Source organism: Mixophyes fleayi, chromosome 3 (genome assembly GCF_038048845.1).
Source record: "Mixophyes fleayi isolate aMixFle1 chromosome 3, aMixFle1.hap1, whole genome shotgun sequence".
NCBI lineage: Eukaryota > Metazoa > Chordata > Amphibia > Anura > Limnodynastidae > Mixophyes > Mixophyes fleayi.
Genome location: NC_134404.1, coordinates 46,468,951 through 46,602,013, shown reverse-complemented (window position 1 = coordinate 46,602,013; position 133,063 = coordinate 46,468,951). Strand labels below are relative to the sequence as shown.

At 42.5% G+C, this 133,063-nt stretch overlaps 1 protein-coding gene across 4 annotated transcripts; it reads right to left on the bottom strand.

Annotated features, from left to right (window-relative positions):
* Window positions 1-17,314: 17,314 nt before the first annotated feature.
* ROCK2 (Rho associated coiled-coil containing protein kinase 2) lies at window positions 17,315-127,056 on the bottom strand. Of its 4 annotated transcripts, XM_075201428.1 has the most exons (34): window positions 126,787-127,056; window positions 73,158-73,239; window positions 71,237-71,337; window positions 69,795-69,932; window positions 68,569-68,829; window positions 58,730-58,874; window positions 55,694-55,832; window positions 52,847-52,938; window positions 51,707-51,866; window positions 49,939-50,002; window positions 47,208-47,299; window positions 45,878-45,926; window positions 45,519-45,654; window positions 43,420-43,511; window positions 43,076-43,322; window positions 42,786-42,892; window positions 41,670-41,829; window positions 38,452-38,612; window positions 37,791-37,975; window positions 36,952-37,021; window positions 36,469-36,572; window positions 35,782-35,968; window positions 35,472-35,565; window positions 35,211-35,305; window positions 34,802-34,981; window positions 34,282-34,450; window positions 32,678-32,869; window positions 29,489-29,556; window positions 27,750-27,838; window positions 27,334-27,412; window positions 26,520-26,781; window positions 25,407-25,620; window positions 21,758-21,852; window positions 17,315-19,125 (listed from the first exon to the last, which is right to left on the bottom strand). In XM_075201428.1, exons 1-33 carry the CDS (start codon window positions 126,883-126,885, stop codon window positions 21,771-21,773), a joined length of 4,395 nt encoding a protein of 1,464 aa, XP_075057529.1. In that variant the 5' UTR covers window positions 126,886-127,056; the 3' UTR covers window positions 17,315-19,125; window positions 21,758-21,770. The 4 variants fall into 4 exon arrangements, with proteins under 4 accessions (XP_075057529.1, XP_075057530.1, XP_075057531.1 ...); XM_075201429.1 differs by lacking the exon at window positions 21,758-21,852; XM_075201430.1 differs by lacking the exon at window positions 32,678-32,869.
* Window positions 127,057-133,063: the final 6,007 nt, after the last annotated feature.

The window sequence follows — 133,063 nt, the reverse complement described above, 5'->3', positions numbered from 1 at the left end:
TGGTGATACCTAACGCAGCCCAGACTACCTTTTGTACAGTCTCTTGTGAGACAGCAAGGGTCTCTCACCATTCACCCGGGACCGAGTATAGATATCATTTCTGCCCCTGATTTTTCAAAAAGTATCTTTTCTTCATGTCTCTGCTGTAATCTCTGTATATCTTTTCTGAACGTACATGACATACCAGTTCCATTCTATCACTATGATCAATACCACAGTGATGAGTAGTGGGTGTACTAGTAAGTTAAGTATACCAGTCATAGATGGAGATGATCGGGTAAATACATCCCACCAATGTTTCTCTACATCATCCTTCAGTTTGGTAACTAAAGCTTTTAATTCATTACCTTCTATAAGCGTTACCATTTTTGCGTGATTGTTAGTATCGTTTACCTGCTTTAAATATTCACTCAGCATTCTTGTTTCATTTATAATTTTCACTATTTCCTCTATAATTAATGTTAACTGAGGCAGACTTAGATTATTATACTTGAACATTTTGTCTGCGTATGACATTTGGTCCTCATAAAATATCAACACTTTCCCTTGCCATTGTAAATGTGTTATATTCATGATACAGCTGGAAAATGGGTAGGTCAGCCCATAGGTTAGTAGTATTTTTTTCATCATATGTGATTATGCAGACCATTTGCGGGGCTACCTTTTATTAGTGTCTCATATTCCTTTGGGTGGAACACCCATACACAAACACTAGTGTTATGCTGCAACATGCATGATTCAAATACTGCAGTTTGTTGTGGGCAAACAGGTCCCATGTCTGTGTTATCACAGAGATCTAGGTTATGTCCAGTGTGACCAGCGTCTTCTTGGAGTGTGATGCGTGCACGCAGGTGTCTCTGTTCTGGAGTTTCACTGATGTGGGCGTGGTCAACAAGACCTGATACGGACCCTCGAATCTTTGTTCAAAAGTTCTCACGTGTTTCTTTAAGTACACCCAATCGCCAGGTTTCAGCTTATGCGGCTGTAGCTCTGAAAGTGAAGAAAATGCTAGAACATGTAAATAGTTCAAATGGTCACTTAGACTTTTTATATAGCTAATCAAATCTCTGGGTTTTTTTTTTAATTTCAGCCATGATTTTCTGAATCTTCAGTTTTAATGTCCCATTTAACCTTTCTACTCGCCCACTAGCCTGTGGTCTGTATGGCACATGAAAAGCTTGCTGTATGCCTAGATCTGTCATAATGTGTTGCATTATTTACCCTGTGAAGTGTGTACCTCTATCTGATTCAATTACCTCAGAGACACCATACCTGCACACAATCTCATCATCACCATTTATTTATATAGCGCCACTAATTCCGCAGCGCTGTACAGAGAACTCACTCACATCAGTCCCTGCCCCATTGGGGCTTACAGTCTAAATTCTTTAACACGAACACTAACACACACACACACACACACACAGGTCAATTTTGATAGCAGCTAATTAACCTACCAGTATGTTTTTGGAGTGTGGGAGGAAACCAGAGCACCCGGAGGAAAGCCACGCAAACATGGGGAGAACATACAAACTCCACACAGATAAGGCCATGATCGGGAATTGAATTCATGACCCCGGTACTGTAAGGCAGAAGTGCTAACCACTATGCCACCGTACTGCCCATATCTTTTTTTTTCGCAGTTGCCTTGGCTACTGGCCAAGCCTCCGGCCATTTACTGAAAAGATCTGTACAGACTAGAACATATTCATATATTCCAGATTTAGGCAGTTGTATATAGTCTATCTGTAGTCTTTGAAAAGGATAAAAGACTTTTGGAGTTGTACCTTGTGACGTTTTTACCCTTTTTCCTGGATTTAAAGACCCACAGACCAGCAGGCCTGAACATATGCTGTAGCAGCTTTATTGAATCCTGGAACTATCCAATGTTGATGGACCACACTAGTCATCTGTTCCTTTCCCAGGTGTGGCTGTCCATGAGCTATTAGTAACATGGGAGGGAACAAAACCTGTGGAAGACAAAGTTTATCGTTCAGTTTCCACATACCAGTGCAATCTTCTTGTGCTCCTAATCGTTTCCATCTTTCTCCAATGGTCCTGTTTGTTGCTGAAAATTTTTAGATGTAGTCAGGCATTTCTTTCTGTACTGTGTATACTTCTCTTTCAGGCTCTCTTAGCTGCCTTTTTTGCTTCTGCATCTGCAAATGTGTTCCATTTTGTTTCAAAACTCTCATTCCTTGTATTTTAATTACGGCAACCTTGTGTGGCAATTGCAATGCTATAAACAAGTTTCCTATTAGACGGGCATGCTGTATGTCCTTACCACTAGAGACCTTGAAATCTGTGCTCTTCCATATTGGACCAAAGTCCTGTGTCACTCCCCAAGCATACCTGGAATCTGTGTAGATATTGGCAGTGGTTCCCTCTGCATATTCCAATGCCTTGGTGAGTGCTATCAGTTCAGCAGCTTGTGCTGACAGTATCGATGATAGTGGTCCTGAGTCAACTACTTTATTTTCTGTAGTCACCGCGTATCCTGTAAATGGTGATCCGTCATAATACCTGGAATCACCTACAAAAAGTTCATACACCGCATTAGACAAGGGAGAGTCAGTGACATTTGGAGGAGTCTGTGCTTCCATATCCATAAGAGCGAGTCGATCATGGGAAAAAGAAAAATTGTGGTTAATATTTTCACCCAGTTCATGGTCATCACATTCACTTTCACAATGTCTTTCTTCTGACGGCTCTTGTTCTTCACTATTATTCCCTCCTTTTGAATCTTGAGATTCATACATTAGGGGTAACAATGTTGCTGGATTTAATACTGTGCACCGTTCAATTGTGACATGTGAAGCACTTAACAATGTTACCTCGCACTTAGTGAGTCTGGCCGCTGAAAGGTGTTTTGTTTGTGCTTGATGTAATATTTCTACCACAGCATGTGGGACTTGGATTGTTAATAAGTGATCAAGGACAATATCTGTGCTTTTGTCTTTGAGGATTGCAGCAGCTGCTACTGCCCTTATGCATGTTGGTGCGCCTTTAGTTATAGGATCTAAATTTGCTGAATAGTACGCCAGAGGTCTTTGCTTGTGTCCATGTTCTTGACCCCCTGCTGCATGTCCCTGATTAAAAAATAGATTAAATGATTTGTCATAGTTAGGCAGTCCCAGGGCTGGAGAATTCATGATGGCCTGCTTAAGATAATGTACTGCGTTTTCAATTTCTTGTGTGGTTGGGTATGGGCCCTTCTTTTTTGTACTGTTATATAGTGTCTGCATGTATATTGAGGCTATTGGAATCCAGTCTCTACAGTAGCCCATTAGGCCCAAGAAAGCCCTTGTATGTTTTACAGTTTGAGGTGTTTTTACCTGTTGTACTCTTTGTGGCACCAGATGTTTAGTGCCATGTGAAATACAGTGTCCTAAGAAGATTACCTTCTTCTGTGCTGCTTGGATTTGCTCGGCCAAAAAGGTTAGTAGAGAAACAGTTTCTTCTTTACACTGTTGTTCACTATCAGCAGCTATCAATAAGTCATCAACATACTGCAATAGTCGGGTAGTTTCAGGATATTGCGGTAACCAACCTTGTAAGACAGTTGACATTGCTTCAGATTCTGAAGAGTTGGTTGCTCCTCCCTGGGGGAATCTGGTCCAGCAGTATTGTGTTCCTTCATGCAGAAAAGCCAGCATTTTCTGTGAATCATAAGTTATTGGTACAGAAAAGACAGCATTTGCTAGATCTATAACTGTAAACCACATTGATGTAACAGGAATTTGGTTCAACAATGTATGTATGTTTGGGACAATAGGTGTGTTCACAACCAGTCGTTTATTTATTTCTCCGAGAACACGAATTAGCCTAGATTCGAGAGCTCCTCCCTCTTCCTGTTCTCTTTTCTTGACTGGGAATAAAGGTGTGTTAAAAAGTGATCAATGTTTCTTTACTATACCTTTGCTCTGGTATTCTTGCAATAGTTTTGTGATTGCTTTATTCTGTAACAAAGTCAAAGGATATTGTTTAACACATATTGGTAGCGTGTTAAGTTTTAGTATAAGTTGTGCCGGGGCAACCTTTAACAGTCCCACATCAGTTTTTCCCTTTGACCATATTTTCTCAGGTACATCCTGCAGCCACTGTGGTAGTGGTGCCTCATCTTGAGATGTATTTTCACTTGGTTGTGTCAAAAACACCTTTACTGCTGCTTCTGATTAGATATGTTGTCTGGAAGTTGACTGGTGTATCCCTTCTGGGGTGTATTTAATGCATGCTCTCATTAACTGTAACATGTCTGCACCCAGTAGATTTACAGGACAAATGTTTGACGCGAGAAACTCTATAGGAACAGGAGTACAGTCTTTACTTATATCTTCACTTTTCCTAAGGTGTATGAGCTGTCCTATCAACCCTGATGCTGTTACATAGTCAGAAGTCACTAATTCTTGTGGTACTTCATCTTGTCTAAATACTGTTTGGCTTGCCCCCGTGTCAATTAGGCAGTAATTGTTGACCAGTGTACTTTGCACAGTAGTTCGGGGCAGATTACCTTCTTCAGAGGTGGTTACAAGAACTGAACAAGGTGTTGACAACAGGGAGCCATATCTTCAATGATTACTGCTTATTGTGCCCTGGGGACCACCGGTTTCTATTTGCTGCTGCTGCCATTTCTTGTATTTCCTGCAGTCCTTCATGTGACATGGTAATTTACACCAAAAACATCTGCCAATCATGTCCTCACCTTGATTCCTTTGTCTTGCACTTACTGTTTCTGTTCCTTTGGGCTGCTGTCTTACTTGCCATGTTCCTTTTCACTGTACCTGGTGTACAGTTACCCGAGTAGTCTTTTGGGTCGTCTTTTGCCTTTTTTCTGCTTCCTGGTCCCCCAGTCCTTCAAGTACCTGTAGCAAAGACATTTTCATAGACAATGCCTCAGGTCTGACTGTAAAGAGTTGGCTTCTTACCTCATTCTTTAAACCACTCAAAAACTTTGTCTTTTAACATTCTTAAACCATCTGGGGTTTCTGTAAAAAACAAAACAAAAAAAAACAGCATTTTGTTTGGTAGTTAATTTATCCAAATACATCCTTACTGAATCATTTCTGTTATGTCTGGTGCTGCTTGTGCTTTTAACTTTTGTTCATGACACCACCATTGTACTCTGGCTAGAAATTCAAGACCACCGTTATACGTATTTCTTTCTTCTACAGGAGGTGCCGAATGAGTAATAGCCCCCGTCACCTTCTGGTGGTCATCACTCCTAGCCCAAATAACGATGTGCATACATGTTGCCGGTCTATCCAACAGGCATTCCACACAGTATTCTGGTTAAATAGGCAGAAAATGGACTTGGTGCTTCCTGTATAATTTTCTGCATACCAGACTTATACCAGGGTGAATAGGTCTCTTGTGGGTTAGGTAAGTGTCTCCTATGATCAGCACCTTTAACATTATCAGCATAAAAATGTGTGTTAGGCACCCTTTGTATTCTGACTGGACACACCTGCTCTTCTGGCGATTTTCTCCTTCTCACCCAAGACTCTACCATTTCTCTGGGTGGACTGGTATTATGGTCTTCCAATCGGCTTAGCATCCTTGGTACTTTAGAAACATTTTCCTTCTTCCTACAATAATTATCTGTACAAGGAGGCACATTAGATTCCACCAGATTATCACAAAATGGACATTCCTCATGGTCTCCTGGAACACATCTTCAACATTGCAAACACTATCCCTCAGGATAATCATTTATTTCCTTATTAGCAGACAGAGTGGCTTTGACTTGGAGTTTAAAACGTGATTGATGGAGTGTTACCTGCGTCCACTGGGGTCAGAGTTTCTAATTGCGGATACATTCTTGGTACTACATACTCTGTCTGTAAGGGTGGTGGTGGTGTATCTGCTCTATTGTCTGGTTGCTGTGGAGCTGTAGGGTCGACATAAGGTGGTGGCATATCTAATAGACCTGTGATATCCATGCTTTTCTGGCGTTTTGAAACCTTTTCCACTTTTCTGGATCTAGTGTGCCCTCTAGTAGGAACCTTGCTCTGTCAAATATTTATTTTATACCTTTTAGAGATTTCTTCCCTTCTCTGTACCTCTGTGGGTTTTATAGACCCAACAACCTTGCTAGCATGTGCACCCATTTATTCAAAGTTGATCAATCTCTGAATATACTGTATTGTTGGGTTGCTTTACCACATGCACTCTTATAGCAGTTATCTGTATCTTACAGAGAATTATACCTCAGTACCACCGTTCAAAAACCTCTTAATTCCTTCTATTCCGGCTGAAAAAATATTTGCATACTATACAAAGAAATATAATAAAAAAACAAACAATAAGAACAATCATGAAAATCTCTATTGCAGCTGTAACCATTTTTGCTTTCTTATCACCAGAATATCCTTTTACAATTTCATTACGTAACCGAGGTGGTAATTTCTTTATACTGTACAGACAGATAATCACTTCTTGAGGGGAAGCCTAACTGGCCAATATAGTAACACTTGAGACCAAAAATACCTCTATATTTTGCTGCAATATATTCTTATTTAAATGCTCATTTACCGTACAATAATATTGCTTTGCATCCACAACAAATCCAAAAACAGTTCTATCAATTACAGCTTCCAGTGTAGGAACAGTATCAGCAGGATGCTTTCTAAGTATAACAGCACATGAACAGTCTGAGCAATAACCAAATGAATTATTAAAAGGCAATCATGAGTTCTTTTGACATGTATTCGATGCAACCATACAGGTAGCGCTTTTTATGCTATCAAACATATCTGGGTTCAGGAAATCTCTCTTACCATATACAGATGAACAGCTTTTAGATACACAACAAGAATACTGGACAGAGTAAATCAGTGGAAAAATCACAGCTGAATTTATTCACCGTACGGATTTGAGCTGTCCGTGATTCTAGCTGATGCTGCAAGTGTTGTTTGTTATCTGTATAGGTTGTCCGAGATCCTGGCTATTTCGAGCCCCCACGTAATGTTAGGATAATTTACATCTCCTTTATCAAGTCCCTTCAGATATCAGTGAGATAAGAAGCTGGTTAACCAGGAGATCAGTAATCAAGACACAGACATGCCAATGTCAAGATGGATACTGAGCTATGCTCATTTATTAGTGGGATACATTTATACATGAGTTTGATCTGGTTATAGGATAGAAGCACATGATTGATATTTCCTGAGTAAATATAAATCTTCTGACAAAGCTAGATAGTTCTCTTCATGTACGTTTAAGGTTTCTTCTTATCAACTTTCGCTGGCGCCAGTACTCCGGATGTCCTCATTCGTTATCCCCTGTCCTAGGCCTTCATCCGGGGTCCTTGAGATAGTTCAAGGCTGGAGCTGGTGACTATGCTGAATGTATTTTTAAGGTTATGCCAACATTTTTAACTCCTTCACATATTATTACCACTAATGCTGAGGAACCTAAAGGTCCTTTCACAACCCCCAAGTGCTAATTGTAGTGACTATAAGCCATAACCATTACATACTTGTGTCTTGTTAAAACACCAATAAAAGCATGTATTTTGACAAGAGTTAGTAAGGGCCCTTATGTGGGGCATGAAACTGTTTTAGCTTATTGGTCCAATATAGATGTATGAAAGCAGTGATATTACAACTACAAACAGCTATATGAATATCTTTTACAGGCAGTATCATGTATTTTTTTGGGTGAAAAAAATGCAAACAATTTGTATCTGTTATTGATTAGACAAACTATTGCATTTTAATTTTTGGTTATATACAAGAAATATCTGGTTCTGGATACTAATGTGGCAAAATTGTATTGCTATGTTTATTAATTAACATTGTTATACTACTTGGAAGCATATAAACATATTTAACATGACTTAGAAAATATTTAAATGGTAAGGAGTGAAGAGTTCTTTACAGTATAAGCAGTGAAGGTGTAGAATCCACTCCCACTGCATTGGTAGACACCGTATACAGGAATATATACAATCCTTTCTTGCAGAAAAAACAGAAGCATAACATACATACAAAGTAGCTGAAGTAAGGTTCAGACATCTACCACCAACTTCCCACTACTCTGCCGGAGCTTGTGACCAGCTGACAACACGCTGCCTGTAAAAAAAAAAAAAAAAATAGACCAGGGGGCAAATTTATAAAGCTGCGAGTTTACGGCGGGTTTGAAAAATGGACACGTTGCTTATAGAAGCCAATCAGATTCTAACTGTCATTTTGTAGAGTGTACTAAATAAATGATAATTAGAAACTGATTGGTTGCTATAGGCAACATCTCCACTTTTCAAACTTGCCGGAATCTCTCTGCTTGATACATTTACCCCCAGGTCGGCAGGAGACTGCAGCAAATACGGCTGGACATTCCTGGTCCTCACCAACATAGTTTTTCTGCAATCAGGAAGAGCAATATCCAAAAACTGGCTGCCAGCAGTAACATGCAGATCAGTGTCAGCCACACGGTAGCGGTCAGGGGATGTGCCGGATAGCCCGAATGTCAGGTAAATAACTCTTTTGGAACAAGGTTGTACTTTGAAAATTCGGTTTTTGGTGGAACATCCTCTGTTGGATCAAATTATTCTTTTCCACCACAGAAGACAGAATGTTAATCCAGTTGTCTAAGTGCCAGTGTGGAGTCAGGAAGGAACTTCTCCCAATCTTCAGGCCAATAGGGCTATTTGCTTGCCTCTAGATACACTGGGTTTTTGGAAAGTGGGACAGAAGTATTTTTTTTTCCAGCCTTAACCACTTTAACTGAACATACATTGGGCTCTGTTAGTGTCACATGGAAAACCTCAACGTAAGCTAGGCTGTGCCATGCACCATTTTCAATTTTGTCCCTTGTACTTAGTCCAGCAAATTAGGAGATTAATACCCTATTTGTCGAAGAGACGGACGAGAAGAGACCCACTGTCACTCACCGGACTGTGAGTGCTTCTTCCCGGACTATTAGGAACCGTGGACGTCCTCTATCCTGAGGGACTGCGCATGCGCAGCCCTTTCCAAACCTTCAGTGTATGTTCCTTTAACTTAATTGGCAGATCAGGCAACCTCCCTATATTAAGCACCTGTGGTCAACACCACGTTGCCTGATCTTGGAGTCTCATTCCCCATGAGTCTCTGAAGGTGTTCCTGTGTTTCCTTGTTTATTCAGCCCTGCTGATTCCTGTGGTTTCCAAACCACTTCTACCTCTGTGGTTTCCAAACCACTTCTGCTACTGTGGTTCCCATACCACTTCTACCATCTACTGTATCATCGTGACTGTGAGCTGATTCCTATCCGCTGCCTCCGTGCACTACAGTCTTCTATCACTTCAACTCTACCATGTATCATTGGGACTGTTAGCTGATGCCTATCCGCTGCCTCCGTGCATTACAGGCTTCAACCACATCCACTCACCTGTTCATGATTGTGACTGCCAGCTGATTCCTATCCGCTGCCTCCGTGCACTACAGGCTTCAACCTGCAACTCGTCTGTGTTTCATCATCGTGACTGTTTGGCTGATTCCTATCCGCTGCCTCCGTGCACTACAGTCTTCAACCTGCAACTCGTCTGTGTTTCATCATCGTGACTGCTAGCTGATTCCTATCCGCTGCCTCCGTGCACTACAGTCTTCAACCTGCAACCCGTCTGTGTTTCATCGTGACTGTTTGGCTGATTCCTATCCGCTGCCTCTGTGCGCTTCAGTCTTCAGTCCTTGTCAACGCTCCCGTGTTTCCTTGAGTCTGCCTCCACTATTGCTACCCGCTATTCTCCGTGATCAACAGTGCCTGTTCAACTCTGCTCCGGTGTCCCATCGTTACTGCACCTGCTGGTTGCTATTGGTTACCTCCGTGTTCCCGCAGAGACCCGCTGCTGTTACTTCTCAGCGCTACTCATCCATCTACTGCTGATCCGCTCTCCACGCCTTCCTGTGTTCCCTGCTGGTCTACCTACCTGTGCGCTGCACCTGCTAGACCCCTGCTTCACCCATCCAGGGACTTGTATTCTGCTGGCCTCCTGCCCTTCAGGTATCTCTGCACTCCTGTCTGACTGCCTTCTCCTGAACCACGGTATGCATACTTCCCATTGACTGTGCTGTGTATTGCATACCTTGCTGGACTGTGTTGGTTCTCCTCTGGAGTGTACTATCCGCTGAGTCTACTGCCATCATTGACTGTGTTATCTCATGCCGGATTACTTCAAGAGACTTTCTATATTGGCAGTGTTGTTCAGTCATTTATACATTTATATTGTGCATATTACTGTGGATCAAAGTCAAGGTGCCCGTGTATATATTGTGTTGCAGTCTCTCCCCGTGCACCTCCTCACATATATATTCAGTAGTACAACTTGCTAGTGGCAGACCACTGACTCCTGTTTACAGTTTCACCTGTTCCAGTATCCTCTCACATAGCAGTGGTACAACTTGCTAACGCAGACCACTGACTCCCCGGATACCTCCACTTGGATTCCATTCCTTCACTCAGACAGCGGTACAACTTGCTATCCGCAGACCGCTGACTCTCATCACCTCCTCGTTTCTGTTGGACATTCCTCCTCACTATAGCAGTGGTACAACTTGCTACCGCAGACCACTGACTACCTTCACGTGTCCTTTGTCCATACAGTTCCTCGTGTATTACTACCTCCATATTGCCAGTGCTGCTAGTCATAGACTTTCCTGAGCATCTCATCATCTGCTATTTCCTGTTCCGTGATCACCCTGCTACCAGAGTACCATATTACCACCTATACTGCTCTGGTAAGCCTATCACCTGGTGATCCCTGGGTAAAGACTCCTAGTGCCCGTGACAGTAAGATCAGGCCATGACAGACCCAGATACGGAACCTACTGCTAAAGAGATGCTGCAGCATCTGGTCAGCCGTGTGGAGCAACAGGATGCTCGCCAACAGCTGTTACTTCAATGTTACCAATCGTTAACCTCCCAAGGAACATCTGGACAGACTGTTACAGCTAGTATTGAAGCTCCTGTGCTTTCCTCCGTTTCCCCAGTGCCATCCCAGGTGTCTACAGCTCCTACGCTTCACCTGCCTACTCCGTCAAAATATGACGGGGACCCCAAAACTTGTAGAGGTTTCCTTAACCAATGTTCAGTCCATTTTGAACTCCAACCTCAAAATTTTTCTACCCATCGTTCCAGAGTGGCCTATCTTATCTCATTGTTTTCTGGACAAGCCCTGGCTTGGGCCTCCCCTCTGTGGGAAAGAAACGATCCAATTCTACAAGATAGTGCCAAATTCATTTCCACGTTCCGAAGTGTGTTCGATGAACCAGGTCGTGTGACCTCCGCTGCTTCCAGCATTCTTCGTTTGCGACAAGGCTCCCATACAGTAGGACAGTATGTCATTCAATTTAGGATCTTAGCCTCTGAACTTCAGTGGAACACTGAAGCATTAGTTGCCGCCTTCTGGCAGGGGCTCTCCGATAAAATTAAAGATGCACTGACTACCCAAGAGCTTCCTTCGTCACTAGAAGATTTGATCTCTCTTTGCCATCGTGTAGACATGAGATTTCGTGAAAGAGAATCTGAGAAAACAACTTCTGCTAAAGCACCTCTTCGTTTAAACCCTCAATTTCGTCCAGTTTCACCTTCTGTGATTCCCATGGAGATAGGACGTTCCAAATTATCTTTAGAAGAGAGGAAACGAAGAGTAAAGAATAGACTCTGTATCTATTGTGCTGATTCCACACATATGCTCAGTTCTTGCCCTAAGACATCGGGAAATGCCAGGCCCTAACTAGTTCTGGAGAGGTGAAGTTAGGGTCCCTGGAGTCCTCTCCATTGTCTATGAAATCTAAAGTCTGCGCTTTCGATGTTACGATTTCCTTTGCTACCAAATCCTTTGAGTCACAGGCATTGATTGATTCCGGAGCAGCAGGAAATTTCATTTCTAAATCACTAGTGAATCAATGGTCCCTACCAGTGATCACTTTAAAAACACCCATTACTGTGACGGCTATAGATGGATCACGTCTCATCAATGGTCTCATCACCCAGAGTACGTCTCCAGTAACCCTTCAGATTGGTGTACTACACCATGAAGAAATTTCGTTTTTAATTCTTCCTGTTACGACAAGTCCGATTGTCTTAGGCCTTCCATGGCTTCAATGTCACTCTCCCCAGATTGACTGGCGCACCCCTCAAGTTACGTCTTGGGGGCCTGAATGTCACCATCGTTGTCTCTCTCAAGTTATTCCTCTTAAAGTACAGCAATCTTCCATCTCATCGTCCTCCCCGGGACTCCCTCCCCAGTATGCTTCATTTGCCGATGTGTTTGATAAAGCTCAGTCTGAACGTCTTCCTCCTCATCGTTCTTGGGATTGTCCGATCGACCTTCTACCTGGCAAGACTCCTCCCAGGGGTCGGGTCTATCCTCTCTCGTTACCTGAAACTCAAGCCACATCTGAGTACATACAGGAGAATCTCCAGCGTGGGTTCATTCGACCTTCCACCTCTCCCGCTGGAGCTGGGTTCTTCTTCGTCAAAAAGAAGGATGGATCATTACGCCCTTGTATAGATTTTCGTGGACTCAACGCCATTACTATCAAGAATCGGTATCCCATTCCGCTGATCACTGAGCTATTTGATCGCATCAAGGGAGCTCGGATATTTACTAAGTTGGATCTTCGTGGTGCCTACAATTTAATTAGAATCCGTTCCGGTGACGAATGGAAGACCGCGTTTAACACCAGAGATGGGCATTACGAATATTTAGTAATGCCCTTCGGGCTGTGTAATGCCCCCGCGGTTTTCCAGGGTTTCATCAATGAGATCTTTCGGGACTTATTATATGTATGTGTCGTTGTCTACCTGGACGACATATTGATCTTCTCACAGGACCTGCCTTCTCATCACCAACATGTGGCAGAGGTCCTCTCCAGACTACGGAAAAACTCGTTGTTCTGTAAATTGGAAAAATGTTCATTCGAGTTACCCCAGATTCCATTCTTGGGGTATATAGTTTCCGGAGTTGGCCTGAAGATGGATCCAGACAAAGTAAATGCTGTACTACATTGGCCTCAGCCAACTACTCTTCGTGCCATCCAGCGTTTTTTAGGTTTTGCCAATTACTATAGACGCTTCATTCAAGACTTCTCATCCATTGCATCTCCCATTGTGGCCTTAACTCGGAAAGGGGCTAATACTAAGCAATGGTCATCTGAGGCTCTCCAAGCCTTTCAAATCCTCAAAGAGTCCTTCTCGTCTGCTCCCATTCTGCGACAACCTGATGTGACACTCCCCTTCTTCCTAGAAGTAGATGCCTCTAATGTGGGCTTAGGAGCTATTCTCTCCCAACGCTCGGAGCAACAAAAATTACATCCTTGTGCCTTCTACTCTCGGGGTCTTCTGCCCGCAGAGAAAAACTATACTATCGGGGACAAGGAGTTGCTGGCCATCAAAGCTGCATTAGAGGAATGGAGATACTTGTTGGAAGGAGCTCGCCATCCGGTGACGATCTTCACGGATCATAAGAACTTGTCATATTTGCAATCTGCTCAATGCTTGAACCCTCGTCAAGCAAGATGGTCTCTTTTCTTTTCCCGTTTTGAATTAATTATAACCTTCAAACCAGCTGCTAAGAACAAGAAAGCTGACGCTCTATCTCGAGCTTTTGTGACGTCCTCTGATGTAGAAGAGGTTCCCAACCATGCTATTCTAGACCCCAAATGTATTTCTCTGGCTGCTTCATCCACCAAAATGCTACCATTTGGGAAGACCCTCGTGCCTCCTACTCTGAGGAGGAAAATCCTTTCGTGGTTCCATGCCTCTCGTTTTTCTGGACACGCCGGTGAACATAAGACCTTTGAGATTCTCTCTCGTAGTTACTGGTGGCCTTCAATGAGGAGAGACGTCAAAGAGTTTATTGCTTCCTGTGATTTATGTTCTCAGTTCAAATCCTCCCGCAGAACTCCAGCAGGGTTGCTGCGACCACTACCCATTCCGTCCAAGCCTTGGACCCATATTAGTATGGATTTCGTTACTGATTTGCCACCAAGTAAGAATCACAATACTATTTGGGTAGTGGTAGACAGATTTTCGAAGATGGCTCATTTCGTCCCTCTGTCCGGTTTACCTTCCTCGTCTACTCTGGCTGAACATTTCATTAAAGAAATCTTCCGCATCCATGGATGTCCGTCTGAGATTGTGTCAGATAGAGGAGTACAATTCGTTTCCAGATTCTGGCGGGCCCTTTGTAAAACCTTGGGCATACGATTAGCACTCTCATCGTCTTACCATCCGCAATCTAACGGACAAACGGAACGAGTCAATCAAGATCTTGAGACTTTTATTAGGATGTTCTCTTCAGCCAACCAAGACAACTGGGTAGAATTGCTCCCTTGGGCTGAATTCGCCCATAACAACATGTACCATGAGTCATCATCCAAAACTCCATTCTTTGTGGTCTACGGTCACCATCCGTCTTTTCCGGAATTTCCTGCCCTCCCGCCCACCCAAGTTCCTGCTGTGGAGACTGCTTGTCAGACCTTCAAAAATATCTGGTCTCAGGTCAAAACCTGTTTAAAGAAGACATCTAACAAATATAAGTCTTTCGCAGATAAGAAGAGGCGGGCTATTCCACCACTAAAAATTGGAGATCGTGTCTGGTTATCTACCAAAAATATTCGTTTGAAGGTTCCATCTATGAAATTCGCCCCTCGTTTTATTGGTCCATATAGGATCATTCAAGTTATCAATCCAGTATGTGTTAAACTTCTTCTTCCTAAGAATCTTCGGATTTCCAATGCCTTCCATGTGTCCTTACTCAAACCTCTTATTATCAATCGTTTCTCGACTCCTCCCTCAGCACCGCAGCCAGTTCAAGTTCATCAGGAGGAGGATTTCGAGATTACTGAGGTATTGGATGCAAAAATTTCGCGAGGAGTCCTCCGTTTCCTCGTTCATTGGAAGGGCTTTGGTCCTGAAGAGCGTTCATGGATCAAAGCTGAAGATCTTAATGCTCCTGCCCTTCTGAAGAAGTTTTATTCCAAAAATCCGGACAAGCCCGGTTCCAGGCGTTCTGTGCCCACCTTTAAAAGGGGGGGTACTGTCACTCACCGGACTGTGAGTGCTTCTTCCCGGACTATTAGGAACCGTGGACGTCCTCTATCCTGAGGGACTGCGCATGCGCAGCCCTTTCCAAACCTTCAGTGTATGTTCCTTTAACTTAATTGGCAGATCAGGCAACCTCCCTATATTAAGCACCTGTGGTCAACACCACGTTGCCTGATCTTGGAGTCTCATTCCCCATGAGTCTCTGAAGGTGTTCCTGTGTTTCCTTGTTTATTCAGCCCTGCTGATTCCTGTGGTTTCCAAACCACTTCTACCTCTGTGGTTTCCAAACCACTTCTGCTACTGTGGTTCCCATACCACTTCTACCATCTACTGTATCATCGTGACTGTGAGCTGATTCCTATCCGCTGCCTCCGTGCACTACAGTCTTCTATCACTTCAACTCTACCATGTATCATTGGGACTGTTAGCTGATGCCTATCCGCTGCCTCCGTGCATTACAGGCTTCAACCACATCCACTCACCTGTTCATGATTGTGACTGCCAGCTGATTCCTATCCGCTGCCTCCGTGCACTACAGGCTTCAACCTGCAACTCGTCTGTGTTTCATCATCGTGACTGTTTGGCTGATTCCTATCCGCTGCCTCCGTGCACTACAGTCTTCAACCTGCAACTCGTCTGTGTTTCATCATCGTGACTGCTAGCTGATTCCTATCCGCTGCCTCCGTGCACTACAGTCTTCAACCTGCAACCCGTCTGTGTTTCATCGTGACTGTTTGGCTGATTCCTATCCGCTGCCTCTGTGCGCTTCAGTCTTCAGTCCTTGTCAACGCTCCCGTGTTTCCTTGAGTCTGCCTCCACTATTGCTACCCGCTATTCTCCGTGATCAACAGTGCCTGTTCAACTCTGCTCCGGTGTCCCATCGTTACTGCACCTGCTGGTTGCTATTGGTTACCTCCGTGTTCCCGCAGAGACCCGCTGCTGTTACTTCTCAGCGCTACTCATCCATCTACTGCTGATCCGCTCTCCACGCCTTCCTGTGTTCCCTGCTGGTCTACCTACCTGTGCGCTGCACCTGCTAGACCCCTGCTTCACCCATCCAGGGACTTGTATTCTGCTGGCCTCCTGCCCTTCAGGTATCTCTGCACTCCTGTCTGACTGCCTTCTCCTGAACCACGGTATGCATACTTCCCATTGACTGTGCTGTGTATTGCATACCTTGCTGGACTGTGTTGGTTCTCCTCTGGAGTGTACTATCCGCTGAGTCTACTGCCATCATTGACTGTGTTATCTCATGCCGGATTACTTCAAGAGACTTTCTATATTGGCAGTGTTGTTCAGTCATTTATACATTTATATTGTGCATATTACTGTGGATCAAAGTCAAGGTGCCCGTGTATATATTGTGTTGCAGTCTCTCCCCGTGCACCTCCTCACATATATATTCAGTAGTACAACTTGCTAGTGGCAGACCACTGACTCCTGTTTACAGTTTCACCTGTTCCAGTATCCTCTCACATAGCAGTGGTACAACTTGCTAACGCAGACCACTGACTCCCCGGATACCTCCACTTGGATTCCATTCCTTCACTCAGACAGCGGTACAACTTGCTATCCGCAGACCGCTGACTCTCATCACCTCCTCGTTTCTGTTGGACATTCCTCCTCACTATAGCAGTGGTACAACTTGCTACCGCAGACCACTGACTACCTTCACGTGTCCTTTGTCCATACAGTTCCTCGTGTATTACTACCTCCATATTGCCAGTGCTGCTAGTCATAGACTTTCCTGAGCATCTCATCATCTGCTATTTCCTGTTCCGTGATCACCCTGCTACCAGAGTACCATATTACCACCTATACTGCTCTGGTAAGCCTATCACCTGGTGATCCCTGGGTAAAGACTCCTAGTGCCCGTGACACCCACTAGAGCCACTGCGCTCAGTTATTGATCCAATAAATGGAAACTGGTCTCTGTAGTTGGGATCTTATTATCCATTAACTAATACAAAATTACATTTCTGTGGCTTATATTAATATACAGTGCAATTTAATACACCAGATTACAAACAGAATAAAATATCAATTGTGAGCATGAACCCAAACACCCAACAAACCGTTCCATCATCCAGCGCACATACCTGCAAAGCTTTAATTCTCTCTCAAGAATACTGACCCCAATGACTTACCTTTACCTGTTGAACCGTAAACACACATTCTAAGTACTTACATATTCCATCATTTCAAAGTGAATCATGTGATACAAGTGGGCGGGGTCTATCAGATAGATCGGAAGGTTGGACAAAAGAAACGAGACGCTGAAAGCTACATGTTATATTTTATTGTCAATATGGTTAACATTTTATCATACTGCTTTCTGTATAAAAACATGCACTTTGAGGGGTATTTAGGCGTACAGCATGAATGAGCCCACATAAATTATATATATATATTTTTTTTCAATAAGACCATGTAAAAATATTTCAAATAGGCACCTGTGAGGTCCTTTCTTTTTTTTTTTTTTACACATCCCAGCTAAACATTCTTCAAATGCTCTGTATGAAATGCATTCTATTCCTAGAGCTAGGTGCTAGAGAACAGTTCCTGAAATATTAAAATACATCTACAGTATGATTGAAGCTTGTGACAGCCCATGTTTTATGTGCGTGTGCTAGGAACACTTTAAAAAAAAAACAAAAAAAAAACCCAAAACATATTTATTAAATCAGATATTTTTTTTTCCTCCAGCAATAAAAACATCTAGAATAAGACACAAAACAAAGGCCAAAACAAGTCATAGCACTTAATGTGGTACCCAGGATGAGGCACAGTGGAGGCAGCCATGTTGTAGCATGAACCACTCTTTATAAGCCTATCCGTTCACTCGATATCAGTGACATCACTGAGGCACCAGTAAGGCTGCAGCCTATCGATTCACTAGGAACTAGTGACATCACTGAGGCACCTTGTGGCTGCATTCACACAAAATGGCTGTCGTCACTGTGTATTGGATATAGGTACATTTTTATTTATTTAGATTTCGGTGACTAATACTGAGGATTGGAAGGAGAATATGTAATTCAAGGTGTAGGTTTTACCATATAATATTAGCTCCAGACATTCCCATACATTCAAAAGGAGGCTGGCATTGATATACCTTGTATAAAACGAAATAGAAAAAGTAAAAATGGAAAAAAGAAAAAAAAAAAAAGCCTACCCCATCGGAACTACACAAGATAAATTTGCAGCCGGAAGCCTGGAGCTTAATGATGGAATGGTCACACTAATTTGATATGTTTAAATTAAGGCATTCAGATCCTGGAAGATGATATCGCAGTTACTGAGGCTTGAAGACTGATTCTGCTCAGCGCATGCATGCAATTTATTGTTGTAATCCCTCTAGACGGGACAGACAGAGGGTTAAACGCTATGGCTTTGTACATGTGCATAGTAGCAAACTGCAGGTATTAGTCAAGGAGTACAAAAATAAATGGTGGCATTCTCACAAAGCCTCTTGCGATACAGTACGATATAAATATATACACTATCTGTCTTTCATTCAGGAGCTCATTAATTGGCTGCATCTGAGCTATACGGAGCACCAAAACCGCCGTGGAAGCTGTCAGTCGTGTCCCTGGCGCTCGCTTGTAGTCCAGATGTAGAGTAAAATGACGAGGAGAAAACTTTGTGCGACTGTTCACTGTCCTCAAAGTGAAGCTTTTAACATTTCGTTCAGCGGTAAAAGCCACCTTCCAAAAATTGACAAAATTTGCGGTTGCAAATTAATCGGGAGTTTACCTGAGAGCTCTGAAGCCGAGCCAAGGTTATTAATCCATGGGCATGGTTCTACTTATCCCAGTGATCTGTGACAGCCCTGAGCATTCCAAAGCCACTTGTCAGGCGATACATTATTTTCTTTTATTTTATTTTTTTCACGCTCTCTATATTGCAGCAACAATTTTGTAAACCTCTGATATATATAGCACAGTCTCTTAGGAAATATAGTAGTTTATTTTTTAAATTTTGACATATTAGCACACCGTGTTTTGCTTTCAGTCTGGTTTTTTTTTTTCCCCGTCTTTAAATGGAAGAAATCACTATCTTGAAATGGGCACTGCATTCACAGAAGGCAGTTAGCTGGAAAGCAATGAGAGAGAGAAAAATTAGCAATCACATTACAAGACTTGTTGCATTGGATTTATTAATATCTGTGACTAAACGTATAGCAGGCTTGGACAACTTGAGGCCTGCCAGTTGTGAAACTACATGTCCCAGCATGCTTTGCCAGCTGATAGTTGGCAAGGTATGCTAGAACTTGTAGTTTCACAATACATGGGAGTGCCATAAGTTGTCCAGGCCTGACGTGAAGGAATGACTAAAAGGGAATCACACCTCAAAACCAACAACAAGCGCGATATTAAAGTTTCGTACACACAGGCGTTAATTCCGCATATTCTTAAACGCTCTTATGATGAGGCGATATATGAGCTTAAATATTGAAAGCATCAGTGTTAAGATTAAAACCTATCTTGTCAGTTGACAACTGCATTTCAGGAGATGTTCTTATGGGATTCTGAAGTCTGCAATTTCAAGTGGAAGTGATTTTTAAATGTACATAGTCTACACAGTAGAAGCAGCTATTCATTCTGACAATACACTAGGATCATCTGAGACATGAGGCAATGTCTACTGAAGTAATAAGCAACATATTGATTGGTTCAGCTGACAAAATGGCTTCAGCCAATGAGAGTAGGCGACAAGTAAACTTTATATGTAGGGATAACAAAGCTTTAGAAAGTAGGGATAGGCCTAGAAGATGTGTTTTCCTTCAGAACATAGAACGTTTAGGAGACAATCTACAATTCAACTACGTCCAGAAACTAGGGGGGTATTCAATTGTCAGCAATTATTATTTATTTTTTTTACAGCGTGAAGTAATTTTAACGCCATTTTTTTTATCATGTTCGAGCGGGTTAACTTTACCCGCAATTCAATTCCATTTTTAACGCTAGTTTTTTTTCCCATGAAACGGTCCTCTCGCTCTCCAGTAGAAGATCTATTGAAAGTATAGGGTGTGCGAGAGGCAGCCGCGTTAAAAGCTATTTAATTGTTTAACGCGGCGGGTAAAACAGGAAAATATTCTGTTTTATCTCGCACCTCCTTGGGGTGTGTTAAAAATAAAAAAACCTCTGAAAAAAGTATTTGAAATCATGTAATAATGTGGAAAAAAGTTATAATTATGTTTAACAGTAATGCCTAACTTGTGTAAGTTGATTTTACTAATTATATTTATGTATGTTTTTGGTACAAATATGAATGTAGTAATGTGTTTTGACATGTAGATGATTGTATGGTAAAAAATAGTTAAATTAAAAAATATGCTAAAGAAAGTACTGTAATGTAGATACTATCAATGTGTAATGCAATGTGAATGTGAATATGGGAATGTATGCAAAACCTTTTTTTTTGTATTATACATGACCGCGTTAAAACTCCACTCCCCTTCACTCCCCTAAAATCTTGCAAACAATTTCATTTTTTTACGCGGCGGGTAAAAAAAACCTCGCTAACAATTGAATACCCCCTTATGTCAGATACAGGAAAAACAAAAACTGGAAGATCTCTTCAAATGTATCATATCCACAATAAACATTAAACATACATAACAACCCTTGCTATCAAGCATGACGGTAGCTCTCATGAGCTTTACTTATGTAACATTGAATATCAGAAAGCAGAACCATTTCTGAGGTAGACGACACACATGCTGGGAACATTAGCGGAAATGCTTAATAAACCAACCGCTAGAAATTTTCGTTTAACAATGCCAACACCCGTCTTGTTTTCAAGTAACAAAAGACGAACAACACACAACACAGCAAAACCAGCCCACATAAAAGAATATAGCACAACAAGCCACAAGCCCACACAGTACAAGTACACACAACATGTGCATGCTGTCATCTGCAACCTGCTGCTGAAGGAGAACTTGGATAGAATGACATAGATATTAGACTGGCAACACATTCCATTATAACATGGTTGCATTTATTTAGTGTACATACTGATTTAATATGCTTTAAAAAAACAAAAAAAAAACACACTAGCTTAAAAGGAAGAGAAACATCCTAACAATAAAACTAAAATGAAAACATTTTCTTCCGTCTGGTAAAACATTCAAAGTTTTCACTTTATACAGCTCAATGTGCAGTCTCACGAAGACGTCCGTACAACTAGAAATGCCATGATTCTATGTGGTGACCGCTGGGTTCACAATGGCGAGTTGACAATTATCAGCAGGTTGCAGATACGGATATACACACATAAATATACACTTATTTTAAAAACAAAAACAAAAAAAAACTATTGGAAATTTACCTTAGAAAAATGGAAATCATACAGTATGTAGGATATAAAATATACCTGTCTGCTCCACGGAGTGAAAGCAGCCATTCTGTTTGGTGATTCAATAGTAATGACAACGTAGCCAGCCTTTTGCTCATTTGGAACGAGAGACACGTGGAATGCAGAGATGTCGCATGCTCCGCGTAAATGGACAGGCTAAGCGGTCATTACCATTGGTTCCCACTTACAAAATGGCTGCCTTTGCTCTGTGTAGGCTACAGGTACACTATAGCCCCCTTCCAGTCAGCTCATCAGGCGGTCAGCCGACACAAGTGCAATTCTTCACCCGGATGCACAATTCAAACGCAGGCATGAAATTGTTGTCTGCGTCAAAACACACAGCTCAATTTCCAAAATCAATTACCCAGTCTACTGCTTCAGAAATCAAAAACATCGTCCCCATCATCCTCAACATCATCGAGTGACCAGTCCCAGTCTTTAAAAGCCAGGTCAAGCAGTCTGCAACAGGAGTGTTGAGGTTTAGGAGAGAAAGGCTTGAGAGCAAACCCCGTCCTGTACTTCAGTGGACTAGAGAGGCGACTATTGATCAGCATGGATAATAAGGCAGAGGTGCAACTCTGTCACCCTGTGCATCTTCCATAATGACTGACTTACCTGTGATCTACCATCAGAACATGGAGCGACGACTTAGAAAGCGCCAATATATCTATATTAATAGGAGTAGTGATTACAATGGACGATACTGGGAGTGCTTTGTATATTCAAAATGGTGGTATTATATGGTTTTATTCTAAATTATAAGTTAGGAAACAGCATAAAGCAATAAGCTCACTTTATGGTCACTGCTGGGTTACGACTGTTTGTGTAAATCTTATCTGTTGGACCATTATAATACGCGTCATGAAGTTTTCAGGGTTGGAGAATTATGCTGTAACATTACAGAAACTTAATCTGAGGATATCAGTACTCATCTCCCTTTTACTGTACATTACAATATACAGCAAAACAAATGCATTTAACAGAGAGAATCACATTTTTAAATGGCAATAAAACCATTATAATTTCAGATCTGAAACACAAAAGGTAAAGTACATATAGTCTTGCTAAAAGGGCTGTAATTTATGCTTGCCATGATATCAGTGGCCATCTCCTCTGAAATAGGAATCTATAGGCTGTACAGACCACTTCTGTTGTGTAGGATTTATTGTAAAGTCACCCACCCAAGTTGTGGGCGCTGATTTACCCACAGAGTGATGCAAGGAAGAGAAACACCACTCTCCCGGGCAACGTCTGCGTCCCTGAACACACAGAACATATGTTGAACACTTAGGGGTCGCTTTCAAGCGATGCCCCGCAGAGCACCTCTGTAACGGCACTCCGCGGCAATGCCACATTGTGGATTTTGCTTCACACCCCACAGAGATTTGCAGGAAAGTCTGCGATATTACCATAGTATCAGGAAAAACGTGTGGAGGAACATGGATTGAATCGGCCCCATAGAGTTAAACGGTCAACACATCAGTAACTTCACTCAAGAGATCTGATTTTTTTATTAAGCTCAGTGACACGCAGGCTTTGTAGGGAACCACCAGCTGATGGGAGTATCACTGCCCCTGGGAATACCAGCCATGTTATCAATGATTGGTGAAACGACTCCATTTCTAGAAGAGGGCCGGGCTAGTGGTGCAATGAGGTGAATCTAACTTATTACTATTTGTTTACCTACTTATTAAGTTAATAATGTATCCATCTGCCCTTAAGTCTTGTTTGTCAGTAGGTTGGTTACGGCCATAATGAATGTCTTCTTGACCTGACTGCCCCTCGCCTGTTTCTCTATTTGTTGGGCAGCTCATGTCCCATATTCCACACTTCTCTGTCTACCTGCTCTTATGTCTCTGCTCTACACGCCCCCCCCCCCCCCCGCCACGTCGCTGCTCTGCTCTACACCCCCCTGCCATGTACCTGCTCTGCTCTACACCCCCCCGCCATGTCGCTGCTCTGCTCTACACCCCCCTGCCATGTACCTGCTCTGCTCTACACCCCCCGCCATGTCGCTGCTCTGCTCTACACCCCCCCGCCATGTACCTGCTCTGCTCTACACCCCCCCCGCCACGTTGCTGCTCTGCTCTACACCCCCCCGCCACGTCGCTGCTCTGCTCTACACCCCCCCGCCACGTCGCTGCTCTGCTCTACACCCCCCCGCCACGTCGCTGCTCTGCTCTACACCCCCCCCCCGCCACGTCGCTGCTCTGCTCTACACCCCCCCCCGCCACGTCGCTGCTCTGCTCTACACCCCCCCCGCCATGTCGCTGCTCTGCTCTACACCCCCCCGCCACCATGTCGCTGCTCTGCTCTACACCCCCCCCCCCCGCCATGTCGCTGTTCTGCTCTACACCCACCCGCCATGTCGCTGCTCTGCTCTACACCCCCTCGCCATGTCGCTGCTTTGCTCCATGACCCCCCCCGCCATGTCCCTGCCCTGCTCTTTAAGTCTCTGTTTGCCCAGAACTCTAGTTTTCCTGTAATTTTTTACCCTTCCTTTGTTTCTTCCACCTTCTTAAATTGTGAGCTCAGCACTTCTACTTGTCATTATACTTTAGTAAGCTCCTTTTCTGCCTTCAATCACCCCCCCCCCCCAACCCCCATCTCATCAAACACCCTCTGTACAACCCAGTGCTGCATGTTACAGCATCACCCTCCACTGTGCTTCTACTCCCCTGACACCATCCTCTTCTGCCGCCTTCCATGAAAACTAATCTCCTCTGCTCCATGGACCATCTCTATTTTTTTCTACAAACCTGGCTTCTTTTTTCCAAAATCCCCACTCTCTTCTCCTTTCATAAATATCCATGCCCCTCATTCTGTTTTCATTTACCCCTCTCTCCCCTTCTGACTGCCTTTCCCTTCCTCCACATATTCCCTTTATTTCTTCTCCCCATTTACACTGTACATTGATCGCTTACTTCTGCAGATGTGGGGAATGTATTGGATGACATCCATATTACAACGCTGTGACCCATGAACGCATTCCCTGCTCCTACACCGTTACCATGAGCCTTGTAACAGCTACTTGTGATACTGATACAAACGGCGTTTATATATCATGGAGTCGTCCTTCACATCAGGGTTAGGCAACCGGTGGCTGGGACTAGTACTATAACGGACAGGACAGGACATCAGTCTTGCGCAGATTAGTTTGCGTCACAAGCCTAGCGCTGGCGATGGAGCGCTGCATGCTGGGAAGGAAGCAGACAGCACATCTGGCAACTCTTACTTACTGTTACATTTGAATAGCGTAAAATAAAATCAATGGAGAACGATTCGGAGGGCAGGACCAGAGCTAGAAACAAAATTAGTAACAAGAGGGATAAAGTGAACAGGATAGCCATTAACCCCTTCGCTGCCAGGGAGGGTGGGCAGTAGGGCACATACATTCTACTGGCAGCAATTAATAAGGAAACATGACAAGCAATGGAGGCGTGAGCAACTGGGGTGCGCTGTGGAAGAGCACAGGGAGCCTGGGGGCGAGGATGGTAAATTACATGTGTTCCTTGAGATGTGAATACACTGAGGGACAGTATTACCCACTGATAACCGAGATGCCCATAGCAACCAATCAGTAATTTGCTTTCTTATCTAAACTGTGCTAGAAAAAAATGACAGGTAGAATCTGATTGGTTGCTAAGGACAATGCATCATCCCTCAAGTTCTTATTAACCATTATTTATACAGCGCTAAAAAATATTGTTTTTAGTCAATTACACAAGTCCCTGTCCTAGTGGAGCTTACAGTATAAATTCTCTACCACTTCACGGGTGATACGTACAACTTCACACATACAGTGCCCAAGTCAGAATCGAATAGATGGCAACAGCGCTGAGAGGCAGCAATGCTCACCACTGTGCTACCCGCAACCTGTGGAACTATGTTCTTAAGTGTCCCCTAATAAGCGATGTGGAGACCTCATACACCCACTATCCCCCCCTGACCAGTAGAGCGCTGTAACTAACCAGTGTTGTGCACTACTTAACCAGACGGCACAGGAGTATTACCTGGGTTTGTTTGGAGGAAGTTGTCGACTAGGCCGCCTCGTTGACGGGTTTGGCTGTACCTTTATGGAAGCTCTTGGAGAGGAGCGAGCGAAAGGGTCAGGGGCCGGCGGCTTCTTGGGGATTTTTTTCACCAGCCGACTCACCCACTTCTGCTGCTCCTCTGTGGAGTTTGCTAGTAAAAGTAGGTTCTTTGCTGTAGAGATATCGTAGTTTACTAAAAAAATAAAAGAAAACAAGGAAACAAAAACAGAATTAATACAGGTAAAAAGTTTTAAACCTTACATAAAACCTGATCTTCCCTAAAACCCAACCGGAGGGAAGCAGAAACCACTGATAACAGGGGGAGGAGAGTAATCTTACAACCATTCTTATGGTACAACTGGGGAAACATGAAATTGTACATTGGGAGCACATACACCTGGCATAAGTGGAGAAGATAAAATGCAGACAAGAAACCAGAAATTGGTCAGAGTGTTAGAAAACATAATACTAAAAGGGTAAGTACTTTGGAACAAAACTACCAAAATGTATATTGTAAACACTGATCTGTCCGATAAATAAGACTGAAGGACGGTATCACGTGGAAGCTGGAAAAGTCCAGCGTTCCTAACTACTTAAAAGGATAACTCCAGCCAGAACCTAAAAATGAAAAATTTTGGCTGGAGTTCCATGGTTTAATGTAAAAAACAAAGCTGTATTTACAGTGGATACTCAGTACACCAGATACACTTAGACAGCAAACAGCTGTAGTGGCCCCAGGTCACACTTTTATTACTATTTGGTGGTTTGATAAAGGCTAAGTGGGTGTCGAGGCCCCTCCCAATCCTGCACGAGGCAAGTTTACGAGGGAGCAGCATCAATACCCTCGCGGCCAGCAGTGGGTGGTGGGACAGTAACAACCACGGGGAAGCCTGGCATCCAATTCTCTTCTAGCAACTCATTCCACGTCATACAAAAGTAATTTTTTAGTTCTACTGCAGTGAAGGGGAAACACTCATCCGTTTCACACAAGAGAGATGCATCTTAGGTACGGACTATTTATACAGGGGTATGACCTGGGAATAGAGGGACTGTATATTCAGTTCCAGAGCCCCGTGAACGAGGGACACATACCTTTGCAAGGTGCTATCATCATGTCCTCTTTCTTGTCCATATGGTCCCTGTGGCATTTGATATGGCAGCGCCGGCACTCCAAGGCAGGAGGGGGTTTGAACACGTTGGACAGGGGCTTCATACAGGCATCACAGCTGGTCGCGAAGTGGTACAGCGTGGGAATAAACTCGTGCCCTTTGTGACACATATAATTTGACTTCTCTGCAGGATCCACTGGGAATTCTTGTTCTTTTTTACTTTCTCCTTCATTGTCATATAAAATCTATGAGGTGGAAAAAAAAAAAAGGAAATGAACAAATGTGTAAATGTTCAACTATCAATACAGCGGATATAAAGATATCAAAGTGTGTGCGTCCCTTTAAGTAGCTATATGCAAGCAGTGGTCTCCTGAAACCTTCCACAAAAGTGGCTTAGATTGGCTACAAGGAGTCTCTTTAGTAGCCTTTGCATAAGAATAATTAACAAATGTTATAGCGCTACGGAATATGTTGGCGTGTTGGCGCTATATAAATAAATGATGATGATGATGACCCTCATTTGAAAAGCGTTCAAATCAGAAATGTGCAATTGTGCATTCATGATTTTACCAAGTTTTGTTCAATTTGACATTGAAAAAAACTTAACGTTTTAAGACTTTGCACCAAAAAAAAAAAAAAAAAAAAGAAGAAAAGAATGAAAACGAAAAAACAAAAACCAAAAACATTCTGATTGTAAAATAAGTGTCAGCACACCCAAGGCACTTGCCACATGGAGATCCCACAGGGGAGGCTCAAAAAGTGGGCAAGTATAAACTATGAGAAAAGATTGAACTTGCCTGGAATATCCGAGGGATTTCTTTGGAGTCTGCTCGATATACATCTGTCTGAGTGACCTGCCGCACATGGAACAGTTTACTGTGAATATAAAATAAGAGCAGTGTTAAAAAAATGACAGAGAAGCAAATCCTGGTCCAAAACTACAGGTGTGTTGATTAGGACCCCGAATACATCCTACAGGTAAATCCCCCCCAAAAAGAAAAAATTCAGTGAGCAAAAGAAACCGCTGAGAATCACTCATGGCTGCTAACTGCATGTACACAAACAGAGCACATTTTCATAGTTATTCTCCAGGATACAACTCAAAGAAACATGTTAAGGTCCCTTTAATCATTCCTGGTTTTAGAGCGTCTATGTACACAGCATCTCACAGTAATCACATCTATTAGTGACAGTATTAGCTGGGAATACTCACTCTATATCTAATACCATGTACGGGTTGGACTGTTCTTTATCCTGCTCGCTGTCATAAAACAGAATTTTCTTGCTGCTAACCACCACATACTGTAGTAAAGAAAGCAAATATTAAAGAACAACATTTTGCAGAGTAGGTAATCAAGTGAAGAGTCAGCAAGCAACATTAAACGCAAATGGTCATTTACATGTATTAATATTGCCCATGATCAGAGTCATTTTGGCGTTCGTGAGGGTGATTTTGCTATGGGAGTGATAGGCAAGTCCCCAGGTCAGTGTGCTCAAGGTGTGGATAGAGGAATTGATGGGCTCTTGGAAGACGAGGATGAAAGATGAAGGGATACGAATGTGGGAGGTTGAAGGAATTAAGACGGAGGGAGAGTTCAGGGGCAGGTGGGAGATTTGCGGGCACAAACTAGACTTTGTCCATAAAATAATAAACTTCATATCCTATTAAAATAAAGGCCTCAACTCTTACCTCCAATTTGGAACCACAAACTCCAAATCATGTGCAAATTAACAAAAGTAGACATGGCTTTAATTTAGGACATTAATAACAAACCTCTTAAGAGAGTAGTCAAAATTACACCAAAAACAAAAATTAAAGATAAAGTGGCTTTTCCAAAGTGGAAATTCAATGCTGTGTTGATGTTTACTAAATCAAAGTTTAGAAAGAATATTACAATCCTTCCAGAAAACAATTTTACCATGAAATGTAAACACAATTAAAAAAAGAAAAGAAGAAATAGGCCGATGATAGATTCCCATCTATTCCCCCACGCACAAGGGCACCATGCAATCCATAGTCACAGAGAGAATCCAGGATGTTGGATCAACTTGCTCCAAATTGCTGACCAGGACTGAAAATTCAGTTTTGGGTAGAATATCAGAAATTAAACACAGACCCAGAATATTACTTCTGGCATCCCACAAAATCTGGCGGTTCTTCCAATGGATAGTGCGCCATGGTAAAAGCTCACCGCACCTGTTAGTGATGCAATACACGACTGATCGCGGACAACATACTGCATGAATGAAAAAAATCCAGGACGACAGTAGCGAGTAGAGTACCAGACATTAGGGAGCACTCCCCACAGGGAGAGCAGTGCCGAATCACAGCAGACATCAGGGAGCACTTCTCACAGGGAACACTCGCCACAGGGAGAGCAGCACTGAGTCACAGCAGACATCAGGGAGCACTCCCCACAGGGAGAGCAGTGCCGAATCACAGCAGACATCAGGGAGCACTCCCCACAGGGAGAGCAGTGCCGAATCACAGCAGACATCAGGGAGCACTTCTCACAGGGAACACTCCCCACAGGGAGAGCAGCACTGAGTCACAGCAGACATCAGGGAGCACATCCCAAAGGGAGAGCAGTACTAAGTCCCACCAGACTTCAGGGCCTGCCGGTTCATGTGGAATGCCACACATCAGGTAAGTAATATTGTGGGACTGGGTTTAACTAGTGACATTCCACTAAAAAAAAAATAAAAAAAAATTGTTTTGGGTGGAGTTATACTTTAAAATGGAATTCTAAACTACTCTACTTCAAAAACCATGTTATTACTGTTGACGTCATTTTGAGGAAGCCTTAAAACAAATTACACTTCATAAAATATGGTGATAGTTTTATAACAAATATTCCACATATTTTACAATCCTGATTTTAAATCTAGACAGGAAGCCAATAAACAAATTCACCTGTAAGAATATTTGCCCTCTGCACCTCACAAACCCACCTTTTTAATCCAGCTAAACTTCTTGGTGTTGCGGACAGGAAGTGACAACCATCCCTCCAGTCTGGATTCTGTTGGGATGTGAAGAAAACAGAATTAGCGTACAAAACACACAGCTGGGTCCCACACAAAAACAACACGTACTTACATGTGTTCTGAACGGCAAAACAACAAAGCTACAAGCATTTCAGGCAAAGCAATCCTACAGCGAGTCTGTGGCCTGATTTCATGAACAGTGCACTCTCTTTATATTGCCTGAACATGGAGAGGGGTGTTATAATAAGGGCAATACTATATCAATATCCGTGACAGACTGGGTGGTGATTATCATTGGTATAAAGAAAGTAAAACAGGGAAACAAGTTTCTTTCCGGTCACCAATGCTCTAGAGTTGCTAAACAATTGAATGGAGATGGAAAACTAAACAAATATTGGCATGTTAATATATTGGCAGTTCTGACACTCAATACAGTAAAAGAAATTAAGAGGAACAGATAGCTGAAATAAATAATTGGAGTTCCACAGAGAACATAATGTCTTACTGCATCCTCTGTACCAAAATCCTTCAGGGACAATACTCTGAGTGCAGCACTGCCTAAGTCTGGATGTGCTATGTAAAATGCATTGATTCTGATATACTTGTATGCAAACTGTAATTGCAGGCAGTATAACGAGTGAGAACTGTAATTGAAAATGGCCAAATGCTAATCTATTGAGTGCAGTCTTGTTGTCTAGTAATCAGAACTAATCATAGCTGGAGATGCAGAAAATCCATTTAAGTCCTTACATTGTATGATCCTATGTGAAGAGTGAGAGGCTGGTCATCCAATAAGTGTGTGAACTCGCCGTTGGCAGCAGAATGGATACCACAGCTAGACATATCTCAGACTAAACAGAGTGCTTGGAGCCACTGTACACAGTATTTATTATGTGAGGCCGATCAGTACTGTATTATCTGACTGTTTAATTGTTTTAGAGTGAGATACCAATACTACAACAGAGCTGAACTATCACAGCACCTGTATGAAGTCTTTAGGTCTCTGCTCTGTATACAAGAAATACTATACAATGCATTGTATGCACAGTACGCACTGATACCTTCTGTATTTATGTAGTTAACTTAAAAAAAATGATACTGTTAAGTGTTTTTGATTTTTATGCTTTGTGATGTGCACCTTTTTTGTACAGAACAGACTGGATATACTGCAGTGTGTTGTGTGCAGGCAGAGCGTTCTATCACCCAGATTCAGATCGAAACGTATCTAGACATCTGCTTGGATTTGAATACGGACAATAGGACATATGTACAAGTTCAGTGTTGTTTTTAAACACGCAACTTACGTACAAGTTGTGTTCGGACTAGACTCAGGCCCACAGTGTGTAACATACTGTACATCAATAGGCCAATGTGTATTTGGCCTTCCATCTTACAACTAGACTAGGCCCGATAGCTGTATCTGTAGGACCTCCTTCCTAATGGATCCCTGCACAGGACGTACTGCAATTATTACTTGACTACTTATATTATTATTACTGTTTCCGTTAGTTTTAGACTTATTCTTTTACTGTGAAGTTCTAAACTTTATTCACTTTCCTTCCACATCTGTACCCTGCCTATTGCCTCTTTACTTTGTATGACTTAAGAAAATCCTACAGGAAGCTGCTTTTCATGTGGAAACCCCACTGTCCTTCGATGCAAGGCTACTCTTATTAAGCTTGTCTACAGTCAGTGGGAACAGTCACCCTTGAGGCTGAATGTCCAGTTACTCGCCCTCTAGTGTGATACAATGTGTTTCTTCTTCCCTCTGAATGGTTGCCACCGCCAATGTTTTGGTGAGAGTGGATGGTTTACAGTTGTGCCTTTTTGTTTTTCCTTTTTTGAGGATGGAGTGTAACGGAAACATATTTACTACTGAACCAGCAGTAATACGTCACATATGTCAAAAAAGGACCTTATATAAAACACACCCAAACTTTAGGATTAAATTCACAAAATTAGTTCCTGGAGCAAACCTCAAAACTCGCACACACAAGAACTGCCCCCCCCCATAACACACTCACTGCCTCACTTCAGTCCACAATGTTAGACTACACTCATGAATATCAATTGCCACAACTCTGGGAAGGATTAGCCATTGCTGTTGAGGATTCTACACAGGCAATGTTAAAGTGACCATCAAGGTCAGGGCAATCAAGGTCAGGGCAATCAAGGTCAGGGCAATCAAGGTAATTTTAAGTATCTGCAGAACTATAGGAGAAGACTTGTTTTTCTTTTTAATACAAATTTAAAAAGTACCCATTAAGCCAGTCCTCAGGGCTCCCGAACAGTGCATGTTTTCCAGGTGACCAGTGATATAATTATACCACCTGTGGACATGTCAGTAATGACTACACCTGTCCCACAAAGATATGGAAAACTTGCACTGCTAGTGCTCCCCGAGGACTGGGAAACCCTGCATTAAGCAATGAAAAAAAAAAAGTCTGCCAAAAATCAATAATTATTGTGTATGGAGACAGAAATGATTGGCTTGTCAACAGCAATGGGAAACAGATTGGAGTGACTGTGGAAATCAACAAAGCCAGAATACACGCCAGCCTTTATAATGCATACATGACTGAATGGGCTACTGCCATGTTCAGCAAAAAAGGCTCCTCCTATAAGGCTTTGTTGGACGTCCTCTTCCTGTCACCATGTGCATTACTGTTAGAGGTCCTCACCACAAGAGACAAGCAATCTATGAAGCAGACATTTGTGGCATCGAAACTTAAACTCCATTACATCCCCAGCACTAGTCCTTACCACATTCTGCAATCCAATACAGGAGTATTTTGCCAGCCGTGACTAAAACCTAACAGTGCCAAGATGAATTGTGCAGACATTAAAGTGTACCCCCCTCTTCAGCAACACTCAGTGGAGGCAGCCATTTTGAACCAATATTCATGAGAACCGTGGTTCCGCTCACAAAATGGCTGCCTGCGCTTTGTGAAGGTGACAGGCACACTGTTTTCAAGAACAACGCTTCAGCCCTAGTACAGAATACATGCAGCAGTCAGTATTCATGCCATGCCGATCCCACGCCAGCAGGTATCATTGTGTGTGGTTAGGGGAGTGGAACAAAGTGTTAGACAAGGGCCAAAAGACAAGACGTTATGGGGCCCCAAGGTGCAGCACACTCTTGCACAGCGATGTCACCTTCGTTGTCATCGCTATCAGGATCTGTAGGGGCTCGTGCACAGGGAATGGGCTCCTCCTCTGAGTCAGTATCAGAATCAGAGTTGAAAAGCAAGCGAGAACGGGAGGGCTTAGTGGCAATTCTGACAGAAGTAGAGGAGCGCTGGTAGGTGAAGGACATGGACTCCATAGTACGGGACTGGGTGATGTGAACTGAGAACCGGGAGGAAAAGTGCAGAGGACAAGTTAAAAAGAGATATTGTAAGTAAAGATCGGGGATAAAGAAACAAGTATTAAATACAAAGTGAGCAACAATGTTCCTGACAAATCATAGACTCTCTGGAAGCCTTGTTACATAAACAGCGAAAAGTATCACATTTTAAAAACTCATACTATAGTGTGGTTCAAGGTTTTCATTGAAAACAAGATCAGATTTAAAAAAAATACTAACTTTAAAATAAAATTGGACAGTGCCGACTGTTAAAAAGGTATCTACAAACAATTTTTGTGCTTTAATGGCATATGTTGGTGAAGAACCTTTCAAAAGGTCATTATTACCGTCCTGAGGATTCCTCTTCCGCACATGGACAACACAGGAAGGAGTTTAGGGTCACCCCATCTCTCTGGGTAAGGGTGTTTCTGCCCACATTGACATCTGAAGGTCGATGTGCAAGATTAACGCTTGTGCAGTAACTGTGTGATGCCAACATAACATCAGAACGCCGGGAAATCCATAGAGAGAGAGTGGGGGAGTCCTGTGACACACTAGGGGGGTTCCTTGGACTTAGGTTGACAAGTACTCTCCTGTATGGCAACCTCTAGCATATGAAGAGGAACGGTAAAAACTTAAAACCTTCACCAAAATGTTCCATCAGAAACAAACAAAAATTATACGGAGAGACCCCTGGATAATGAAAGAAATCTTGACTCAAAAGGAAATGTCCATGACTTTTATATAGATATACTTTTGATAAACTGGCTTAACTTGCTTAATTGGTTAGATACACTCTCTAGAAGAGTATCTAAAGGTACCTGTAGGAGTAGAATCTGAAGAGTTGCTTCACAATGAGGGTTCACCATACCTACACCCAGCCCTAAGACCTAGGTCATCTCCCAGAATCGCTATCACAACCCGGAACGTATACAATCCCTTCCTCTTTCGGGGATTTGTCTCCTGCAGGTCCAACGCTAGTTACACTCGGTTACAGTGTTTCCAGCCAACAAAAGTCTTCAAGAATTACCATTTTGTGTTTTAAGAATTCTACTTAAAAACACCAACAATGGTGGACTTATCCTTAAAGTTGAATGGACAAAAATGTGAACCACATGGCACCAATATGTTATACGCAGTAGGACGTTAAAGCAGCCTGTTCTGTAAACAGGTTGTCATTGTGAATGCTACCGGCAGCACTGTGCTTTTAAACAATGATCAGGACTGACATGGTAGCCTGTCTTCTCCACTTGTAAATAACTACTAGTATAAAGGGGGTTTGCTCCATGCTGCTTTTCAGGGAGAAGGCTTCTTATGAGGTAGAGAACTAGCAGCCAGCAAATTAGACATAACTATAAGAAAATGACATAAGTGTAAGTGCCCCATAAGACAAGAGAAGAGGACAGTTCTTTACCCGGGAAACCATCGTCATTGTCGGCATCGCCGTGCCCACTGCCGATACTCGCGCTGTCCATGCCAATGTGAATGGACTGCATCTGTGACCGCAGCTGCTCGATGTCGCTGTCCTTGCTGTCTAGCGCCATCTGCAGCTCAATACGGACCTGGCTCTCGTCTGCTATTTGCTGTGAAGAAAAGGAGGTAAAGTGACCCAGAGACCCAGTTTGACCTTGAAACACAGTCTGAAGGTGAGAAGTTGACATATGGTCCTACAGAGTGCTACTTTTGGTGCTCTTAAGAACATCTCTTATTATTGTAAAAATCTATTAAAAAACGAAATAAAGGAGATGCCATCCAACATATGCAAGCTGAAGGAACTAGTAATGTTCATGTAGTTATGGAACCTTCAGACAACATCTTTAGGACAATCTATTCATAAGTTCTGGACCCTCGAAGCATTCTAAAGAGTTCCACATGTTTGGTCCCGCTGTCCATTACCAAGCTCCGTTCCATCTGTGCACCCTATGAGTTCTTACCGCCTGCATCTCGTTCATCTCCTTCTGGTACTTGATGTGAAGGTGTGTGAGTTTCTCTCTCTCCGATTTCAGTTCCAGTTGCAGCTTCCTATTCTCCTTCTCCTTTCTACGCACATCAGTGTCAGGTCCACCCTTGGTGGGAATTTTCCTATTCATGATCTCAGCAAGTTTGTTCACAGCCTATTGAGGGGGAAAGAAAACTATATTCAGGAAAAGGTGCCTATAAACTAGATTGTACGATATAATGGCTTTAGCGCAACAATTAATTGCTGAACTACACTCATAGGGTATAGAAAGACTACTGCGGACCCAAATCAGGCAGCTTTAAGAGAGTGATAAAACTTGGTGAACCCCAACTTTCTTGCTGTAATTAGATGGAGAATGTTCCCAGATTACTCCGTCTACGTACCTGGGTCTTTAGAGTTCTCTCATTCAACAGCTGCTTCTCATACTGCCCTTTAATGGCCATGATGCTGGTTTCCTCCTCTCTCATATGAAGAATTTCTGGAGGTGGAAAACACAATCAGAATGTACAGAGTTAGAAAAGGTTATGTTTTCAAATTCCATTATACTACGATGACCCCATTATATAAGGAAGACTTGACCTGAAGAAGGATGTGTGGTAAAACGTTAAGTCTTCCCCCTACTTTACGGTGTACAGGGGACTTACGTTCTTGGGCCTCCTTAAGTTTGTTGTTCAGATCCTCCTTCTCATTAGCCAGATTGGCCACATCGGTGGTTAGCGTCTTGTTGGCATCTTCAAGCTAAGGAAAAAGATCAAATTGGACAATGCGAAATCAATCACAATGGTAAAAAATTAATTCACAAGTAAAACACAAATACAATGAAAACTAAACATTTGCATTAGTGTTCTATTAGCTCCTCATGGATCTACTTTGTACATAAACTATACCACCAAAAAATATCTAAAAACTACAACCTCGCCCACACCATGGCATAACCCATGCCCATGTACGTACAGAACTTATGGTGGCATATTTCTCAGCCAGCTCCTGCTTGTGACGAGCCATCATCTCCTTGATCTCCAGTTCTTTCATGATCTTCTCCTTCTCCAGGTCAGAGTATTGCTCTTCGGCGATGGAGCGAGCCAGCTGCTCAGAGTCCGCCTTGGTCAATGTGATTTCTAGCTGAGCAGCCAGAGAATCTCTGAAAACACAAAATAGTCTTTGTTGAGGGGCAAATTCCGTGATCTGGATGGAAACAGCGGATCTGACCGCGTGTTCGGAGTAATAACGTGAACGTAAACGCAAGAATAAAAGGGACAGAGCTACCGTATATTAAGGTGTTAACCACCTGCAGATGACCAATTCATTACCTTGTACATTTCATCCTACAACATTTACTAAATACCCTTCTTTAAATGTTGGGTATGCTTTCTAGCAAGTCTTGTGTATCAACCAGGCACAGCACTCTCTCTGTTGCCTTTGATAATGACCCAGAACTGTTCCATAGATACAATTCAAAGGAAACGTTTAAGGCCAAAGAGAATAAAATAAAACTACCTGAGTGCAGCTGGGAAACACAGATGCAGAATAGGAATAAATCAAAGCTTACATTATAATAATTTACAATACTCCTTGTGAGCGGTATTTGAGTAGAATACACACTACTAGTATAGCAGCACATATCTGACGGGGTCTCCTCACCTCTCATCCTGGAGCTCCTGGACTTTCTGCTGCATGTCCTTACACAGCTTCACCTTATCCTCACACTCCTCCTTCAGCTCCCGCACCTGGGTCTTGTACAGGGTCTTCACAAGGAATAAAATACAAAAAACTTTAGGTTACAGGGTCTGGTGACAAAGCCTCACTGTATGAACAAAGCACTACAAGTGAATGCACATTAAAATATAAATTGTTAACAATTAACTATCCCAATGAACACGTCAGACTTTGTGGAAGGGTCACGTGGGCTGGAGCCGAGGGTGGCAGGCTGCGCCCCAGAACAGTATCATTGCCATCACTTTACAGCGAGCTTTCGCGGTCAGGTACTGGCAAGCAAAGATTAACGGGAGTTGTAGTTTGATAAGAGAAGCATAGACACTCTTTAGGGGTTCTGAAGGTAGAAGCCAGTCTACCATCTGACTGGTAAGGATGTGGTTTCGACTTCTGCAGGCAGCGTATACTTACAGAGAAATATTGCTCAGCCTCCAGCTGGTCTTGTAGTTCTTTCATTTGGCCGTCCGCATCTTGATGTTCTCTGCACAAAACAGGACAGATGGGGTAAGACTCTACACAGAGTTCCGTTATCCGCTCTTTGCTATTGGACGGTCATGTTCTATTATAACCTGGTCCCATCTGCCTTTACCAAATGACTTGCTCATTCTGAATGACTGCACTGCATTAAGTGAGAAGGCTTAAGAAGGCCTCACACCCCGAGCTACTGGATCAATGCCTGATTTGACCACGATATGGCCGGTCAGAGCATGGGCCAAGTGGCCGGATTATGGGCTTGTATTGGGGCAGATACTGCACAGTGTGTGGCCAGCATAACCAATCACATCCCAGACAGACTATGCAGATCTTTGATAAACACACCCTAGATTAAACAAGCATTATTATTGCTGCAGATCTGTCAAGCTTTGATTACGTTGGCAGCCTGTTCTAATGTGCGGCCTGTGCCCTTAGAGACAACATTCCAAATGCATTTTCTCTGGCAGAACAGAGAACCAGGTGATCAGCAGACCTGCATTTACGCCCATGTGATGATGACATCTGAGTGTACGAGGTCATAGCTAAATGTTTAAGCAACTACCACACATTTTTCATTTTTTGCAGCCCATATGTATATTTTTTAAACATAAAAGCATAAAAGCAGGCTTTATTATGCACATTAGTGCACAGTATTTTCTGCATAAAACCATTCCTTATGCGAGTGACCCATAAGTCACAATCCGTTATAAATGAAAGGAGGATGAGGGAGGACAACCTCCTCGCAGTGACGAGACCAGTATGAGTAGGGCTCTTACTTGCGCAGCTCGCTGTTCTGTTTCTCCAGGCTGGCTCTGATCTCCGTCAGGTGATTGATCTCCTGCTTCAGCTGTTTCTCAGACATCCTCAGGCTGTTCACCTGCTGCTGCTGCATCTTCAGGTCGTTCAGTGTCAAGCTACGTTTCTGGGTCTCCTGCTCCGTTTTTAAGGTCAGATTTTTAACCTAACAAAAGAAATGAAAGTCAAAAGGTACAATATACAAGAAGGTTAAAGACTTCTGGGAATGCTATATTTATGGCAGCTATTTGGGTCAATCCTTTACCCACAGGTTATTTAGTGCACGGCTGTAGGTGAGTCAGTTCCCACCTAAAGACTACTTCTCCCTTAATGGAGCCCATCAGTGCAGGATAGAGGTGTTTCTGCTTAGCACGTGCAGCACTACAAACACAACCTCTATGAAAGCATGAGGCAGAATTTTAAGCTAAGTCATAGTAAAGCTGCTCCGACTCAGGAGAAAAGATTTCAAGGAACACCTAGCTACCAATTATTTTTTTTTTAAGCACTCATCTTTAAATTGTAGGTGTTTGTAATTAATGGTCTATATCACTTTTATTAAATCACAAGACCACTAGGTCTTAAGCAAAGATATTCAATAAGCCCTATTCTAACATTTGTTGGTTTACAATTTGTTTTACGTACATCCTCGATGAGTTTGTTCTTGAGGGTCTCCAGCTCGTTGATCTTCTGCTTGGCTTGTTTAAGGTCGCAGTCCATCATGGAGCACTGCTTCTCAGCCTCCAACAGGTTGTTCTCCAGCCTCTGCTTCGATGTTCTCTCCTCCTGCAGCTTCCTCTCCACTTCTGTGGGCAGAGAGTTATGGATTATAATACGAGCCTGCTCTCTCTCACACAGTGCACAGCGCAGTATAACAAACACGCAAGCTACGGACACCATGCCCTGCCCTGATTGACAGCTCATGCTGGTATTTGTAGTTCTACACCAGGACAATGTACATATTCCTATATCAGCCTGTACAAATTACACCACACATGGAGTTTGTTGACAAAATACCTAAATATTAGTTCCCAAAAAAGGTCAGAACAATGATGTTTTTCTGAGGAAAAGATCTGAAACGCAGACACACCCATTTATCTACTTCTTAACGCTCAAATTCTCACAAAAATGACTTGATAAGTTGATGGTGATAAGCGTAGAGCTGCAGGTGATTGGCAGGTACCTCTACTCTGACCACAGATGCTGCTGAAAATTGATAATGACAAATGGACAGCATACCCCCCAACCCCAATCAGCCCCAATTCTAGACTGATTTCCACTTTAAAATGGACTTCTAGAGCTATAGTGCCTATATACAGGGGGGAATTAACTTTGTCACCCTAGAATTCCTAGTATAATGGGCATTACAGGCAGTCTAGCCTCGTGGCTGATTGAGGATTTGGGGATGGGGCACGAGAGCGGAGGCTACAGTTGTCCGCTATTCTGCCACGTGTGTTTATTCTGCAAGTGATGGACATTACCTGCACTCAGAGCACGCACATGAATACTGCAATTTTATTCACATATACCTTTTCATTCATATGACATGCGGAGCAGGATTCTGTCAAGATGCAGCACGGTGGCAAACTTAATATCAAGCTTTGGGAAGTATACAATGTGATGCGTTTCGATCAGTTAGCAGCAGACATGAGATTAACTAAGTCTCTTGGCATTAGAAAACAACTTGTCACTTGCTGCATCTGTATGTCCATTTTTTGTTGAATATTTATAGCAAAATAACCTGAATGTAAACTCCACAGTAACACTTCGTATATATGCCACATATGAAAATACCTTTCGCTTCTCCACCTCATTTCTCTCTTCCTGCAAGTTAGTTACCACAGCTAGGGGTACTCTACTTATAATGCTTCTGGGGGTGGTCCTAACAAATATAATCTCCACCCATGAGCTGGCCCCACACTACTCCTTCTCCCCTGCACAAGCAGCCCATCACAGAGGAAACACAAACCGGTCACAAAACTGGAACCGCTTGCTTCAAAACACATCGAAAAAATTTATATAGAATCAATTGCCTGAACATGAAAAAAAAAACACTTACAAGTCTAATTTCTTTGTTAAAACCACTCATCAAACAATAAGTTACTAATGTGCTCCCTAATGTGATATATGATATTCAAAGTCAGCTTGGTTTTCATTGACCCGTGTTCTCAAGCTTTATAGGACATCCAGTGGATTATCCCATTTATAATACTATATATTTTCTGGTTCAGCAACACAAAGCATACACTTAGTACTTGCAGTTGGACAATTTGTGACCAATACAATATTACCAGGGTAAAATGCATATTTCTCAGCATTTAAAAAGAAAAAAAGACATTTAAATAGTGATGTTTTTGCACCCACCAATCAGCTGTTTACAGTGCAGGATTTGGCCGTACAGTAAACGGAACCATCAGATAGGGGTCTGTGACCTTTTGACAACATGTGATGCTCCTATTCACACTTAGTAATAATAATGCTGGAGAGATAGTATTACAGTCTAAGGGGTTAATTAAAAACAATGTGAAAAGCAGCACAGCTGAGATATGGAGCTAAATTCCATCTAAATAGTCTGCTGCTTGATGACTGCATTGCTTCATTTAAAGATGCCAGGCCTAAGGCCTGCAGACTGTGGTCTGTGTTTATTTTGGCACAGGTATAGCTAGACCTTTGTCTCTTAATTCCAAAATGTGTGGGGTCCAGTCACGGCAGAGGAGGCCGGTTTGAGCTGTACGTGTACCTCGCAGGAAGAATCAGACCCTGACTTCATTTGACCTCTTTCAGCCCCCCCGAGCCTATAGCAGGATGAGATTCCTGTGGCTGTGCTTTAAAATGACTAGCAATGGCATGCTGTGCGTCACAGGTATGGTATTGCAACCATCCCACATACAAAACGGTCTATCCAGGACAGAGAGGTTTAACTACTGCCCTGCCAGAAGGAATTCTGTACAACAGTAACCATGTTACACAATGTAGAAGAATGGAAGAGAGCTCAGCAATGTCATGTAACTTCCCAGCAGCAAATTGGAACAGCATTGTCTTGCGAATGTCAAAAATCTATATTTTTATAACAGACATGTCATGTACTGCATCTTACGCTGGAAGTTATCCTCATATCCGGTGCCTAGAATGAGGCAAACTAGGTAGCAAAATGTTTAAAGTGATAAACTAAGCTATAATGAGCGATTTATTCCTTGTTGGTAGGCGTTAATGATTGCAGTGACTATTTTAAATTACCTAAATACAATAAAAATATTTATGTTAGTTTGTGAGAAGGGGCATTACAGCGGCTACCGCAGGCAGAATGACACCAGATCCCTCCGTGGATCGCTGTGCAGATTATACAAAGCAGAACAGATTGTACAAGTGAGAGGGATTAGAGAGAGTATAGCCAGGAACTCGTCATGCAGACACAGTACATTACGTCAGAGCTGCAGGGACCAGAATTTCCTGGGAAAACTGGGTTCCTTAAACCATAGGGCAATAGTGGTTTTTTTACCAAAATCTTGAGGCATCGGGGACATTAGACGTGTTCCAAGTAGATACCGCATTAAGGAGGATGTCCGTATAAACCCTACGGTTCAAGTTGCAGTGAACACAGCTTTGGCAGAATGCACTGCAGCCACAGACCAAGCGTCTGTCTGCACATATCATGAACATACCCGAAACTGGACAACATTCTAGAATGTCCATATCTACAGTAGGGTTAGGAGACCAGCTAATGTAGAACTAACGATCCAAGCATGTGAAGAGAAGACAGCAAAGGTGTATACATCACAACCAACACGAGTCTGTCATGTTCTCAGACAGGGACATGCATACAGCATGGACTGCTGGCAATCCATAAAGAGTACACATTCTACCTTTCATGGCTTCAGACTTGGTTTCCTCGATAGACTGGTTGATTTTATTCTTGTCGGCCAGCCGGGCCTTGGTGGCTTTATGCTCCGCTTCTTCCTTCTCCACGTTCTGCTGCAAACCTTTCAGCTTATACGTCATATCAATCTCCAGGCTGTTCTTCTCCTAGATTTAGGTCAACAGGGTAAATGGTTAGTAATAAACATGGATTTACTGACACAGTCTCCCCCAACTGCTTGGAGGCTCTAAAGACCACACAACTTACTTTCACGTTTACATTGAGAAATAAAAGATTAATATGTTCTGTGCATCAGAAAACCTATTGTATAAACATTACTTAAAATCCAACTTTAACTAGAACAAAGAGCCCATAAGCCACTGACTATGTACAGTGGGAATTTAAATATATATTTAACAATCAAGTTGTTGCTTGACTCTAGAAACTGGTTCCATTCAGGAAACTGTTCCTTACTTTAGTTACTATGTTCTAGGTCAGTCTGTCTCCAAGAGATCTGACCATGAGACTGAAATCTGTGTTTTGTTCCCTATTAATCTGCTATGCTGAGAAGGCTTAATCATTTCTACATCAAGGAATCTTAGTCCCTCGATGGGAATATATTCTCCTGAATTGCTGCATGGGAATGCCCTACTTTAGAGGCAGAAGGCCAACAGAAAAAGAATTAAAAAAAAAAACAAGAAAAAAAAAACATATGCATAAACTATAAGACATTCACGTTACACAAGCACAGATCCAGAGTCATGGATCAGCTGACATTATAAATATTAAGTAGTTGCATTAATGTGAGCCACCTACCACACTGGTTTTAAATAGTGACCAGAGAATGAAGGTGCCCATAAGTATCATAGATCTTTGAGCAAATAAACATTGCCACTGAATGCATGGAGGAACGCGTCTCACCTCGCCACTGAATGCATGGAGGAACGCGTCTCACCTCGCCACTGAATGCATGGAGGAACGCGTCTCACCTCGCCACTGAATGCATGGAGGAACGCGTCTCACCTCGCCACTGAATGCATGGAGGAACGCGTCTCACCTCGCCACTGAATGCATGGAGGAACGCGTCTCACCTCGCCACTGAATGCATGGAGGAACGTCTTACCTTCTCCAGAGCAGCCATTTTCTCCTGCAGTTGCCTCTTCTCGAATTCAGCATATGCCATCAGATCCTTCCCCTTCTTTAATTCCTCTTCCAGGACAGATATCCGGCCTGCAGACAGACCAGTGAACACAAGAATAGACTGACGTCAGGGGAATAACGATGCTATTAATTTGTCATTCTTCACATATGGATAATTACTTGAGGGCATTGTCCTAAATTTTCTGAATGCCTCGTTATAAATTACAGCATGATGTAGTATTAAAGGGGACACAAAACACCAGGGCACCGTACCTTGAAGGTCGCTAATAATCTCCGAGCCCTGCGTCCGGTCCCTCTTCTCAGACTCTAGAGCGGACTGCAAGTTGAAATAGTCCTTCTCTACTTTTAGCTTGGCATTCTCCAGCATACACATCTTATCCTGGAGCTCACGATTATTGGCTTCAAGCTGCTGGATCTGTTTGGACATATCATTTTGCGATTTCCGTACTCTAGCCGATGTGTCCGACTCTGTGCGCAGAAGAGCATTGGCTTCATCCAGCTGAAACACAGGAGGAGGAAAATCATGGGCTTAGCGTGAGTGCGGCCATTTTACAGCAAAAGGGAATGACTCAGAGATTGGGGACTGTTCTGCTCACCTGTCTTTGGAGTTGATTCATTTTCTCGTTGGAAATCTGGGAACTTTGGTTTCTTTTCTTCAGGTCTTCAAGTTGATCCTTGAGACTGTTCACTGCCGAAAAATACAGATATTTCACCAACACCAACCAGAAACTAACAGTGTTCCAAAAACAAGGTTAATGAAAGGAAATCTTTCACCTCAGTCAGTGGTTTGGCTCCTCTGAGGACGACACTGGATTACTGTAGATTTAGATCTACTAAGTTTACAGATCTTTCTCTATTAAGATCATAAAGTAGAATAATCTATCAATTTTAATGCTTTGCTTTCTCGCCACTTAGGTGTAAAGTTTCATCCCTATTGAGGCACCTGCCCCCTTGTGTCTAGGAGAATATACTGCAGGCTGTCTCCCTATTTCCCAAACACGTCCTACATGTCTCTCACACACACAACCATTTATTTCCTCCACATTTCCCACAAGGTGAAGGACTTGCTGAATCTGCTATTATTTAGACCAGCCGTTTAGCTGAAACATCATTTGACTGATAATGCAACGGTTTGCTTGGAGCTGTATCTTCCTATAAGACCGCAGGACACAAGGCCTTTCATCATCATCACCAATTATTTATATAGCGCCACTAATTCCGCAGTGGCCTTTAACCACCAATGTCTCCCCCATAGAGCTGAAGAGAAGCACCTAGGAGAGCCAGACACAGTGAGATCTCCTGCTCACAAGGTAACAGCTACTGGCTTTGAGTAAAATGTGCTGCTTGGGTGGCGGAAGGGAGAGAGAAAACAACTAACCCATGTAACAAAATAATGGTAATAAAGACTATGAAGGTCAATATATTAAGCCTTTTTTTTTCATACTGCTTATAGCAAAAAAAAGGCTAAATATAGTATTAATAGTACTAAATAATGTGGGAGAAAAGTGATCTAGGAGATAGAGGTAGGGAAACAATGGAACAGCAGCAATGGAGAAAGCCCAAGTGCATAGAGAGATATTAGAGAGCTAGTGATGCCAATATATAGACCATGAGACCACATTTTATAACTCTGTGTTCCATTCTAGAGGCCACATACCCTGGGGGACAGAAGGAAATCAGACTGTACGAAGATGGGCTACTAAACTGGTTGCATAGACTGCATCAAATGTAAAGCGCTACGGAATTTGCTGGCGCTATATAAATAAATGTTGATGATGCATCACAAGACTGGTCATGAAAGATGTACAGCTTAGCACAGAAAAGGGAGAGGGGGCGTTATGATAGAAGTTTTCATTTATACTAATGGTTTTTAACAAAGTACAGGAGAAAGAGAAGTACAGGAACAAAAGAACATGCTCTAAAACTGGAGGGTCACTGAAAAGGGTAGTGGATAAGTGGAATAGACTCCCAACAGAGGTGGCAGAGGAATTTAAACAATATAATGCCATACTAAATCTGGTGGACAAAAAGGAGAGTGTGAGATTATTAGATTTAAAAGTTGCCAGACTAGAAGTTGAATAGCTTTCACCTACTGTCCAAGTCTGTGTTTCTACGATTAACAGATAGCCAGAGTCTCACAAACTTATGCTAGGAACACACTACAGTATTCTCAGCAGATTATCAGGCCAATCAGACAATAAACGACTGACCGGCCGGATATCAAAGTAATGTATACCCTGCAATGGAGGAACAATGTTTGTTCCGAAGCACATAATATCGTTGAATAAGAGATTGTTAAACTAAACTAAATATCTTATTCAAAGATGGAACAATGTTGTTCCAATTCTGCAGGGTGTATGTACTCTGCAGAATTGGAACGACAATTTAGCTAAGCAGCAGTACTCCCCTTTCTCCCTCAGCCGATGGTTATGAAGAGCACAGATCTGAAGGTAATTGGGACTAGTGTGTACACATAAATCTGCATGCTGAATGGGATTTTTTTCCCGCCCTGTTGTTGGTAAAATCGCTAGACTTTGCTTGTAGTGTGTACCCAGCCTTACTCTGTGTCCTTGTACAAGGACTCACGCAGTACCTAACCAGCAGCCATCCCAAGCATTTAATTAGGTGTCTATCTCAACTATTTAACATCTCCGCTGCTTTGCACCAACTGGCAGGTGCTGCAGAGCTCACAAACCTTCATGTTCCAAGCTGCGTTTCTTCTCTGCCTCATTTTCGGCTTTTCTTTGGTACTCTGTGTTCTTGTGCTGCAGAAGAGCCTTCTCGCGCTCCAGCTGCCGGCTACTAGACTCCAGGATCTTCCTAGAATTCATCTGTGGACAGACAGAGAAACACATTAATCGAATAGTATATAATCATAGCAACGGAAAAGTGTTTCTAGAAGTGTAGGCCGACATATAATGCAGCAGAAACAATGATTTGCTACCAGTGATCTTGCTTAGCGATCTATTCTGCATAAGCATGGCGGGAGATATTTAAACAGCTCATTCTGGGTAGAACAGACCTATGTGATAAAAAGAATATTGCAATGATTACCTCTTCATCCAGTTCCTTCATTGTCTTCTCTAACCGAGAATTTACAGACCTAGGGAGCATTAAGGGGACAAAATTACATCAGACTAGCAAAGTGTAAGATTGTCTAATGAAATAAATTGAAAACGGTAAATTAGATATATATATTCTCATACCTGCTAACATTAATGATTGGAAAATCATGACATATTAGGCTATGCCCCTGATCTGTCCAAGCCACATATAATCTGCATAAACTGGGCACATACCCATCCGTAACACACCCATTTTGGGTGAAGCCATTCTCCTTTCCAGATAACAGATTACCTTTTTGTAGGCCATACTTTGTACTTCCTTGTGATCATTCAGGACTAATGAAAACCATAAGTGGGTGTGGTCAATAACAGCTCATGTGACACCACCCTAATGAAAGCCAATATTTGATTGGTTGCCATTGGTTATTTTGGTGTGCTACTTACATATGTTTTTCAATGACCTCTATTGTGGTGTATAAATTTAACATAACCCTGATCTTGTCCATAGGTTGGGTCACAGAACGCAGACACTTATGTTACCCATAGCAACCACATTCTAACAATCTTTTTTTCCCCAAAGCAGACTACAAAAAATGAAAGCAAATGTGTGACCGGCTGCTATAGGCAATATCACCAACTTTTTCCTGTGTTTGTTATGTTTACAGAAAGATGCTAGGTCTACATAAACATTTGCAGTCACAAAAATGTACCTGTCATTTAATAACAGTTGAGGAAGCTATTATGAGAAATTGATGCCCCAGGAAGCCATGGCATCATTGATGTAAATAGCTCATCGCGAACGGACAGGCAGTATTCTCACAAATAAGGGTATAGCTCACACAGTTTACCTGAAAGCGGCTATATCACCTACGGGGGTAAACGCCTTTACAAAGCAGCTGCAGGTCAGCATCATTGGCAGGTGACCAGCGAGAAGCCGCAAGGTCTGTGATTGCAGTTTCTCAACAAACTTGTAGCCTAGGTTTAACACAACATCTAGTTTCGGAGATATGGGGTAGCATGGATGCACAGTGGTTAGCATTGCTGATTCACAGCGCTGGGGTCATAGGGCCTTGGTTGGAATGGAACCCATCTGTGTAGAGCTTGCATGCTCTCTTCTGTCTGGTGAGGACGTAACTGGTAGGATGACTGGTCTCTGACCAAATGGACCAGTGTGTGGTGGGGAATTTAGACTCTAAGCTCCTATGGGGCTCATATTTCAGTGACCTGTATAACAGTGCTCATCCTACAGCTTTGTGCTTCTGTATGGTCACAGAACGCCTCAGCTATCCATATAGTTTACAGCAAGGACAATGTCACACCTGTATTTGTGCTCCAGTTCGTCTTTGGTTTGGGCCTCATGGTGAAGCTTCGCCTCCAGCTGCTGCAGAGCTTTCTGTAGCTGCGCAGACTCCTACACAGAGAGAGAACAAGTCATGTGAGGTGCGAGGCACTGTACAATATACAAGCAGAGAGATACAGCATCCCAAACACCCTGTAGTACTCAGACCTGCCACTAGTCATGGCACTGCAGTACTTCCAATACCTCTAGACTAAGCTCTTACCTCCCTGGCTGTATCGTCATACTCAGTCTTGTTTTATTTCTGTGTTTGTAAGGTGCTGTGGAGTATACTGACGCTAGATCAATATATGTTAATAAATAAAGATTTCGGAATGCTTCCAGATACCCAAATCTTAATGGGGGTTGTCCTAAAGTGGACATTTTGTCATGTCAAAAATATTTTTATTCATTAACATTTATTTACTTATCAATAAAACATGTAACTATAACCTGAAGTCTGGGAAATGGACTGCGGCTAATGCTGATCATTATGAGCGCACTCAGAGCTCTTCAATAGAACAGCGTTATGGTGGCTATCTGCAGCGCAAGACAGCTCTATGCTTCAGCACATTTATAAAACTCCCACTCTGGAAATGCTGATCCCCGCGTAAGGAGTCTGTGGCAGATCACTAAGAAGTTTCAGTGCTGTAGGAGGCGGCATATGATTGGTTGTGAGCGGCATATTAGGGCTCTCTCCCGTATGATTGGCTCCGAGTGGCCTATTAGTGCTCTCCCGTGCGATTGACTGTGAGCGGCCTATCAGTGCTCTCTCCCATTTCCAAAGTTCTGACACTTATTCCTGGATCAGCATTGACAGAGGAGGGGGGTATACCAAATATATATGTATATATTCCCATACCCTGACTAAGGATAATTGACCATGGCTACTATTGTCATATAGGAGCTCAGAATCACATTTGTTAGACACAGGAATCTCAGTATTGTAAACGGTAACTTCCTGACAACATTAAACTACATTGATTAAAGATGTCAATATCATATGTACATCATTTCAATATTAAAAGTAAAGAGGTCTCTGGTGGGTTACCCATCTTGGCCAAGCTAGAATGTAGAACCTCTGTATTAACGCGTTTTGTAATAAACAGTTAGCTTAGAAGCACGCGGCATCTGTCCTATCGATGTGTCTATCCCAAATCTATTTAACATCTGATTGTTTTTTGGGGGGTTTTTTTCAAACGCACCACCTGTTTTTCTGTAGTGCACTTTTTTCTAATGTATAAATATTACACCATTTACCTGAGGCGCCCAGGTGATAAACATATAAAAACAAGTACGTCATGGCGTTTTCTCTTCAATTCACTAGCAGGACAGAACTTACTGAGCGAACGCAAAACCAGTTCATATGAACAACATTTGGAAAAAACAACCTTTAACGAGTTCAAGGAACACAACAAAGACCAGCTGCAAGATCTGATTATAATTACTAAGTCAGCGATTGATATGTCAGAGCAACGGATGGGATGATAAACTGTATATGTATTGCATTATTACTGGGATCGGTAAGGACAGCATGGGACATCGCAAAGAATATAAAAATCTAGGGACCAATGAACCCTAGGAAGCATATAAAGGTGGGCAAGGACATCTCTTTGCACGTAGACTATAAGATTACAATTTTACATTTATTTGAATGTTACAACATTATTTCCTATCATGACAGCACCTAGAAATGTTTACATTGCAATGACATCTTGTTGGCTATAGGCCTGCACAACACTGTACTATGGAATCCACCATAAGAGGCTCAGAGTGGCTGCTTGCCTGGGTACCAAAGCTAGTCCAGTTTTCATACAAATAATCACTTTTGCCATCTCAAACTCCTCCAGTTCTGTCAAGTTCCTAAAATCTGCACATTTCACTTACTAGTGGTTTATTCTCAGAACGCAACTGACTTATCGCAGACACTTTTACACTTATTTACCATTTCTCTAACTATATCCGCTGATGCTATTTCCATTGCTTCTCATTTCCAGACTTCAATTTATATCTTGAAGGTTTACAAACCGACAGTTCACAGTATACGTTATCCTAAAATGCTTTACTTATGAATTTTAGTAACAATCTTCATTGTTATACATTATATATATTGTGTATACCTACACCTTTGTACCTATTATAAATGTTTATTGTAATGAATGGGACGATTAAAGAGGGCAACCCAAAGGCATGACCACTAAACCAGCCCCCCCCCCCCCATCTCCATTTGTGAGGTCACGGAATCTGTCCAAATGGATCGGATCTTGATTTTTGGCTAAGGAAAGTTAAGGGAAGTGCATTGTTGACACCAATAAACCACCTTCTCCTAGGTGGACGGCTCCAGGGGTTTTACAAAACCTAAGCAGTCAACCACTAGGATAAAAAAAAAAAAAAAAAAGTAAATACAATAATTAGTGTTCAGCCCTGATGAAGATGAAGTCTTCCACTAGCCTAAAACGCATCATCTGGGGATGAAGATTAATAGGGATGTAAATCAGGTCAGCAATGAAATCTGCCATTTGTCACAAGAGAGTCAGTATCTTGGGACATGATTAAATTAGATGGAATGAAAGAATTTTTAATTATAAAAAGACACTTGGGGCACATATTAGATACGTAACCTGATTTTATGGCTAACAACCAGGGAGTAATGCACACAATAGACCGTTGCAGATGTCTATCCATACCAGTGCAGACACTATCGGCACACTTACCTCTTTCGTCGGTTGGATGGAAGAATTCTGTTTCTCTCTGATCTGGGAAGGGTCACTTAGCAAGCTGAATAACAAGACAAAAAAACATTTCAGCAAAAAGAAAGAAAAAAAAAAAAAAAAAAAAAAGACAGACATTAAGCAGCTCTTGCTCATAAAAATACTTGGCCACAGAAAAGAAGAATTCTAAACAGTTTGTACAGTGTGTATCACAGACTCGGGCACAAAAGTATTTTGATTACGGTTTGGTTTCTAAACAATTAGGTAACAGGATGATACAGGGCAGACTTGGAGATGAAGTTTATACTCAGGATGGTAAGAGTGGTACATTCAGCACAGGTTTTATGTCTTACGTCATAAAACGTGGCCAATCCCAGAACACCTTGGAAAGCATGACCCTCTAAATGAATCTCCCCGGCTGACAGCTTTCTAATAGCATCCATACACTCTGGTAAGCAGATACGCAAGGCATCTTACCATAGGGTCATCACGTTGGTAACAGAAACAAACAAAAAGAACATGGGGTTGGGGGCCCACAGTCTTTATGTTTTATTTAAAAGTCATAGTAATAATTTAAAAAAAAATATGTTGCAGTAGCTCCTCACTGCCTATAGAGGGAACCATACAATTTACTGTCTATAGAAAGCGTTCTGTCTACAGATATTAAGCAACATTCCAAAACACAGCAGTTACACCAAACTTCCAATTGTCAGTAGAGTACATTCTAACCAGTACATAGGCAAACAGAGGGTGGGGGGTTCCTAGTGCCTGTAAACCCCCCTCCAAGCCTGGGGCACTGTATAATTGAGGTGACTGGACCCTGCCCCCCGCTTCACACGGCTCTGCTTGAAAAGGGAGAGCTGCGTGCACCTAACAGTAGTGCACGCAGCATTACCCATGTATATTATGGGGAGAGGGAGAGTAGACAAGCACTGTCTAAACTTATAGCCACGCCCCCATGCATGCTGGTCACGCCCACTGGTGGCAGGGTGTGGAAACCCCCCTCTACAAATCCTGCGTTTGCCCCTGCAGTAAGTCAATGAGAGTTTAATTCATTTTATTAGATGAGGAAAACGGTGCAATATCTACTACATTGTGGCAGCACTGTGGCACAATGGTTAGCATTGCTGTCTCGCGGTGCTGGGGTCATGAGTTTATTTCTGCCAGGGACTTATCTGTGTGGAGTTTGTATGGGTTACTGACAGGTGCTCCTTCCACACAGAAAAAAAACAAACACACACAAAAAACATCCTGGTAGGTTAATTGGCGTCTGGCAAAATGGTCCCTAGTGTGTCATGTGGGGTTAATTTAGATTGTAAGCTCTAATGGAGCAGGGAAGGGTGTGGAGGACATGTATTCTCTGTACAGCGCTGTGTAATATGATTGCCAATATATAAACAATAACTATATTCTGTATCACTCTTTACTAGATACTAATAAACTATCAGTCCATTCAATTTTAAAATAATCTCTATTGATCTCAGTGGTTGAACGTTTTTTCCGTTTGCTTACAAGATTGTGCTGCTCATAGATTTGACTCCTACATTAATCTTGTACACTAATCACTATATGGTAAAACAACGGTTTTGTCACCACATCTAATAGCTGCTCAGCCATCTCTCCTAGCCAAACCTGTTCTAAGTGTTCCCAGGTCCCATAGAGCGTGTGCACCGCTGCACAAGAGGTTTCAGCTCTAACAATCCCCGCTAAGAAGGAATTACACAAATGCTGGTTTCAGTAATGGCATTGATGGGGTACATTAGATACATACAGGTTTTCACGGTAGTAGGTGAAGCCAATAAAAGGCAGCTGGTTCCCCGCAAACGCTTTTGGAGTAGGAAACGTCTCCACGTTGCCCCTGTCAACTTCAATGTCATCGAAATTACTGCTGTCAATGTCGCTGCTTAATTCCGGTACCACTGGGGCAGCCGCTTTAATACAAAACAAAAGTTGTATGTGATACAAAAATCCATAAAGTCATTTTTTTTGGATCAATACAAAACATTCTTCCAAATATAGCCCCCAAACCGGAGGTCATATATATCTATTTATTTATTTTAGGTGTAACTAGCAGTTTGAAAGCCAACAGTGCCATCCTAAAATGTGTCAATAAAGCAGACATATTCAATAGGGTATCTTACAGAGTGCTTACATGTATTACACCAAGTAATGAATCAACATTACTGCAACAGATACAGGTGTGGATAGTAAAGTACTGGACTAACATGTTTGTCACACGGAACCTTTCCCGCAACCTCTTCTAGGTAGAGCGTATAAATCATGGAGCAATACACGGGAAACAAGCGTGGCTCTCACTAGCGCTGCATAGTAGGGGCTTTGTAGGACATTTAAATATATCTCCGACTCCTAACAAACTCCTTATTCACAGAGTAGGAGGGAGTCATACATTCCTCTGCCTCTGAAGATCTAAATCAACAGGACGCAACATAAATATTCCAAAATAAACCTTATAGCAACAAAGTTAATATTCACACATAACTTCAAACAATATAAAATAAGTTTGTCTGTATATTCTATATATATAAAATATATATAATACAAATTTATAATAAACATTATATTATAATTAATATATATTATACATATATTTTATTATTTATTTATTTTTATGCCAGAACGCATTCAACATTCCGTTCTTTTTGCCAATTAAAAGTAGAAGATGTAAATATGGACGACCGTGGATTAAAAGACAAAATATTACACCACACAACTGACATTTGCCAGCATTTATATAGAGATGTGTTTTATCCATCACACACGGGTATATATTGTATATGCAGAAATATTTAGCTTCTATCATATAAACGCAGAGAAAAAAATAAAAAAATTGCAATTTTGTTTAGAACATGTTAAAAAATATAAATGCATTTCACGGCATCTATCCACTTACTTTCTCGGATATTGTCCCAGGCCCACTGGTCGTTCTTAAAGAAAGGGTGCTGCTTAATTTCCTCTATACCGTTTCTCCCGAGTCGCACCTCCCTGTACATAGCAGAAGAGTCAGGAGTTACAGCAGGAAAACGTGTACATACAATAACCCTTTCTGCCTAGGGGAGAGAATGCACTGTGATCCCTCTTCATTGCAGCGATCAGTCCATTCAGTGGGATTCTCCTGGTCTTGCAATGAGTGTCGCAGGAGAGAAGGAAAAGAGAAACACTCAGAAAAAAAAAAAAAACAGTTTAAGCCTGTTAGAATGCCACGTGTGGATTGAAATAGTTTTTCATCACGATCCTACGTTTCAGGGAAAATTCAGCAAACACTGGCCAGCATTCTAAATTAAAAAAAGGACCCTTTCAAAGGAGGGCTGCCAAGCACTACGACAAAGGATGCATATGGGAGCCTTGGACAGCAGCGCCAATGCTCATTAACCCCTTCCTAGCTCCACTGCTCTACCATCCATCCTGCGCAGGACTGGGAGAGACCGGTCATATAAAAGGACTATGTAAATAAGCTCTCACTGTACTGTCAGACGTATTAACCAATTGCTAACTACTGTGCGGGGGTGTCGGATTTAAGGACCCAGCCAAACATAAATATTTAGGTTGGCTGAGCAGACCTCTCAGAAGAGGCTGAAGAACAGGGCCCTCAGTTACCCGAGAGGCACAAGGTGTGTAGGTAACACAGATACCTCTTGTAGGAACTTTTTTTCTTCTTTTTGATGTGCAATGCTTAGTGCGCATATTAACTGGAAAAACCTGCACTTTAGACATTTTCTTCTGTCCGTTCCTAAAATGTTCATTTCATCAGTTCGTGTGGAATTCTCTACATCAGAGATATTAAGGGGGCCAACTCCCACTACCCCTATAAACCCGATCCGGATTCATATACAAAGTGACCGCTTTGTACTAGATCTAGGGAACAGAGAGAAAAATATGCACCCAATTTAGTAAATAGTAATATTAATAGTCTACTAATACACAAGTCTAGAGCTACACACCTGGCAAAACGGTATGAATTGTAGCTGGGGTCCAATTTATAAACTGTAGGAGACCAAACTGTCTATTTGTTTTATTATAACTAATTATTAATAAATGAGATATGATCATTTTTCAAAAATTCACCGCTGCAAATACACAAATAACCTAATACTAAAAGTTATTTTCCCGGAACGGTTTCTATGCACACAGAGCTATCTTTTATTTAGGGTTGTTCAGTAATGATCAGTTTAGTCAAACAGTCATTAAAAACGTAATGTCTTTCAGTAGAGCATTTTTAATTAAGCTAGATAAAGAGCCTACGAGAGATACTTCACCAGGAACCTGTGTAAGGGCGAGTACTCACAGCCACACATCCACCAACACTCTGGAAGGTGAACACAGCAGAAGTAACTTATGTGGTGGTTTATTATAATCTATTGTTCTACTTATGGTCTGTTCGTCAGTCCGGTGAGCGCATACAAGGTGCTCCACTTAATCTGTGTACGCGGTCAGGGCAATGCACGTTAGACAGACTTATTACCACCCTTTAAAAGGTGTTTCTCACATGCACACAATTTAATGCATTGGTCTGTACATATGCACCTGCAATATTAACTAAGCACATTGCTTTATCTTCCTGTTACCCTTCAGAGTATTTCACAAGTGCCTTTATATTATTTAGGCAGAGTTGTTGACTGCCTGGGTATTACTGAGCTGAATAGTAGACCTAAAATAACTGGGGTGTTCAAACTTAACTTAAATAATATGCCCACAATAAGCTTTTTCTTTGGTAGCAGGTTGTCAGGATGTTAGAGAGGTGCTTCTCTACCTGAGCAGATAAAGAGTGACTGACAGACTTGCTTTACAGAAATGCGCCATGTGGATTGGTGGATTAATACACAGGGAGAGGTCAGTAGTGTCCCAGCGGCTCAAACGACTGCAATCTCAGTATGTAGATCACTGAGCAGAGTTGTATCCAAGGGAAGAAAAATTAAAGCACACTGACTTAATATCAGACAGGTGAAAAGCTTTGAAATATAAACAAAAGTATTTACTTAACTTTGAAGGAGACAATGTAATAGTGGTACATTTTCCCTGCATACAATGTTGCACGTAAGGGTGTGCATTTTTTTATAGATTTGCTGGGGTTTTAAAGAAAGGGTGCTGTTTAATGTATATAATTTATATTATATATAAACACATCACTAAAACTTGCTGAAGGGCCCCCAGTAAAACATACTATAAACACACAGGAAACCCAGGTCTAGTCTGTACCAATAAAAAAGGATTATATACCAACATTAACAAATATACTCTGTCCACATTTTCATATTCACCTAAGATTTCACTGATGGTGTTATGGAAATATATAAAATAATATTCTATCTGTAGTGCTTTCCATACACTTTGTAACACTGTCATTTTAGAAGTCTGTACTGCCATGTAATACTTTTTATGTATAGGTAAAAATCTTTATTCCTGTGTCTGTTTAAAACTACCAGTCATTTTCCCCTCAAACCTGTTCTCCTTCCCTACATTCAGTTTCTTGCAGACGGATGGAAAAGGAAGCAGTGCCGAGATAGGACATGTAGCCGAATTAGGAACCTAGGGAACCCAAGGTATGATAGCTGACAAGAGGCAAAACTAGCCTTGTTCCCTGCGCTAAGCACCAAAGACAGACAGGTCTTCCAAACCTATTGACTTGTGCAAAAATTCCAATTCACGTGAAATATAAGTCATTAGATTGGGGCATCTAACACTGCACATGCAACTATCATCAGACATTCTGTAATCAGCCGTCACAGTCACCAAGTACTACCTGTCTGTTAGGAAGGCACAGATGAGGTTCTTGGCATTTTTGGAGATTTCCACATCTTCTGGAAAGTTTAAAGAATTCTTGTGATCCATGATTTTACTGTAGGTGCCCACCAGGGAGTCGGCATAAAATGGAGTGTCCCCTGATAACAAAAAATATGCATCCAAAAAATAAGATTAAAAACAAGCAGTAACCAATGAATTTATTTATAACAAATTAATAATACTAAAATAAAACAAAAAATGTAAAAAACACAAATACATTATTTTTTAATAGAAATTATATTTCTAGGGTCAGTTCAGGGAGCAAAATTAAATGGCATCTGTCCCGTATGCTCACTAGAGGCTGACATTTTGTGGGATGTACAGATATTTGGTCTATCAATTTATTTTCAATTGACAATAGCTGCACAGACTCGGACGTTTTTGTTTTTTTTTTGTTTTTTTTATTAGCTTTAAAAAAATCCTGCAAGCCGCTCTTCCATCCTGGTATATCCATACTTTTTAGGATGGCACCTTATGTAATGGACACATAATTACCACTTTAACAATGATTTCCTGAAAGTAATAAGCTTGGTTAATCATTGTTTCCATGAATGTGGAGGTTGCTAAGGAGAGTTTGTTCTTCACTAATCTCTAACGGCATCAACAGTGTGTTTCAGAGTCCTCATCAGTCAATTTCAGGCAGAAGTAGTTCAAGTCTGAGAATGAATTCTAGCTAAGTGGTAGTACCTAGCATAATGATCATAATTAAGTAAAGTCATTTTGAGCAGAGTTAAGAATGCCCTCCACCCAGTCTGATATCTTCCAAACCAGTGTGCTCATACTAGAGATCATATTCCTAATGAATGGGCCATAAAATGCTGAAAGCTTGCAATGAATCTATGTTAGCTAGACATTACAAGTAATGTCTGGCACATACGAGCCAGACATGTTTATTTTGTATTTGTGGAATACAAAAGAAAATTATTTAGCTTCTGAACATACTAAGCATTTCCTTGTCTGAAGATGGAAAAGTAATGTAATTTCTTCCATTTGCACACAGTAGATTTTTACCAGAATATTTAATACACCGCTGCTACATTACGTTGCATATTCTTGTACACAGAACTTGGATTAAAAAAGTTTTTTGAGTAGTGGGCTGTACATTAATAACAGACCAGTGTTTAATAAAACAGGGAGAGTTAGCCAGAGATCCAATAACAGATAACAGTAAAAAGAGGAAATCTGGATAATAGGAAAGAGTAATACAATACTGGGGTATTCTAGTGGAATGAGTAAAATCTATTCAACACATGTATGCTGGATAAAACCAGACTACAAAAGGTGTAACCTGCTCATAACCTCCACAATCACAAGACACGTGGGCCGAATTTAGATTTGCTATCGTCTCATATCTCTTGCTTGCGATAAGCGCTTCACTACATCCTCCTGGAGATTTGTTTTTAATAAATTTATTATTCTTTATGTTATGTTAAAGAAACACCAAACTGAAAATAATTTAATAAACTGAAAATAACAGCTATTATGAAGTGTGGAAGGAAGAGACCAGGCTCGGAAGCCTAATGATTGCACACCAGCATAGTGGAAAATAGTTTTAAGTCTATTAATAAATGATGTGCTTGACTCCAGATCTGAGCGACAGGATTATTGCCCAGCTTGGCTCTGTGGGTAGCCAAATAGGAGGAGAATCGGGCACTTGGACACTTCTGTCATCACCGGGGCTTATTAGTGTGGTTGGAAGAAGAACACACACACACTGGTTAATAGCGGTCAACTACCAATCACTACTGGGTATGAAAGTCATACCCAGTAACTGTGCAGCCGCACACTACATACATGTGCATGATAGCCGAGAGACGGGCAGAGGAGGAAGCTGCCTCCTGCCCACCAGGCACACTTGTGTAGTGAGTGGCTGCAGACAACCCGCCCTTGTTAAGGAGGGGGGCGATTTCCTCTCTCAGTATCCACTGCTGGGTGTTCCCAGGAAAATACACCACAACAGGGGCAAACGTAGGATTTGTAGAGGGGGGTTTCCACACCACACCGCCAGTGGGCGTAACCAGCATGCATGGGGGCGTGGCTATAATTTTAGACAATTCTTGGCTGCTCTCCAACTCTTCCTATCCCCATAATATACATGGGCAATGCTGCATGCACTACTGTTAAGTGCACGCAGCTCTCCCTTTTTAAGCAGAGCTATGTTAAGCGGGAGCAGGGTCCAGCCACCTCAATCATACAGTGCCCCAGGCTTGGAGGCGGGGGTCCATGCACTAGGAACACCCCCTCGGTTTGTCTATGCACAGAGACCTCAATCATACACACTCTTTCAGGGGAGCACAATTTTCTCTATTGTGAATCACTCTAGGGTAATAAAAAAAAAAAAATGATTGGCTTGCAGTCTCCTGAGTAACAGAAATACTCTGTACAGGCTGCATATAAGAAACATAACTGACAAAGCTTTTCTTCATCATTTGAGCTTTTTGTCCTATAACATTACTCATTCATCCAATGTCTAAGGCATCTTGTGTGTGATATTACTTGTTTATGATGGATAGGAAGAGAAAACACCTTCAATATCTTTGTTATTCTTTGTCATTTGAGTTTTGTGTCCTATGTCAGAACCCAATTAACCAACGTCTAAGGGATTGTCCTTTACCTGTTTATGTTGGACAGGTGTACCTTCAATTTCCAATGTAGCTTTAATAAAAAAAACAAAAGTTTGGTGGAGTAAGACTGAACACTGCGTAAAGTTTTCATAAAATGAAAATGTAAAATGTTTGGGCTACTTGCCCTTTAATTAAAACATTAATATTTTCTATGTTAACGTAACACTACAAGACTATGATCGCAGCCGTTTCTCTCTCATCCTACCAGTTCCGCAGACTAGTGGATGATGTATTGAGCTGTACAACTCCACCGAATGTCAACAAATGACAGTACTGACCCATCAGTACAGAGTACTATTGTGCAATGTGTACTACAACCATTCCAAAGGTTCCCCATTTCATTGGCTAAAGGAAACAGCAAAATCACTCACCGACCAGCATCTCAAACAGGAAGACACCCACAGACCACCAGTCACATTCCCGGCCGTAGTAGCCATCCCCTCCTTGAGACTTTAGCACCTCGGGTGATATGTAGTCTGGAGTACCAACAGCTGTGTCACACCGCACCATACCTGTCTAGGAGAGTGTAATACATCAGCATAACACAAGATAGAACAGTAAAATGTGACATCCTCGCAGGCTATGTTTACTAGTTCTGGATGAGAAAAGATGGTAACCGAATATTAAACAGTACTTGGCAAATGCAAGGCAGCTATAGTTAGTAGAGGACAGTATTGGGGTAACTGATCCAGGAAATCTATCCTGTGCGGCTAAACTGGCAAGTAGAACAAGAGCTTTGTTTTTGTTTTTTAAACTCCACAAATTTTAGCTCTTGTAGTACACAGCTTGTGACATTAATACATTTTACAGTTCATATTAATCAATAACAAAATGCAGACTCTGTAGACGCCCACTGATGAATCTGGAATTAGCAACATTCAAATTTATTGGAAAAGATTTAACATTTTTCTGAGGTTTATTTCTGGAGTGCGAGTGGCTATTTTAGGTTTGTTTTTGTGGTTTACGCATGCGTAAGGCGGAAAAAAACAAACCATTAACTATATATGAATTAACCTGTAGCCAATTGAAGAATTAGATTGCTCTCAGAGTTAGGACAACCTGTATATAGACCACAACAATGATCACATGGCTATGTCATTCTGTGGCCAATCAGAGCATTAGGATGCTCACAGAGCTAAGACAACCTGTACCTACAACACAACAATGATCACATGGCTATGTCATTCTGTGGCCAATCAGAGCATTAGGACGCTCACAGAGCTAGGACAACCTGTACCTACACCACAACAATGATCACATGGCTATGTCATTCTGTGGCCAATCAGAGCATTAGGATGCTCACAGAGCTAAGACAACCTGTACCTACAACACAACAATGATCACATGGCTATGTCATTCTGTGGCCAATCAGAGCATTGGGACGCTCACAGAGTTAGGACAACCTGTACCTACACCACAACAATGATCACATGGCTATGTCATTCTGTGGCCAATCAGAGCATTAGGACGCTCACAGAGCTAGGACAACCTGCACCTACACCACAACAATGATCACATGGCTATGTCATTCTGTGGCCAATCAGAGCTTTAGGACACTCACAGAGTTAGGACAACCTCTACCTACACCACAATGATCACATGGCTATGTCATTCTGTGGCCAATCAGAGCATTAGAACGCTCACAGAGCTAGGACAACCTGTACCTACACCACAACAATGATCACATGGCTATGTCATTCTGTAGCCAATCAGAGCATTAGGACGCTCACAGAGCTAGGACAACCTGTATATACACCACAACAATGATTTGAAACAGAAACAATTTGTTGGCTGAAAGTCCCTCTATATGACAAAGGTCACACTCCCAGATTATCTATGTACTATATATACACACACATACACATTATGGTAAAATGCAAAAAGAGTCAAGCAATGAGGACCCTTGTTGTGAACAGAAAAATGAGGTGGACATTGTTAGAGAGAGAGACTCTCAAATACTTGTTGGGGATTATCACAGGAAAACTTCATTCTGTTTTCCCAGGATTGTTATCAATATCATCATCTCTTATTTATAAGGCACCACATGGGGTCCACATTGCCATACGGTTTAAACAAAAAAAAAATCCATAAATAACCATCAAAATTGACAATTCTAGCCCACAAGAGACATAATTACATAAAGAAAACACTAGGAAAGCCCTGCCCGCCAGAGCTTACATTATGGAGGTTGCAGGGACTCTGGCGCTGGCTTGTAGCAGTTACACTGTGCCTAACGAGCAGTATGTTTCCCTTACTGCAAGTCATTTCACATGAGCAAAAAACAGGTATTTGGTCAACATGATTTGTAAAACGTGCATATTTGTTATAATGGTTAAACATTTCCAGTTATGTGCATCTGTCAATGTAATGTCAAACGTGTTTATCGTTTGTCTTATAAACAGACATATCCTTGTAAAGGTAGTATCTGTGCACTTGCCCGTCCGCATTGTAAAAAATGTGCATTGATGTTTAAATATACGCTGTAACCCATTCACACTTGCCTGTAGTTATCACGCAGGGATTTAGGCTAAATCTGTGTTTTACATGTGGTGTGAAAGGGCTCATTGTGTTCTCCATTACTATCTGCTGTTATCTACGCACAATCTATTCTACAGCATAGATCACAGTCAGGTCTCCTGCTCTCTGCAGAGCTAAATTCCTGAAACTGGACTTATGTGAGCAAAGATTACAGAGGTAAATAACATTACAGTCGTTTTAAAACTTCCTTGTTTGATTAGATAACTTAACAGTTCCGTTCCTAGGTATACAATCCGACTGCTGTCACTATTAGTTTCACCGAATTACATGTATAGTAAAAAGCGGAGGGAAAAAAGCACAAATTGTTCCCCAAATGTTATTTGTGCTCTCCTCTCACATGGCCAGGTTACTGTGACACTGAGCAGTTCTGAATGAAGCACACAGACACACTAGGACCAACTGAGGCAGAGGCAACTCAATCTACCAGTATGTTTTTGGACTATTGGAGATAACCGGAGCACTCAGAGGAAACCTTCTCAACACAGGATCTCATTTACCAGACACACTGCATGTTTGTGCCTTGGATTTGCACCAGTGAGCACAAATGGCCTAGGTATGCAGATGGCAAAGTTTGCTTAGAAATGCTCTCTGCCAAGTCATTTCAATAATGGATAATTGTACCTACAACATACATGTTTCCATATCAATCCATCAAAAGCACCAAACTGCACACTGCCAACGGTGTTTATTTCTGGTTACATAATTCCTGCAAAATGTCCTCATGTCAATGCTATCGATCTAGTCAGGTCAGTCTTTCCCAGGATCAAACCATATACTGGAATAGTATCTCACTTTGCCCATTATCATCATCATCATTTATTTATATAGCGCCACTAATTCCGCAGCGCTGTACAGAGAACTCACTCACATCACTCCCTGCCACATTGGGGCTTACAGTCTAAATTCCCTAACATATACACACAGAGACAGACAGACACAGACAGACAAACTAGGGTCAATTTTGTTAGCAGCCAATTAACCTACCAGTATGTTTTTGGAGTGTGGGAGGAAACCAGAGCACCCGGAGGATACCCACGCAGATAAGGCCATGGTCGGGAATTGAACTCATGACCCCAGTGCTGTGAGGCAGAAGTGCTAACTACTAAGCCACCGTGCTGAATTTCTCAGAGTGCAAGAAAGAAATGGTATTGTCTGGTAAGGGAGGAGGTTAAAAGAAACCCTGTATTGCCTGGGATGACTCGTGTTAGAAGTGATTAGGTTTTATTGTCATGAGTATTTACTATTTCCAGGATCATTCCTTTCTACAATAGACCACACCCGGGTCACTTATGCCAGTTCATGCCTAAATTATAACGCCAACATGAATACAATTAGCAGAGGTGTTAGTGGTGATAGGAAGGGATCATATAGGTTTGGAACACAAGCAGGAAAAGACCAACGTGTGAAAAAGCACATTTATGTACATACGTAGTCGGACATATCTCAGGAGCATACGCGTTAGGTCAGGAGTAACGAGAGGTATAATTACTCTCCACGGTACAGTAGAGACTGTACAGATGTGGCTTTGCAGTGTTAGTAGTAAATGTTACTCGCTTTATCCGATTTGTACACAATATAATAAGGTGATAAAGTGTCACACACAAGAGACAATGGGGTCTTGATAGTGTCATTAATAAATGTTAATCTCATTCACCATATAAAATATAGTTAAATACAAAACAAATTCAAATTTGTTGTTTTATCCTATAAAATTCAAATGGGAGCCATTTCCTGCCACAATACAAATGGAAATATCAAGTAATGCGAATAGACAGCTGTGACTTGATACAATATAGCTTTAGCAGTAGCGAAGAATGAGCAGTGGGTGGGGTCAACACGCAATCAGCCAATCAGAAGAGGCCAGTGTTGCCGATAGTCCTCAGCAGCACACTGTGGCACACTCATCGATATGTTGTTTAACGTACATTCTGTGGTTTAAAGTGTCAAAATCTATTACTGCATGATATATTTAATTACAAACCAGCAAATTAAAATAAATAGAATAATTTGAATACAAAAAATGAAAATGTGAAACAAAATTATTCTTGTGATCGAGTGTTGCCCAATATACACCAAAACAGCAACAACATAAAACCCTAATATTGTGTAGGTCCCCTCATGCAGCCAAAACAGCTCTGCCCCATGGACTCCACAAGATCTCTGAAGGTGTCCTGTGGTATCTGGCACCAAGACGTTAGCAGCAGATACTTTAAGTCCTGTAAGTAGCGAGGTGGGGCTTCCAGGGCTCGGACTTGTTTTTCCAGCACATCCCACAGAAACTCGATCAGATTGAGATCTGAGGAATTTGGAGGCCAAGTCAACACCTTGAACTCTGTCATGTTCCTCAAACCATTCCTGAACATTTTTTGCAGTGTTGCAGGGCGCATTATCCTGCTGAAAGAGTTCACTACCATCAGGGAATACAATGGTCATGAAGGGTGTACTTGGTCTGCAACAATATTTAGGTAGGTGGTATGTGTCAAAGTAACATCCACATGAATGCCAGGATGCAAGGTTTCCCAGCAGAACTTTGCCTAGAGCACACTGCCTCCCGCCGGCTTGCCTTCTTCCTATAGTGTATCCTGGTGCCATCTCTTCCCCAGGTAAACGACACACACGCCCCCGGCCATCCACTCCACATTATGTAAAAGAAAATGTGATTCATCAGTCCAGGCCACCTTCTTCCCTTGCTCCATAGTCCAGTTCTGGTGCTCACGTGTCTATTGTGGGCGGATACTTTGGCGGTGGACAGGGTCAGCATGGGCACTCTGACTGGTCTGCGACTACGCAGCCCCGTACGTAGCAAGCGGCCATGCACTGTGTACTCTGGCACCTTTCTATCATAGACAGCATTAATACACTTATCACACTATTTTGCACATCCTTAGAGATGTAGAATAAAGGTATATTGATAGTTGAAAATGAACTCAAAAGGATTGTTTCAAGAAACACAATATCAGTGGGTGCACTACAATAGGATACCACTTTTCTCCGTGTACTCCATGAACATATATCAGGTTATCCTGATATTGATATTCTGTTCCTCTAGAATGTAAGCTCTTACGAGTAGGGTCCTCTACCATCTGTCCCATGTCTGTCCAGTCTCTGTCTTCCTTGTCACTGTCTTATGCTGCACTATCTTTGTATGCCACGAGATTTGTTCTGTTATTTGCATCCATGCAGTTATTATTCTGCTCTGTACCCATGCACTGTTGTCTCCAGAAAACGTTGCCAGCCGGGTGGCATTAGGAAGCAGCTGGGTGGCAGTTGTAATACTGAAAAATGTTGGAGGTTATTGCCCACACCTGCCAGGACTGGTCAGACTGGTGGTCAGTGGTCTAACACACTGCTGGCTGTAGTGCTCATATAGTGCCTGTTCTAATAGGAGAACAATGGTTTATTCTATTATAATATGACTTTGTTAGGCTCCAAGAGCCGGGTGACAAATACAAACAGCCGGTTGGAGCACCCAGGAACTAGGTGCTGGGGAGAACACGGCTATGTACGTTATGTTCACTGTTTTCATGTGTGGCATATTTGTACTGCTATGTTAGGTGCCACAGAAACTATGGTGTCATATAAATAAATGATAATATTAATTCAGCAAGATGAAAATGTATATAGGGCTTGAATAGGTTTGGATTTAATGGATTTCGGATGCAGATGGTACACTTTATTTCAGTAGCTGCACTGCACCAGTCACCCAGCCCTTCGCAAGACATACGTCTCGCACAGGTGTGTGTGCGCGTCTACGACAGCCGCATCTAAATGAACACAATCGGTGCATACTCGGTACGGAAATGCATATTGTACACAAATAAAACAGCCGTCCATCCAACTATACACGAGCTCTACAAATTTAGTTTTTCACTGCTCCATCTCTGGCTGCCTCGGTCTTCCTTCAGCTATTTTCTCCAGCACCGGTGTCACTGAGCACTGGCTTCTCTCTCCTCTGAGTGACATCGGGTTTTATAGAAGATCCTTCTCTCTAGGAGACAACGCAGCTACAGGAACATAAACACTTCTGCTGCTTCTCGGAACTGGGAGATCCCAGAGTAAGAACCATTAAAACCTTTGCTTCTAGCATTGTGTCTAAAGATACACAAACAACATCTAAAGGAAACAATGCAAAACTGGCGCCTTCAAAACTTCATTTGTTTTTTGTAATTCCCGCTCTGCTTCTCGTCCCAAAACTATAGTGGCCGGGACTTCTTATAAACTTCTAGATTGCCTGCTTAATCTGTCTCTTCTGTCAGGTTACCACCACCGGCAGAACCACGAGATGCCTAAATCTGGTATAGAACATATAGATTTAACCAACAGACCAGGGTTAATGGTGCAAGTCCAGCAAATATACTGTATAAAGATACCCTCTTAGAGGTTTTCCTTACGTGTGGGTCCACAGATAATGATGTTGTGTGACTCTGGGATACTGGGCTATCCAGAGAAAAATTAGATGATTGTGGGGGGTGTTATATATTTGCAAATATTAACATTAAGAGTCAGCCAAAAACTCCAATGTCTGATGGGATGATATTTATCCCACCAAAAGGAATAAATATCATGACAGTGCCACAATCTCTGGGAAATAAATTACTCCGATACATGTTAAGTCCTTTAGCTCTATAGAGGAGGAACAGTTCTACACAACATGTCATTTTTCTTAGAAAAAGTAAAGTTTCACTAGAATATCGCAGTAAAAAACACATCCACCCGTTAGTGCAGCACACTTTACTTCTCACACATTAATGACCACTACCGGTGCAATAGATTGGTCATAGGGCACAGCGTAATAAGCAATACTACAGTGTACCTAACTTTCCATGCATTTCCCAGTACATGTGTGAGTGAACCCAGAAACCCGACATATTAGTTGTCTTCTGTAAATAAGAATGACTAATAAAAGTGTATGTGTGTGACAGGATGAACCATCTATGGCACAGTCTGTTATTGCTGGGAATTGGCTGGGCTTACCTTGCCACCATCCCTTTCGTTATTCCCAATACACACCTCCTGCCGCAGTAGGAGGAGCCTGCTGCCACCACTGGGTCCTTTATGTCACTCAGAACCACGCTTCTTCTGGGCAACTGTCACTGCTAGTGTACTCCCATGCTGGTACACTTGGGCTGGTACCCCTGACCACCTTCTTAACCGCAGCAGTAAAAGGTGCACCAGCACGGATAATAGCCCATACCGCTGCCAGAGATAAAGCGTTTATAGCACGCCATCTCTCAGTCTCCACACTTGGCAGTAGTGCCGCTATTCTAAACACCTAGTCAAACTTTCTACAATGCAAACCCGTTGATTCAGACTATCGGGAGCTCGTGTCTGGGATATTGACATTGGAACTCCTTCTCTCCTAGCTAAATAAATGCTTTTGTTTCTTAAGACAACCAATACCCACTGCTTATCTTGTACAGCTAACCACACTGTTGGCGTATGCAAGGACAGTGCCAGACCAAACGTCAATAAAAGCCTAAGAGAGTGGCAGGAAGTGTTTATTCCTCCCTTGTAAAACACACGGTGGAACGTCTCGCCGGCACTGTAAAAACCATGAGCACCCTGTTAAACGGCACCAAACTAAAATATCAGCATATTCATGCAACAATTAATTCCTTTCCCATTAGGATTTTTTTTTTTTTTTACTTTATGTTTTAATCAATTCTCAAATTTACTGGTAGATTCTAAAAAGGTAAGACATGAGAACACAATACAAGAGACAATAAATAATAGTAAACAAATGAATAAAGTGTACATTAATAAAAACAGAATAAAAACTATACATGAAAACTCTGAGATTTCTTATTATGCTACACGAACAAAAAGGGAAAACCCAGAGATGACCATTTCAAGAAAAAAAAAAAACTTGTTAAACTTTTTTAAAACGATTAATGGTGCTCTTGATTCACCCCTGCCCCACCCATATGACTGATAAATGCCATTGGGGTGCTTAAGTTCATATACGTACAAACTTACAGACACACACACCCACCTCTAATTTTCTATTTCTGTACTGTGCTAAACACGGTTATATCACATCACTACCACTAGCTGGCGCTGAAAGCAGCACAAAACATCTGCAGCTCACCAGACCAGACCCTGCAGCTACACACTCGCCCCCCCCCCTCCCCCCACACCATCCTTAACATGGTCTATTATCCAGCTTCGTACTACACATATATTCTGCCTATATGGCAACATCTAAGTGAACAGGAACACAAGCTGGAACACTCTGTACTGCAAGCAGAAGTCACTGTGACTTGTTCAGGAAGAATTTAATACAGGACCCCCAGCATTGCCGAGTGGAATGTTCAGAAACCAAGATTTCATTGTGACAATAGTTGAATTTATTTTTATACTAGAATTTATTAGAAAATGCAAAAAAAAAAAAAAAAGGTGTAAATATGTAGCAACCAATCTGCAATTAGCTTTTAACAATCTAGTGCAAGTTTGACAAAAGAATGGGTAGCCATGAGCTATGGGTTACTGCTCGTTGCTTTATTATGTAGTAACAATTTATGTCGTATCCTACAGGAGTGACAATATATAGGTCATATGGTAGATGATGATGGTTGTTATAAATTTGTTATGAACATGTGAATATTGTTTTAATAAAGCAGTTACTCAAAAATAATTTGGCCATTATTATAACTTACTGGAATAATGCATTTCACTCAAAATGGGACAAACAGCCTCAAATCACCTGTTGAAAACTCAGACATATACTGTTCCTGCCATATAGGTTGTTAATAACTTACATGGTTTTGCAGCATGCATAGATTGTTTCCATGGTTAACAATGTTGCTAAGGTCATCCACAATCTGACAGCAACAGTGTTCCTGTTTTGAAGAGGTTATTTCAGGCACAAGTAATATTTGAGGTATCAGGAGTCATTAATGATTTTAAGTAGGCTACATTTTGGAGTGGAGTTACTGTTTAGCTTTTTCGTTATGCAATCTAGTAAATTGGCAAGACCATCATATAAATACATCAGTTTCTCATCTGGCCACTCACATACAAGACAAAAATGGGGACAGATTCAGGTGGTCGGTGGGCAGTCAAATGAATAACAAGGGTTAATGACCATTTTTCTGCCCCATGAAGAATGCACAGGCCGACCTAGGTGGTCACCGGATGGTAGGATTTACAGTGTAGCCTGTCGGTTTAAAAAATGACTAATAAGTGAGTATATTTAAAACGTGCCGTTTTATGTAAGAGTTTTTTATATCCGAGCCGCAGCTGAAGCCAAGCAGGCATACAATGGAAATGTCTTTATTTACTTTCATTTCAACACGTCACAATGGAGCAGAACTCTCTTTGATCTTAGAAACAGAGGATTCCTGAATTCTTTATCATTTTGCCAAGCCCTGATCTAAACAATAGCATTATTTTCATTTGCAGATACTTCTAAGGTATGGCTGTGTAGAACCTCTCCTATTTTTTTCTTTATGTGGTCTACATATATTATAATAGGTTTATTGTACAAGAATGAAAACTATTTAATCATGAATGACCCATGTTTATGGTGCCACAAGGAAGTCAGATGACCAATCCGCACATCACTAGAGGCAACCGGCCAAGTCACATGACTGGTAGATCCTGATAAAACTATTGCAGCTCAGGATCTTGTACACGGTCTGCATTATTCACTCTCTTTTCTTTATATACTTACTTCGTCCATCTTCATACAAGTGCCAAAGTCCGCCAGCTTGAGGTGCCCGTATTTGTCCAAGAGCATATTGTCGGGCTTAACGTCACGATGGATCAAGCCCATGGAGTGAATGGCATCGAGAGCAAGCACCACTTCGGCAGTGTAGAACTTGGCCCACTTCTCAGGCACATCGTAGTTACTCATAAGGTTTACAAGGTCGCCCCCTGGCATGTACTCCATCACCATGTAGAGGTACTTATCATCTTGAAAGGCACAGGACAACTGCAGGGGATCCAATAAGAAAGTCTCTAGTGAATATGGTTACAGGTATAATATACATATTATATAATACAGGATTTTAATAGTGTTTAAAGCATATAGGTCAGTGTAGGACCTGCATATAATGAGGTACCCTTGATGCTGGGATACAGGCTTAAGTCTTTTGATCAAAATATGAACTAATACCTCATATCATACATCTCTACAAGTGTAAGGCACACTATTGGTTAACAAATCTAGCGGAATTTTTCAGGCTACATACATGCGTAGTAATAAGTAATACGTAGAGGTCTAAAACACAAAGATAGCGCTAGGCTACAAGCACCCGATTCATGTTCAGATGATCAAGACTGTTTGCGTAGTGTATCTTGTGCGAAGCAACTCCGGAACGGATGTTACGCCAATGAACACAAAATACACTTACAACTTGGAGGGAAGGAGTGACAATAGTAGGCAATGTACAGCACGGGCGTGCAGACGCAGATTCAAGTCCATAAGTACACATGGTTTCAGCTGGCAGCTACAGGGCAGGTGTGTAAGTGCTGATAGTGATAATTGTCACGGCATAGTATTTAATTTTGCAATAACTGCACGTGCGTGTAACTAAATAGCACAAAATATGTGTATGCAAGTAAGGTAGACTATACAATTTAAAAACAAAAATGAATCCATATTTTTAAATAATTACACTGTTAAGAGCTGTTCATTTATTTTCTAATATGATGTGACTTTATATTGCACAGACGCTTGTGCGTACACTGCAGTCTGTTGGGTGCATCTACACACAGCAAGTAATTTTAGACAGGGCGTACTTACACCCAGATTCAAATCAAAACTCCAGATATGTTTGGATTTGAATACGGTCAGAACTACGTACAAGTTCTGTCCTCTCTTGTTAACCGCAAGCTGAATATGAACATGAATCGGGCCCCAAGTTGCAGATTTCACTTTAGACACAATAACATTACCTGAACAACCCAAGGACTATTTGCAAAGGCCATGATATCTCTCTCTTCCCAATAAAAGGCAGAATCAGATCTTTTAATCATTTCAAACTTGCTAAGCAGCTTCATTGCATATACTTTTTGCGTGTTTCTGTGCCGAACCTATTGCAAGGAGAAGAAAAGAAGAAAGAAAAAATCAGTCAATTCCTTACTATCATTAGGAGCAACATGTGCAAGATTCTCATTACAGATATGAAGTGGGAAGTCTAGAATTCTTAATGAGCCATAATGTTCCTCTAATCATCACAGATTCTGTATACTACGCGGATACAGCATCCAGAGGGCAGCAGGAGCTATTCTAGACCTGGGACTAGCACAGATTTACTGAACCATGTCTGTGTCTGATGTGGTTTCATCAAAACAGAACATTACACGGGCACACTCATCCAAAGTGTGCAGGATTTATCTTAGTAGGGGGCATTTATGGTTATATTGGGTGGTTAGTCCTCTGAAGTATAGCAGTTTTTAAAATGCATTGTTGGAATATATCCTCACAATCGTGGAACAGCAAAGGTGATCTAGGCACTTGTATTATTACAAAGTAGCCAAGAGTGTTATCTATAGGTTAAAGGAGTTATGGACAGCAAGTGATCTTCAAAGGGGGGTCTCATGTGGACCTCCTGAACAGAGCCGTTTATGCACGTTCATCCTCTTCCCGATCATTCTGATGTCACAGAATGAGCACAGCTCATTTATAGTATTGGATTGGAAGGCGAAACCTCCATGCCAGTCTGACCAGACCGCTATAGAGTCTAATATACTGCTTGGTCTGTAAGGACTCTTTATAATGGTCCTCTGACCTCGTAATTTTATCCGATTCATGCATGCTCTCCTTGTGAGAAAATTCTGAAGACCATGAAAAATTGTAGGTTGGCCACCGGTGGTTTAGGGAACCTGCCTAGACAGAGGTGGTCAGGAGTACAGAGTAAAAGTTGCGGGGACATGGGGGGACGGCGCTCAGGTGCAGGGACATGGGGGGACGGCGCTCAGGTGCAGGGACATGGGGGGACGGCGCTCAGGTGCAGGCGCTGGGGGGACGGCGCTCAGGAGCAGGCGCTGGGGGGACGGCGCTCAGGAGCACGCGCTGGGGGGACGGCGCTCAGGAGCAGGCGCTGGGGGGACGGCGCTCAGGAGCAGGCGCTGGGGGGACGGCGCTCAGGAGCAGGCGCTGGGGGGACGGCGCTCAGGAGCAGGCGCTGGGGGGACGGCGCTCAGGAGCAGGCGCTGGGGGGACGGCGCTCAGGAGCAGGCGCTGGGTGGACGGCGCTCAGGAGCAGGCGCTGGGGGGACGGCGCTCAGGAGCAGGCGCTGGGGGGACGGCGCTCAGGTTGTACCCATAACTCTGCTAGAACCAGAAACAAGTTACAGTGTGAGGGAAGGCCTGCACACTGGAAATCATCTCTTACCAGCTGGACTTCACCAAATGCTCCTCTCCCAATGACTTTTACTACATCATAATCTTCTGCTTTCATCTGCAGCTGACGCACCTCACTCACAATTTTTTCATCTAAAAAAATAAAAAAAACATACACATACTGAACTGCGTAACAAAGAGAAAGTATCTGACAAATGGCTCCTTATCAAACATTTTGCTTGACATGATCTGCCTGTGTTGGGGTGGCTACGAGTCAGTGGCCATGGGCTGCACAAGCTGTTGTGAAGAGGTGAGAGAGGAAAAGCAGGAGCAAGCAATGGCCTTCTGAGGCACAGGAAAGGCTTAGTGAGCAGTCCTAACACTGCTCTTTCATGAAAGTCTTTGAATTTAGATGACCATTAATGTCACTGCTGTATGGTTTTTCTGTGAAGCTGAATATAATAAAACAAGAAGCAAGAAAGCAAAAAAGGTTTCATAAGGGATAAGCTATACGATCACAATACTCTATCATCACTGCACAGATGAGCATTACGCTGTGAGCAGTGTAACTAGAAGAGAGTGAATATATAAATATAAACACAATAATAATCAATATATACCCCATACATCTGATACAGGAATATATCTCCTATCCCACACAAGGTCTTCTGCAGACTCCCCTAATAACTTACACAAAGCCAGTTTAGGAACAAAATATAACATAATGGATATAATCTAGAACTTGCATCCCATCAATATACTGCAAAGGAGCAAACTTTGCTATTGAAAAGCAGAGTTATATATTATTGCAATAACAAAGGTGTGATGATGCCCCAATGTGACATAGGACATAAAAACTGCCCCAATGTCTTCATACTGCAGTGACCGCTGTATTAGGGGAGAATCTGATCTAGTCTGTGACAGATCTCATCAACTGTGAAGGGCTTGGGATATATTCTGTGCTATACAGTGCAGAGTCCAATATCCCCTGTTCTTCCTTATAGTTTTACACTGGAGGGGAAAACAGGAATAAGCTAGTAGTAAGCAGAACTCTGAAGCTACGTTGTACTTTGGCCAGCATGCAAATTTCTATAAGAGACGGTCCCGAAAACAGTAGGTCAACGTCTCGGACAAAACTGCGTATTTGTGTCAAGGTATGAGCTGTGCCTCCACATTTGTTAGGTTCATAAAACAGCCCCCACACACCTCATCAATATACAATCTTTACGGTTATATTATTTCTAATAACATTTTGATGGCAGATAAGATCCACACGGCCGATTTTAACAAATATCAGACACCAATTTTTTTTTCCCCATTTATTGTAGCCTTATGTTAAACCCAGGCATGTGTAAATCCCCTACCACCGCAACCTCTACCACCTCTTTTGGAAAGCTATTCCATTTAGCTACTATCCTTATGGTAGAACAAGCTTGTCTAACCTGTGGCACTCCAGGTGTTGTGAAACTACAAGCCCCAGCATGCTTTGCCAATATATAGCAGCTTATTGCTGGAAGGGTATGCTGGGACTTGTAGTTTTACAACAGCTGGAGTGTCACAGGTTAGCCAAGCCTGTGGTAGAGCGATTCGGACTCAAGTTTCCCTTTAATCCACCATCCGCCTGTTTTAGTGCATTTCCTCTCGTTCTTATATGTCTCTTCCTCTGTCCTCCTGTACCTTGTTAAATTCCTCGCTATATCTGAAAAACTTCCATCATAACCCGTCTCTCCCCTCTGTGGTCCAAGCTATACAGGTTATGTGACGTAGACCATGAAACCCTTTTAGCTGTCCTTCCTTGTACAATCTCCAATAGATTTGGTTTATCATTTTCTCCATGATGTTTTGACTCAGTCAGGTCACTATCTGACTAATACAGCAATATTCCCACAATGCATTGTGGTTATAAACCTCTATGAATTCTTTCAGCACAACACACAATGACTCTGAAATGAGGGACACTGATAAACACTCACATCTATTTACAAAGTTGTCTATATTCTTGTTTTTCCGTAGTGCAGGGAAGTCCAGGTCAAGGACCAAAGAATTGAGTCCGTCCTATAAGAAGACAAAAAGGAGATGGACAATTAGCAGGACGATATTTATGCTGGTAGGACAGAACTGTGCTACAATTCCACTTGTCATGAATATAAAGTTATATCAGAATGAGAAGATTTTCCACCTTGCATCAAGCACAGCTATATAATGGGTGTAAAGCAAGCTAAATGCAATTCATCAGATATCCTCATCATTTATTTATATAGCGCCACTAATTCCGCAGCGCTGTACAGAGAACTCACTCACATCAGTCTCTGCCCCATTGGGGCTTACAGTCTAAATTCCCTAACATACACAAACACACACACACACACAGACAGACAGGACACAATATCAAATATTTATCTCAAATCCCCTTTAGTAGACTTTTTTTTCTTAAGCTTTGGGTTCAATATATCAAATTTAACTATAGATATTTAACATTAAAATAGATAGCTTGCAATTCATGGATAATTACGGAGGCGGTGTATGGCATTTATATACTATACATAGGGCTACAGACCTCTGTAATTTTCAATGCTTAACTATTGCACCTCAAAGCCTTGAAAAGTAAATATTTGTCCTATTTGTGACAAAAGGTGTATAAAAGAAGGGCTGATCCATCTTACGGGGAAGACATTTGGCCACTCCATAAGAAATATTTTATTTGTCAAAACCTTTCTTATGGAGTATTTCACATCCATCGGCAACCTATATTCCCAGTGCAAGACCCGATCTGGCTTTATTACACTTTAAACCAGGCCTGTCCAACCTGCGGCCCTCCAGGTGTTGTGAAACTACAAGTCCCAGCATGCCCTTCCAGCCATCTACTGGTTGTCTACCTGGAGGGCCACAGGTTGGACAGGCCTGCTTTAAACCTTAGGCGCTGTTCAGTGAAATGTAAGTAATTCCTATATATGTTTGTTTCGCCTCTGTGACATCCTTGTACAAGTAACTTTGAAGTGGCCGGGACTAGTCTGCACTGTAGTGAATATGATCATGAGAACACTTACAGGACTAGACCAACTGGTAGCCGAACAAAACATTAGAACGTTCAGAGGATAAACACAACCTGCAGCCAATCAGATTTACACGTTTCACATGGCGAATCAAACTTCTAACCAATCAGAGCATTAGAGCTAAGACTACCAATCTCTGGTCAAATCAGATCATTAGAAATGTCAGAGAGATAAATTGCAAAAGTAGCAACAACAACATGTGGGTAAAAGGCATTTAGAATCTAACACTACAAAACATGCTCTGAATCTGCCGTACGTAAGGTCCTTATATAAACTATAAGAGGTATACACACACACACACACACACACACACACACACACACACACACACACACACACACACACACACACACACACACACACACACACACACACACACACACACACACACACACACACACACACACACACACACTCTGCTGGCTGCAACAGGCATAATTTAATAGCACTCTGTATTAACACCAGCACTTGTGATTATGAATGTGGCTACTAAAACCTGGCTTCTCATATCCAGGTATAAGTGAAATAATAACAAAATTGCACAAAACAAATATAAAATGGAAAAAAATTAAGCAGACAATTCTACTGAAAATATGTATACACTGATTCAAGAGAAGAACTGCATTGTGGGGGAAAATAATTCACACAAAAGTCAGACTGCCTTAGGGCCACATGCGGCCCTCCGAGCCTTCACGTGCGGCCCCCAGCTCCTTCCTGCTTTATTTTCAGATATGGTTTATTGTAGTTTGTAGCACTTGTTTAATATACCTTCTGGTGTTATTACAGATCGTTGTCTCCTCCTTCGATTAAATGTATTGTTTTAACTTATTTTAAATAAATTAAAAAAGGTTTTGAAAACAGCAAAAACATTGACATCCTAATACAAATGTACGTCATTTTAAATATAGAACAAAATTATTCCTAATTTGGCACAGGAAGAGAAAAACAACAAATAAACTGTAGATGATAATTTATGGGAAAAATTAGTTTGCTTCATTTCCAGCTAATTTAAGAGGGTCATTATATTCATTTTAGTTTGAGTTTCGGCCACGTTGGAGCTGCAGAGAGTGTCCGCAGCCTGTATATAGAATGAATGTACATGTGCTGCAATGAAGGCAGCTATCTGGGTGAGCAGGAAGCCGGACAGACTGTTCTCCAGCTGTCAGGAAACCTGCCACTGGCATGATTTCATGCTCTGCTTCCTCTGCACTATGACATAACTAGAAGCCCCTCGACCACAATAGGTACGGAACCTTCCCATCATCACGGAACCTTCCCCTCATCACACAGAAATAGACTCAGGAGCAGGGGGCTTACTGCACAAGCCCAGCACCCATTTACAGTACAACAACATGTCTCTAGCCTTTACAGCCTGGCATTGCCAAAAACCAAGCAAATCTTGTAATACACCTAGACAGGATTCCTCAATCTGGGGATACCTCTGACAGAGTTATGGGGTAAAATAAATTAAAACAGGTCATCTTAGTAGTAAAAAAAAAACACACAGAAAATAAATCAGATAGGTCATTTTTTTTGTTTTTTAATCTCAGACATTAGAGATAGCTCTGTATACAATTATACATATGGCAAGGTGCCAAGAATACACTCACTAGGGGGAACTTGGTAAGCATTGGCTGCCATAAAGGGGTATGAGATACAAAAACATTGCGAGTCCCTCTGCCATTGTTCCACATGAATATCATCTCTAACAGCATAATGTCACTTGCCTCTGATGTTATTGCAATGAGAATTGTCATCTCTGTACAGAATAAGTTATGCCTGTGTTATTTAATGAACAGTAATTAAAAAAAAAAAAAAAAGGAAATTCAAATAAACCCAAATTACTTATAAAAAGGTAAACTAAGCCCCCAGGATAAGTTTACACAAATTGCTCACTATGTGTGGAAATAGCTTTATTTATTATGCATGTTAAATAATATTTAATTAACAACTGCAATGGGGCTCATAAGTCTAAATAAGATAAATATAGCACTGTACACTACAGATCACTCTGCTGTTAACAATTGTACAAGTGCCGGGGGCCGCCAGGCAAAGGGGCTAAAAAGAGTGCCGGGGGCCTCCAGGCCAAGGGGCTAAAAAGAGTGCCGGGGCCGCCAGGCCATGGGGCTAAAGAGTGCCGGGGCCGCCAGGCCAAGGGGCTAAAGAGTGCCGGGGCCGCCAGGCCAAGGGGCTAAAGAGTGCCGGGGCCGCCAGGCCAAGGGGCTAAAGAGTGCCGGGGCCGCCAGGCCAAGGGGCTAAAGAGTGCCGGGGCCGCCAGGCCAAGGGGCTAAAGAGTGCCGGGGCCGCCAGGCCAAGGGGCTAAAGAGTGCCGGGGCCGCCAGGCCAAGGGGCTAAAGAGTGCCGGGGCCGCCAGGCCAAGGGGCTAAAGAGTGCCGGGGGCCGCCAGGCCAAGGGGCTAAAGATTGCCGGGGGCCGCCAGGCCAAGGGGCTAAAGATTGCCGGGGGCCGCCAGGCCAAGGGGCTAAAGATTGCCGGGGGCCGCCAGGCCAAGGGGCTAAAGAGTGCCGGGGCCGCCAGGCCAAGGGGCTAAAGAGTGCCGGGGCCGCCAGGCCAAGGGGCTAAAGAGTGCCGGGGGCCGCCAGGCCAAGGGGCTAAAGAGTGCCGGGGGCCGCCAGGCCAAGGGGCTAAAGAGTGCCGGGGGCCGCCAGGCCAAGGGGCTAAAGAGTGCCGGGGGCCGCCAGGCCAAGGGGCTAAAGAGTGCCGGGGGCCGCCAGGCCAAGGGGCTAAAGAGTGCCGGGGCCGCCAGGCCAAGGGGCTAAAGAGTGCCGGGGCCGCCAGGCCAAGGGGCTAAAGAGTGCCGGGGCTACCAGGCCAAGGGGCTAAAGAGTGCCGGGGCCGCCAGGCTACAGAAATCTGGCTCTAGCAGAAGGGAAGAAGCAGCAGTATGCAATGAAAACACTAAATTCTTCTGCAGACCAATCCAACAATAAAAAAAATAAAAAAAAGTTGAATACTTCCAACTCTATTTCCTTTCATCTTACGAAAGTCAATGCTCCAATTGGCTAAATGCTGCTTCTAGCCCTAACTCGCTTCAAAGTTTACCAAGTTCTTTAGTAATGCAGGCACCCTTATGCTCGCTACACGTGCGATTAAAACAAACTGGCTCAACATTACATAACATGCGTACAATCAATCATTCTGCATGACATGCCGAAGGGCAGGACAATAAATATGCTTGATTTGAAAACAAACCGGCATCACTCACTGGGTGGAGAGATAAATTCATGTGGACGAAACTACCATCCAGGCAAAGTCACCGTGGAAGGAAAGAGAGCTGCCCCCCCTCCCCCCCATACTACTACATCTGTCCAAGATGGCGCATTGTTTGGTCAAACAGGCTGCAAATCCATTGTCAGAGGCCCTTCCAGAGCTCCATCACATCAGTTTGACTTGCAGGGTCACTTGCTTGGACTAAAGCTAACAATCAAACCAAAACCCCACCCTAAAAGCACAGGTTTGGAAGTTAGTTTCAGCACAATCAGACATAACTTGGACCTGAATTAGATGCATCACATATGAGCAAATAGGGAACCAACAAACATAAGGAAGATAAGCATAAACACATGTTACGATAAGAGGCGGAATCATGAACCTGCTCCCCATGTGTAATGATAGACTGTGCATGATTTCCTGTACAGATCCTCACTGTCACTTCTAATTCTTCTAACACTTGGTATAGCCCAGACGTACATATCAGAGGAAACATATTTCAAACAAGACAAAGACATTACTAGAAAACAAATGTGTTGGCAAATACGTTCCAACCAAGTCATTAATCACAAAGTACTTGGCAAGAGAGAAAGCAAATAAAATGCTTAAAATAACATAACTAGTATACTTGTAGAGTCATTGATTTTAAAAGCCCCTTTTAAACTCTTTACATATTAATACTGCACCACAAACAAGAGCCTGGGCAATCGGACGGCTACTAACAAATCTCCCTGCAATCGTTTTACCTGCACCGAGCGCTGTATTCAGTTCTCCTGGAGGTCATGTTCTGGAGCTACCAGCAGAGGCAGTCAAGGGTCTCAGGACCTGTAAGTGTCCTAGGCATGGGAAACGCATTTTGCCAGTTTGGGGAAGGGCGGGGGATGGCAGAAGAGGTCGGTTAATATAAGAAAACAAGTCTGTCTGGAGCTCTTCTATTACCTACATATAATGAATTTAAATTCTCAGATCCAATAAATATATAGTCATACATCTATACTAATACTGGGCATTAAAACCGAAAAACCTGTACTAGCCAGTAATCTCTTCTTATTGTGCAATAATAGTACAATACACAGAGCAAAACCAGATTTTAATACATAGAGTTAGTGGCTTAGGGGTTAGCACTTCTGCCTCACTGCGCTGTAGTCATGAGTTCAATTCCCAACCATGGCCTTATTTGTGTGGAGTTTGTATGTTCTCCCCATGTTTGCGTGGGTTTCCTCCATGTGCTCCGGTTTCCTCCCACACTCCAAAAACATACTGGTAGGTTAATTGGCTGCTATCAAAATTGACCTTAGTCTCTCTCTCTCTCTGTCTGTGTGTGCAAAAACATACTGGTAGGTTAAGTGTGTGTGTGTTAGGGAATTTAGACTGTAAGCTCCAATGGGGCAGGGACTGATGTGAGTGAGTTCTCTGTACAGCGCTGCGGAATCAGTGGCGCTATATAAATAAATGGTGATGATATTAGTCTACTATAAACAGCAGCCATCACCATAAGACTTTCTTTACTGTGTCAACATATCCTATATTACAAGCTGCTATTAATGATTTACAGTTCAGTAAGTGTCATGGCGCGAGACGCGTTGGGCGTACATCTCCAGACAAGAGATTCTAAGCCCAACAGTTGTGATATGTACACTATGAGGCAGTTCAATTAGACACGTTCTGGAGAACACCGCGACTGCGCATTATTATCGTTACTACGGCAATTTCTCTGCTGAATTTCACTTGCAGCTCTGTGGGCAGCACGGTGGCCTAGTGGTTAGCCCTTCTGCCTCACAGCGCTGGGGGTCATGACTTCGATTCCCAACCATGGTCTTATCTGTGAGGAGTCTGTATGTTCTCCCCGTGTTTGCGTGGATTTTCTTCTGGGTGCTCCGGTTTCCTCCCACACTCCAAAAACATACTGGTAGGTTAACTGGCTGCTAACAAACTTTACCCTAGTCTGTGTGTGGGGGTGTGTGTAGGTTAGGTAAATTAGACTAAGCCCCAATGGGGCATGGACTGATGTGAGCGAGTTCTCTGTACAGCGCTGCGGAATTAGTGGCGCTATATAAATAAATGGTGATGATGATGAGCTGCGAGAAAAAAACCAGAAAAAAAATATATATATTTTTTAAAAAGATCAGCGGAGAATTGATTCTGCCCCATGTGACATTTTACAGAAAAGTAACAAATTGGGGATTTAGAAAGTAAACAGAAATATATGACTGGCTGCTAGATGCTATTTTAGGGCATAAATGAGCTCTTGAGTCCTGTCTAACAGGTCTTGTAGTGAAATCCCTTTACACCATGCCTGCCACGCTTGACACGCCACATTCTGTTTGTCCTGCAGCTGCTAGAAAGTCAACACACGAACCAGCATTGTGTCTGCAGGCAGGTTAAAGGAAAGACCCAGCCAATAGTCTGCTCACAGGCCAACGCCTCATGGTAAAGCAAGCGTCCTACCCGAATACAAAGCATGTGGGTTGTCGCAGGTATTCTGAGGTACACAAGAAGAAAGGAACAAATCCCTTGAAAAAAATAAAAATAAAGCCAATAATGATTATTCATTGGTTGAAGGCCTTCAAAATGACACAATGTGCAACGGAAGGCAAATGCACATAAAAACTGCAAATATGTACATCTTCACTGGTGCAATTTTTTCTTTTTTTCACAAAAAAAAATAAATAAATAAAAAAAATAAAGCATGTTGAGTACAAATCTGAACACTACTGGTTGCCTATACTAACGCAACTCTCTCCTTCCTCTCTAGAGCAATCATCTTTCCCCCATCACATACAGACAGACTCTTCCTGCTGAATAAACAGATATAATACATTTACTTACACTGTAGTAATACATAAAAGCCCATGCCACTTATTTTCTTTTCAGAGCTGCAGCTCCCATAGTTCATAAATTTCAATAAAATTTTCTACTTTGCCAGCCCAAATAAAGAAAAGTTGTAAATTAGGTCAACGGGAAACATTGAATGATTTCCTGCCAGGGACGAGAGTCCCCAAGACGTCATTTGGGGGGCGGCCGTCTGCAGGGAAGCAAATGTCCTTCCAAATGTACTATAGTAACCATCAAATGCACTCTGCTAAAGAGAGTTTCATATTATATCCATCCCTCACCATCTACATATAATATAAAATAACCTATATAAAAAGAGTTTCACTTATATTATCTTATCTACTACACATATAGGCGTGACATTGAAGTTTATTTTCCCCAATTATGCACCCCGTGGTTCAACATAACATAAAACAAAAATTAGGCCTGGGGGACCTTAACTGTGGAGGGAGGGGGTAGAGAGAGAGAGAGAGAGGGGGAGAGACCTCAACTGAGAAGGGTGAGGGAGAGAGGGGGAGGACCTCAACTGAGGAGGGTGAGGGAGAGAGGGGGGGACCTCAACTGAGGAGGGTGAGGGAGAGAGGGGGGGGACCTCAACTGAGGAGGGTGAGGGAGAGAGGGGGGGGACCTCAACTGAGGAGGGTGTCGGGGATAGGGGAGAGAGGGGGGACCTCAACTGAGGAGGGTGGGGGAGAGAGGGGGGGGACCTCAACTGAGGAGGGTGGGGGAGAGAGGGGGGAGATTGACGTTAACTGTGCTTGCAGGGAGGGGAGAGGGGGACATTTACTGTGATGAAGGACTGGGGGGAATGTAATGCGATGAGGGAGAAGGGGGGCATGTATGGCAAAGAGGAAGGGGGGTGCATGTATGGGGAGGGGGGGGGGGGGCCCTGTCAGATTACTTAGTACTGGGTCCTACAGTTTCTGATAGCAGCCCTGGTCATGTATTTTGTTTCTTTCTTCTTTAGTTTGTATTACAAGATGACTTTATTATTCAATCAACTTGGATTTTAGTGTTAGCGGCCTGTCTTAGGCACAGTGCTCGCTAGGTAATGTCTTTGTGTATACATCCACGCAGCATACAGTTCCCTTTGGCAGGAGGCTCCAACGTATATGATTTAAAGTTTGTCTCACTGACGCTATAAACCCTGCTAAAGTCTAGATGATTAAACAGTCACGTCAGAATTTATGGAATTATCACCATATAATACTGTATATCCTGCACACCGTCCATTATATTACACTAGGGATTTACCATTTAGAATTGTATCTCCACTTCAAGCCATATTTAGCAAGCAGTGAAATAATTGTAAACATACCTCACAGCCTATTCACTGAAGTTGTTTAGTCTGTCACCATTACTCCTAATGTTGCAAGTCTGTGACTAATTCCCATATAAAAAAACAAGTGACAGGCACGCAATGAACCAAGGCCTGTTATTATTTATTAGACGAGACTCTATATTAAACCTCAAGCACCTTCAGTAAAGCCCCTTGCCCACCACAGTCTCCCATATTCACCCTGAAACCTGCAGCAAGCCCCTGCCCACCAACATAAAACGTGTGCTTTACATATCACGTTTCAATAGGAATGTGACAAACCGAAACACAGTTATTTAAAACTATACACTGGGTGTGCCTGTGTACCTGCAGGAACTTTTTTCCCAAAGTTTTGATATGTATTCGTGATCGCCTTAACATTTCAAATCATTCACCTTATTCAAGGAAGCACAAAAACGTGCTATCTTCAAAACGTCAGAGTGACCATGGAATATAGTTTTCACTTTAGAAGAACTCCAGGGCAGTGACGAGAGACATAGAGCAGCGCTTAAGTGGGGATCCAGGTGATTTTATACTCTTTACAAATAAGTCCCTGTCAAAGAGGAATATTATGTACGGGTATGGTATTATCTGCAATGCTTGGTGAATAACTCTGTTGTCTTAATTCAGAGCACCATGTCTAACATACTACAAAACTAGAGTTTTCACACTGCCCCTGGGACTTCCCCTCCTTATTGACTGCAGTAGTCAGGATATACACACAATAATTATATGTATGTATATATTATATCTAGATTGTGCGTGTGTGTGTATATATACAAGACTCCGCTTGCCTTAAGACAAGCCAGACATTGCTGGTACAATAAAGAGAGAGTTTACAAAATGAAATTAAGCAGGTTCTCTGTATACCCATTACGTCCAATGCTCATATTAGGGAAAATAAAACAAACCGTCTGATAAACAGGACTTTTCAACAGACTAACTTCTTGTGTAAACCATGCTACAATTATTAGGTAAACACTGGGGGAACAAAAAGCATTGAGACCAAAAAGTCTTACAAAACATTTTACTTTACAAATCCCTTCTTTTTGGGTGGGGACTGATTGGCTCCAAATTTATTCTGTAGCAGGACAAGGACCCAGAAGATACAGTCAATGTCATTAAGAACTATCTTCAACATAAAGAAGAAAAAGGAGCCCTGAAAGTGATGATATGGGCCCCACAGAGCCCTGACCGCCACATTATGGAGTCTGTTTGAGATAGCTTGAAGAGACAGAAGGATTTGAGCAAGCCTACATCCACAGAAGATCTGTGGTTAGTTCTCCAAGATGTTTGGAACAACCTCCTTGCCGAGTTCTTTCAAAAACTGTGTGCAAATGTACCTAGAATAATTGATACTGCTTTGAAAGTAAAGGATGGTCACACCAAATATTGCTTTGATTTAGGTATCTCTTCTGTTCATTCACTTTGCATTCTGTTAATAGATAAAAAACTATTAACACTTCTATTTTTGAAAGCATTCTTACTTTGCAGCATTTTACACAGTATTGTATAGCTCTCTCCATAATATATATATATATATATATATATATATATATATATATATATATATATATATATATATATATATATATATATATACACACACACACACACACATATATACACACACACATACATACACACATACAAGTTAACCCGTGCATGATACTCATGCATTCTAGTCAAATCAAGCTACTTAAGGTGTTAAAAAGGGGAAGAGCGTTACTTCCCGACGCAAGCGGCCTTTTTAATGTGTGTTCATGAGGTAAAATTACCTCACGAAAATGAGTTTGACCCCTCAACTCGTAAATTTAGCCTTTACAACCCCTCCCGCGGGGGGGAAGGGGGGATGATGGAAGTTAACTGACTTGACTATTCTAATTTTTGTGTCAAATAATGTCAGTATACCAAATTTCAGGTCAATTGGATGAGCCCTTTCTGAGAAAATAGTTTTTTTCCACACACACACACTTACCAGCAGCCTGATCAAAGTAAGCAGTTCCGGATGAACAAGTCATAATTGCCAGCAAAGGGGTGCTGCACCACTCAGTAGCAAGCGGAAGCAGGTGAAGGAGTCTGGTGGTGTAGCTGCTACTTTGCCATCATAGGAGAACTACCCCAACATAAGAAGGTTGGAATTCCCGCATTTCAATTCTTATGGAGAGACAGCACCAGAAATACAAAACGGCGACATCTTTTGTTTTTAAGAAACCCATATATGTAAAATATGCCCCTGTATTGCATCAAAGTCTTTGTACTCTGTATAGATCCAACCTGGTTGGCAATACTCATTCCCCAAAAGAAATTTTTTAACAACCTGGGCGAATAACTATGAACCAGTAACTAGAACTCCACTTCTATAAACATTCTAAAAGTGAACAAGCTGAACGCCCAGTAACATGTGTCAGTGGATTATGTTGTGCTGGGAGCCACCGCACCAATTAACAATCACTAATCTGTGAAGCCAACAGCTCGGTAAACTTCAGGCACACTTAGGGCGAATGTTGATATTTCAAGTTTAGTCACATTCCTTCTGTGGCAGATTGGATCCCAGCCTATAACTGTTCCATTCACTGAAACACTTCCTCGGGCCACTCATTATCACCCTAGGTTTTGTCACTAAATCACTTGTGAGTCAATACTACCTTAGTCTGAGTCGTCAAATAACCCCAGGACAGGGGGAAAGGTTCCCATTAATCCCTTTTATTTCAGGATTTTATTTATTTGCAATGTGAATGTAGAGTCCATAAACCAAGGTTCAAAAATAGTTCATCTAAGCACAGAAATTAATAAATATACAGAATTAACAAACACATTAACATAACATTTTTTGTGAAATTAGAGAAAATTACTGCAACTACTACTCCACAGCTGCAAGGGACGGACAAATGGCGACTCCCTCGCTAAATGACACCATGTAGTCACGGCTGGCTGAGGATCATGTCAGTTGAAGGGTTAAAGACTACCTATTCTGAGCATTGATTGTTTATGCCCAAATTACTTTTAACTTGTGAGAGTATAAGAGTTGTACTGTACACTATCATAGACCTCCTGCACACTGGTGTCGATCTTGTGCGTTACACTAATATTTTTAACGCCATTTCAAAGCACTAAAAATGGGTTTCAAAACATTGTTTCCAATGACCAGATACACTGCAGTACCAATTGCAGTTATCAGATCATTCAAGGCATATAAGAACACGTCTTCCCGATATGGAGTAAAAACTTCCACATCAAATCCGTTTTGTTTTTTAACAATCTGTGGGTATAATTAGAATCCCTAAAGGATGTCGGAGCAGGTCACAGTATCAAATGTTTCTTGTACAGGATGAAGAGATTTGTTTTATTCTCACCACAATTACATGGTTTCATTCAATAATTTAATAAAATGTTTAAATATGGAAAAACAAAACTGGTAATGATTTATCCATATGCAACACACAACAAGCAAGAATTTAATATATATATTGAAAAAACCTCCAAGTCAAACAATCTTTTATTTATGTAGCACCAACATAGTGTTCAGTGTTATACAGTAAGGTAAACAAAGTTAACTTACAGGATGACAAAACCCAGACAGACAACGAAATGTAAGAAGTACTGCTCACTACATCTTATAAATCCAAATAGATATAAGGTAATCTGACTACATGTACTGAATCTCTTATTCAGAAGCCAGTTATCTAAAAAGCTCCAAAATATGGAACAGCCGATCGACAGATATAACTATTTGACTCCAACTCCCTATTTGACTCCAACTCCCTATTTGACTCCAACTCCCTATTTGACTCCAACTCCCTATTTGACTCCAACTCCCTATTTGACTCCAACTCCCTATTTGACTCCAACTCCCTATTTGACTCCAACTCGTTCTGGAATTGATCACACTGTGAAAACAGAAGATTCAACTCGCTGTATCTCCTACACTTTAATCAGGCGCATCCCCTCAGTGGGAGTTCACAATCTATTGCCCCCACCACAGGCACACAAATATCTGAATCAATTTAGTTAGAAGCAGTGGTGTAAGTGGAAATTTAAAAAGTGGCGGTATGGAAAATGTAAGTGAATGGAATGTGATAGTTTTACCATGAAAGAAGTAGAAGTGACAGTAAGGCGTACCACCGTATACTTGGCCAGTTCCACCACAGGCTAGAAGTGGATAAAACCACCTGTTGGAGGAAACCGGGCATCCAAAAGGAAACCAGTGTGAAGATTATAACATAGGACCTCTATGCAGATGACGCACCCTGACCGGAATCAAACTCAAATACCCGGGAGCCCGGAGCAGCAAATACAAATGACTATGTTCAACATTTTATACTTTTAAAATTGTTGGTACTAAAAAGGCAATTTATAAACGTACTAGTAGAACGTATGACCAGCACTGAGTGCTTACAGAAGCCCTGAACAAGTGGGACGCTTACATTGGAAGTGACTATTTAATAGACTTTACTTGCAGAGGTCTCAAGGGGACCCGGTTTCTTAAACAACCCATTGTTTGTAGAGCGCTCCGGCTCACTGAAATGCATGTGTACAGGGAACAGAGAGTCCAGCTTGTCCTGATATATGAATGTGTTATTATAAACATGTGGGCAGATTATCTCCAGAGTTAACCTGAGCAGTTTTGTATCGCTGCAAACTGCACCTCGGCAAGCAGCGTGTTTTCATAAGAGACTGGTTTATTTGAAGCGTCACCGCAAGCCAGTAAGAAAAGGCCTTTGACAGAGCAAGTCTCAGTGCCTCAAGACAACAAGTGATGCCTGTACACACACAGAACAATAAGGAGACTGAGAGAAAACAGGCCCCACACCTCCCTCCCCCAGGAGACTGGAATGGTGTTACTTCTACATTAACCTCTTTACAACATGCTGGATTTTAAGCCTTTGCATACCCAGCGAACCCCAAATTTAAAAATACACACACAAGGAACAATGGTTCTCCTGGTGACCTCTGTATTCACCCGATTTCTTGTAGAATGTTGACAATAATATAATTTAGAATGAAGTCAGACTGAGACAACACCACTAATACAAGCTCTTTATTGGCAGATACATTTTTAATGGAGCTCAATTCTTATTATGAGATTGCAAAGCTCAAACAAGATCAGCAAAGGAAAGGAGTTGAAATGCTTTAGATGCCACCATACCTGGGTGTCCACGTTAACCGCTGTGACCATAGAGGGTGCAATCTTAGATCTTTGTTAATCAGATCAGCTAAAGGTTAACAAAAAAATATATATATATATATATTCCATTTTTATCTATTACTTGTATGAGGTCATTCTGACCATATAAATATATGAGGAGGTAGTCGCAGGATTGTCTTGCAGAGGGGCCAAGATTGATTCAAAGAGCGATGGACAAGCTTTGATCGCCCACCAATCGCCCACCAATCACTATACAACACTGGACATAGACTCTTAGGGAGTGGGATACAAGTTTTTAGCTAAACAATAATTTTAACATTAATAACTAATAATTGTATTAATTATTTTTTAAAAGCCAGGGGTTTTGAAGTTACTATTCTGTCCACTATATAAAGCTGGGTGCACACTAGAGAAAATTACTTCAGAAGTGATTTCTGTAACGATTTTACTAACTACTGACCGTCCCAGCGAGAATGCCAATTCATGTGTAAACACCTACACCATGTATCCTCAGATCTGTGATCTTCATCTCTCATAACCATCTGTTGAAAAGATGGTGACTGCACACTCCTGAGATCTGCCTACACTGCTGGTTGTGTACACACTTCCACATTTGCCTGACATCGTTCCATCGTTGATTGTGATTTTTTTAGCCGGTTTATAAAAACCAAATCAAAGGATACTTTGTAGTTTGGTAAAAATAAAACAATCGTGGGAGTGAACACACTAATGCAGTATTTGACCAAACGGTCGTACATCGCACGATAATTGCAATGAGTGTGTACCCAGCTCAACAGAGAACATCAATTCCCCCCGAAGTACCGCTGCGTTAAACGTATTGCGAGCAAAAAGCCGGCGCTAAAACTACCATAATAACTGTATTTACGCGCATTATTATCGTAATAATGGTAATAGTGCGCAGGCCACATTATTTTTTCACATAATGTGGTCAATTGAATTCCACCCAAAGAGTAGTTTGGGCATGACTGGGTTAAATACAATCTATTTTGCACGCAGCGGCTAGACTGATTTTCCTTACAAACCGTTATTCCTCTGCTGAGCCACTTTGTCAGTCTCTACATTGGCTGCCTGTATTTCAACGAATCCAATATAAAATTTTTCTACTAACATTCAAGGCCATCAACAAAATTGCACCGACATACATCTCCTCACTTGTCTCGAAATATCTCCCCACTCGACACCTCCGTTCTGCACAAGATCTACGTCTCTCCTCCACTCTCATCACATCCTCCCATTCTCGGTTACAGGATTTTTTCCGGGCTGCACCTACTTTGTGGAATTCCCTCCCTCGCACAGTAAGACTTTCCTCTAGTCTTCAAACCTTCAAGCGTTCACTGAAAACCCACCTCTTCAGACAAGGTTATGATATTCCTCAACCATCATCCTAATTTCCCTAGATTACCCTATTGCCATCCTCTACACTGCTAACGCAAGACAACAACCTTCTGACCAACATTGCAACACACACAGCCCACTCAGTACTTTTACCTTTGCAGTCTGGCTGGTCCATTATGCAATATGATGTAGCACATGCCCTTGTGTTTCTAACTCTCATTGTCCTATAGATTGTAAGCTTTCGAACAGGGTTCTCTTACCTCTCTGTCTGTATGTATTACCCAGTATTGTATTATTAATGTTTGTTCCCAATTGTAAAGTGCTACGGAATTTGCTGGCGCTATATAAATGTTGATGATGATGATGATAAATTGCAGGTCACTTCATGTCAGAGATCTGCCAGTCTTGCTATGACCAACAAGTGCGGCAGGGATACCTTCTACAGATTAACCCCATATCCCCCACAGCAAACAAACCATTAAAAAAAGTGCCTATAAAATCTGTAAGCGTTTGGAGCCAGCGAATGTTTACATAGCACGGACAGCTGGAATGCATCTCTGGGGTACTCTCAAGCTGCAAGACACTTAGCCGGAAGTCTTCCAGTGACCTGAAACTGGGAATGCAGCTGACTAGAGAGCTCAGAGTCTTTAACTTGTCACTTTCAAAATGCGAAGAATGATAGGAATTCATCCCATGCTGGGACAGACCAGCGGACGCATCTCCTCTTCTACGCAACATTTGACGTAGCAGCGTTGGCACATGGACGTCACGGTGATTAACTAGCGATCAAAGGTTTGTCCAGCAGCATCATAAAACTTGCAGGAAATGCACATTTTCCCCAACGATCCAATAAGAACAGTCCTTGTAATACGGTGCACTAGACCTATATGGCCTGATGTAGTGCAATCTTCATTACTAGTAACAAATTGACAGATCTATTCACAGACCTGTGTAATATGGGTAAATTCTAAGGAGTGGCACAAAGGTAAAAACCAGACTGTACAGATGGTAGAGGGGGCTCTATGTCTAGCAAAGTAAAATATTAATAGGGAGGAATATAAGATCCAGCCATATTTTACTTTTCTACATTCCCATTAGTAGAAAGATTGGGGGAGGGGGATTACTCATCACTCATCCTTCTATAATGAGACAATTACTGCTCCTACGAACAACAATCATTTATTTAAAAAAAATAATCATGGCATTATAAACTATTATCTCAAATTATCATTGTTTATTATTTAAAACAAGAAAATATTTGTAAACCAAGGAGAGGGGTGGGAAGGGGAAGGACAATATGTAGAAGAGGGAGAAACAGGCGAGAGACGGGGTCACAATAGTGAAAAGACAGGGACATCTTTGTTATAGCTATAGGACTTCTAACAAGCTTCAGATGCCATCGTGGGTGGAAACCCTGGAGGTGGCAGGACAGAGAACGGAACAGGAGAACATGAAAGCGGTCATGATGATTCTGCTTCACAGAGCTGGGGTCACGAGTTCAATTCCCGACCATGGCCTTATCTGTGTGTATGTTCTCCCCCGTGTTTGTGTGGGTTTCCTCCGGGTGCTCCAGTTTCTTCCCACACTCCAAAAACATACTGGTAGGTTAATTGGCTGCTATCAAAATTGACCCTAGTGTGTGTGTGTGTGTGTGTGTGTGTGTGTGTGTGTGTGTGTGTGTGTGTGTATGTGTATGTGTATGTTAGGGAATTTAGACTGTAAGCTCCATTGGGGCAGGGACAGATGTGAATGAGTTCTCTGTACAGCGCTGCGGAATCAGTGGCGCTATATAAATAAATGGCGATGATTGATTGAGGAAGATTACAACGCTCATGGAAAGGTTTACTAGCCTGATGAGCTATGTAATCACAATACACCATCACCTGAGGCTCCAGACATGAAGAACCATTCCAGGTTCTCTGGAGAGAAATAATATATAAATCTAAATAAAAGTAGACAAGGGACACAACATGTTTTGTTTTTTGTTTTTGGGGGTGGGGGTCCAATAAGCCTCCCTCCACCCACCATGGACAAAAGCTGGCTCAATTGCCAATTCGAAAGAGAAGGACTAAGAAGTGATGTTTTGTCCTGAATGGAATGGGGTCCAGGTGTATGTCAGAGTTATTTACTAAACATATCTCTATCTCTCTCTATACACACACAATAATATATATATATATATATATATATATATATATATATATATATATATATATATATATATATATATATATATACATACATACACACACACTTTTACATACATCCTTTTAGTTTGCATGGCGCATTCACAACACATTCTGATCAAGCATAATTGCCCGCCGTGTGCATATATATGCACTTCGTATTTACATAACACATCGGCATAATATTACACAGGAAACAATCCTCTAATTAAACCGTGTATAAGGTTAACCCTCCCCCAACTGAATATGTTGGAAGAAATAAATAAATATTGTCAGTCAATATAAAAGCATGGGAAAATGTGAGCAACTCTCTGGGGTGTAATACGGAGAGAGAGGAAATATTTTAGCTTCGCTCCACATCTTGCTTCCCTCCCAAATGTACTTGATTTTTCACTCTATGACAGGGGAGAAAACAAAGTCTGTTGGCTGTGGGACAAACTGCACTCCGAGGTTATAGGCACTTGATTTATTGCTGGGCGACGTGGGTTTAAAAGAGTATTGTATGCATCAAATGAAAACAGTGTGCAATGTTCACGCCATCCTGCTTGTGTCTTGGAAGGGAACTAGGAAAAGCTTAAAATACACCTGTGTCACCTACATACAATGAGAGCAGCCACTTTGTAAGTATTCATGTGTATACTACAGCCTATCAATTCTCCAGTGACAATAATAATAATAATAATAATGAGTCACTTCGTTGCCCAAGATGAACAAAAATAAATAAATGAAAACACCTGAGTAAATGAGGGTACAAAGCATAGTGAAAGCATAGTGAAAGCAAGTGCTTCCATGCAGATGAGTTCTGCATTAAGGGTCTGGGCAAATGTATAAACAAATCTGTGATTGTCCTGGCTGCCTGTAAATATGGCTAGCGTGGCTGCCTGTAAATATGGCTAGCGTGGCTGCCTGTAAATATGGCTAGCGTGGCTGCCTGTAAATATGGCTAGCGTGGCTGCCTGTAAATATGGCTAGCGTGGCTGCCTGTAAATATGGCTAGCGTGGCTGCCAGAGGAGACCGTAGCGACGTCTACAGATGGGTAGTTGTTGGGGTGTGTGTAGCAGGTGCTTCCACTGACTAAAGCAGTGCTAATGGTGATGTCGGCATGGAACTAGGGAAGAACATAAATGGTAGTATCAGAGCATTAGGTGAGCAACTGAAGATCAACCCACTGCAAATTTCCACAGAGCAGGAGATCAGTCGGGTTTCAGCACAAAGGGGCATATTTAACAAATCACGGTAGTGCACTATTGTGCACTTACCGTGGAATTAAAGTCCCGATGTGCCCTCCGCAAATTTATTAAAGGTGCATCGCAGCAGATATCATGGATATCTGCTGCTTTGCACTCCTGATCGTTTTTGCAAGCAGTCACCATTCAACAGAATGGTGACTGCTCCTGGCCGCAATCTAACAAGTCCCGAAAAATGTTTTTTTTCGGGAACTTGTCTTGATAATGTACGTCAGCTGAAGCTGGCGTACATCATCCGAATTGAAGGCATCCACTGCTGTCAGCTCTGCTCCGGAGAGCAGAGCTGGACAGCGCATGTGTGGAGGGATCACATGATCCCTCCCTGTCACTCAGCGCGCTCTCTCTGCAACGATAGTTACAGAGACAGAGTGGGGACTTTGTGCACTGCACATGCGCAATTGAAGGAAGAAGAGGAGATCCCGAGACAGCGCGTCCGAAGAGGGGGGTAAGTGTGATTTTTTCTATCACAGAAACAGCAGTTTTTCGGAACTGCTGTTTCTGTGTTCCCTTTTTAATAAATGTGAGAAATAGTTCAATCCTTATCCTTGCGCTAAGGATTGATAACTATATCTCACTTTTGCCGAATAATGATAAATGTGCCCCATAATCCTCTCACCACCCCTGCCAGTGTACGGCTGCGTACGGCTGCCAGCTCAGCAGCGCAAAGAACACAGGAAAGAGAGATAGAGATTGAGAGATCATTATAGATAGATAGATATGAACGTCGCCTGGCATGGCTCTAGCAACAAGAACAGTATGCATCATTTCCACAAAAATATTATTTGTTTTTATTCATTAAAAAAAAATAAAAAAAATAAACCAACAAGTAGAAGCCTTGAATAAGTATACCCTTACTGCTTCATTATTTGACCATTGGGAAGTGCTATCACCGCTATTTAAAAGTGGAACCTTAGGCAATTTGAACGGATATATTTAGACTTGACGCCACGCCATGAAGACAACACATCTGCAATGACCTTAGAGAAGGAACTGATTTATAATGCAATTTATCAACAATTTTGAAGTCAGTCATTCTCCAGTGAGAAAGATTATATAGAAATTGAGAACACTGATGACCGTTGCCAAGAGTGGGCATCCCAGAAAATTCACCCAGAGAGCAGACCAAATGATAGCGGGAGACATTCGGAAAGAACCAGAGTGCCCAAAAGCTACAACCAGAGATCTCCAGGACCACAGCAACAATTCTGAAGTTTTTTTTTTTTTTTTTTTTCAAACACACTGCGTGCAACTGCAAAAAAACAATTTACCCCTCCGTCAAGCGGAGTGTCATGTCCCAGATATCCTTGTATTGCACAATTGTTGAGTCCACCATGAAATACTGTTTATTTCAGAGTTTTCTACAGGAAATGTTGAAGCCATTTGCCCAAGAATTGAAGCTTGGGCGATATAGAATCATGCAACAGGACGATGGTCCTAAACACACCAGCAAATCTACAACAAGTTGGTGAAAAAGAAAGAATCAAGGTTTTGTAATTGTACAGTCAAAGAGCAGACCTCAAATATTAATTAAATGAAGTGTCATTATTAACCTTTATGTATAGGCTGCCACATGAGGTCTGCAGTGCCATACAGCGGGCAAACAACAAGACAGTAAATGGTATAAAGAATGCACTATACAAACACAATTCAACAAAGCTACTGATGGGCAATGGGGTACAAGGGGTATATTCAGCGTGCTGAAACCTGTGTCCACTAGCGTGGGTGCAGCTAACAGGTTTAGAGACATTGAAAGAGGTGCAAAGACAATGGAGGAGGGGAATCAATGGGCAAAGTGCCCAAGGAGGAGGTGTACAGTGTAGCTGGTGAGCAAACGTTATAGGTAAAGAGAACAGGAGGGAAGAGGGCCCTGCTCCCCAGAGCTTACAATCTAAAGGAAATGGGGAAGACAATCGGATGATACAAGGGGGTGAGCCAATGTTGGGGGATCTGAGGGCAAGAAGCAAGAGAAGGAGAGATGGAGGTTTAAAGAAGGTCAGGTATACTACATGGGGAAATGGTTAAGTGGAGGACTGGTAGGTTTTTATGAACAGGTGACCGTTTGAAGCTATAAGTAGTAATTAGGCCAAAATTCTTTAAATAATATGTAAGACATTTTACTTGGTGTCTTATGTAGTATGTGTCACATGTGATTGGTCATCGCAGTGTACCACTTGCTGAGGGCTAGATGATGTTCCTGGATACTGAAACACTATATGCTGCACATACTGAAGCCAGGTCCACTTTTCTAGGGGAAACTCTTGGAATTTACCATTTTAATTTATCATCTCAGATCTGATTAAGAAGATAAAGTGCATTCAGGTCATTGATTCTAGTTTAGTGCAATACCATTAGTCGATATTATGATTTTGGAGTGCAAACATGGACAGTCTGTGTCTGCTTATAATTTTAATCCATAAATCCTTTAGAAAACCTTGCCACTCCGAATCATGGTCCTCTTGTTCTTTAACCACCACTCTCTTTATGTGCCTTTAAAGAAATGATGTGACGGGTAGATGGTCTTATTCTGCCACCCTGGAAACTGCAGGATAGCAGGTAGAGCGTTGACCCGTGGCGCTGGGTTCAACACAGGATAGCTGGAGAGACATATTAGGGGGTTTTCTCTCCTCATTAGGTCACAGGAATTCAGTAGGTAACACGCCTTGTTCAAAATCTTATATGAAGAGAAGTGTTGACTGTCCAATAGTAGCTTTTAAATGACCAATCCTAGTAGGTGATAGACCTTGGCGGCTAATCTGGAAGACAGACATATATACAGTGGACAATCAAAATGAATGTGGTTGTTGAGGTGATACCTTCCCCCTACACGGGTTCAGACCAAATGTTTAATTAACATTTAATATCCTGTGTCCCAGCATTACAGAAACATGCTGTGGGCAAACGTCAGACACAGGGCGCACTGTACCGATAAAAGAAATAGGTATATAGTTTGACCTTGGGATGCTGCGATCCTCCCACAGAACCTTGGTCTAGCACCAAGGAACGCCCGAAGGAACCGAAGGTCTAGCACCACTCTGAAAAAGGTATGTGACAGCATGGAGCAATCACCAATGAGCGTTTCAGAATTTAAAAGCAGAGAAGAGCTTGACCTTTGGACCCGTTAGGGAAACTACCTGATAAGAGGAGTGCAACACCCTAGATAAGCTGAACTTTGTATATCATATGGAGAATACACACCCTAAGATAAATTGTTTTTTGGGTGGAGTTCAGATTTAATTTGACTAGGTTGATCTCAGAGGAGGATTAATGTTGAATTCCAACTCAGTGTATACAGTGTCCACATTATTTAGCTTTTCTTTTAACTGAATGTATCTCCTATTAATCACAAAAATAAGGGAAAAAGCAGATGGACAAAAAAATAAATAAATATATTAATTCCGTGACTGGTCCAGACACTGGGGTGTGCTGCATCTGTAAAAACAGTTCAAAGCGGTCGCCCTAATCACCTGTGAGCTAGGTTTTTATTTTGGAAGCTGAGCAAAAACAGAACTCTTGCATAACAATGGGGAGTGCTCATGGATAAAAAATAAACAGCCTGTCCTTCATTGACCTTCTAAACGTCAGTGGACAAACCAAGAAGAAAACGGCTGTCAGAGAAAAAAAAAAAAAGAAGCCGGAATCCGTTGAGCAGAATCAGCAGCTGGTTCCTGTTCTATATTGGCCGATAGTGTAATTAGAGCAACGGACGCTCTGTGTCACACACTGTAAGGTTAATGTATGTTCGCTGACACACTGGCAGGCGTCACAGGTGGAGTCATTGCCTTAGCTATTTTCAGGCTCTGAAACGTTTAAAGTGCTGTCCAGCGCTCATACAACTAAAATAGGTTTCCATGAAAAGTTATTTTTAAGAGGCACAGATTTACTCAACCCTTCTATTTAAAGCATACACGCCGCTTGCCACAATGTTGATACGCTACGATGGCATGGACACGGCTGTCGCAGGGAAGGGCAGAAGAAGATATCCCATTAAGGGTATCTGGTATACGGACGACATGAGCCGGTACATTTGCAGCATCTAGAATATAAATGGACGAGACTGCAGCCTAGGCCATGGCGGTTGAATAAGTCATTCTGTGTAACGAGCATACAATATCCATTAGAAATAAGATGGTCAATTCATTATGAATTCGGGACATCGATGATTTGTCCCACACTTATCATGGAGCTGGAAGGGCGTGTTGGTGGGGTCTATTGAGGGTCTTAACAAAAACATAAAGCAAGTTGATAGACCTTTACATACAGTCCTGTCCATCTGTAGTTACAGTAAAATCCTTCTTTTCTATAAGCAGCATTCAGGATACCAAAATGCTGGACAGCAGATCCCGTTGTAAATATCCCAAAAATCCCACTATTTTCCATGATGAATGCTAAGCCTTCCTACCAACAAATAACGGATATATGCAAGTGCTTGGAGAGGAGCCACACTTACAAAAAAAAAAGCTGCCAAGTACAATTGTGAGGACTCAGGAGAAAAGTACAGATTGTATTCTCTTGAAATAAACCAAAAGGACAATGTGTATTTTTTTTGTACAGCTTATAGGATTGTGCAAGACCTGATCCTGACATTTGATATTACCCTGTAATAAAAGGTGCAGGTCTCTTTGGATAACTCAGCCCTTTTCGACATCGCATAAGTAAATTCATCGTATGGATAATCAAAACATGAAATTACTGTATGAAGGCCAACAAAACATTATCAAAATCATTCAAAGACATTTTCCTTTTTCCAGTTGTAGATTTGTCGGTATAGTTAGGGTCATTGTCCTGTTGCATGATACGATTTCACCATCCTGCCACAGGTAGCCTAGGACACCCTGGTATAAAAAGAGAGTTCATGGTTGATGCAAGGTTTCAAAGTTATCCAGGTCCGACGACTGCAAGACCACCCCAAATCATAACTTAAGCAACCCCATGCCTCACCGTTGGCGGGAGGGTCTTGTGGCGATACGCTGTGCTTAGTCTTAATGCCATGTTTGGTGAAAACCAAAACAACTCCACTTTGTTTTGTCTGTCTAGGGTTTCGGAAGCCTTGCGTTTCATTCGGGTCCTACTCCAACGTTTTGTTGTTGGTTTGGATGGGATTTTTTTGTTTGTGTTTTTTAAGAGACGGGTCTTTGTCCTGGTTACCCTTCCAGAACAGCGGTACTTGTCTTTTTCTCAGGATAAACGCATAACCTTTAACATTTACTATGTTAACAGAAGCCGGTAGACCCCTTGGATGTAGTTTTTGGCTTGTGATGTTTCATTGCATTATACAGTCTAATATTTGGGCGAATTTGCTGTTATTGCTGAGAAAATTGGCAAAAAAAGTTTAAAGCTCTCCATTTGTAAACACAGTCTTTTCTTGTAGAATGATGGACTTCAGATTGTTTGGAAATGTCCTTATGACCGTTTCTGAATGTTCCATATCACAATGTCAAATGTTCCCTCTTTTATATAGATAAATAGAGCACATCCGGATGATGGAATAATGAAGTACACTTCACTTGCAGCACTTGACTTAAATTAACTTTGCAATAGATATGGAAGCAGTAAGGAGGTACTTCCCTGTGTAGGTACCAAACGCTTTCACATTATCTGTAAAGAATGTACACTTTAACATTTAAAAGCCATGTATAACAATCAGGAACCAAGAGCCACAAGCCGTTAGTGACATCTGGGGTATGTGGATGGTGAAGTGTTCCGGAGTGTGGCTGCCATCATTATTGGAGACTTAAAAGTGTCCAACAGATGACCGACATTGACACAGACATTTATATGAAATACAGAGGAATAAAAGGAGAGGGGTAATAGTGTAGTTTCCTTGAAGAATTTTTAAATTATAAATTGCAGGATTAATACTGGGTGCTTAAGTACTGTTAAAGGCTTATCGGTATATCAAGCTCGTTGATCTCTTGACATCAAATGGAATCCAGTGCATATTAATAAAGAACCAATAGTGCCGAGGAGTAAACAGAGGCCGGGACATGGCTATTCTCAGTACCGTAAGAACAGTGCTTTAAGACTAGATAACAACCTGTACAATAGGTAAAGATATACATTTTCCACTTGCTGGTGCCTGTGAGAATGGTGTTCATCTCTCAGTTTTAGCCACACAGTACATAAAGGAAACAATGTCAGAGTCACAGACAAAGCTTTACCTGTGCCTGAGATAGCCATCTAGCAACCATCTATCCCTATCAAAATACTTTGCATCCTGCCAATTTCATACAAGGGCATAGCCACCCACATAGCCTGCTTGAAACAGGTGACAGGGGTACAAAACCATAACAGCCAGCGACCCTGTTGGATCCATTGAACAGTGTGTATATATTTAATTAGAGATGCTCCCTGACACCTGTGAACTGGTTTTGGTTTTGGCAAAACCGCCCTCGTGTATTTTGGTTTTGGATTTTTTAGAAAAAAAAAATAAATCCTAAAATATGCTAAAAATCACATAATTTTGCTATTTTTTTGCTCCTACATTATTATTATTAACCTCAATAACACTAATTTCAAGTCATTTGCAGTCAATTTTGATCACCTCACTGGTCACAATATTATTTTCATACACTTTCAACAAATACTGCAGCGACCTGGCTGGATGGTAAGCGACAGAGCAATGACACAAACACACGGCAGTTCCTACCACATCTAGGACACATTTGCACACAGTAGTGGCAGAAAATAACAATGTGGGTCCGCCTTCCCTCCCAGCCCTCGCTATGTTGGATCTTATAAAGGAATTCAAAACTCACGAGATTCGACAACGTCATGATGACGTTTTGCCTCGTTTTCAATTCAGAGGGTGCGTGAAAGTACCGAGCCGGCTCGGCTCTTGGATCCCCTAAGTTCTGGTGTGTTCTGTTCTCGAGGAACCGAGCCTGAGCATCTCTATATTTAATATTCCATTGTCCTCTATATTAACACCTTTAACTTCACCCAAGACCAAATAAAAAAAATAAAAAACAAAATGTAGATTTCGGTACAAACCAAAGTCACTGAGCGGCTTGGAAACTTCTGTTAGAAACTATGTATATTACTGCAGCCATTTCTTTACTACCTGTACATGCACATATCATGTTACTTACAAGAAAGGAACATTTAACACAGACCCGTTTGGTTAAAGAACATGTTCTGCTCTCTATATACAGTAGAGCCTACTCACAGAGATTCTGGAGCAGATTTAAGCACTTATTGGCGGTTATCACTTCCACATGTGTGAATAGAGAAGCCTTACATGGAGTTTTCAAACAAGCATCACCATCTTTTGCATACAGTTGCAATTGAAAAAACAAATACGACTCGAGCCCGTAGCTTTGGGGAAATAAATAAATAAATAAAAAAGTCATTGTGAAAGTTTGTTTCTGTTTTTAATATTCTTTCCATTTTAGACATCATTATTTAATGTTTTAAAAGGCAGACGTGTGGTTTTAGGAGCAGATTAACAGGTTTACTTGGTAGTTAAATTGTACAACGGCCACACATGCAAGAATTGTACAAATATACCTCACGACTCGGCGAAACACAGTACGCTGCAGATGCTTAAATGTAATTTCATGAAATTCTCCACTACCTCAGCAAAGCTGCAAACACAACCCTCATTTTCTGCTTGCATGACCAAGTGTTCCGTCAGCTGCTAACGTTAGTGCCTTGGCAGGGGCTGCGTGAACTCAGATGAACCAATGCCAGGATGGCCGACAGGAGTAAAGTTACTGTGGGCCCTTATTATCCCTGGCTTCAGCCTATGAGAATGTGTGTAATAGTGAGAAACCAACATTGCTCTAATGTTCTGCTCTTATCAGCTTGTTAGAGAACTCGAGGGAGATCATGGCCATGATATTATCTTGAATCACCGCAGATTGCATTGATGTCTGAAATACTGCAACCACACTAGAAACCAGAACGTATAACCTTACCAAGGCACCACTGTACCCCATTCAGTGCACTGTAAAGGGGAAGGCTGCAATACATTCAGGAAGTGGATTGTCAACCTCTGCAGCACAGATATTTCATGGGACAGCGGAGAGGACTGGCACAACCAAAGCTGGATTGTGCAGCGGGCTCTACTACAATCTAGATGCTGCTGCAGGAGTGTGAAAACAGCCTTTATTTCAGGTTTATATTTTTGTGCTGATGGTAAATGTTAAAAACTAGCATCAAAGTGGCTACCCCCACTGTATGCAAAGCCACAGTTATGCCTCAAGGTTAATTGCCCCCTTGGGACTAAATTATCACTACCCATTACAGCAGAAGCAGCAAAGGCTACCAACATGCTTTCCAAAGTACACATCAAACATCATGGACCAATGCATCATAGAAAGCCATAGTACGGAGACTTTCATACATCAATCCCAATTACAAATTCCACCAATATAAGTATGAGTTACAGTGGCAAAAACATCTAAAACCATCAGTTGAAACACCCATACATACTGCACTATTGGTTAGACAAAGTCAGTGTTGGCTAACCTGTGACACTCCAGGTGTTGTGAAACTACAAGTCCCAGCATACCCTTCCAGCAATAAGTTGCTATATATTGGCAAAGCATGCTGGGAATTGTAGTTTCACAACACCTGGAGTGTCACAGGTTAGCCAACATTGGACTAAGTGCTAATTAGCCACAAAATGCAGCAGGTATGAGCCCCAAAAATATATCCAATTACAATCAACAATCTGGATTTTTCAGATGTTGACTGGGACATGAATCCTGTCGGATGCTGCGCACGGCTGACCATGTATGCGATTATAATCAGACCGTACTTTCTGTGGACTGCATGATCTGGATGTTTGACCCAAACGTCAAACTTTTCAGATAATATTTCCATTGAGGTCGCCTGGATGAGTATAAGAAATGTTTGTAAATGGGCCTGTGTTCTCACCCATCTTCTTCCGTCCATACTAACAGGCCCCAGTGACTTTAAAAGTGATCTGGTTGGTCCACCCCCAAATTTGGCACATTGTGTATTGATCCTGTTTCTTGGTGTCAGAGGACAGGCACCAGAACTGCCCAATTTGCGTCCACCAAAAGACCATGTTATAGCAACTCATGCATCAAAATATTCTGGTAGCTTACACTCCATGAGAAAATGTTCAGTACAGCAAATGTCTTATGCAACAGGCACTGGAAAAATCCCTCAATAATGATCTATCACAGATTAAAATGCTACCAGGGGTGTTCAAAGTTAGTTACAAATGAGTATCATTTTGATGCAAAAAAATATTTGCTTGAGCTGCCAGTTTTTTAGTACTTTGCTACCTTCTGAAATTCAGAGATATTTTAAGCAAGAACGCACCCAGGCAGTTCTGGAAGGTTGTAATACAGACACCGTTAACAGACGGGATTTGGTTTCATAAGGAAATCAAACTGATAAAGTTAAAGTAAGTAGTGGAGTGTGCAGAAAATGTTCATTTATTTCTCCTGTGAACAGACTACAGCAATCCGGTTTATTTATACCTTTTCTATTAACAAGGATGAGAGTTTTTCACCTTTTTGAAACAAACATAAACAGTTGTGGTTCTACACATTTCACTGGGTTGCAGATATTAACAATCAAGGAACATTACTTTAAGAAGATTTCAGTTATCCAGGCTGCATGGATAGGACTATGTGACATTCAGTCAACAGAGGCCCACAGATTATATCTATTTTCCTTGCCTCCGTGAGGAATATTTCCTCCCCCCCCCCAAAAAAAACTAAACCCACAAAAGTTGTTTTGTAAGAATTGAAGGATTCACATGTCCCCAGGTAGCACAAGACCAGCAAATCCACATGGGTCATAGAATGCAGAATGCATAAAAATATGTTGGAAAGCATTGTGGGTAGGAACAAGTCATGGTCATCCTTTGCCATTAAGACTTCTAAGCAGAATGCTTAAGAAAACAGGAAGACCGCTGTAGCATAAATACCAAGACAGTGGGAAGAACCAGGGCCGCAGAAAGGAATTTCAGGTCCCTTTACAGCAACTTTCATGGGGCCCCTTCCATAGCTGCAGAAAGGGGCGTGGTCATACCAGCAGGTTGGTGGCACCTCCCAATACATAAATAGACCAGTGCCCCCAGGCAGGTCCTTCCCTCTCTGTGCCCCTGGGTAGAACAGAACGACGCAACTCACACCCTTAGCGCTTTGATAAACCGCAAAATAAAGTTACATAGAGCACCAAGTTGGTTTTGAACTATAACGAAAAAAAAAGTTGGTTCATTTGTGCCACATTTGCCCAGAAGAGAATATATAGTGTACCCTTTATACTTTCTCCCAGAACAGCTTCTTCAATAGGGCACAACAGGAGATCTGTAAGCCATTTAGGAAGTGTGCCAAGCGTACCCTGGAGAGAGCACAGGGTACTTTGAAAGCTCAACCAATCAGCTGCTGTGTTACATGACGTGCAAACAGGGCTACAGAACTCCCCCACATTTTATTTAAGATTTACTGTACAGTGCACAAGGCACTTTATAATAAAGACATAAAAAGGATATGTAAAACTTGCTGACAATGCTTGGAATGTGGACAACGTTCTTTACGAGTGAAATTATTTTAAATCTGAATTAAGTCATTAAAAAAAAAAAAAATGTAAATGTGGAAGCATTGATATAAATGCGGTCACGATCTATGCCTATAAATGTAATGTGTATATACATACATAGAGGGAATAAAGGGGGGGGGGGGGGGGGAGTAGAGTGTGTGGAGAAAAGCATCAGGTGATAAAGATAAAAGGAGGTCTGAATACAGGTTGTAATTATATATATTTCAGAGTTGTGGGTTCACCTTTAAGGTCTGGATTTCATTGAAGAATATGGATTAATAGAACCAATTTTAGGTTTTAATTTACTCAACCAGCTGGTGGAAACAGTGTGTCACCGTGTATAAATTACATCCACTGTTTTTTCCTTTTCACCAGGAATGGTATGCATTTGTATAGCAACCAGAGCAGAATGTATATAAAACAGGGCAGTTTGCATTAGTCTTAAAATAATGTTTATAGAATTATAATCCCTAACTAGAATAAAAAAAAAAAAAAAAAAAAAAAAAGTATATGAGGTCCAGTGCTCAAATATATTTTCTTGTTCTTAGAAAGTCTCCAGTGTTAGGTGAAAGTGGGGATCTTACGGATTAACAGGGACAGGTCGTGATGCTGGCAGGTACAAAAGCAAATCCGGTTCATGTATCTAATTAATGACTCTCTCGTTGTTGAAAAATCAATTTTGCAATATTGACACAAGGGAAAATAAAAAGATGGAGCAGTGCCTAGATGGAGCAGTGGGTCCAATGCAGAGCCTAGATGGAGCAGTGGGTCCAATGCAGAGCCTAGATGGAGCAGTGGGTCCAATGCAGAGCCTAGATGGAGCAGTGGGTCCAATGCAGAGCCTAGATGGAGCAGTGGGTCCAATGCAGAGCCTAGATGGAGCGGGCCTGGATAGTTCAGGGGGTCCATTGCAGGGCCTATATGGAGCAGTGGGTCCAATGCAGGGCCTAGATGGAGCAGTGGGTCCAATGCAGAGCCTAGATGGAGCAGTGGGTCCAATGCAGAGCCTAGATGGAGCAGTGGGTCCAATGCAGAGCCTAGATGGAGCAGTGGGTCCAATGCAGAGCCTAGATGGAGCAGTGGGTCCAATGCAGAGCCTAGATGGAGCAGTGGGTCCAATGCAGAGCCTAGATGGAGCAGTGGGTCCAATGCAGAGCCTAGATGGAGCGGGCCTGGATAGTTCAGGGGGTCCATTGCAGGGCCTATATGGAGCAGTGGGTCCAATGCAGGGCCTAGATGGAGCAGTGGGTCCAATGCAGAGCCTAGATGGAGCAGTGGGTCCAATGCAGAGCCTAGATGGAGCAGTGGGTCCAATGCAGAGCCTAGATGGAGCAGTGGGTCCAATCCAGAGCCTAGATGGAGCAGTGGGTCCAATCCAGAGCCTAGATGGAGCAGTGGGTCCAATGCAGAGCCTAGATGGAGCAGTGGGTCCAATGCAGAGCCTAGATGGAGCAGTGGGTCCAATGCAGAGCCTAGATGGAGCAGTGGGTTCAATGCAGAGCCTAGATGGAGCAGTGGGTTCAATGCAGAGCCTAGATGGAGCAGTGGGTTCAATGCAGAGCCTAGATGGAGCAGTGGGTTCAATGCAGAGCCTAGATGGAGCGGGCCTGGATAGTCCAGGGGGTCCAATGCAGGGCCTAGAAGGAGCGGCCTAGATAGTCCAATGCAGGGCCTAGATGAATCAGGCCTGGATAATGTAGAGGTCTAATGCAGGGCCTAGATCACAGATTATAGACATAAAATGTGTTTCCTGAGCTGGATGAAAGCCAGCACAATCTATTGAGAGCACTGGTCGGGCAGGTTTTCCCTGTCTTCCTGAGAAAATCCCATCAATCACTCAGAGCAGCGATGAGCTAATTTGGTCAAAATCAATATGCTGCCCAAATAAAGTCATAACATGCACTGCCAGTCTGCTCTGGAGGCACAAACCAAGATCAGAAGTTCTTGGAGAAAAACAGTTATAAAGGGTATTTTCCAGCACAAGATACATTGCTTCAGCAAAACGTATTTACATGCTCCTCACTAACCTCAGAACTAAAACATGCTTCATAGGAAATGGCCGAAATTTTCAATGCATCGGATGTCTTAGGTTAATGTGGTCTTAAACAGACCAGAATGAAGAGATTGTGAAAACGTGGATGAACGGTCCTTCCAAAATGACAAACTTGCAAAAATTAACAGCAAGCCAGGATAAAGCTATGGAAATACAACATGCAGAACGTGCAACTATATCGCCAACTATTTATTTAGTTACGTTTAACGCTGGTCTACAGAACATCACCCAATAATGGGTCTACACGATCCCCCACTCCCATCTGTAATCCTCATCTGCTTGTCTCCGTACATACCTTCAGAATTACAGAACACATTTAAACAAGGGAAAAGAAACCGCAGCGCTAAAAAACTGTCAAAAGAGATAACGAAGGGAAAAAAAAAAACCCACTACAGAACAAAATTAGCTTCTCATCCAACTCTTTACAAGGGTGCCATTACTGTCACTATCTAGTCTGTTGCACACAGGCAGCTGTTCTGCTATCAAAAGACTGGCACTGCTAGAAGTGACAGAAGCAGGTCAGGGAAACAAAGTTCTCATTTTCCAGTCAAATAAAAAGCATCATTTGAAGTGTGTGCGGGGCCCTGCAGAATGATAATCATCCACATTCACAATTGGAGCAAAACATACAGAGCATCCCAGCTGCAATCAGCTCATCTCTCATATCAAAAGGTGTACACCAATCCAAGGGCCAGTCCCCAGGACACACAGATACAAAGCACAAGCAAGCAGAGGTTATGGAACCCCAAAGGAAAGAAAACAAATATTAAAATATGTATTGTATACCCCAGTATGACATCAGTATAGTTTAACAGCGGCTTCTACGACAACCTATTTTAAGGTGCTAATGAACTTTTAAATAGTATAGCCGACCTGCATAAAAATTGATATGAAGGGACATATTGACTGTGACTGGATCACTGATAAATAACTTATTTGTGGCTGGATCATGTGGAAATAATTTATTGTAGAAATGTATTTCAAGAGGTGCAGGCACCAATGAATAATTTGAAATGCACTTATCGTGTTACATTGGGATGCGTTTTGTATGGAAGGGTCATCATTTGGGTTTGTAAGGTTGCTAAAGGAAATCTCCAATTAGGCATGTGTGGGGAGGGAGTCTGATAGCAGGAAATGCTAACTAAGTTTTTGGATGAAGTGTCAAATGCCTGCTCTGGCCAAAGGCTCAGTGGGGGTTCATTATTGTGTGGCCTTTTGTCCACAGTGTTCAAACCTTTCTGAACATTGTAAACAGTATGTGATGTAGCCCATGAACGGTCATCTGCTGCGCCCAGACTGGGATCACTTCACTTTACCAAAGTTGATGACACTGTTGGAGATATTGATGGACATTTGCAGGCATTCAAAATGTCTTGTAGCCTCCATGACATGCCCAAACAGGAGTGGGTAAAGTATCTGGTTTCCAAGCTACAAGGTCGTGCAGTGAAAACTTATCGCAGAGTGGCCCCAGAGGACTGTGCGGACTACGACGTGGTAAAATGGGCCCCTCCTTAAGCGCTATGTTATTACCCCAGAGACCTACTGACAGAAGTTTCAGGACTTGGCATATCAGCCAGGAGGAAATTGCCAACCAGTTGTGGCAGTTGGCAATAAGATAGATTAATGCATCCGACGCCAAGTCCTGGGAAGAATTAGTGGACTTAATTTTCAGAGAGCAATTTCACTCCGGAGGTGAAAGAGTGGGTATTGAACCATAGCCCAGCAACCCTGGGAAAAAGCGGCCCAGCTGGCGGATCAGTATGTGGCAGTGAGGCCACACTGGCATAAGCGCCAGGTTAACAGCCAACCCTAAAGGACTGTACAAACAGGGGGACATTCATCTTCTACTCGCCCCCAAAAGCAAGTACCTAATCTTTTGGGTATTCCCTCACCAGCCACTGCCCGCCCTGTCCCTGGGAGTTATCAGAGACCATCGGAGCCCAGGCTGGAGAGAAAGTGCTACAACTGCAGGAAAACCGGTTATTTAAGGATGGACTGTCCCACAGCCCCAGCACCCCAGACTCGTGCCCATAATCCCAGTCCTGGGGCCGGCTGACTTGCTTAACTGGTGAAGGTGAGCCATCAGAGACTGTTTCCACACCTGCCAGCCCAATGGAGTGTGGCGTGTCTGAAGATGACTCAGCGGAGCAGAGAGTCACCTGTGTGTTCAAAAGACCCCCCAAAAACATGTGGAGGAACCTGCAGCCGGTCCAAGTGGGACCCCTGCAGGGTGAAGAACTGAGAGACTCAGAGGCCTCAATTACTGTTGCCATCTTATTGATCCTGCTGCAGTATTGCAGGATCACACTGCCAATGTTACTGTGGCAGATGGACTGGAGAAAGAAGTGCCTGTAGCAAGGCTGTATCTGGACTGGGGAGATGGCAAAGAATTGCGAGATGTTGCCATTATGGATGGCTTCCCAACTGATGTGATTTTGGGCAACGATGTTGGGGGTGGAATTGTGACCGCATTTCTCAACTCTATTACCCGGAGCAAAGCTGCTAAACTACAGTCTTCAGGATCTACACCTGCCCAACCCAGCCCAGAGGAAAAGACCCCAACTGCCATGTCTTTAGGAAACAGCCAGCCCTTTGCCTCTGGAAAGACTACGTCCCCTAGCAACGCAGAGGATGTTGTCTCTTGCCAACCTGATCTTGTGGGGTTGCCGGTGATGCTCCTGTCCCTAGCAGTTTGCCAGCTCCGGCAGTGAGTATAGCTGACCTCTGAGGCCTCCCTTTGACTGACCCTAGTCACTCAAACATAGACCCCCCCTGCAGCGTATACTGACTTAGACGATAGTGAGGGCCAGAGGGAAGAGTTCAGGGCAGCGCAGCTCTCTGATCCCTCACTGGAAGGCATGAGGCGCTAGCCTTCCAGCGATGGAGGTAGGAAGTGTGACCTGGTGTAAAGGGTTGCTGTACCGTGTAGCTAGGAAGGTAGATGGGGATAGACCAGTCTGGGAACAAGTTCAACTGGTGGTACCACGGGGATTTCGTGCTCAACTAATGTCAGTTGCCCATGAAATTCCTATGGCGGGACACCAGGGCAGAGACCGAACACTGAAGCGCCCGATACAGAACTTTTTCTGGCCTGGAATGTCGGATGTGGTCTTTTCCTCTGGGCTGGCTGAAGCTGTGGTTGCTGGTTTCTAGCAGCTGTGGTCATCTCCTCTGGGCTGGGTTGGGCAGGTGTAGATCCTGAAGACTGTAGTTTAGCAGCTTGGCTCCGGGTAATAGAGTTGAGAAATGCGGTCACTATTCTACCGATCTTTTTTTTTTTTCTTTTGTACTTTTAATTTGAGGAGTAAAAAAACACAACAGCAAATAGGTAAACGGATCGTTTGGGCCCCAAGAATTTCTGATTACAAAGTTACATCATAAAAATTAGATGAAACAGGACTGTAACTGATGATCACACACATCAGGATGCCAGTTTCCCTACCCTAGAAACGGAGCTGTGGAGGACACTATGGGGGTCTGTCACCGTGTCCATTATTTGTTTCAGGTTTGAAACATGTCAGGACAGACCTTAATTCCATTCTATGCAACAAGTCTTAAAGTTGCAAAATAAAAAGATTTCAATGATCCCCCCCGATACTCTCAATGTGGGATACTTATAGGATGGTTTGTGGTGAACAGAAGATAAGCGATCATATATAAAGTGAATGTGCTCACCAAGGGATTCATGGGGGGGGGGGGGGGGGGGAGGGAATGATGTCACAGAAGTATGATCGTTTCCTACTAGGCCATAAGCATAGACCACACTATGGTGTTTATAGAGTTAAAGAAAGGTCACAGTCAGAAAAGAAAGATAAGGACAATATTATTAGACACATTTTTCTCATAAGCTGCATGCACAGAGTTCTACAGACCAATGGTGATTTCTGAATGGTAGATCATTCACTCACTAATACTATTTTCCACAGGTCAACACAGTCCAATATGTAAGTTATGTCATCTGGGAGCCATGCACGCCACTGCCCACAGGAATGCGTAACACGGATTGACACACAGCCAATCTCACACCTGCTTCGTGCTGCATGCTATAATCTTAGTTTTACTTCTAGAAATAGTCCATTTAGGTTATGTTCAGGAGTCAGCTCATCAAGAGGCATTATATGCCCCTAGGAGTACCGTTTCTGAACGATCTACATGCTCCCATAACAAAATATTTCTGGAAAACAAAAAAAGAAAGAAAAAAAAGCCGGTCACTTTGTACTGTACTCCATGGTGTACAGGGAGGGCTTCAGGGTCAAGTATTAACCATTTCTTTACCAAGTCACATTTACCACCTGAGCGGAGTAAATTTTTGCACAAATTCCAACATATTCTTTTTAGATAATTGTCACAAAATACCATAGATTCCACAATGTGGGTGCAAGAGAGAAAAAAATAATGCATTTTTTATTCATTTTCTTAACAAAATGTGGGCAAGCAGCTATAAACAAGATACTTTCATACTGTTGTGAATAGCTGCAGGTCCTCGAATACCGCATCAAATGAGCGGCCAATCAGCTCGCTAACCCCATTCAGGAATGCAGAGTAGTTTCAGGAAGTGTCGCAATAAAGAAAAATATTTCTACTTTTTCATTTATTTACTAAATTAAAGTCGGACAAACAGTTGAGCGGCATAGTCACAGCTTTCTGAATGTCTGCTGGTCTACTGGCGAGAATGATACCCCACAATAGTAATATGGGTAGCCAGAGGTAAAGAGCTGCACCCAATGTTTTTTACATGCATAGGTGTGTGTCTGGTGATCACAAGTGTATTAACAAATAAATGTAGGGCTGTCTGGTGATCACAATTTATCACGGGGGGGGGGGGGGGGGTGATTGGTAGGTTTTCTTGTAGGCATTTATGTTTTGGCTGTATATAGGGGATCATGGGGGTAAATCCCTCTCACTCCTAGCAGCTGAGGAGTTACACGTGCACTACATCCTACAACTATATTTTCTACATATGTACCAAAGAAGGTAAAAATATAGTTCTGAACAGGGCTGCAGTGGAATATCAGGTTAATACTGTGAAAAATATTTCCTCCCCACAGGTGAAGCAGTCAGAAGGCTGACACTGCAGTAATTTAAGCTGCTGTGGCATCACTGGCCCTGACTGCATATAAAATCAACCAATCCACACAGTGTATTTGTGAAGACCTGCTGTCAGTCAGTTTGTACATGCCCTTTTAGAGAAGCTTCTCACTCCTAACATGACAATCTGCAGCAGAGGAGTGAACAAGCATCATAGACTTGTTTAGCCAAGTATTTACTCTCCAGTTATTTTATGTATATTATTTATTTCAGTAATACACAGCCTGACATATTAGTTTCATATAACTGTTTTGAATGCTCTTTAAAATTAATACCAGTAACCATACTTCTCTTATAACTCACAGGGCATACACCGTCAACTGTCACCTTCGCTACCATGCATGGATTTAGACCACCTTGAAGAGGCTCAACCTTGACATACACATACAAAAGTTGGCCATTCAGCTTGGTAGCTGAATCAGACTGCAATGTGCATCCAACTACACCACTTCCAGGTCATCCAAAGACCTCCCAGTTGTCCCGATAGAAGGGACAGGGGGAGGGTCCATCAGGTGATCAAATCCAGCCCTGTCAGATTACAAACATTTACAGCTATAGGTTGCAGGGACACCCAGAGCAACGTCTGGCAATTGTGACTGTCAAAGACCAAACAAACGGAAAAGAAACTGCCCGTGTGTGCCCATTCTTAGATGGCCAAGCTTATGTTGACGCATGAAAACACATGCTCAAACACTAAAGCTAAAAAGGCACAGTGGATTTTCAGTCTATGGCAGTCAGCGGAATTTTGCCACACCAGCAGTGATGGAAGCACTGTGAACGCTACCGGTAGTATGATTGATGTCTTAACGGCAGAGTGGAAGGTTGGTCTGCATCTTATAGGCTTAGAGCAGGGGTGGCCAAACAGTCAGAGACCAAGAGCCATGGGATATATGCCTCAGGGCAGAGTGAGCACGCTCCCGACAGTCCACGGGATATGTGCCTCAGGGCAGAGTGAGCACGCTCCCGACAGTCCACGGGATATATGCTTCAGGGCAGAGTGAGCACGCTCCCGACAGTCCACGGGATATATGCCTCAGGGCAGAGTGAGCACACTCCCGACAGTCCACGGGATATATGCCTCAGGGCAGAGTGAGCACACTCCCGACAGTCCACGGGATATATGCTTCAGGGCAGAGTGAGCACACTCCCGACAGTCCACGGGATATATGCCTCAGGGCAGAGTGAGCACGCTCCCGACAGTCCACGGGATATGTGCCTCAGGGCAGAGTGAGCACGCTCCCGACAGTCCACGGGATATGTGCCTCAGGGCAGAGTGAGCACGCTCCCGACAGTCCACGGGATATGTGCCTCAGGGCAGAGTGAGCACGCTCCCGACAGTCCACGGGATATGTGCCTCAGGGCAGAGTGAGCACGCTCCCGACAGTCCACGGGATATGTGCCTCAGGGCAGAGTGAGCACGCTCCCGACAGTCCACGGGATATGTGCCTCAGGGCAGAGTGAGCACGCTCCCGACAGTCCACGGGATATATGCCTCAGGGCAGAGTGAGCACGCTCCCGACAGTCCACGGGATATATGCCTCAGGACAGAGTGAGCACGCTCCCGACAGTCCACGGGATATATGCCTCAGGGCAGAGTGAGCACGCTGCTGACAGTCCACGTGAGTTTCCCACTGATTAAGAAGCGTGGGCAGGCAAGTGGATACTTTAGGAGCAACTATTCTTTATCACACATTAAATTTAACATATGTTTATTTATATGCTGTCTGTGAGATATCTGCTTTATGTACAGCTGTGTGCAGATTACAGGTTCACTTTAAAAATCAATATTTCCAGAGAACAAAAATGTTTACATTCCAAGCTATAAAAAATAAACACTATGCTGGGAAAGTGACAGGGCGAGGGCTTGTACACACTGGTGGTGAAAATGCTGCATTTCAAAACTGTAGAGGAACCCCTGGTATTTGTCCTTGCTTTTAATAGAGCGTATTTAGTATAGCCTCAAAGCCTATGTACTTAACCAGTGCTCCCACACGGCGCCACTGTATTGTTCTGAGAGTTGACGTTTGTGGGTGCTGCAGCATACAATTAAATTGACGCTACTTGAAACAAACACTTGGCAGAAAGTGCAGGCGCACAGGTTCATTCACTTCCATGGTTTAGAGCCTTGGCATAGAGACGTCTATCCGGCTTGGTTTAAGCATGTTAAATAAGGTTTGAGTGATTTATTTTAACACTTATGTTTACAAAGCCTTAAAAGGCCAAATATACAAAGGATTGAGGATGTTCCCCAAAGAAAGAAGTTTCAGGAAAGGCAAGTGCTGGATACAATATAACATTCTTCTACTAACATGCATTGTCCCATAGATTGTAAGCTTGCGTACAGGGCCTTCTTACCTCTCTGTCTGTATGTATTACCAAGTATTGTTTTATTACTGTTTGACCCCAATTGTAAAGCGCTGCGGAATTTGCTGGCGCTATATAAATAAATGTTGATGATGATACACTCAAATAGCAAACAATTAGAGGTAGGACAGGGGTTACCTGCACTTTGGGCCTATTTTGCACATTTAACCTCTTAAGAGTCTAGCGTCAGCTCTGTGCCAATATCAGTGCCCAACAGGCAGCCCTTACACAGACCTGCCTATCAAGAAGTCATCTACAGAACATCAGCTATATAATGAAACCAGCACAGCCTGGAAGACGGAGCCTGAGAACGGCAGGAGATACACAAGGAGGGATAGAAATCATATGCACACACAATACTTCATGTTGAGAGATGATATTAATATGCAATCACGTGGACCAAACATTACAACGCATTTGGATTTTTATGCAACCCTTTTTAATGGGCTAGTCAATAAGAGGTTATATTGATATAAGATATTTCAACCGAGGCACAACAACTTCAGAGACGTTGTACTCGGGCTTTTGGTGCCTGGAAAGAATAAAGTCTGCAATAATTCAACCCAAACTATTTTAATAGTATTTTCATCTACGGACGTCAGCTGTCGATGGAGAAGCCTATTGACCTGCTGTGATTCAGCCAAGGAATTAAAGGGATTTTCCAGAAGATTCCGTGTTGGTAATCGGTGGTGATGGTGTGTATAGGGGGAGGGTTTAACATTACCTTAGGTATATCTAGCAGGTGCCACTTTCACGCACACACACATATTCTTTATATTATCTATCCATCTCTTGTTTGGTTTAAACGAGATAGAAATGGTACATAAACATCGCTTTTTCATACATTGCCTTTCTATTGGAAGCACAATAGTGGTGGTAGTCACTTGTGTGTAATAACGGTGCAACTCCTATATCAATTATCTCTACCTTCACATCCATTCATGCTGCATGGTCACTACTGTATGAATAAGGCTGTGTGTGTGGGTATCCTCTATATCTAGAAGTGGGCAGAATATTATGGGTGGAGCCAAATTTATTGGCAGGTCTTACTGCATCATAATTAACAATAACTAGCATATCATTGTACATTATACAGCCCAGATGGCACAGTGGTTAGCACTACACAAGTGTGTAGCTTTCGTATGTTTGGGTTGGTTTCCTCCCACTGTCCAAACCACACATAGGTGGGACCATTTTTTTCAGAAGTCAAATGAACCTGAGTGTGCGTTAGATAATTTATACTGTAATGCTCCCATGAGGCAGGGACTGATGCGAGTGACTGAATATTATTTGTAAAGCACAGCGTTCTATATCAATTAAGATTCTAGTGTCTCCTATCAAATAAACTTGGACACCTTTGATGTAGAGGGGGTTGGTGGAAAGGATTTGGGGGGGCGGGGGGGGGGGGATGCCGGGGCAAATAGCCTAAGCGCAGTGACAAATAATACTTGTGTGTCCTTCACCTAGTGTGTATAAAGGTGAGGAATGAAGAAATCTAAACCGATTTATATCCACATCTTAAAAGCGGAGTTGGCTTCTCAATGTACACATTTCACCAACCCTCTGGCAACGGGTACAGTGCGGATTAACGATAATGTAAACACCGACAGTGTTTACACCTACATAATTACGATACTAAACACAGCAACATGTAAGTAATACCTACTTCGCTGTAGACACACACAGGGCAGATCTGAGGTGAGGAGAGGGCGACACTTCCAAATCACGTCACTACCAACCGCGACTTTTTTCTTTAGTTCTTTAAGGCAGCAACCCTAACCCGCAGCCTAAGCCTAACCCCCAACGTAAAGGTAGTACTTACATGGGTCCGTGCATTGCCGCTTTAAAAACAGAAATGTGCAAGTCATCATCAACATTTATTTATATAGCGCCAGCCAATTCTGTAGCGCTTTACAATTGGGAACAAACAGTAATAAAACAATACTGGGTAATACAGACAGAGAGGTAAGAGATGATGAAAAGTGCAAGTCGCAGTTGGAAGTGACGCGATTTGGAAGCGTCACCCTTTCCTTGCATCGGATCTGCCCTGTGTTTACAGCCAAATAGGTATTTCTTACATGTCGCTGTGTTCAGTATCGTAATAATTATGTAGGTGTCAACACTGTTGGTGTTTACATCATCGTTAATACCATTAACGCCGCTGGCAACATAATAGCTGAAACATAAAAAACCATAAGAATAATTGCACCCTATGGAAACAATGAAGCACATGCAATCGACTGAATGTCAAATACATCTCAAATTTACTCAGCATATCATAAACACACACCCCTCCCCTCCCCCCCCAGCAATAAAACGTCCCTGCAAACACAATCTAATGAAACCCGATTCAAATTTGACAAGTGTGGGTCTGCTTCACTGGAGATTATCTTACACAGGATTCACAGTCCAAGACATGAAAAGACACATTCTCAAACTATCGGCGAGAAGAGAGAGAGAAAAAAAGAATTTAAAAGAAAAATGCAGCAAATGCAACGTATTAACTAAATACGTTCAACAAGGAAGTCTGAGATTCTGAACACACAGCAAATCTCTGCTAGCACCAACATGACACTGGAGTGTTAGACCGTAAAATATGTAGGTACTTCTACAAATTCTTCAGGCGTGTGCTATTTATAACCCTCTTTCTGGCCAAGGGTCAACGTTTCCTGGTGAAATTGTATGTGCGTTGGGAGTGAAGCCCAGACAGACTTTGGTCTGCCAGGCAGAGCACCCACCCTCTGGAAAGACTGCCTGTGTGCCTTGTGGCATCAGGATCCAAATGCAGATTAAACAAATGGGAACATCGCAATCCATGAAAAATTTTTTACATCATGTCTGCAATTAATTTCATTTTCATTATACTCCTTGTTATGTCATTGTCATTGTAAACGTGAGACACATGCAAGCAAGTAAATCGATGGGCATACACGGGCTTACGGCGCGTGTGTCCGTGCAGGAACAAATTCTATGTCCAATAATTGCAACTTGTTTTGTTGTGTTTTTATTTGTTGCTAAACACCAAGTGAAAGCTTCACCGGCCTGTAGGTGCCAGCAGTTAAACCTAAATAAATAGCCAGCATTAACTGTACGCAATCCACCAACATGTTTTGTGCTTCCATCAATAACACCGATAGGAAAATCTGTTGCTGTGGAATTGTCTACATCCCTAACGTAATCAAAACAAACTCAGCGCCACTTAATGTGATTTGGAAACAGCTAATCTATACCAGACTAAGCCTTACTGGCCCATTGGCTAATCACACCTAACCCCATTAACTTTTTAACTGCTGTAATCCATGGGGGTTTAAATACAGTAGCAGCAGTAAGAACAGGAGTTCCGCAGGAGAATAGAATTCAGGGATTGTCGCTTTTTCTAAGAACTAACCATTTAAAATGTGTGCAGGATTAGGCTTAAATAATGTTTCAGACTCAAAGTAACTTAAATAAGTTACATAACTGTTGTAGCTAACCCCAATAGGTGGAAATAGACTGAATGAGGCCATACATTTTAGTCTTTAATGAAAACTCCATAAACCTTTACCCATTTATGAATACTGCTATTGGCTGTTCCAAACCAATGTGTATGGCATTTAGAATTACATTACTATTTCCCCTCAACTTCAACAATGTGGAATGCAGACAGAGGGAATGTGTCACATCCTCACCCGTAATGCAGAACAAGGATTCCTTGTCGAGCTGGGCTGAAATTCTGCATTATATACAAATACAACCAAACACATCACCTTACATACCCTGCAAAAGAAAAAAAGCAGCAGACTAAAATCAATACAGTGCCGTGACCTACTCCGAACGACAAGACTGGACTTGGCTTCACGCCCGTATGATGTGACATACATTCATGGCAATCCTTACACACAGCTGCTAAAACAGAAGATGGTCAACGGATTATTTTTAGCAGGAAATTCTGTTTTGGTTTTTTTTATTAATTCTTTTGCATTTAAAATAGTTTTTCTTTCTGTGTTTATTTGGCTTTAATTCATTCCCTATGTTATAGCAGCTACTGCTTTCTGTAATGTGAAGTGACATCATTGGCGTCTGGGACATGTGACAAGCAGTCCAGGAACCAGACTGGCTGCTACGACCACTTTCAGGTTAAACCACTGGATCCACTCTCTGCCAACAGGAACTATAACTCAGAACTCCTGGAACTCCCAATAGCCAAAGATTTAACAGAAGAGTGGTCTGTTGGCCGCAGCATCGTGAAGACTGGTCAGCAAATGGCTGCGTTGAATGTGAGAAATATACAATACAGACAGAGATGGATGATGAAACAGACTCATTTAATGCGGTACATATTTTTAGTAACATTATTAAGTAGCGGTTTCAATTATTATTACAGCTATAAAATCTACACGTTAAGTATGACATTCTACATAAGATTGTTTTACACAAGGAAAATAATCCTTAGTTACAATATTAGGAAAAGCCACCCACTGTTGTCAAACACAACAAAAGTAGAGATCAGTATAAGGATTCTAGTTTTTCTAAATACATACGGCTAATGCAACTTCAAATTATAACATATTACATTTACACAGATAAATAGTACAAACATTAAAAGATCACTGAGTCACAAGACATAAGTTATGCTAATGAATATGGAGTAAGACATTGTTATACCACCCTCTGCTCTCCAGCTGTTGCACAGCCCAAATGATCACCAGCAGGACAACAGCTGGAGAGCACCAAGTTCACCGTCCTTGTACCATGGAGTAGAATTCAAGGTTCTGATGTTATCAGCCTTACTCGATGCAATAAAAGCCCATCTCCATGCATTGAGACTTATTTTTCTCATTTAAAGCAGAACCATAAAAATGCAAAATTGCCTTAAAGAAAAGAGCATTCCCAAGAAAAATGCAACAAACATCTGAGGTAATTATGTGCACATTTGGAGGACTATTTGTTTAGCGCACCAGATTTCTGCTTGTAAAAACACTGATAGACGAGAGGAAATCTTCCAGATTTAAAGTTTGATAACATGAGACAAGAGCTGCCACTTGGCAACGTAACAGCCAGCGCCGTGACTGATTGACTTCTATTCCCTAATAAAGCCCCACATTTTTTCACCATATTGATAAGATCTGGTCGCCCGGTGGTTTGGTCTGAATGGATCTCATTAATCAGCCGATGACTTCATTTATAGGCCAATGCAGTAACGGAGAGGCAGATCCAATCTGTTTAGATCACGCCTACAGATGTCCCAACTGTGTGCCAATTTGACCAAAAAAGACCAAATCCCTAGACAACACCATGCATTTGTGTAGGTACCTTAATGACTCAGAGGATAGCACTTCTGCCTCACAGCGCTGGGGTCACCAGTTTGATTTCAAACCAGGGCCTTATTATAGTTTGTATGTTCCCTCTGTGTTTGCGTGGGTTTCCTCTGAGTGCTCTAGTTTCCTCCCACACTCCAAAAACATACTGATACATTTCTTAGCGGCCAATTAACCCTGGTGTGTCTGTGTATGTGTGAGTGTATTTAGAATATAAGCTCCAATGGGGCAGGGACTGATGTGAGTGAGTTTTCTGTACAGCGCTGCAGAATTGGTGGCGCTATATAAATAAAATAGTGGTGATGATGATGTTCTCTTTTTATTGCAATGCAAGAAACATTGCAAGAGCCCCCAACTCAAATTATCACAAGTGCTGAAATTAATTTAACATAGAATGATATGTAGTTTAACTGCTAATTTGACAATCACATACGTTTTATAATTTTGAGAGACCTTTCTAGTTTATAATAAGAGGAAAACATCAGACAGCATAAAACAGTGTATAACCTGTCCCAATTCTATGAAGGAGTTTTTTTATTATTTTTATTTTTTTCAATTCATCTTCCATGGGTTTTTTTTTGTTTAGTTTCTTTAAAGAAGATTTGCTAGATAAAGAATTGTGTAATGCCACTGAACCTTTTAGGCTGTATCTCACTAGAACACATTGCTTGGGAAAGAAAAGAAAAACGTTTGATAAAAGTATATAAAGTCACCTTCCAGAATTTAAAATTTTTAAATGCAACCTTAAAAAAAAAAAAAAAAAGTTGGAGATCACACAGATCCTTGCTGTCTGCCTTTCAGTGCTTTAGGGAACAAATCTCAGCTTTGAGCAATAACTTTCTTTTATTATTCTCAAACACTTATGAGTAATACAGATTTGTTTGGGAAGCAAAGGAATCACGCCCCCCTCCCCACACCAATAATCACAGTTTGGAAAAATAAGTAGCTACTGGTATTATCAGCATAATGAATCTATTTCTCCCTGGCACAGACACGGAATCACAGGCTTGCTAACATCTTACATCCAAATAAAGTGTGTGTTGTGGATCTGATCCGCCTCCAGTGACGACTGTGAGTGAGGAAGGACGAGGGGGGGGGGGGGGCTCAGTTATACCTCCCAGGGACATTGCTGGCTGGGGCGTGGTCTCTTCCTGCAGCTCAGGAGACACAGACAGAAGAGACAGTCATTACTCAGTCAGTCCCATGATCCATAAACCCATCCTTGGTTTTTTTTTTTTTCTTTCACAAAGTTAAACTCTGATCACTATCTTTTTTTTTTCTTCTTCTTCTTCTTTACCAAATGCCTTCATTGTGAGATCACAGGGCACATTGCTGAGCACTGGGTAAACAGTGACATAAAATATTGGGGGGGTGCTGGTAGACAACAAAATTCTTTTAACCTCTTGTTTGCCAGACCATCTTACAAACTCCACAAGTGTTGCCTTCACCTTGACCCAGGTTTAGCAGCCCTAAGGTGAACTAACCGAGCCAATCTAGCCAGTAACAGAGAGGGGATGCTGGGACTTGTAGCTCCACAACAGCTGGTTAACCAACCTCTGCACTAAGCCAGCAGATGTAGAGGCCAGAACAATAATCACACCCTGCATTCTTTTAGTGGAGGCAGGAACAAGCTTTAGGACTCAAATTGGGGTCTTTTGCAGATTGTGCTCATGCAGCATTCTGGATGGAACTGAGAAGGTTCTCTTCAAACCATACAGAGTTCTGCATGAAGACATACAGGCACATAGAGCCAAAAGACCTTGGTGCCTACACAGTTTAATCCCTCAGAGTTCCGTTTGGAACTCTGCATCAGCAACTTCTGAGAAGATGCTCCTCCGTACAAGGCCTATGAAGCAGAAAGTGACGTCTCACGAGCAGGGCCCACGTGTCCCGCTTTTTCCCCCCCAGGTCAGTCCCTTTTAGTTTTTTTCATACTAGAAATCTTTATATCACAGCACTTTATCTTGCAATCATTTAGATAATAAATGGGACATTTGCTTGTGTTCCATTTCACAATTATTGGAGATCTAGTTATATGGCATATTGTACGCTCCTTTGAGCAGGGTATTCTCTCCTCCTGTCTTCACCACTGTTAACTCTGCTCTCCAGCTACTTAGCCCTCCTCCTTGAGGACCCTCTTCCCCCCGTCCCCTCCTCTCCCCTTGGGGGTCTCCCTGTCATCCGTGCCTTCCCTTTTGGACTCAGTCGTTGGCGGACCTTCCCCTCTCCCCTCCTCCGCCCTCTCTAGCTGTGCTTTGAGCTCACTGAGTTACTGTGCTTATGGTTTATTGTACTGTGCTGTCTCACCTTGTATTGTAATTTCGTTTGTCCCTGTACGGCGCTACGGACACCTAGTGGCGCCCTATAAATAAAAATTAATAATAATAATAATATCATTTTACCAAGATACCCATGGATAATTTCCATTCATGCATACATTCCAACCCTATAACACCACTGGTAACTGCACAGAAATGTCAATCACCAATGGCTGCTTAATTATTGTTGGCTGATAATGCTGCAGCCTTACAGTAGACATGCCCACTTTCCACACCACCAGCAACAATGGTTATTCCTCTAACTTATGTAATCAACTGCTCCCCACAACTCTTAGATTGTAAGCTCACATAGGCGGGACCACCTATACCATCTGTCCCATGTCACTGTATGTTATGTATTTTTCTGTATACAATGTTGGCTCTTTATATATGACAGATTATAGTAGACTCAAGCTACAATAAAAAGAAGAAAACCACATACAAACTTAAACCTGCATTACAGCGTAGATCTCTAAAATATTTTCCTAAAGGGGCACCTCGTACAGGATAAAAGACAAAACGGGGGAGCCTCAGGAAAAAAGACTGCTCTAGGGCTCCGGAAAGGTGGAAGGGGATCGCTTAGGAAACATTTTCCCTAGATGGTATTACAGCTTTAAACAATAAATACATTAATAAAAGAACAGTGCCTCTAACCAAAAGGACTGCTAGGCTCATTTCTGGAAGGTTGTCGTTTGCAGGTGTTCAGAGGATTACACCACACACACAAGCAACTTTTTCTTGTTCCAAACAAACAATTGCATTTTTGTAAAATAATATCAATATACAATTGAGATACATGGATCATGATCATGTTTTAATTGGTTTGTAAGAAGAATGAAAATAAATATAAAATAACAAATGAGTGAATTGACAAATACACATTACAATTGTATTCTACTGCATACACAATGCAGGACAGTTATAGGATTAACCACACGTTTCATTGTCATCAGATAATCAGTCATATTGGGTAACTATGTATGACGGTATTGGACAGGCTGTCAACCAGGCACACACCTATTTTTAAACAAAAAATAAACAATCGTACTGCAGTATGTGACCAGGTTTAGTGGTAGTTCCACTTTACATCTCAGAAGTGAAAGTTTGCCTAGAAATCACATGAAGCATTGATACTTAGTAATGATTTTTTCCAACACAGAACTACAGTGTATACACATTACAATGCCAGTCTCAAGTCTCCATGTATTACTATGTATCAGTGCTTTAATAGCTCATGTGACACTCGCCCAATATTATTATTATCTTCTATTTACAAGGATCCACAAGGCTTCCGCAGCGCCGTACATAGGTGGTTAGAACATATAACTAATCTACAAGATTACATAAGTACATACAGATAATAATGATGACAACAACAACAATAAATGCATTGATGCAATTTACAGGATAAGTCACCTGGCATACAAAAAAATTCAGCATTAGACAAGACCGGGAAAGAGAGAAGGACGGAGAATGGACAAACATAAGACAAAGTACAGATATGAGAAATAGGGTAGAGAACCCTGCCCCTCAGAGCTTACATTCTAAAGGAGCGGTTAATGAGACAAGAGGAGATGGAAGCAATAGTCATAGTGGACCATGATGGTGCAGGGGCCTGGAGGGCCTAGGCGGTACAGAGCCCTGGAGGGTCTAGGTGATGCAGGGGCCCTAGGCGGTACAGAGCCCTGGAGAGTCTAGGTGGTGCAGGGGCCCTAGGCGGTACAGAGCCCTGGAGGGCCTAGGTGGTGCAGGGGCCCTAGGCGGTACAGAGCCCTGGAGGGCCTAGGTGGTGCAGGGGCCCTAGGCGGTACAGAGCCCTGGAGGGCCTAGGTGGTGCAGGGGCCCTAGGCGGTACAGAGCCCTGGAGGGCCTAGGTGGTGCAGGGGCCCTAGGCGGTACAGAGCCCTGGAGGGCCTAGGTGGTGCAGGGGCCCTAGGCGGTACAGAGCCCTGGAGGGCCTAGGTGGTGCAGGGGCCCTAGGCGGTACAGAGCCCTGGAGGGCCTAGGTGGTGCAGGGGCCCTAGGCGGTACAGAGCCCTGGAGGGCCTAGGTGGTGCAGGGGCCCTAGACGGTACAGAGCCCTGGAGGGCCTAGGTGGTGCAGGGGCCCTAGGCGGTACAGAGCCCTGGAGGGCCTAGGTGGTGCAGGGGCCCTAGGCGGTACAGAGCCCTGGAGGGCCTAGGTGGTGCAGGGGCCCTAGGCGGTACAGAGCCCTGGAGGGCGTAGGTGGTGCAGGGGCCCTAGGCGGTACAGAGCCCTGGAGGGCCTATGTGGTACAGAGCCCTGGAGGGCCTAGGTGGTGCAGGGGCCCTAGGCGGTACAGAGCCCTGGAGGGCCTAGGTGGTGCAGGGGCCCTAGGCGGTACAGAGCCCTGGAGGGCCTAGGTGGTGCAGGGGCCCTAGGCGGTACAGTGCCCTGGAGGGCCTAGGTGGTGCAGGGGCCCTAGGCGGTACAGTGTTCTGGAGGGCCTAGGTGGTGCAGGGGCCCTAGGCGGTACAGTGCCCTGGAGGGCCTAGCTGGTACAGGGGCCCTAGGTGGTACAGAGCCCTGGAGGGTCTAGATGGTGCAGGGGCCGAAGCCTATCAGAGTTAAACACTTAGGAATGGTTTTATGGCATGCTAAAGTACCACTAAACACCAGACCATTTGATGAGAGGCATGACGGTAAAAATACATAATGTGAAGATGATTTTCCATTGCAGCGCTGATCAGATGTACAGCATAACCCCAACAGTCTGTACAGGTACCTGAGGCTCCTCCCACATCTGAGGGACAATATCCTGATGGATACCAGACACTGCGGTTATCTCAGCTGATACAAAGGGGCAGGGCCAGTGATGTTGTAAGAATCCAATCAACACAGTGCACTGCACAGCAAGTTTGACGAGCTGACACTAACTCTGCCTACTCTGTTACAGGAGCACCTCCATCTTAACACGGCAACCTAATGGGGGGGGGGGGGGGGGGGGTAGAAAAGTGCAAGATGGACAACTTTAGTTACATATAAAATGCTCCTTTAATTTCATGTGTATTATTTAGCGCAGTTATTGATATATATATATATATAACATTCAAACAAAGGCTTCATTTGCTTTTTAAAAGTGGACTTCTGCTGAATATACATGTCCACCTTTCAGTGCTCTCCCCAAAATATTTTGCCAGCCGGGTGGCAGTAACTAAGCAGCCGGGTGGGGGCAATTGTAATACTTGCAATCAAATTGAAAGGTTTGGATGTTATCGCCCACACCTGCCAGAACTGGTCAGACTGGTGGTCAGTCGTCTAACACACACTGCTGGCAGTAGTGCTCTCATGGTGCCTGTTCTAATAGGAGATACAATGGTTTATGCTATTATAATAGGACTCTGACCGGCTCCAAGAGCCGGGTTGCAAATACAAACAGCCGGGTGGAGCAGCTGGGAAATAGGTGCTGGGGAGAACACTGGACCTTACCTTTTCTCGATTTAGAAAATGGGGACCATATCTAGTCCTTGGAATATATCAAACCCCCACAAATGCATCATCTGAATAATGTGATCAGTAGGAACTTGAAAGAAGCAAAATCAATTTTTGTTTTTCAATCTGCTAACATCAGGCAAATGATGCAACGGCAGAAGCTGGACATTACAAAGGACTGCATAAGATCCCCCTCTCATTAAAAAACATGATTCTTTATCTGCAGGTAAAAACAAACAAACAAAAAAAGTTACACGGATAACTATAAATTGTTCCTTCGGGTCTATTAAACGACTGGACACAAATCCGCAGGTTAGGAGCTAGCAATGTCATCATGTAAAATCCCATACGTAGAATACCAGTCATGCGCCCACAGGTTATTTTTACCACCTGGGCCACCACAAACTTCCTGGCATGTGCCCATATACATAGCATCCCATGCTCCTACACTTTCCAGCAGAGCCCCCACACACTGTACCAAACATGTCCATACACCCCTGACTGTGCACCACACATATAATATGCCTAGGTTTATGCCTACATTATATTCCCCCACAGAACGTGCACTCATCTGTTCTCCACTGCAGACCATTTAAATCAGGATTCTGCCGATAATAGTGGTTTTACATATTCTATTGGTAATCCAATTTATAAATATCTGCAATATAACAGCTATGTGACCAAGCAACATGTGTTTCTGCTTTATTACAGGGACAAATAAATAGCTTTTGGAGTTTTCTGGTTTTGCATATTATAAAATGCAGAGCGGAGCAGATATCAGTTACATCACAGCTCTCTATGCAATGACTGTGGCAATAACCTACAACGGCCATCAGCTATTACATATATGCATCCATAAGCAGCACTAAAAAGACTACCTGCTTCTCCCCTGTGAATTTATCACTGAGCTGCCTGTAGCCTGGCTGGAGTAACTACTGTTTGAATCCTGTACAGGACCAACAGCTGCAGAGAAGGTAACACAAAATGAAGTTTCACGCGGTTGGGAATTGGCCAGACTGTGCACATCAGTGTCTGCTAACCAGAGCAACCAAACGTAAATAGGTCAGATATTGCTGGATCTCCCAAACTAAATCAAACACCATGTTGTACTGGACAATTTATATATGTTTAAAACTAATGTATTTCATGGGAACTATTACATCATTAAAGGATATGTCCAATTTCAAATACAATCCAAACACAAATAGAGCAATTGAGAATGGTGACAGGATATTACAAAGTATTTTGGGTATATGCTAAATTGAGAAGTTTTGCAAAAACCAGAGTAGACGGAGCGCTTTTCAGATGATGTAACAAGTACATATTGTCAGTATATGGCGGGGAACAGTGGACCAAATTACTGCTTAGTGCAGGCAAGAAAACAAACAAAACATTTGATAAAAGAATCTCTCTTTCACTTCAGCTGATATTGGGATTAAAGATTTATTGCTCTGTTTTAATCAACAGAATTTCACAAGTGCACATAGTACCTCACATGACAGGTAGCACCGACTAAGAAGTTTGTATTTACATGATAGCACAGCATTTAGTGACTACCCACAGGCATGGAGATAACATAAAGGAGACTTTCCTTGGAATATCTGCAACGAGTAAAGATCATGTAACAGAAAGAAAGTATTCTTAAACCCACCTCCGACACAGACCGGACATTTTTGTGTCCAAGACCACGTTCATGACAGTGCTGCCTATCAAACCATTACGAGCTGTGTGTCTGGGTGATGCCAAAATAAACTTATAGGTTCCACTATCACGAATATTGGCTCAACCTACAAAATGGCAGCCCCCACTGTGTGTGACAGTTATAACGGAACATCTTGACTAAAAAAAAAAAAAAAAATTATAAGGAAGCCAAGATATTCAGAGCATTATTTTCTGTTAACACCTTAACAGCAAGAAGTCTGCAAACATTCATTTAAAAAATAATAATAAAGTTAGCAAAGTAGTGGGTTAAAGAAAAAGAACCCACAGATTAATAGACCTCTCTAGGCAGATAATGGAGGACTGTGAAAAAGAGAGAGAGGGAATTACTTCTAAGGAATATTCCAGGCCTGGATAAGCGGAAATAGAAAGCCTTCAGATAAAAACAGATCAGGCAGCTGTGACAAGAAATGTCATTGCTGCTGATGGAATACAGGGGAGGAGAAGGACAGCCCTGGGAACAGATCGCTGCTGTGAAGTCTGGGGGCAGAGGAAGTTGGCTCACAGCTCCTCCACAGACACAATCTTGGCAGCGGCAGAAGCTTTGCTGTCAGCCTGTGACACATTGCTAACGGGTGATGTAGACCCTCGTATTAAACATGCATAACAGATCTAGTCACACAGGGGAAGATGCATATGAATATCACAGCAGTCAGAAAAAAAAAAAAAATATTCCGTCTACATTTTTTTGGGGATGTCTCAACACATCACACTTTAAAAGGAGCTTGTTCATTAGGCTCAAAATGTTCTTCTGCTATTGTCATATGTGTCAGGCATTAATAATTCAACGTCAATCTCAAACCTACAGAGCAAATTGATGCAATTAAGACATTTTCTATAGAACTTTCCAAAATGTTACTTACATTTGCGCAAGTTTAGTTCAAAAGCCCTTACTGGGGGCTTTCCAACTTTGAAAGTAAAGTTTTACTAAACAACCTCCCCTGACAATAATTGTAATTGGGATGGGGGTCCTAGGACCTCCACCATTCATATTTCGCAGGGTCCTGGTAGTATGCCAGAAACTCTGCAGATTACAGTCCACGCTGCTCTGATCTCTCCGGAACAGGGAAGATCCAACAGCAGTTCTAAGGCTTTTCAGTCAATGGATACAGATCTCTTCTGTTATGAAGAGGTGGAAACTCCCTGTAATAATCACCTACACATCTCACCTGGAAGCTAGCAGAAGGGATAGAACACTTTCTGTTAGCATTCCATTGGCTTAGGAAGTGTCAGTCACTTAAGAAAGTGAGTTTGGCAGATCCCTTCAGGACATATTGCAGAAAGAATAGGCACGTAGAGGTAGAGCATTCACAAGACGTCTGTAAATAGGCATCTATCCACAACAATTCCAGCACTTTCCCTGAATTTCCCAAATACACACAAAAAGCATAAATCATTCAAGTGATCTCTCTATATAGATATATATTAGAATGTGCAGAGACATTTGCACTTCCTCATGAATAGGCTGGCATACAAGGGCTGTCCAAGACGACACACAAAAAATAAGTTTCCCTCTTAGCAAATACCAAGTGAATCACCCTGGCACACTCTTCTCTCATTCACACAAACACTGTAAAAATATCTGTGGTAAGGGCACAAGACCGGTGACCACAAAGCCTGTCTGAATTTCACCGTCATTTCTTCTTGTGATTGATCCAGACAAATGACTGTTTCCTCTACACACCCAAACACAAAAATAAAACATTAGACACAAACTAAGAGACACTTAAAAACTGCACCATACAAGGTGTTTTGGGAAGCAAAAGAGGGTGAAAACAGTAGTAAACCGGAGTCAAGCATGTAGGAGATAAAAAGCCTATCCTCAGAACTTAAATTTAATACAACCTTTGTCAGTAAATGGGTTACTGATTATAAATAGCAGCCCCCCTAATCACTGCAGATGACATTTTACGCTTAACCATTTTGTATCCTTTGCCCTGCCTGCATTAACTTTATGTTTCTTCTCCAACCTGATCAAGAAGAAGAAAACCACAGTCAGTCAATGAACAGAAGGAGACTTTTGACCCAGAGTGACTTTAGTTACAATAAACCCAGTAAGCACTGAACCTTGACATGCAATCATGTCATTGTAGATGAGCAATTCTAAATAGTATTTATTTACTGCAGAGATCTTGAGGACCCAATAATGCCCCCCACCCCAAATAACTGCGATCAGCCAGTGAATACTTTATTTTGCATAAGATGCTGTTGCAGGAAGTTGGATCACACTCATAACAAGTAACTGTGCATCATAACAAGTAGGTAACTGTGTATCATAATAAGCACTAAAATGAGGTTGAACTTATGCACAACAGAACAGTACAGTGCAGAATTGTGTGACAGAGTCACAGTGATCACCCAGGACAGCTCCCAACTCCTACCAGGTGTCACTGCCCCCACCAGACTGACTTACCAGCAAACTCTCTATGTTGATAGGTGAACGTGGGTTCCTCAGGATTGTCTCCAGCTTCTGCTGCCGGCCGGCCATACAGTGTCCCGGTTTGGATGACATCTCTGCAGCAGTCAGTCCCCTCCTGGAGGTCTAAATGAGTTAAAAAAATATATATAGGTTTTATCCTCGTTGGGAGAGTCCCATCTGGAGGAGCAGGAGCCTCCCTCACTCTCCGTACGGGAGACGGGTAATGGCTAGATCCCCTTCATGGCCAGGACCTGCTGACATCACCGGGTCATGTGACTGCTGTAGTCACATGGTGCACAGGGGAGGAGGAGGCTGCAAATGTTCCTGTGTAGCTGCTGACAGTAATGGGGAACCAGGGAGAGCAACAAATATTGCAATATTTTTTACTGAGTGCAGATGGAAACATTGTATTCCCTCTCATTATTCAGGTGTAAGGTGCTTTTCAGGCATAAATCCCAGAGCAGAGTCTTAAAAACAGAACTCAGTGAAGTGCATTATCTTAGTTTTCCATGTCAGCAATTTGAATATTCCAGCATGGTGAATGAGTATTCCCCAAGTTGCATTGCATGTACCGCGTGTTTTTAGTGCTACCACTGAGAGGTCTGTGCGTTAACAATGTGCGGTACAAGCAAATATGCATCGCTGCAAATCATAGTGATACATATTTAAGTATCATCATCATCATCATTTATTTATATAGCGCCAACATCATCATCATCATTTATTTATATAGCGCCACTAATTCTGCAGCGCTCTACAGAGAACTCACTCACATCAGTTTTTGCCCCATTGGGGCTTACAGTCTAAATTCCCTAACATGCACGTATACAGACACACACACACAACCAAACAGACAGACTAGGGTAAATTTAGTTAGCAGCCAATTAACCCTCCAGAATGTTTTTGGAATGTGGGCGGAAACCCACCAAACACGGGGAGAACATACAAACTCCACATAGATAAGGCCATGGTTGGGAATTGAACTCATGACCCCAGTGCTGTAAGGCATAAGTGCTAACCACTGAGCCACCGTGCTGCCCGTAGCACTTTACAATTGAGGACAAACATAGTAAACTAATAAACAAACTGGGTAAAACAGACAAAGAGGTGAGAAGGCCCTGCTCGCAAGCTTACAATCTATGGGACAATGGGAGTTTGACACATGAGGCTAAGGCCAAGTCTATATTTTGCATTTTGGCCCAGCCAGGCTGCAAAGGTAGAAGTGACTCATAGGCTAAATGATCCTGTTGTTGTTGAGGAATATTATAAGCTTGTCTGAAGAGGTGGGTTTTCAGAGAACGCTTGAAAGTTTGTAGACCAGAGGAGAGTCTTATTGTGCGAGGGAGAGAATTCCATAAAGTGGGTGCAGCCCGAAAAAAGTCCTGTAACCGGGAATGGTAGGATATAATGAGGGTGGATGAGAGACGCATATCTTGTGCAGAATGGAGTTGCAGAGTTGGGAGATATTACCGTTTCAATGCATCATGCCAGAGCTACTTTTGGAGCCCCAGCAAACTGACCCCTATATTGCAATCTGTTTTTCCTGTTTACCGACATAGGATAAAGTTCCACTGTATTTTATTCTTCCAAGCCGGAGAGGCTTCAGCAGAATCCCATTGGAAATGACAGGTAACGCCATCCTAAGATGGGGTTACCTGTCTGCGCAATGCAAAGCTTGATGCATTGCAGAACATCGCAGACCCCATAGTAATCTATAGGGACTGTGATGCTGCACGATATTTGCCTAAAGGGAGGAGACTTCTTTGAAATCTCCATTAGTCATGTAATGCATGGCAAACATACTTAAAAGATGCGGAAACAGCGATTTTCGCATCTTTTAAGTGGAAAATGAACTTGATGCATAGGCCCCTCAATGAGATAGACTTAGTAATGGACAGTGATCGATCCTAGTTGTGCTTCTGCTTTGCTGTAGTCATTTTATGAATCTCAGAGTATTTAATTCACGCTTTCAGATTGCAGTACTTTAAAACCGTATGAGAAGGGGATTTGGGACTGACACCAGAGTTTTGATTTAAAAAATGACGTCTCAGTGAATAAATGTACAATGCAATTTGAAGGGCACTATAGTTAAATAGCTCCACAAAGGGCCTCCGCTAAATATGTACAAAGCACACTAGAACCTTGCATAGAGAAACTTCCATAAAACATCCTAATTAAGAAAATCAATTAGTGTGCAACTGGCACGTATTTAGAATATAGCAACAATAAACCAGACAAGAAAACTTCCCATTTAATGATCTGTCCATTAGAAGGGGAAGGGTCTGCACGATAGAGTGTGACCAGTGAGCGGTGGCTTCCCGTGTGCATGTTCAGAGTGGGAACTGCTCAGGGAGAGGGGATCCTGGAAGTTGTCCTTGTGCCATGAAACTTGTATCCTCAGGGGTGCAGGTGTGGCTCCCAGGCGGTAAATCCCAGCGCCTCCCTGCAATCAGAGTACGGTGGCGTGTGCAGGGAGGGACGGAGTTCCGGGAGGCCCCAGAGTTGCTGGTTAGAAGTACCTGTGCTTGGGAGAGGTCGCTCCAAGAAGCCCCCAACTCTAGAAGAAAGTAAAAGTAGTGCACACTTTACTGAGACCTCTCCTCTTCCTCTACTGCCCCTTCTTCTTTTTCCTCTGTCTGAGATAGAGGCGCCTCTTCTGCCCCCTCCTCTTCCTCCAGGGGCAGGATTTGTTGCTTCCCCCGCCCGTTGCTTTGCTCCTGTGAGTACTTTGCACTCTATTTCCCTCCCCAATGCTTGGGCTCTTCCTCCTCCTGTCACTTCCTACTTGTCCTTTCCTGGGGTAGTTATATGTAATGTTACTACTGCTATCTCCCCCTCCTCCCAGACGTCCATACTTCTCCAGTGAGTGCTGACAGAGTCGGCCTCCTTTACCCACAGACGCTCCTCTTCCTGCACACAGCTCTGCACAGACACCTATGGAGGGAACACCAGTTTACAGGAATCTTATCACCTGCAAACTCGATTTGTTCTAGGAATAAATGTATGCCACCAGGGCCGCCGAGAGGGGGGGGAGCGGGTACTAATTACCTGGGCCCGCGAGGGGGCGGCACCGCGGTCATGTGTGTATACAAATACTCACATGATCGCGGCCCCGGCGTCCTTCTCCCTTCCTCTGTATGCAGTGAATGTCGGGCGTGACGTCATCACGTCACACCCAACATTCAGTGAAGAAGACAGAAGAAAAGAAAGATGAAAGAAATCAATACAGAGGTAAGTGAAAGAGGAGAAACGCAGAGAGGCACAGGGGGATGAAGGAAGGAAGGGGGGGCAAATTCAGCATGGCACAGGGGCATGAAGGAAGGGGGGCAAATTCAGCATGGCACGGGGATGAAGGAAGGGGGGGGCAAATTCAGCATGGTACAGGGGGATGAAGGAAGGGGGGGCAAATTCAGCATGGCACAGGGGGATGAAGGAAGGGGGGGCAAATTCGGCATGGCACAGGGGGATGAAGGAAGGGGCAAATTCAGCATGGCACAGGGGGTTAAAGAAAGGGGGGGGCAAAGGCAGCATGGCACAGGGGGATGAAGAAAGGAGCAAAAGCAGCATGGAGGGTGCAGTGCGATCATAAGGGGGCTTAGCGTGGTGATGATGAAGGGGCACAGTAATGTGTGTGATGGCACAGGGAGCTTTTGGCAATGTAGTGTGTGTGAGGTAGATGGTGGCTAATTAATGGCTGCTATTTTGTTTGCAGGGCAATGGGAATACTATTATTTTAATGTTGGGGCTGGAGGAAGGCCTAATTATTAATCATGGGAGCTATTGATTTGCCGGCGGGGCTGGTTGTAACTTTCTAAATGTAGCCATTTTTTTTCCCGCAACTAAAGAAACCTGCAGTCACATGGGATGAAAGTGAGAAGAACAGGTAGGAGAGAGCAGGAGAGTGTGTGAAATGTTGTGATTCTAGTGGGACAATGTCAATTTTTTGTGAGTGTTCTGCCCAATGTAAGGTACAGGCCAAGACTGTGAACTGTGTGTACACACTGCATTCTTTGTGCATTACACTGTGGTGCTAGATGTGTTGAAAGTCAGGAGTGCTTGGACATATGTGATGCTCCGGTGAATTCAGGGGCTAGCGCTTTTCCTCACCAGGCATGCCCCAATGATGCCTAGCCACGCCCCCAATTGTATGACCACACCCACTTCCAATTTTGCAAGTTTAAAAATTTTGCAAGTAAAAAAATGTAAAAAATTCAGCAAGTTAAAAAGTTAAAAAGTTTTTAACTTGCGCACCTGTAAGGGGGGCCCCATGATTTTGTTGTACCGGGGCCCTGAGTTCCTCTTGGCAGCCCTGTATGCCACCTGGAGCAGCAGGTGGGTTAGGCAGCAACCCTCCCGAGTACGCTGAGGTAGAGGAAAGTGAAAGTAAGCAAGAGCTGGGAGATAACGTCTCTCGTGGGAGCTGTCAGAGCTAAGTAGAAGGATAGGCACAAAGCCACACAAAGGTTAGGCTCTGAATAGTCATATATATATATATATAGAGAGCATCAAATATAGGATTATTGAAAGAGGAGGTCTTAGTGTGACCTTTTAGAATGATGTGGCACCCCATAGGAGTCTGTGATAACCATGGGTCTGAGGTGTGTATGAGGGTAAGTTCAGCAACTCTAGCTGCTATGGGTAGAGCCAACAAAGATGACAACTTATGGTATAAATAGCCTATGTTGGAAACGTCTCCTATGAAGCTAGGAAGGAGAGGAAAGGCTCGATATCCCAAGTGTGAGAGTATTTTGGTCTTGAAAGGTATATACCTCGTAACAAATGGAGATATAGTTTGTTATCCATTAAGTCTGGGATTACGGTAGCTAAAGCAGTACCGTATGATCTGACGCTAGGCCTGACTCGTATTTAGAAGCTAAGAAGTCTAATGCTAAATGAATTAGTGATGGCTGGTGAGACGGATTCCATTGAGATCGCCAGAGATTGTACTCTTTAATAATTGCTCAGTATCTAGCTCTCGTTTGGGGCCTTAAGGAAGCATTAATTATATTTTTGTGGGGGATACAAGGGCTACGTTTGTTATCAACCTAGTAATATTGCCATCCACTTTGGGGAAGTGCCTGTAGTATGTCTAGGGTTCCCTGGAAGCAGATCTTGGTTAACCCCAGGGGAATATTCGGCCTTGTGCGTAACTGGCTGATCAGAGGGAACCAGACTCTGGATGGTCATACAGGGTAAACCACCACCACTATTTGAGGTACCCGGTCCACCCTGATTTTCTGAAGAACCTTGGGAGCAAGGACTGCTAAACCTGCTCTGGTCAGCTACCTAAACCTATGGGTATTTATTGGAGATGTAATTAAATGATTAGCCTATTATAAGAGTTGCTCTGCTAATGGCTTTAAGTTGCGCTAGATTGTGCGCCACTATAGAGAGGCCAGGGAACTTCTGGACTCCCCTTGTCTCTCTGACTTGTCTAACACAAATAGCAGAGGCCCAGCCACGTCTCTATTTTGTATTGGATCTTCCGTAATGTGCAGTCTGTAGGGTCATTGTGTCTTTTTTTCCCTTGGTCAATGTCAGGGGCAAATAATACCGGTACATCTGGTAACCCCGTATAGATACGCTGTACCAACTCGTCCTCCTTGATAAGTGTAGCTCTAAAGGCCAGCTGTGCAAATTTTTGGACCTCTGAATTGTGTTTTAGGGCCCAGTGTGTAGCGTATAATTTTGTTCAAGGGGTTTTTCCTGTCTGTATCTCACTAAATTCCCTGTGCTGGGATGAGGGCGAGGTTCTTGTAATCTCCTCTGATTCCCAATCTACAGAGGTAGACTGATCAATTTCTTTTGGGGAAAAAAGGTGGTGGCTGCCTGGTGGGTGACCCGATATACTAACTATTGGTCCCCTCATGCCAGTTACGGACAGAGTTATTGTGCCAGCTACCGGCAGAACTGTGCTTGCTCCGAGCATTGGAATGTTGTCTGCTATGGGCAATTCCAGGGAAATCGGGAATATCACCTGAGCAGGCTTTCCTGGGGTTAATTTTGTTTTTATTTTTCTTCTTTAACTTTTTCTTTGGTGCCTGTGGACTCCCTGAATAGGAAGATGACTTGGCCCTCTCATTTGGAATTTTTTCCATCTTAGAGGCCGATTCAATTCAGCCACGTTATTACCGTTACTACGGTAAAAGTGAGCAGTATTACCGTTAGTACGGTAATTTTAACGCTGATTTTTGCTCGCAGCGCTGTGGGCCGCAAGCAAACATCCGGGTTGAAGTTACCGTATTGACGGTAATACAATTAGTACTGCGAT

Bases quoted from the DNA above. Each gene is read 5' to 3' on its own strand.
- ROCK2 (XM_075201428.1), bottom strand. From the start codon at position 126,885: ATGTCATCCAAACCGGGACACTGTATGGCCGGCCGGCAGCAGAAGCTG. The intron at 45,927-47,207 runs GTGTGACATTGT...AATGCTCCCTAG, and splicing joins GAACTGGAGCACAAATACAG to GTCTGTAAATTCTCGGTTAG. The intron at 42,893-43,075 runs GTACGGTGCCCT...GTCTGTCTGCAG, and splicing joins GATTATTAGCGACCTTCAAG to GCCGGATATCTGTCCTGGAA.